We start from the raw sequence: 109,481 nt of genomic DNA, 5'->3' as shown, positions 1-109,481 counted from the left end.
CCACCCATAAAGCTGTCACACCACAGTCCATGTGTCAGGGAACTGAATGACAGTCCATGTGTCAGGGAACTGAATGACAGTCCATGTGTCAGGGAACTGAATGACAGTCCATGTGTCAGGGAACTGAATGACAGTCTGTGTCAGGGAGGTCTGAAGGTCTGACGGTGCGGTGGGCCTCAGTGAGTCAGTCTTTACCTCCTCACAGCAGAAGACACAATCAGGGACTAGTCTCCAGCAAGAGAAGAAAAGCTGTTGTTTCACGGCACATCGCCTCAATCATCTCCGAATGGAACTCAAGTGCCACTCAGTCCCCTGAGCAGAGATGGGATTGTCAAGGAGAAAGGCCTCAAGCAGAGGTGTCGTTGCTGGAGGCAGGGCAAGACAGCAGGCCCTGTCACTCCCATCACTGTGACTCCTTTTGATTGAGCTGAATATGGGCACCAGCCAACAGACACATGCTGGCACGGCAGCAATTTACCAACTAGGATGGTCCCTTCCAGGGCCCCCTGCCTAGACCTCAATCAGCATGGGGCCTACAGTTTATCATATGGCTCACTGGTGGTGTGTATGACCTTGTCAGCAACATCAGGGCCAGACAAGTGACAGGTCGAAACAGTGGAGTGATTTTCTTCTTTTTTTCTTTTTTATTGAACCTTTATTTACTAGGCAAGTCAGTTAAGAACTAATTCTTATTTACAATGACGGCCTACCCTGGCCAAACCGCTATGCGTCGCCCTATGGGACTCCCAATCGCAGCCGGATGTGAAAAAGCCAGGATTCGAACCAGGGACTGTGATAAACAGCATATGTCCACTTTTGATTTAACACATAATAAATCAAGATAACATATAATCAGAGATGTTATAAGCCATGCAGAGCAAAACATCAAATGTACTTGTACCTAGCACAACAGCCACCTTTTCAAAGTAAGAAACTATAATTACAGTGTGTAAATTGGTGATTTTTAGGGAATTCAAAGCTGCGGAATGCAGCTGACTAAACACGACCATGTCGTTGAGCGCGTCATCACTGGTCATGGAAGTAGAGCAGCTAGATAGAAATGTAGACCTATAAGCCTAGAACAAAAACACACATAGGCCTACTGAGTGTACTGTAGGCGTAGGCTTCCTGCTTGTTCAGAAGAACATTTTGCTAGGGAACAAGACACTTTTTCAATCTTCAGTTTTTGGACCTATTGATTCTTGAAGAATATAACTTAGAAATGCCTCATGAACTTAGTAAACTGTGGTCCCATCAGAACACAACATATAAGCTTGTTTTAATCCAATGTTTGTAAGCTAAATAAATGTACACAAACACTGTATGGTTAAAACGATCATTCTGACACATGGATGGTCAGCTCTTTTTATGAATTTGAGAGTGATTACATCCCTCCTGCCCCACCCTTCAGTTTTTTTACCAAACAGGGGCAGGAATTGCGCTTTGCTATTGTTTCGATGCGGATCGACCCTTTAAGAAATCTCTTTCCACAAATTGGAAAAATATGATATTACCTGCTTATGACAAGATTCCGTGCCCTGAATCAGTTTAGGCCTAATCAGCTCATTTGATCAACGGTAAGTAGCCTAGCCAATCGAGCCAAGGCATATAACCTACTCATTGATTAATCAACCAAAACGGAGCACCCTAAATCATAGGTAGCCTATACGTTTATTTGGAGCCAATGATGAATTTAGACTTTGACATTGATCCCTATGATACTCTTGTCTCATACTGTGTTGGAGGGTCAGAGAGTGGAACCTCAATTATAATCAAAATGATGACTAAACAGAGGCTGAATACAGGAGCTCATGAAACGTCACTTTGTTCTCTTGAAGAAGCACCATTGCAATCAGTTCACGTGACATGCAGGAATTTATAGACACAGGTCAGACATTAGCCTACCAATCAATGGTCATCAACTCCAATTTCCACATCATAAAATCCTGTATAGATAGATAGGTCGGTAGCTAAATATCCTACCCACACACCAAATGCTGAATGCCGATTATGTGAAAAAGGGTTATATTAACAGGAAAAATATTAGTGTTGCACAATCTTATGATCAAAACATGCTTCACAGGGTGCGATGATAATCCCTTTAAAAGTGTCCATAGCGACACATATCTTAATGCTGCAGCAGACATGAAGCATTTTGTTAGCTATATCTAATTTCTGTTATAATGCATTGCGGTGTTCATCACGTTAGGGTGTGTAAGAATAGCACACCAACAGCTCCCATTAAAATCATATTACTGTAGTCTTTAAATCGAGAATAGGTTCAATCAAGGGCCTCAAGAGACTAGCGTCAACCAATGATGTATATAAAACAGGGGAGAATGACTGTCCCCTCTCACTGAAGCCACGGAAGTTCAAGGCCGACCATGTAAAAACATGATCTCCCATTATAGTGAATGGAAAAATGGCAATGTTCATGGTCAATCTTTGTGTAAAAAATGTTTTTTTGAAGACAATCATGGTACCAATAATTGCTTTTAATACACCAGATGTATGTCCTTTATCTGATTATTTTACAATCACATAGAAGAAGTTATGAAGATAATTTAGTGTGCAGCCTGCAGTACCCCGGTCGGCCTTCAACTTGATTTACTTAATAAGAGGGGGCAGCACTGAGCTAGCATGCAACTTCCTGGAGTAGATCAAACTGCAGATGTTATGTCTCCATGAGACACCATCTTAACCGGCTTCATTTGGCGTCAATGCGCTATTGAGTCTTCACATAGGAATGCATGGTGTCACGTGATAGGCAACAACACATCTGCCACGCTGATCCTCAACACGTGCTTAGTCCCCTCCTGTACTCCCTGTTCACCCACGACCAAGCACGACTCCAACACCATCATTAAGTTTGTCGACGACAAAAAGGTGGTAGGCCTGATCACTGACAACAATGAGACAGCCTACAGGGAGAAGATCAGAGACGTGGTAGTATGGTGCCAGGACAACAGATCCTCATAAAGCTCTACAGCTGCACCATCGAGAGCATCCTGACTGATTGTATCATCGCCTGGTATGGCAACCGCTCAGACTCCGACCTCAAGGCGCTACAAAGGGTAGTGTGTACGGCCCAGGGCCAAGCTTCCTGCCATCCAAGACCTCTATACCAGGCAGTGTCAGAGGAAGGCCCTAAAAATTGTCAAAGACTCCAGCCACCATAGTCATAGACTGTTTTCTCTGCTACTGCATGACAAGCGGTACCCAAGTGCCAAGTCTATGTCCAAAAGGCTTCTTAACAGCTTCTACCCCCAAACCATAAACAGCTAATCAAATGGCTACCCGGACTATTTGCATACTTTCAAACTTGCAACCTTTCAGTTACTAGTCTAACGCTCTAACCACTAGGCTACGCTGCTGCCCCTCTCATTGGTATTGACCAATGAGAGGATTTGAAGCCACCGGTTGGCCCTTTTGGCACTTCTCAGAAGAAGTACTCCTCCAAAGGAATACATGGATTTCTACAGTATTTCAATTAAATGTTTCAAGGACAAAATTACAAGTATTTTTTGTTGTTGTGGTACATTAGTACTTTCCAAAAATTATATTTTAAGGAAAATGTTTTGAAGAAGTATGCATTGATATGCCTGTAATGGAATAAACAGATTCTATAGCTTCCAAAATTTGTTTTTCAATGGTGGGGGAGTGCCAAGATGGAGGCGCTCTGACTTCAAAACAGCGCCCTCTGTCAGTCATCTAGTGTATATATAAATCATTGGGGTCAACATGGTTATCAAGACCACATATATTGAGTGATGTTTTGATCAAATCAAATCAAATGTATTTATATAGCCCTTCTTACATCAGCTGATATCTCAAAGTGCTGTACAGAAACCCAGCCTAAAACCCTAAACAGCAAGCAATGCAGGTCAATATGTTTTGCCCCAGAATACAGTAATATGTCTTCAGTTGGCACTGTAGAGATTACAAGCTCAAAGAAGGGTTAGTTTCACTAGATGGCAGCATTTTACTGGCAGTCTGACATCACCAGTCTGACATCGCCTCTAAGCAAGGGGAACTGCCCCTTCCTACCTTCAGGCTATGTTCAAACCCTACACCCCAACCCGAGCTCTCTGCCACCTCTGGTCTCTCGGCCCTCCCACCCGAAGGGCAGTTCCCGCTGAGCCCAGCTTTTCTCTGTCCTGGCACCCCAATGGTGGAACAAGCTTCCCCCTGAAGCTAGGACAGCAGAGTCCCTGCCCATCTTCCGAAAATGAGAGTATTAAATACATCCCGTTAGCTTTTCCTACTAGCACTAACTTTGATGATAAAATGTACTTGCTATGACTTTAATATGTTGTTGTCTCACCTAGCTATCTTAAGATGAATGCACGAATGTAAGCTGCTCTGGATAAGAGCGCCTGCTAAATCCCTAAATTAAAAATGTAAGCAAATGCTCCATGAGTTTGTGTTCAAGTGTGTGTGTGTGTGTGTGTGTGTGTGTGTGTGTGCGGTGTGTGTTTGTATTTGTGTTTGTGTGTTGTATCTGGAAGAGAGGGAGGGATGGAGGGAGGGAGGTCACTACTTTGCCAATGCCAATGTCATCTATTCAACAAAAGACTGAGATAAATGCAGGAATCACCCCTGTAAGGATTACAGTAAATTCCTTTGTTGTCAACATGTCATCATGACATAGGTTACAGCGCTTTGCACATCATTACCAAAGCTTGTAAACTGCAGCAGTCCAATGCTATAAATATTCACTGGAGCCACTGTGCTCTAGAAATGTGGATTCAGTGACTTCACAGTGTAATGACCATGGGGTTTGAATGCATATAATGCTCGTACTGTAAGTAATAAAAGCATTTTACAATTGTTTGCGGGCTTTGTGGTAGTGAGGATTGGGGCCGGGGTTGAACAAATTCAGCTTCATCTACTGTTGAGCTAAAATGAAAAGATCTGGAATTGAGAACCATGAACTTTCAACCCATTCCAGGGATTTACAAATCTATATGTATTATTTTAGAAGTGTCCTGATACTACAGTGGAGTCATTAGCAACTTGGGGAAACTCCAGAATCACCACTACATTTTGATTTGTAAAAATGATCACGAAGATGAATAATTGTACCCTGCTGTTTTTAACTTACATGAGAGGATTACAATTGTCTGCTCCACTAGTTTGTAGTACATGGCATTGAACACGTTGAGAGAGTATTGCCAATTTGACAAGCTATTCATAGACAGGCCAGTGGTAAGACAAGTCCCTGCCGTAACGCTCTTTGTTGACAAAACAAAACACTGTCTCTGTCACATGGAAGAGAGAGAGGAAATGTTTCAGATACCCTCACGCCCCTGAATCCCCCAAGGAATCCTACTGCCACCCTGTTACTCCATTATAGGAATAACTCCACAGGGCCCGGCAGCAGGCAGCCTCATGCCTCACAATTACCCCAATTAACACTGCTGCTACGGCTCTGACTGTAGCAGGATTAGGGCTGTGTTGATACTGTAGGGGCTGGTATTAAATAGAAACAGAGTGATCACCAGCTACATAGCCTTACTAATACCAATGCCGTGCCATGTGCCACATTACGCAACCCTGGTTCCTGCTCCACTGTTTGATATTTTCCTTGGCTGCGCCAGGCAACAATAAAACACACACACTGAGCAATATGATGTCCATTTATTAACCAGCATGGCTAAACCCACCAGTCAACTTTTGCCCTCAGTCACCTGCATCCACTGTACAGCTCCATTTCCTACACCAAAAGGTGCAAGGCATTGCCAAACAAGTTGATTGGACTAAAATAATCATATCTCATTGATGCATGGACGTACATGACTATTCTAAATGTGTCACATGGGACAGATCCCTCAGATCCCACAAGGGCCATGCTCACTGAGATGAGTGGCATGCCAGGCTGAAACGATATCTCACTTGCCTGTCTTCACCCACTCCATCTGCAGCGGGCACTGTGTAACCCATCTCCTTCAGAATGACTCTTTGTTAATCTTTCTATATTAAGCAGCACAGTTTCCTCTGTTCATTCCCTTACTTTGTGTCAACCATCAAGAATTTATACTGCAGACAGGCATTACAAATATTCTTTCGTACACGCATGCCCTTGCCTGAGCATGCTGCTCTGCTGCCCTCTTCTAGGAAACACTGTTCGTCAGTCCCCATTAGGCGCTACTTGATAAGTAGCATATTATTCGTCTTTAAGACAAAAGTAATTATGTGTATGGGTATTTGTTTATATAACAAAGCATGTATGGGTAAATAAATGTCCCGCAGACATATTCAAAAATTGCCGGGAGCTCCATGTCAACATTCGCTGAGGGTTTTTCTCACACTTTGTGTGATGTGAGGATGCTGAGGCCTTGGGTTCAGTAGTTCCTGCTGCAGGCAGGCCAGGCCAGGCCAGGCCAGGCCAAGCAGCAGCTGAGGGCACAGAGCGGTGAGGTGGCTAGTGGAGCTGTCAAGCAGTATGGCCTATATAAGACCATGTGTCACTGAGACTTGGACAGTAAAGCTGCGGTTTATCACGATACCTGATACCCTGAATAATTAGAAACAATTAATACATCTTTTCTCTTAACAGCAGGTGGCCTGGAACGGGTGTGTGCGTGTGTGGTTTGAGATGAATTGTTTCATTCTCTTGAATGGAAAGACACTCAGTGATCCCAAGGTTTGCTACCCATGTACAAATCTGATAGCTTGCATACATTGTTGATCTTCTGAAGAATCATGTACTGTATAAGTAAACTCAATGCGCATGCAAAACTATACCTCTATCTTTCTATGGGACTAATGTCCAGAACAGCTGGGAGTTATTAACTTTTAGTGTAGCACCTATTTGGAAATGTTAGCCTAATTGCAGCTGTGTTGAGCTGGTTGCCTTTCTACACCACTCTGTAATTCCATTCCTGACAGACTCTGGGGACAGGTTGGAAGGGAGGGACACCAGGACCTCTGTCCTACCATGTCAAAGTTCCAAAACATGACAGCCTGGGTCAACTCTGACACTGAAATGTGATGAGCAACCTTTAGACACTGCACAATGTACACAAAATCATGCATGGCTCAAAGTAGTTTGTCATGGCCTACAAAGGAGCTATTATTGATGCTGTTCAAAATGACAGTACATTTAAATTATTAAACAGTTTTGCAGACAAATAATATTCAGTACCTGACCCAATACACTGATAAGAAATCAGGAATTCACATTGAAATAGACATACCATTAAACACAACCAAACTGAATTGGATGCACAGACACAGTATCTGTATCTGAGCTGGGACAGCCTGGGACAACATATCGGCCCTGACATTTTATCCATTCCAGCCCACATCACTGCCAACTCCCTGTCAAAATAGGACTCCATCATTTCCTTATTATTATATATTTTTTTAATAGAGATTAATTACATACATCTTTATGTACAGTAATATCATAGGCTAATTTGTTTGCGGTTCAAAACCTGATGAAGTGGAAAAAACACGTTAACTAGATTGTTAACTGTAAATATAATACCCACTGCTAGTCCTAAAAAAACGTTGCAGTTGTAGGCACGACCCTCAATATCTCAAAGCCATATTAAATATTTTGTTTGCAAAATAGGTGCTATTAAGCTGAATATTGAGAGTTGAGAAATAAATATATACCTACAGAAAGCGGAGACCCTCCTCTCTTCAACAGGGACAAGCGGACGAAGCTTTCAAAGTTGTGTTTTTACTTCAATTGCATTTTGAAATGTTGTATGTTCAGAACTAATTTCTCTCTCGAACGCATGGGAGGAGAGGAGAGTGGCTCGCTCATCACAGCAGCAGGCCCCAGCGAGGGCCCAGGCCCAGGGGCAGGGGGTAATGCGCCAAATCATGGTCAATTCTTTTTGAGTGAGGTGACAATGTAGAATGTGCTCTTTCTACGTTCATATTTTTAATTTTTTTTACGATCCATGATCTTGACTGTCTGATGACAGAGCAGGTCTCTTTGCTGATGCTGAATTTGAATTTGAGCTTGTGTGACCACAGCTCAGCAAACCAGGCTGGCCCATCTTGGTAGGGAGGCCGGCCGTTGCTCCCTGATCAGCCAAAGGCTCATTATAGATTAGTATATCAGAGAAATTGCCCCAAAATGTATCTAAAAAAATCTTAACAGGCCCATGGGCCGCCGGCCATTTCACCTTTTTCATTGTTTTATACTTTTGATATATATAAAAAATATATGTGTGTGTGTGTCAATTTCGACCAGCCCATCCAAACAAAATAATCGTTCAGCCGATCTGGCAATTACCAGAATTGCCAGATAGCCAACCCACCCCTGTATCTGAGCAGCCTATAGACCCCAGAATAACTAGGGTCAGGGGTGATGAGTGAGGACTCTGAAGACCACCACTCTAGTCCAGGTTGCTTCATACAGATCCCTGTGGATATGTTTGTGTGTGTGAGTGCCACTGCTTGAGTGCATTCATGGCCGGCACTTCGGGCTCTGCAGATAAGCCCCCTGTTGCGCTGGACCTGGATCCATTTCAGCCTGGACAATCTAGTAGTGACCCAGCTGGCCAAAGGCCAATAGAAAGCTGGATGCAACAGGCTGGATGCTGGATGCCACACCGGTAGCTATATATGGTTTTCCAAATTGAGTTTTTAAAACCTGCTTTAGATTCTTTAATGAGATAAAGAATACTTTCCTGAGTTCTTATGAGCTTTCTTCATCTCAGCAGGGACAGTTTAACCACATGCTGTGTGGTGAGGTAATCTAGTCAGAACGTCATACAAATCTGTTCCATAATTATTGGCACAGTTGATAAAGATGAGCAAAAATGACTGTATAAAATAAATAATACAAATACTAAGCTATATTGCATGTAACAAAAAAAAGGACAATTATATTATTTTATACCAATACAATTGCTCAGAGAAAGAGTTTTTGTTTAACAAGTAATACAAAAAATACAAAAATTGACAGTGTTTCCTGGTCCTTGATATCCTTTGTCTGCCCTTATGGACTGCCCTCTTCAATTCAAACCACAGATTTTAATGAGGTTCACGTCCAGAGACTGAGATGGCCATAGCAAAATGTTGATTTTACTGGACAATTAACATTTCTTTGTGGATTTTGATGTGTACTTGGGGTTATTGTCTTGCTGGAAGATCCACTTGCTGGAAGATCCACCAAGTGTCAGCCTCCTGGCAGAGGCAACCAGGTTTTTGGATAAAATGTCCTGGTACTTGGTAAAATGTTTACTTCTTAAACAAAATCTCTTTCTCTGAGCAATTGTATTAGTATAAAATAATATAATTTCATTTTTTTGGAGCATACAACATACTGTAGCTCAGTTTTTGTATAATTTATTTTATACAGTCTTTTTGCTCATCTTTATCAAGGGTGCCAATATTTATGGAACTGACTGTATGTAGTGTGTTCAATCAGCACATTCTCAGGGTACATAGGTTACAGGGCAAGGAGGACGTAAATACAATGTGGTTGAAATAGGAAATATCAGGAAACAACTTTTTTCCCCCTTTTACATTTGTGACTGGAGAGATAATACAGTATACTATCTTCACTGTGCTCAAGTCTTTATTAAAGATAAGCATGCATGACTGTATTTTTAAACACACCTGCACATTTGTCGTTTAATAGACGCAGTCCTGTTAGCACTGAGAACATTGAGAGGTTGTAGTGGTATTAGCACATGTACTTACTCGAGGTTCCCTAGGGGGCTGTATTAGTGTGTATTTGTGTGAGTGTGCGAGCGTGAGTGTGAGTGTGTGGGCATGTGCCCATATTGGTACATCCGATAGTGACAGAACCTTTAATCTTCCTAGAGCAGTTAAGGTGCTTCTGCTTTATAAAGCAGTGTGTGTCAGTGTGTGTGTAAGAGTGTGAGTGCCCTTTGCAGAAGCCAGTTTGTAATCAGCTGTCGAAGTGGGCTCCGAGTCTTAGCTGTAGCCGAGTGGTAGCACTCTCCTCTAACCCTGGTCCACTCAGCCAGCCACACAGCCCTGTGATCCACAGCACAGCTGCACTAAGGTGATGGAAGGACAGAGGGACACTCGCTAAACCTGAGCTTTACCACTACGCTAACTGGCACATGAGTGCAAGTTGCATGCCGGTTGTGCGTATGGGTTTTTGTGTGTGTGTGTGTATTGTGTTTGTTGCAACATATGTGTGCATATTTATTGATCGAGACCATTGTGATACTCTACTATAAAGGTAAGATAACCATCAGTCAGTTTTCTGATCATTTTGGTTGATGCAATTCTTTATGCTTGAGTAAGATCAATGTCGATTCAAATGCAATGAAATAATTGTTTTTGTTATGCATGTCATATGGGTATGAGATTTTTATATGTACTTAAACACCAATTGTATAGTTTATGTACACCTACAAAATGTGCATTAATACAACTGATCAATATTGAATGTTTACATTGAAAAACAATCAATAGTGATTGTGAAACCCACATTGCTTCCTTTTGCTAACTATTTTATAATTGAACATTTCTGTAAATATAATTACATTGGAAATGAGTTCCAATGTAATTACATTTTGTAAATTCATAGCAAGATCTCGTTTAATGTTTAATGTTCTCGTTAAAATAAACTACTGTATACATACATCCACTCCAGAATATTATATTATACAGTTATTCAAAATAACTAATTTCGGTAACTAATTTCAAGTCCAACGGAATTAGATTTTCTTACTGTAGTAGTTGACATCATTCAAACAGGAAATTAAGAAAAGAGGATGTTTAAAATAAATGTTGTTACATTAATTCAATGTAGCCCATCTTTATTGTCTACATTTTTAATTATGCATTTACACTATAACGTTGCTGCTACAATTACAGCAACATGTTCTGTCACTACACAGTACTTTATGGGATAATAACACTGACTGGGTTTGTTATTAACCAGTGATGTTGTGTTTTTAGCACTTTGTGTGATTATTTGCTTTTTTATTTTACCTCAGCCTACACAAACATAACAATCTTTGAGAAGTATTTCGGCTGTCACATAATAAGATAACCAGACCGTACAGAGCGCATGTTCTGACTCCAAGTAATCCACCTTGCCATACAAATACGCCACGGATAATTCAAAACACCTGCAACGTGTCTACATAACATGTCATCTAATGCCGTCAATGTGTTTCACGCAATGTGATACTGTAAAATGTTAGGTTTTGCGTGTCGTATTAGTGTGTATGAATGACTGTGGTACAGAGACAGTGCTGGGTGGGCCAGTGCTTCTCAGCTGAAAGGAGTCGACCGAGGTAGAGGGGCATGCATACAGTAGTAAGACTGGCTATGGATGGATCTCTTTTCTGGAGATTGTGGTTGTGATTCACCCTTTATTAACTCTCAGATTAATTATTAGGAATGGCTCGATAAATACATTTGTATTGTGACCACCAAAAACTGTGACCTCAAAATGAAGCTCTGTTGCCTTGGTACAGTATAATCTTGGTACAGTGCATTTGGAAAGTATTCAGACACTTTCCCTTTTTACAAATGTTGTTACGTTAAAGCCTTATTCAAAATGTATAAAAAATGTACAACATCAATCTACACAAAATACCCCATAATGACAAAGCGAAAACAGGTTTTTAGAAATATTATTTACATAAGTATTCAGACCTTTTGCTATGAGACTCAAAATTGAGCTCAGGTGCATCCTGTTTCCATTATTTCTACAACTTGACTGGAGTCCACCTGTGGTAAACTCAATTGATTGGACATGATTTGGAAAGGCACACACCTGTCTATATAAGGTCCCACACTTGACAGTGCATGTCAGAGGAAAAAACAAGTCATGAGATCAAAGGAATTGTCCGTAGAGCTCCGAGACAAGATTATGTCGAGGCACATATCTGGGGAAGGGTACCAAAAAATGTCTGCAGCATTGAAGGTCCCCAAGAACACAGTGGCATCCATCATTCTTAAATGGAGGAAGTTTGGAACCACCAAGAATCTTCCTAGAGCTGGCCGCCCGGCCAAACTGAGCAATCGGGGGAGGAGGGCCGTGGTAGTGAGGCGACCAAGAACCCGATGGTCACTCTGACAGAGCTCCAGAGATCCTCTGTGGAGATGAGAGAACCTTCTAGAAGGACAACCATCTCTGAAGCACTCCACCAACCAGGCCTTTACGGGTGAGTGGCCAGACGGAAGCCAATCCTCTGTAAAACAGCCCACTTGGAGTTTGCCAAAAGGCACCTAAAGGATTCTCAGACCATAAGAAACAAGATTCTCTGGTCTGATGAAACCAAGATTGAACTATTTGACCTGAATGTCAAGTGTCACATCTGGAGGAAACCTGGCACCATCCCTACGGTGAAACATTGTGGTGGCAGCATCATGCTGTGGGGATGTTTTTCAGAGGCAGGGACTGGGAGACTAGTCAGGATCGAGGGAAAGATGAATGGAGCAAAGTACAGAGAGATCCTTGATGAATACCTGCTTGTCACGATTGTTGTAGGAATGAGCGGACCAAAGTGCAGCGTGTGTGTCGTTCCACATTTTATTTATACTGTGAAACTATGCAATACATAAATAAACTTAATGATAAAAACAACAAACCGTGACGCAGAGGTGAAACATACACTACTCAAATTAATCTCCCACAAACCCAGGTGGGACAAACACCAACTTAAATATGACCTCCAATTAGAGACAACGATGACCAGCTGCCTCTAATTGGAGATCATCTCAAACAAAGCCCAACATAGAAATACAAAAAACTAGAACAACCCAACATAGAAATACAAAACTAGAACATAACATAGAAAAACTAAACTAGAAAAAAAACCTGTCACGCCCTGACCTACTCTACCATAGAAAATAACAGCTTACCATGGTCAGGACGTGACACTACTCCATAGCGTTCAGGACTTCAAACTGGGGCGAAGGTTCACCTTCCAACAGGACAATGACCCTAAGCACACACACAAGACAACGCTGGAGTGGCTTCGGGACAAGTCTCTGAATGTCCTTGAGTGGCCCAGCCAGAGCCCAGATTGAACCCGATCAAACATCTCTGGAGAGCCCTTAAAATATGCAGCAATGCTCCCCATCCGACCTGACAGAGCTTGAGAGGATCTGCAGAGAAGAATGGGAGAAACTCCCCAAATACAGGTGTGCCAACCTTGTATCGTCATATCCAAGAAGACTCGAGGCTGTAATCGCTACCAAAGGTGCTTCAACAAAGAACTGAGTAAAGGGTCTGAATACTTATGTGAATTTGATATTTGTGCTATTTATTTTAAATAAATGCTCTGTTATTATGGGGCGTTGTGTGTAGCTTGATGACGAAAAAAAACGATTTAATGCATTTTAGAATGAGGCTGTAACGTAACAAAATGTGGAGAAAGTCAAGGGGTCTGAATTCTTTCCGAATGCACTGTATAGACTGTATACTGTGTTTGCATCCGTGCATTTCCAATTATTGTTTGTTGTGAATTGTGCAGAGGCATTGGATCATTACATTCATTAACCCACGTCTCTCTGACTGTCAGATTTGAGACAGAGAGAGAGAGATGATCGAGCTGGGCCTTGCAGATGGCAGTCTGATCGATGAACTGATGGCGCTGACAGCTCAGAGCCTGAGCCACTTGGAGATCAAAGAGCACTTCAACATTATCAAGGAGATTGGCCGGGGGAAGTATGGCAAGGTTCTGCTGGTCACCCATCGCTGCAGGGGTAAGAAGCCAACCCATAGTTTAAAAGGCTGAAATACTAAGGGCTTTCCTATTTGGTTCAATGACACAATAAAATGTTTTATTGATTTCACATAGCTTGGAAAGTGGCAGAATCTTTTGGTATCAAATTACCCTTAGAATTATAATTTTTTTTAATATACATTTTTTTCACATTTATTTAAGTAGGTAGGCCAGTTGAGAACAAGTTCTCATTTACAACTGCGACCTGGCCAAGATAAAGCAAAGGAGTGCGACAAAAACAACAACACAGAGTTACACATGGGATAAACAAACGTACAGTCAATAACACAATATAAAAATGTATATACAGTGTGTACAAATGTAGTAAGATTAAGGAGGTAAGGCAATAAATAGGCCATAGTGGCAAAATAATTACAATTTAGCATTAACACTGGAGTGATAGATGTGCAGATGGTGATGTGCAAGTAGAGATACTGGGGTGCAAAAGAGCAAAAATAAATAACAATATGGGGATGAGGTAATTGGGGCTATTTACAGATGGGCTGTGTACAGGTACAGTGATCGGTAAGCTGCTCTGACAGCTGATGCTTAAAGTTAGTGAGGGAGATATGTCTCCATCTTCAGCTATTTTTGCAATTCGTTCCAGTCGTTAGCAGCCGAGAACTGGAAGGAAAGGCGGCCAAAGGAGGAGTTGGCTTTGGGGATGACCACTGAAATATACCTGCTGGAGCGCGTGCTATGGGTGGGTGTTGTTATGGTGAGCTGAAATAAGGCGGGTCTTTACCTAGCAAAGACTTATAGATGACCTGGAGCCAGTGGGTTTGGCGACGAATATGAAGCGAGGACCAGCCAGAGCACACAGGTCACAGTGGTGGGTAGTATATGGGGCTTTGGTGACAAAATGGATGGCACTGTGATAGACTAATCTAATTTGCTGAGCAGAGTGTTGGAGGCTATTTTGTAAATGACATAGCCGAAGTCAAGGATCGGTAGGATAGCCAGTTTTACGAGGGTATGTTAAGCAGCATGAGTGAAGGAGGCTTTGTTGCAAAATAGAAAGCCAATTCTAGATTTAATTTTGGATTGGAGATGCTTAATTAATGTGAGTCTGGAAGGAGAGTTTACAGTCTAACCAGACACCTAGGTACTTGTAGTTGTCCACATATTCTAAGTCAGAACCGTCCAGAGTAGTGATGCTAGTCTGGCAGGTGGGTGAAGGCAGCAATCGGTTGAAGAGCATGCATTTAGTTTTACTAGCATTTAAGAGCAGTTGGAGGCCACAGAAGGAGTGTTGTATGGCATTGAAGCTTGTCTGGAGGTTTATTAACACAGTGTCCAAAGAAGGGCCAGAAGTATACAGAATGGTGTTGTCTGCGTAGAGGTGGATCAGAGAATCCCCAGCAGCAAGAGCGACATCATTGATATATACAGAGAAAAGAGTTGGCCCAAGAATTGAACCCTGTGGCACCCCCATAGAGACTGCCAGAGGTCCGGGCAACAGGCCCTACGATTTGACACACTGAACTCTATCTGAGAAGTAGTTGGTGAACCAGACGAGGCAGTCATTTGAGAAACCAAGGCTGTTGAGTCTGCTGATAAGAATGTGGTGATTGACAGAGTCGAAAGCCTGGGCCAGGTCAATGAAGATGGCTGCACAGTACTGTCTTTTATTGCTGGAGGTTATGATATTGTTTAGGACATTGAGCGTGGCAGAGGTGCACCCATGACCAGCTCGGAAACCAGATTGCATAGCGGAGAAGGTACGGTGGGATTCGAAATGGTCGGTGATCTGTTTGTTAACTTGGCTTTCGAAGAATTTAGAAAGGCAGGGCAGGATGGACATAGGTCTGTAACAGTTTGGGTCATTGAAGTGGGGGATGACCGCAGCAGTTTTCCAATTTTCATGTGTAACAACACCTGCACAGGATCGGTACATCCGAACATCACACCTGCGGGACAGGTACAGGATGGCAACAACAACTGCCCGAGTTACACCAGGAACGCACAATCCCTCCATCAGTGCTCAGATTGTCCTCAATAGGCTGAGGGAGGCTGGACTGAGGACTTGTAAGCTTGTTGTAAGACTGGTCCTCCCCAGACATCACCGGCAACAACATTGCCTATGGGCACAAACCCACCGTCGCTGGAACAGACAGGACTGGCAAAAAGTACTCTTCACTAACGAGTTGCGGTTTTGTCTCACCAGGGGTGATGGTCGGATTTGCGTTTATCGTCGAAGGAATGAGCGTTACACCGAGGCCTGTACTCTGGAGCGGGATCGATTTAGAGATGGAGGGTCCGTCATGGTCTGGGGCAGTGTCACAGCATCATCGGACTGAGCTTGTTGTCATTTCAGGCAATCTCAATGCTGTGCGTTACAGGGAAGACATCCTCCTCCCTCATGTGGTACCCTTCCTGCAGGCTCATCCTGACATGACCCTCCAGCATGACAATGCCACCAGCCATACTGTTCGTTCTGTGCGTGATTTCCTGCAAGACAGGAATGTCAGTGTTCTGCCATGGCCAGCGAAGAGCCCGGATCTCAATCCCATTGAGCACGTCTGGGACCTGTTGGATTGGAGGGTGAGGGCTAGGGCCATTCCCCCCAGAAATGTCCAGGCACTTGCAGGTGCCTTGGTGGAAGAGTGGGGTAACATCTCACAGTAAGAACTGGCAAATCTGGTGCAGTCCACGAGGAGGAGATGCACTGCAGTACTTAATGCAGCTGGTGGCCACACCAGATACTGACTGTTACTTTTGATTATGATCCCCCCCCTTTGTTCAGGGACACATTATTCAATTTCTGTTAGTCACATGTGTGTGGAACTTGATCAGTTTATGTCTCAGTTGTTGAATCTTGTTATGTTAATACAAATATTTACACATGTTAAGTTTGCTGAAAATAAACGCAGTTGACAGTAAGAGGACGTTTCTTTTTTTGCTGAGTTTAGCTTATATTGTAGGTCTGTCGGGGTGTTAAGCATATCCCAGTTTAGGTCACCTAACAGTACGAACTCTGAAGATAAATGGGGGGCAATCAATTCGCATGTGGAGTCCAGGGCATAACTGGGGGCTGAGGAGGGTCTATAGCAAGCGGAAACAGTGAGAGACTTATTTCTGTAAAGGTGGATTTTTAAAAGTAGAAGCTCGAACTGTTTGGGCACAGACCTGGATAGCATGACAGAACTCTGCAGGGTATCTCTGCAGTAGATTGCGACCCCGCCCACTTCGGCAGTTCTATCTTGGAGGAAAATGTTGTAGTTGGGGATGGAAATTTCAAATTATTGGTGTCCTTCCTAAGCCAGGATTCAGACACTGCTAGGACATCAGGGTTGGCGGAGTGTGCTAAGGCAGTGAATAAAACAAAGTTAGGGAGGAGGCTTCTGATGTTAACATGCATGAAACCAAGGCTTTTACGATTACAGAAGTCAACAAATGCTAGTGCCTGGGGAAAAGGTGTGGTACTGGGGTCTACGGGGCTTTGGTTAACCTCTACATCACCAGAGGAACAGAGGAGGAGTAGGATAATGGTACGGCTAGGAGCAGATTTCTGGGCATGGTAGAATACAGTAGATTCAGGGCATGATGTACAGACAAGGTTATGGTAGGATGTGAGTACAGTGGAAGTACACCTAGGCGTTGAGTGACGATGAGAGAGGTTTCGTCTCTAGTGGGACCAGTTAAGCCAGGTGAGGTCTCAGCGTGTGTGGGAGGGGAGGGGGGGGGGGGACAACAGAGCTATCTAAGGCAAGGTGAGTGAAACTGAGGGCTCTACAGTGAAATAAAACAGTAAGGACTAGCCTAGACAGCAGTAGACAAATCATATTGATTTTAGAGAGAGGCATATTGACGTTAGAGAGAGGCATAAAGCAGTCACAGGTATTGATCGGGAGAGCTAAGACAACAACGGGTAAATGGTGATGAATGGGCAGAGTGGGTCATTTAGGAACATACGGGACCTGAGTTCGAGGCTGGGGCCGACAGTTAAACAAAATTAGGTACTGTGTTATTGAAACTGTCCAGGGGGCATCAGCTGTGTAGACGAGTGATCATAGGGTCCAAAGAATAGCAATAGGTATGCTAGGCGATTGGGAGACTTAGAAAGCTAGCGAGCCGGGGCAAGAAGATGGGTCTTCGGCGACATCGCAACGGAAAAGCCCGTTGAGACCACATCGGGCGACCATGTCGGCAGATCAGTTGTGATGGATCGGCGGGGCTCCGCGTTGACAACAAAGGTTCCAGGCCAATTGGCAAAAGAGATATTGTAGCCCTAGAATTAGCTGGTATATGGGCCTAGCTCGTGGCTAGCTCAAGGCTAACTGGTGCTTGCTTCGGGACAGAGGCGTTCGCTAACAGTAGCCACTCGGTAGCAGATAGTTAGCTGCGATGATCCGGTGTAATGATCCAGAGCGGCAGGAATCCGGTGATGTGGTAGAGAAAAGCAGTCCGATATGCTCTGGGTTGATATCGCGCTGTGCAGACTGGCATGTATTGTCCGAGCTAAAGCTGGCGGTGTCCAAGCTAAAAGGTGAAGCCCGCTAGTCGCGTCTAACAAAGACTAGTAGCTAGTAGCTAGTTAGCTGGCTAGCACCTGACGGAGGTTACAGTTATAAGGAATAAAAATAGCAGATCCGTACCACATTGGTTGAGGCGGGTTGCAGGAAAGTATATTTAGTTCATAGATAGAAAGTGAGATTAAAATGTATACGGGAAAAAAACAGGCTATTTACAAAGGATAAGACATGGGATAAGACAAAGACAAACACAACACACGACCAACTGCTACGTTATCTTGGAACAGCAAATTTCATAGTGTGCTGCCAATACTGGATCTAATGTGCTGCTGCTAATATCATTTATACCGTCTGCTATCTCTTGTTTTTTCTGGTCATAAACATCTCTTATGGTCATAACATTTTGCCAAGTTGTTATAAAACATAACAAATAGGAATGTTTTACAGGAACACCGATGGCTCTTAAAGTAATGCCAAAAGCCTCCACCAAGCTCCAGGGATTCTTACGGGAGTACTGCATCTCCTTGCACCTATCCTGCCACCCCTGCATCGTAGGTCTCTTCGGAATCGCCTTTCAATCTAATGAGCACTATGGCTTTGCCCAGGAGCTTGTTATTGGGAGGGACCTTTTTGCCGTCATCCAACCAAAAGTAAGATTGTATTTGATTTCGATATAATAAATCTGTGACTTAAGTACAAAGTGTTTTAGAATTCAATCAAGAGGATTGGTGAATATTGTCAATCTATACCCTTTTGAGTGTCCATAAGTGCAATGTACTGTTAAAAATGGTCCAAATGCACTGTACAGTCTTCTAATTCACCTTAGACAAGTCTCAATGACCACAAAGCTCTAACAGTTTCCAATCCTCTGCTCCCAGGTGGGTATCCCAGAGAGTGCAGTGAAGCGCTGCGTCCTCCAGATTGCCAGTGCCCTGGAGTTCATCCATGAGCACGGCCTGGTCCACCGCGACATCAAACCTGAGAACATCCTGCTGCTGGACAGCCACTGCTGCCGCGTAAAGCTGGCCGACTTCGGCCTGGCCCAGACGAGAGGCACTCTGATTCGCTTCATCTCCGGCACACTGCCCTACATGGCCCCAGAGCTGTGTGCCGTTGCCCTGGAGGAGGGCCAGAAGGAGGTCATGGCGCCCCCGCTCAGCGTGGAGCCCAGCCTGGACACCTGGGCCTTCGGAGTGGTCATCTTTTGCATCCTCACCGGCTACTTCCCCTGGGAGCGCTGCGTGACCTCAGATGACTTCTACCAGGAGTTTGCTGATTGGTGCCAGGCACCCACCGTGGAGGAAGTTCCACCCTTGTGGAAGAGATTCACCCCGGCTGCCATGGAAATGTTCAGCAGGCTGTTGCAGCTCAATGCTAACAACAGATGCACAGTAGGGGAGGTCAGGTCCTATGTGGAAAAGGACTGGTTGATGCCGACACTAGTGGATACAAACGGACTGCAATCGGAGAATGGCAAGGTCAGTGCCACCTGCTCCACCCCTAGTGTGTGTAGGAGTAGTCCTGTCCACCAGGAGGTGGAGTAAATGTCTTCAGTGGAACGGTGTCTGAGGTATCTGTGTACACCTCCAGCTCATGGTATCAACTATCCAATTTACAGGGAGCTCAAGGTGTGCATTCGACACCACTCTTACAATGCACTGATAAGTAGGGTAACTGAATTATATACTCAACGTCAGTCCAGAGAGCCACACACGGGCTACATCTGAAGCGAAGGGGAAAAAGCTCTGATAGGATACGGTGTACTGTAAAAGCAGCACTATTTGAGTGTGATTGAGCTCGCACTATTCTGTGTGTATGTACACAATATTGGTAACCTGATAAATTTAGCAATGTTACAAAAGAGTTTGTATCTACTGTAGCATAGGAGCAGTTTATGCTATATTGTGTGTAACTACACAACGTCGTAACCTGGGAAATATACTGTAACATAGAACTTGTACCTAGCATAATTTTCAGAACCTATTTTCAGAACAATGCTTTATATTGTGTGTTTTAGAATCTCTCACTGCACAGAAGACGAGCATTATAATAATTTCATAGAGGGAGAGTGTGCACTGTGCGTTCAAGCTGGCTTAGTGGCAGTGTTCACTTTGGCAGTGCTCAATGTTCTCTCAAATGTTTTTGTAGTGTGTCACACTGTACAGGCTGTTCCGTGAATGAGGCTACCTCAGTTTGTCTATTTCTGTGCATACTCTCATTGTTCATGAAAGATCCATATTCAAAAATAGATATACAGAATATACATGAACTGTATAATGAATGTAATGTAATAGACTGAATATGAAACTAATTATGAACATGGGTAAATATCCAGAGTGTAATTTTTTAGATATTCCACAACCAGCCCCAGAAAATGACTGTCACACTGAAAGCTGTTTCAAGTTCACATTGTTTCAAATCAACTTCATTTAAAGCAAAGCCAACAAATTGGGAGCTGCTATATAACAATTAACTCTGTCACCCTAAATAGAAATTTACGTTCAAATCATCCTTTTTTGTGCACTGTAAAAAGATTATGTTGTTTTTACGATATCTTATTGGAAAACAGGTACAGTATGTTACCGTAAATACAGCAAACTTTACAGTAGTGTACTGTTAAACCAAAGTTTCTTTGAAATTTACGGTTACATATTGTAACTTTTTTTTATTTGAATCAAGTACATAATTATTGTGTATAGGTTGCACGTAAAGTTTTTGACACAGTGTTTGAGTATGCCTTTGGTATGAACAAATAAACATAATCCATCTCTTCTGTCTGCTTCTTTTCATCCACTCTTGAGGGCATATCATATTTCCTTCTTTGAAGCTCCGTCATTAACCTAAGTGATTCATAGTCGCACCTCTATCCCTCTCTTAATACAACCCTCACTCCTCACCACTCTTCCCCTCCTGCCACAACCCTCACTCTTGACCACTCTCCCTCTCCTACCACTCCCTCACCCCTCACCTCTCTCCCTCTCCTACCACTTCCTCACCCCTCACCACTCTCCCTCTCCTACCACTCCTTCACCCCTCACCACTCTCCCTCTCCTACCACTCCCTCACCCCTCACCTCTCTCCCTCTCCTACCACTTCCTCACCCCTCACCACTCTCCCTCTCCTACCACTCCCTCACCCCTCACCTCTCTCCCTCTCCTACCACTCCCTCACCCCTCACCACTCTCCCTTTCCTACCGCTCCCTCACCCCTCACCTCTCTCCCTCTTCTACCACTTCCTCACCCCTCACCTCTCTCCCTCTCCTACCACTTCCTCACCCCTCACCACTCTCCCTCTCCTAACACAACCCTCACTCCTCACCACTCTTCCTCTCCTGCCACAACCCTCACTCTTCACCACTCTCCCTCTCCTACCACTCCCTCACCTCTCTCCCTCTCCTACCGCTCCCTCACCCCTCACCTCTCTCCCTCTCCTACCACTTCCTCACCCCTCACCTCTCTCCCTCTCCTACCACTTCCTCACCCCTCACCACTCTCCCTCTCCTACCACTCCTTCACCCCTCACCACTCACCACTCTCCCTCTCCTACCACTCCCTCACCCCTTACCACTCTCCCTGTCCTACCACTCCCTCACTACTCACCCTCTCCTACCACTCCCTCACCCCACACCACTCTCCCTCTCCTACCACAACCCTCACTCCACACCACTTTCCCTCTCCTACCACTCCCTCACCCCTCACCACTCTCCCTCTCCTACCACAACCCTCACTCCTCACCACTCTCCCTCTCCTACCACTCCCTCACTCCTCACCACTCTCTTCCTCTCCTACCACAACCCTCACTCCTCACCACTCTTCCTCTCCTACCACTCCCTCACTCCTCACCACTCTCCCTCTCCTACCACTCCCTCACTCCTCACCACTCTCTTCCTCTCCTACCACTCCCTCACCCCACACCACTCTCCCTCTCCTACCACAACCCTCACTCCACACCACTTTCCCTATCCTACCACTCCCTCACCCCTCACCACTCTCCCTCTCCTACCACAACCCTCACTCCTCACCACTCTCCCTCTCCTACCACTCCCTCACTCCTCACCACTCTCTTCCTCTCCTACCACAACCCTCACTCCTCACCACTCTCCCTCTCCTACCACTCCCTCACTCCTCACCACTCTCTTCCTCTCCTACCACTACCTCACCTCTCACCACTCCTCACCCCTTGCCACTCTCCCACTCCTACCACTCCCTCACTCCTCACCCTCTCCCTCTCCTACCACTCCCTCACCACTCTCTCCCTCTCCTACCACTCCCTCACTCCTCACCTCTCTCCCTCTCCTACCACAACCCTCACTCCTCACCGCTCTCCCTCTCCTACCACTCCCTCACCACTCTCTCCCTCTCCTACCACTCCCTCACCCCTCACCTCTCTCCCTCTCCTACCACTCCCTCACCGCTCAACTCTCTCCCTCTCCTACCACAACCCTCACCCCTCACCTCTCTCCCTCCCTCTCCTACCACAACCCTCACCCTTCACCTCTCTCCCTCTCCTACCACTTCCTCACCCCTCACCACTCTCCCTCTCCTACCACTCCTTCACCCCTCACCACTCTCCCTCTCCTACCACTCCCTCACCCCTCACCTCTCTCCCTCTCCTACCACTTCCTCACCCCTCACCACTCTCCCTCTCCTACCACTCCCTCACCCCTCACCTCTCTCCCTCTCCTACCACTCCCTCACCCCTCACCACTCTCCCTTTCCTACCGCTCCCTCACCCCTCACCTCTCTCCCTCTTCTACCACTTCCTCACCCCTCACCTCTCTCCCTCTCCTACCACTTCCTCACCCCTCACCACTCTCCCTCTCCTAACACAACCCTCACTCCTCACCACTCTTCCTCTCCTGCCACAACCCTCACTCTTCACCACTCTCCCTCTCCTACCACTCCCTCACCTCTCTCCCTCTCCTACCGCTCCCTCACCCCTCACCTCTCTCCCTCTCCTACCACTTCCTCACCCCTCACCTCTCTCCCTCTCCTACCACTTCCTCACCCCTCACCACTCTCCCTCTCCTACCACTCCTTCACCCCTCACCACTCACCACTCTCCCTCTCCTACCACTCCCTCACCCCTTACCACTCTCCCTGTCCTACCACTCCCTCACTACTCACCCTCTCCTACCACTCCCTCACCCCACACCACTCTCCCTCTCCTACCACAACCCTCACTCCACACCACTTTCCCTCTCCTACCACTCCCTCACCCCTCACCACTCTCCCTCTCCTACCACAACCCTCACTCCTCACCACTCTCCCTCTCCTACCACTCCCTCACTCCTCACCACTCTCTTCCTCTCCTACCACAACCCTCACTCCTCACCACTCTTCCTCTCCTACCACTCCCTCACTCCTCACCACTCTCCCTCTCCTACCACTCCCTCACTCCTCACCACTCTCTTCCTCTCCTACCACTCCCTCACCCCACACCACTCTCCCTCTCCTACCACAACCCTGACTCCACACCACTTTCCCTATCCTACCACTCCCTCACCCCTCACCACTCTCCCTCTCCTACCACAACCCTCACTCCTCACCACTCTCCCTCTCCTACCACTCCCTCACTCCTCACCACTCTCTTCCTCTCCTACCACAACCCTCACTCCTCACCACTCTCCCTCTCCTACCACTCCCTCACTCCTCACCACTCTCTTCCTCTCCTACCACTACCTCACCTCTCACCACTCCTCACCCCTTGCCACTCTCCCACTCCTACCACTCCCTCACTCCTCACCCTCTCCCTCTCCTACCACTCCCTCACCACTCTCTCCCTCTCCTACCACTCCCTCACTCCTCACCTCTCTCCCTCTCCTACCACAACCCTCACTCCTCACCGCTCTCCCTCTCCTACCACTCCCTCACCACTCTCTCCCTCTCCTACCACTCCCTCACCACTCTCTCCCTCTCCTACCACTCCCTCACCCCTCACCTCTCTCCCTCTCCTACCACTCCCTCACCGCTCAACTCTCTCCCTCTCCTACCACAACCCTCACCCCTCACCACTCTCTCCCTCTCCTACCACTCCCTCACCCCTCACCTCTCTCCCTCTCCTACCACTCCCTCACCGCTCAACTCTCTCCCTCTCCTACCACAACCCTCACCCCTCACCTCTCTCCCTCCCTCTCCTACCACAACCCTCACCCTTCACCTCTCTCCCTCTCCTACCACAACCCTCACTCCTCACCACTCTCCCTCTCCTACCACTCCCTCACCACTCTCTCCCTCTCCTACCACTCCCTCACCCCTCACCACTCTCCCTCTCCTACCACTCCATCACCCCTCACCACTCTCCCTCTCCTACCACAACCCTCACTGCTCACCACTCTCCCTCTTCTACCACTCCCTCACCGCTCACCACTCTCCCTCTCCTACCACAACCCTCACTCCTCACCACTCTCCCTCTTCTACCACTCCTACCATGGTGAGGGGATCAAGCCTACCACTGTCGTGTGATCTGCAATCTAAAAGGGACACATTTTGGCAATGAGGCCCTTAATCTACTTCCCCAGAGTGCGATGAACTCATGGATGCCATTTTTATGTCTCTGCATGCAGTTTGAAGGAAGTTGCTAACTAGTACTAACACAATTGTTAACTAGCGTTAGTGAAATGACTGGAAGTCTATGGGTATCTGCTAGCATGCTAAAAATGGTATCCATGAGTTCATCTGTTTCTGGGAAAGTGGATGAAGGGCCTCATTGCCAAAATCCTGAAGTATCCCTTTAGTGATAGTGTTGGAGTCATGTGTGGCCACGCAGTTGTGGGTGAACAGAGAGTACAGGAGGGGACTAAGCACGCACCCTTGAGGGGCTCCCGTGTTGATGGTCAGCGTAGCAGATTTGTAGTTACCCTCACCACCTGGGGGTGGCCTCTCAGGAAGTCCAGGATCCAGTTGCAGAGGGAGATGTTCAGTCCCAGGGTTCTTAGCTTAGTGATGAGCTTGGAGGGTACTATGGTGTTGAATGCTGGGGTCAATGAACAGCATTCTCACATACTGTAGGTTTTCCTCTTGTCCAGGTGGGAAAGGGCAGTGTGGAGTGCAATAGATATCATCTGTGGATCTGTTGGGGGTGGTATGAGAATTGGAGTGGGTCCATGGGGGTCTGGGTTGATGGTGTTGATGCGATGACTAGCCTTTCAAAGCATTTAATGGATACAGATGTGAGTGCTATGGGCTGATAGTCATTTAGACAGGTTACCTTGGCGTTCTTGGGCACAGGGACTATGATGATCTGCTTGAAACATGTAGGTATTACAGACTGGGTCAGGGAGAGGTTGAAAATGTCAGTGAATACACTTGCCAGCTGGTCAGCGCATGCTCTGAATACGCATCCTGGTAATCCGTTTGGCCTTGTGAATGTTAACCTGTTTAAAGGTCTTATTCACATAGGCTATGGAGAGAGTGATCACACAGTCGCCTGGAACAGCTGGTGCTCTCATGCATGGTTTATTGTTGCTTGCCTAGAAGGCATTAAGCTTGTCTGGTAAGCTCGCTTCACTGGTTAGCTCTCAACTGGGTTTCCTTTTGTAATCTGTGATTGCAAGCCTGCCACATCTGACGAGCATCAGAGTAGGATTCGATCTAAGTCCTGTATTGATGCTTTGCCTGTTTGATGGTTCGTAGTGGGACTTTTTACAAGGGTACGGATAAGTGTCTCGCTCCTTGAAAGCGGCAGCTCTAGCCTTTAGCTCAGTGCAGATGTTTCCTGTAATCCATGGCTTCTGGTTGGGATCTGTATGTACGGCCACTGTGGGGACAAAGTGATCGATGCACTTATAATCAAGCCAGTAACTGATGTGGTAAACCCCTCAATGCCATCGGATGAATCCCAGAACATATTTCAGTCTGTGCTAGCGAACTAGTCATGCAGCTTAGTATCCACTTCATCGGACCACTTCCATATTGAGCATGTCACTTGTACTTCCTGTTTGAGTTTTTGCTTGTAAGCAGGAATCAGGAGGATAGAGTTATGGTCAGATTTGCCAAATGGAGGGCGAGGGAGAGCTTTGTATGGGTTTCTGTGTGTGGCGTAAAGGTGATGTAGAGTTTTTTTGCCTATTGTTGTACAGGTGAAATGCTGGTAGAAATTTGGTCAAATTGATTTCAGTTTCCCTGCATTAAAATCACCGGCCACTAGGAGCGCCACCTCTGGATGAGCATTTTCGTGTTTGCTTTTGGCTCTATGCAGCTCGTTGAGTGGGTTCTTAGTGACAGCATCACTTTTTGGTGGTAAATAGACAGCTACGAAAAATACAGATGAAAACTATCTTGGTAAATATTATGGTCTACAACTATTACAGTTCTTCAGGTTCCGTTAATAGGTTAGTCTCGAATGGAGCTCGTCCAGTTTCTTCTCCAGTGATTGTACGTTCGCCAATAGAATGGAGGGTAGATGCAGTTTATGTACTCGCCCACATAGTTTTGTCAGGGTGCCCGCACGTCAGCCTCTTTTACGATGCCTTTTCTTCCTGAGTCTCAAGGATTAGGGATTACCCCCTAACCACTCACCCCTCTCCTACCACCCCTTCACTCACCCCTCTCCTACCACCCCTTCACTCACCACTCACCCCTCTCCTACCACCCCTTCACTCACTACTCACCCCTCTCCTACCACCCCTTCACTCACCACTCACCCCTCACCTACAACCCCCTCACCACCCACCCCTCTCTTACCACCCCCTCACCACTCACCCCTCTCTCACCACCCCCTCACCACTCACCACTCTCCCACTCCTGCCCCCCTCTCACCACTCTCCCTCATCTACCACCCTCTCACCCCTCACTCCTTTACATTGAATAAACCCCTGGCACCTGCTGCAGCTGGCCCTGTACTGACGGACGCCCGGCCTTTGTTAGGTTAAGAGCGGCGGGCGCAAGCACGGCTGTCTCAGGGAGGGAGAATGCGGTGTCCTGTGAGCTGGTGGCAGGAGGTTACTTGGCACTAGGCATGAACCTGCCTGCCCTCATGCTTTGCAGCATATTTAGGGTGTTACACTAACCAGGGTCATCTTTCACCAGATCCCAGGGCCCCTGTCACACAGAAACACGGCCAATGTAAACTCACACTGCGGTGCACGCTATGGCATTTGACTCCTAAACAATCCAAGCTGCAATTTTCTTCACACTGAAAAGCCTTTAGAGAAATTCAGCCTTCACATTATATTACATTAGTGGGCACATTCATACCAATGTTGCCTAATCTAAATGTTGATTTTACTATTTTAAATTCAACAGTTTTGATTTCCCTGCACATTCCATAGCAACCTGATAGCAACCCATGTGTCTTCAGAATGTGATTTTCAACCTCGCAATTCAACTGGTACAGTAAGTAAGTATATATACAGTGCATTCGGGAAGTATTCAGACCCCTTCCCCTTTTCTACATTTTGTTATGTTACAGCCGTATTCGAAAATGGATTAAATAAAAAATAAAAAATTCATCAGTCTACACACAATACCCCATAATGACAATGTGAAAACAGGTTTTTAGACATTTTTACATAAGTATTCAGACCCTCGAAATTGAGCACAGGTGCATCCAGTTTCCATTGATCATCCTTGAGATGTTTCTACAACTTGATTGGAGTCCAGCTGTGGTAAATTCAATTGATTGGACATTTACATTTACATTTTAGTCATTTAGCAGACGCTCTTATCCAGAGCGACTTACAGTAGTGAATGCATACATTTCATTATAAAAAAATTCGTACTGGTGACCAAATACAGCACAATCTCACATCGTTTCCCAGCAGCCAAATTCCACAAACACAAAACTGGAACAACTTCATTTGGAAAGGCACACACCTGTCTATATGTGGTCCCGCAGTTGACAGTGCATGTCAGAGCAAAAACCAAGCCATGAGGTTGAAGGAATTCTCCGTAGAGCTCAGAGACTCAGGATTGTGTCGAGGTAGAGATCTGGGGAAGGGTACCAAAGCATTTATGCAGTAAAAGGCACATGACTGCCCGCTTTGACTTTTCCAAAAGGCACCTAAAGGACTCTTTGGTTCTTTAGATTCTTTTGTCTGATGAAACCAAGATTGAACGCTTTGGCCTGAATGCCAAGCGTCACGTCTGGAGGAAACATGGCACCATCCCTACGGTGAAGTATGGTGGTGGCAGCATCATGCTTTGGGGGTATTTTTCAGTAGCAGGGACTGAGAGACCAGTCAGAATCGATGGAAAGATGAACAGAGAAATGTACAGAGAGATCCGTGATGAAAACTTGCTTCAGAGCACTCAGGACCTCAGACTGGGGTGGCTTCTGAATGTCCTTGAGTGGCCCAGCCAGAGCCCGGACTTGAACCCCATCTAACATCTCTGGAGAGACCTGGAAATAGCTGTGCAGGGACGCTCCCCATCCAACCTGACAGAGCTTGAGAGGATCTGCAGAGAAGAATAGGAGAAACTCCCAAAATACAGGTGTGCCAAGCTTGTAGCGTCATACCCAAGAAGAGTCAAGGCTGTAAAAGGTGCTTTAACAAAGTATTGAGTAAAGTGTCTGAATACTTATGTAAATGTATATTTAATTTAAAAATATATATATATTTGCTGAAATTTCTTAAAACCTGTATTTGCTTTGTAATTATGGGGTATTGTGTGTAGATTGATGAGGGGAAAAAACAATTTAACCAATTTTAGAATAAGGCTGTAACATAACAAAATGTGGAAAAAGTCAAGGGCTCTGAATACTTTCTGAATGCACTGTATATTACATGCAAGAACATGAATCTTTGTGGCAAACAAGTTATTGCGGTGTCACTTCCAGGAAACAACAGAGATGGATCATGTCTTTTAATCAATGACAAGTCCCTCAAATGGTATAGGGTTTAATCTGGTATTGATGACACTATGCCAATATATGCGTTCCGATACATTTTATCCAAATGGTTGTCATGTTTGTAGTACTACACAGCATATATAAAACATGTGTGAAAAAAAAAGTAATCATGTAAAATGACTGGCCAGCTCATTTATGCTCTATAATAATTGGATTCTAATGGAGACAAGGCGTTGCAAAAATGTAAAGCTTGTTAAGCCAGTCTTTTCCATTTGTCATCTGAACACGACATAACAGTACAAACCATTTGGTCATTCAATACTTTGTCAGATTCCTCAACCATTAGACAACACATATAAACTTACTTTACAGCATGCCACTGATCAATGACCGAACCAAGCAAAAGTTGTAATAGGCAGCAAATGAGGAGTCTGGTCAGGGATATAGTGTAGACATTACTGTAAGTAAGTAGCCTTGCTCGAGCCTTGGCTTGTGCGAGCTGGAATGGCTCATGTGAGCAGGAGCCTATCTCCTGTTTCTGTAGCGCGAGGCAGTTTGATGTAGAAGTACAAACACTGAACAGAACGCTAGTCTATCGCATGGCCCCAATTCATTTCCTTACTGTAATACTTAATACATTGATATCTGAATACCCCATCACTAAAATATGCATATATTCTTAATTACTTAGTAAACAGTATCTCCTATGATGCCTGTTTGGATGAGCAGGGCAGAATCCTAAAAAATGGCAACCATTTTTGATTATTATTACTCTAATGTCAATATCAAGCTCATGTGAATATGGTAGAAGTCTGTCTGTCATATGATTTGTTACTGCCATGTGTGTGGAAACAAAGGAGAGCTTACATTAAGATGTCATGTGTTGTCCATTGGAATTACATCATTCTCCAGGGTCCCACTGAGCATTCAGTCCAACAGATGCTTTAGATGTACAGTAACACCAGCAGGCCAAGATAGGGAAGATAGGGCCATCTTAATGGAACCATCCACTGGGGAGCAATACCTATTAATACATCTCCGCTGTTATGGAAAATCACCACAACTGGGCCTTTCTCACAGCTACAGGCTGCCCCATTACACCAATCAAAAGGCACGTGTGTGATGAGGTAAAGAAACATTGGGATTTCACAGCAGTTCGCTCCACCAACCTCGATCCACGGCAAACAAAGCTGTCTGTGAAAACCACAGCAAATGGCCACGGCGGGCTAGTGATGTCAGAGCTGTTGTTTTGAATATCTAGTAGATGAGGTTATGAACGTTTGTCTAAGGTTCCAAGATTAGGTGGTTGACAGTGCCGCTGTCAGTTCTAGAAATGTAAAGTCAAAAGATTAATTGTCATCAAATTCAGGAAAATAAATAGTTTTAAAATAGCTTTATTCACAAGTTGAATTATTCAATTCACTCTTGTTATTCAATTCACTTCCAGACTCTAAATTTACTCTAATCCCCCCCCAAAAAGTTTTATATAACACACTGTTGATTTTAGAGCCGTCAAAACTAGCATTTACTATCAACAACGTAGTGATAAAGCATTTTATCATGACTATGGCCTCAGTGCTGGTAGACAAAGCATTCAATGTAAAGAGATACCCTCCAAACTGTTGATATCTTTAAGAGCATGATTACGCAATCAAAAAAGTCAAATTGAGATCCCATGCCAAGATACATAAGTAACAGGGATTGCTGTAAGATAAATTCCTCTTTGTATTATGGAGACAAAATCAAGCCCAGAGTGAACATTTTATCCCCTCTCTTAAATATTGGTATGTACTCTGTTCTATTTATGTCTCCATCCCTGCAGCCTTTTTAATCCTGCATCCCTACCCTTACAAGAGCCCCCTAGTAGAGTGGGAGGCTGGGTGTGAGGTTTACATATAACACTCGGACCACAACTTACAAATTAGTCCCGCTGGGTGTGTCCTCAGTCCTGGGACTGCAATTGTCCCTGAATAACTCCTGGCAACACATAAAGCTCTCTGAAGGTTGACATTCATGGTCACGGGATGCTGCTGTACTGTATGTTTCTCCCACGAAGGGACATTTTAACAGTCTTCTCATAAGAAACAGCATATTTGGTCATGGAAATATTTTTTTGTTGGTGTAACAGGCTGCGTGTCACATAATTATTTTAGTTTGCCTGAGAGAATGTGATGTGATGGTAAATGGCTTTTATGCTGAATATCAAACTATAGATGTTTAAAAACATACAGTTTAATACACAACACAAAAGCAATCTCCTTTGTCTCGAGCAACTGATCCTGTTTGCAGTCAGTGTACACAGTAGATAACAATATAAGTCTAACACAGATTAATTTGTTGTTCTTTTTCACAGTATTGTTAAATTGTATTTATTTAACCTTTATTTAACTAGACAAGTCAGTTAAGAACAAATTCTTATTTACAATTATGGTCTACACTGACCAAACGGATGACGCTGGGCCAATTGTACACCGCCCTGTGGGACTCCCAATCACAGCTGGTTATGACACAGCCTGGATTCAAACCAAGGTGTCTGTAGTGACACCTCTAGCACTGAGATAGAGTGCCATAGACCGCTGTGCCACTTAGGAGTCCTCAGGAGCCCAGGTTAAAGGTCCAATGCAGCCGTTTTTATCTCAATATCAAATCATTTCTGGGTAACAATTAATTAATTACCTTACTGTGATTGTTTTCAACTAAGAGAGTCTAAAAGAAGCAAAAATTTATTCTTAGCAAAGAGCAATTTCTTAAGCAAAAATGTTGCTCGGGCTGTCTGGGAGTGGTCTGAGTGGGGAGGGGAAAACTGAAAACTAGTTGTTATTGGCAGAGGGGTTGGGAACTCTATGTTATTTAAGTGATAGTGACAGAGAAGCCGGTGTTTTGAAGATAGATTGGCACGGGTGTTGTTAGGGGTGTTAGGGCTTTCATTAAAAACAATATTTTGATGAATTTATTCATACTATTTCCTCCACAAGATATAGTCCCGACACAAATCTAGCTCGTCAAGTTTGGCTAACACAGTCACATCAAACAGTGCAGCCAGAATAACAGCAAAGTAGCTGCATTTGCATTTGTTTAAGCTGTTTTCTAGTGATTGTTTTGGGACACATCCATAACAATAAGCTAATGATGTGCGATTTCACCTGGCATAGAACATTTGCCCTCTCGTCAGGACACTGTTGTTCAGAAGAGATAGCCAACTACACAGCTAACACAATCACTTCAAGCTGAAGTTGGAATGACAGCAAACTAGCTGCATTTTGTGTTTTTCTATTGAAATTTCTTTGTATATATCCATAAAAATGATGCTGATTCATGATTTCGACTGGCTGAGTAAAGCTGCCAGCCTGTCTGTCTCGTCCCGACTCCCGACACGTTCATTACCACATAGGACAGCTGGAGATTGAATTTCAATCAAAGTTGCAAATGTCCGAGAGACAGCAAAGTTATTACTGTTATGCTGTTGAAAACCAATGCTAGTCTAAAAGAAATGGGAGATAATGTCTAAATGCTTTTCATAGTGTAGATCAAGTTTATAAATTGCCTGGCTGAGCTGATGGGACAATGGATTGCTCAGTCAGATGGAACAGAGTAAATAGGCATTTCAACATCATAGATTTAGCCGGTGGTAACTTGTGGAATAGACACAGGCTGGAATGCGGTTTTAACCAATCAGCATCCAGGATTAGACCCACCCGTTGTGTAATGATGTCACCATGCAGGCCAAAACTCCATCCCAGCAAAACAGGCAGAAATTTCAGGCAGCTCTTACACTAAAAGGGCATTATCATAATTTTCACAATTTCACAGTATTGCTCCAAACTCATAGCGTGAAAATGTATATAAAACACAGGAAAATCACATTTTTGATTGCACTGCACTGCATACTGTATGTGCATAGACCATGTAACCTTCACTGTTTTTACTTCTCTAAATTGTAATATTGTTAGGCATTGTAAACCTTCAAAATATGCAGACCAGCATTTAAAAAAAACATTACCATAATTTGAATCATTTCATAATGTAAAATGTTGTATTAACACGACAGCATCAATAAAGCCAATAATTCTCCTTACAAAAAACATTACTGATAGCACAGTACGTTATTAAAGCAGTATATTTTCATTTTCTTCAAAAGCGAATTACATAATAAAACAAATCTGACACTGTACATCAAATAATCATTGGAAGTATTCTTAATTGTAATTCATTTTATACCTCTCATCATCATCTCAATTTTGTTTCATTTTTCACATTTAAGTTAGTTTTCTAATTTACACTGATTGTTTTCCCCACTATTGACAATATTCTTAAAATTCCAAATACCAAATCCCAAACATGATTTCATAGAGAAAATTAAACACTAAACAAACATGTTTAAACAAATAAAACACATAGCTATGAGATAAACCCTGTGAACTACTACTTTCATATTTTATAAACCTTAAAATCTAATCAATTCAAAAGGTAAAAAATCTAACATAGAAATGATTATTGGTGTAAAATCTGAATAAGAACTTTCATAAACACATAAATACTGAAAAGTTGAAGAGAAGAATAAAAACAACGTAATTTCATTGCACAATGTTATTGCAATTACAAATAAAAATGTTTCAAATGTTGCATTTAGAAATGGTAAAAGTAGTAAAAAAAATGTAGATAAAAGTCATTGAAAAACAGCTGTTGGCTATGAGCTTTGACGCATAAAAAGCAATTCATAATTTTCACATGCCGTTCTTTATGGAAGGAACTACCACATAGCAAGATCATGTTTCATTAATACATGTGTTGTTGTAAGACAGACACCATTGATTCTGTTCTGTGTCAATCAGTTCTGCTTTACAGGCCATGGCACAACAAACTAATCAAAACATGTCAAATGAATCAAAACATTTGAAACAATATCAAATGTTAGAGACAAAAAAAGACTCAAGTAATTCTAATAATTGTATCTTCATATATGAAAAAGAAACAACAATATTATAAGTGGACCGAGGAAAAGGGAACGTGAGGTTCTTATGCAGATATCCAGATTTTTGACGCCAACTTTGGGATCCTAAAAAGAGATGTCACAAGACATTTGCAATGGCAAGTTTAATGAATACAAAATATTCTAAAGAATTTTATGCTATAACATGTTTTCTCTATTTTGTAAAAATGAATAAACCATACCGTACTAATTTTACATGACATGAAAAAAGTGCCAAATTGCTAGCTAATTACTATATACGAAAAACGTGTATTTCTCAAATGCATGAAAACGATGCAAAGCGCCAATGTAAAAACATAATCAAAACACCCCCTCTCATACTTCTGTTTGACAACAGATCATGTCAAGCCTCCATGTTGCTCACCCCTATAGCCTCCAGGTCACCCTCCTCATCATCATGGATATCCAGGTCCTTCGGTTTGGGTCTCTCAATGACTTCTGCAACCTCCTCTCTGGTCTCCTCAGCTGGCGTGGTCATCGACACCACATCATCGTAGCTCTCCTGTGGATCTTCCTCCACCTCGTAGGTAACATGTCCTGCAAAACATTTAGTTCAGAGCAGCACATAAAGAAACAACACATTAATGTATGTACTGTATATACACTGTATGTATGGAACTGAGCTGGGACTTTATCTTACTGTGGTTAGCAGCAGCTCCTGCCCCTGGGCTTCAGGCTACTGGTTCCATATCTTCCACTGGATAAGGGTTGAGCTGGGACGCTCTCCTTCTCAGCAATGTCATTGTAGGACAGGGAAGACACACGGCATTGCTGGCAATTTTCTTTGTCTCCACCACTCTCTGATCCTGTTGGAACGACAGTACAGAGAACGATGTGATGGTACAGTACAGCAAGACTGCACTGTACAGTGGCCGGGCTGGTCTAGCAGTAATGCCGCAGCCTCCAGCACACGTCTATGGTGTCAGCATGAGTTTGAATCCAGCCTACTACCCTTTGACACAAATTCTCTTTGTCTTTCCCCACTATCATCCACTATCTGTTCAATTAAGTCTGAAAATACCTTTAAAAAAAGTGCACTGCACCGACAATTCTTCACTTCTTATCATTACAATAGTACTCCTTTCTGTCATCTATCTATCTTTTGACATGGTGCTCTCTCTGCTACACTAAGCAGTGAATATAAATACTATATCATGTTTAATTGATATATATATATTGAGTTTTCTCAATAAAAATGTTGATCATTTTAATGGGTGACATGCATGTTTGTGGTGTTGTTTTAACAAAAAAGGATTGCACTCACTATGTTTTTCCAAGTCTCTCATTTCCGTTGGTCTGAACATTTCATTTCCATTGGTCTCAACATCCTCATAGTCTCCACTCTCAAAAGCAGACTCTTTTCTCACTGAGAATCTTGCTGGATCCAAAATAGGACTCTAATCAAAACCTTCTCAGTGTCTCTCGAATGCACACATATTACGAAAACATGAGTTTTTGTTTTCACATATTACTTAACATTTCATTCAATGCCACAGGACGCTACTATTGCTGTCAAAGTGTTCACTGACTGCCCTCTGGTGGCGGCTCAATTGTACAGACGCATTTGTCATGTGTTTAGGATCTACAGGGTTTACCACTTTAGGGTCATTTTATTTACAAAAAACGCTGTTGCGACATAGACATAGATAATCGCAAGTGTTTACAAAAGTGTCCTTCGATTTGGCTATTGTACTTTAGTGAATTAAGTCCCTACAGCATTATTTGTAGGTGTTGAAATGACATAAGTGCACTTACACTTGACCCTGTTTACAAAGTGTCCTCGCAGTAAGAGAAAGAGAGCAACGACCACGAGCTGAAATGAACAGAGACAACACCCCAAGGGACAGACAAACAATCAAGTTGATGTGATGGGGATCTGAGCAATGGGCTGTTTGACTAGATAACCAGCAATCATATTCAATTATTGGGGAGAAATACACTATATATACAAAAGTATGTGGATTAGTGGATTCGGCTATTTCAGTCACACTAGTTCCTGACAGGTGTACAAAATCGAGTACACGTCCATGCAATCTCTCTAGACAAACATTGGCAGTAGAATTGCCTTACCAAAGAGCTCAGTGACTTTCAACGTGGCACCGTCATAGGATGCCACCTTTCCAACAAGTCAGTTTGTCAAATTTCTACCCTGCTAGAGCTGCCCCGGTCAACTGTAAGTGCTATTATTGTGAAGTGGAAACATCTAGGAGCAAAAACGGCTAAGCCTCGAAGTGGTAGGTCACACAAGCTCACAGAACGGGACCGCCTAGTGCTGAAGCGCGTAAAAAAATCGTCTGTCCTCGGATTGAACACTCACTATCGAGTTCGAAACTGCCTCGAGAAGCGATGTCAGCACAATAACTATTCCTCAGGAGCTTCATGAAATGTGTTTCCATGGCCGAGCAGCCGCACACAGACCGAAGATCACCATGTGCAATGACAAGCGTTGGCTGAAGTGGTGTAAAGCTCGCCGCCATTGGACTCTGGAGCAGTGGAAACGTGTTCTCTGGAGTGATGGATTATGCTCCACCATCTGGCAGTCCAATAGACGAATCCAGGTTTGATGGATGCCAGGAGGACGCTACCTGCCTGAATGCATAATGCCAACTGTAAAGTTTGGTGGAGGAGGTATATTGGTCTGGGGCTGTTTTTCATGGTTTAGGCTAGGCCCCTTAGTTCCAGTGAAGGGAAATCTTAAACACTCTCTGGACACTGTGTTAACAAACCTCCAAACAAGCTTCAATGCCATACAACACTCCTTCCGTGGCCTCCAACTGCTCTTAAACGCTAGTAAAACTAAATGCATGCTCTTCAACCGATCACTGCCAGCACCCACCCGCCCGGCAAGCATCACTACTCTGGACGGTTCTGACTTAGAATATGTAGACAACTACAAATACCTATATGTCTGGCTAGACTGTAAACTCTCCTTCCAGACTCACATCAAACATCTCCAATCCAAAATTAAATCTAGAATCGGCTTCCTATTTCGCAAAACAAAGCCTCCTTCACTCACGCTGCCAAACATACCCTCGTAAAACTGACTATTCTTCCGATCCTCGACTTTGGCGATGTCATTTATAAAATAGCCTCCAACACTCTACTCAGCAAACTGGATGCAGTCTATCACAGTGCCATCCGTTTTGTCACCAGGCCCCATATACCACCCACCACTGTGACCTGTATGCTCTTGTCGGCTGGCCCTCGCTACATATTCGTCGCCAGACCCACTGGCTCCAGGTCATCTATAAGTCATTGCTAGGTAAAGCTCCACCTTATCTCAGCTCACTGGTCGCCATAACAACACCCACCCGTAGCACGCGCTCCAGCAGGTATATCTCACTGGTCACCCCCAAAGCCAACACCTACTTTGGCCGCCTTTCCTTCCAGTTCTCTGCTGCCATTGACTGGAACGAATTGCAAAAATCGCTGAAGTTGGAGACTTATATCTCCCTCACTAACTTTAAGCATCAGCTATCTGAGCAACTTACCGATCGCTGTAGCTGTACACAGCCCATCTGTAAATAGCCCATCCAACTACCTACCTCATCTCCATATTGTTTAAATTTACTTTTTTGCTCTTTTGCACACCAGTATTTCTACTTGCACATCATCATCTGTACATCTATCATTCCAGTGTTAATTTGCTAAATTGTAATTACTTCGCTACTATGGCCTATTTATTGCCTTACCTCCTTACTCCATGCACACACTGTATATAGATTTTTCTATTGTGTTATTGACTGCACTTTTGTTTATCCCATGTGTAACTCTGTGTTGTTGTTTTTTGTCGCACTGCTTTGCTATATCTTGGCCAGGTCGCAGTTGTAAATGAGAACTTGTTCTCAACTGGCCTACCTGGTTAAATAAAGGTGAAATAAAAAATAAAATACAGCATATAATGACATTCTAGATGATTCTGTGCTTCCAACTTTGTGGCAACATTTGGAGAAAGCCATTTCCTGTTTTAGCATGACAATGCTCCCATGCATAAAGCGAGGTCCATACAGAAATGGTTTGTCGAGATCAACCCCATCGAACACCTTTGGGATGATTTGGAACGCCGACTGTGAGCCAGGCCTAATCGCCCAACATCAGTTCCCCGACTAATGCTTTTGTGGCTGAGTTGGAAGCAAGTCCCTGCAGCAATGTTCCAACATCTAGTGGAAAGCCTTCCCAGAAGAGTGGAGGCTGTTATAGCAGCAAAGAGGAGACCAACTCCATATGAATGCCCATGATTTTGGAATAAGATGTTCGACGAGCAGGTGTCCACATACTTTTGGTCATGTAGTGTAGTATAAGACATAGACAGTACACTATTTAAAGTCCGTAGAAATATTTCAGAAAGATGACAAAAGCATTTCTGTCAAGTGAGAGATATCTTTTGCTTTTCAATAGCTAGATAAAGCCCCACAGTCAGCAACATATCTGAAAACAAGGTTACCTCACACAACCCGCTAGAGCTACTTACAACATGAAACACTGGAAATGAGTACTTTGAACAACTACAGTACCTTCACAATATATTTCACCAGGTTTGGGCTTTCCACATGTCTTCTGGTGGACACAGTGATGTAAGACATTATCAGCAGTGCATTCGGGAGCTGTACGCCTTCCTTTCATCAGGCTGTTCAATCTGATCCGGTGTGTGTTCTTGGGGACTGCCACACTTAGTCACTTGCAAAGGAGGGTAGCTTCCCTTGATGTAAAAGATTTTAGTTGATACACTGTACAGACTCCCAGGTGCCTCGATAAAGTATCTACATTTTCCCTCCATAATTCTGAGTTGAATTGAATTTCACACTACCTGAAAAATAAATTCTAAAGCTAGACCACTTAATATACTCTCAACATGTTATTATTTTACCTTTATTTAACTAGGCAAGTCAGTTAAGAACAAATTCTTATTTTCAATGACAGCCTAGGAACAGTGGGTTAACTAACTGCCTTGTTCAGGGGCAGAACAACATATTTCTACCTTGTCAGCTCGGGGATTCAATCTAGCAACCTTTCAGTTACTGGCCCAACGATCTAACCACTAGGCTACCTGCCGCCCCCATATTATATTCACTACCGTATTAACAAAATTAACATCTTCAAAGGTAACATTTAACTCTTACCTGCACAGGACACAGAAACCAATCCTCCACAACACATTCCCTTTGTTATTTTGCACTGCTGAAGTTTGGACTTGGAGCCTATGCGTCTGGCAAAATGTGTGTCATCACGACTTATTCTGTTGGTTGCTTTCATTGAGATGCTGTTGCTACACCCCTGCTCTTTACATGCTAAAGAAAGTATTCACACACCTCAACTTTTTCCACACTTTGTTGTGGTATAGCTTGAATTAAATTGAGATGTTTTTTCACTGGCCTACGCACAATATCCCATAATCTCAAAGTGTAATTATGTTTTTCAATAATTTTGGAAATTAATAAAAAAGGAAGAGCTGAAATGTCTTGAGTCAATAGGTATCCTTGTGTCCTCCTCCCAGAGTGCTAAGAACCTTGGCGTGATCCTGGACAACACCCTGTCGTTCTCCACTAACATCAAGGCGGTGACCCGATCCTGTAGGTTCATGCTCTACAACATTCGCAGAGTACGACCCTGCCTCACACAGGAAGCGACGCAGGTCCTAATCCAGGCACTTGTCCTCTCCCGTCTGGATTACTGCAACTCGCTGTTGGCTGGGCTCCCTGCCTGTGCCATTAAACCCCTACAACTCATCCAGAACGCCGCAGCCCGTCTGGTGTTCAACCTTCCCAAGTTCTCTCACGTCACCCCGCTCCTCCGCTCTCTCCACTGGCTTCCAGTTGAAGCTCGCATCCGCTACAAGACCATGGTGCTTGCCTACGGAGCTGTGAGGGGAACGGCACCTCCATACCTTCAGGCTCTGATCAGGCCCTACACCCAAACAAGGGCACTGCGTTCATCCACCTCTGTTCGCTGCTCTGGCACCCCAATGGTGGAACAAGCTCCCTCACGACGCCAGGACAGCGGAGTCAATCACCACCTTCCGGAGACACCTGAAACCCCACCTCTTTAAGGAATACCTGGGATAGGATAAAGTAATCCTTCTAACCCCCCCCCCCCTTAAAAGATTTAGATGCACTATTGTAAAGTGGTTGTTCCACTGGATATCATAAGGTGAATGCACCAATTTGTAAGTCGCTCTGGATAAGAGCGTCTGCTAAATGACTTAAATGTAAATATGTAAATGTATTCACCCCCTTTGTTATGGCAAGCCTAAATAAGTTCAGGAGTAAAAATGTGCTTAACAAGTTGCTTAATAAGTTGCATAGTGTTTAACAGTTGTTTTTTTTACTACCTCATCTCTGTACCTCACACAAACACTTATCTGTAAGGTCCCTCTGTCAAGCAGTGAATTTCAAACACAGATTCAACCACAAAGACGAGGGAGGTTTTCCAATGTCTTGCAAAGAAGTGCACCTATTAAAAAGCAGACAATGAATATCCCTTTGAGCATGGTGAACTTATTAATTACACTTTGGGATGGTGTATCTGTACATCCAGTCACTACAAAGATAAAGGCGTCCTTCCTAACTCAGTTGCTGGAGAAGAAGGAAACCGCTCAGGGACTTCATTATGAGGCCAGTGGTGACTTTAAAACAGTTACAGAGTTTAATGGCTGTAATAGGAGAAAACTGAGGATGGATCAACAACATTGTAGTTACTCCACAATACTAACTTAATTGACAGAGTGAAAAGAAGGAAGCTTGTACAGAATACAAATATTCTAAAACATTCATCCTGTTTGCAACAAGGAACTAAAGTAATACTGCAAAAAATGTGGCAAAGCAATTCACTTTTTGTCCTGAAAACAAAGTGTTATGCTTGGGGAAAATCCAATACAACACATTACTGAGTACCACTCTCCATATTTTCAAGCATAGTGGTGGCTGCATCATGTTATCAGTATACTTGTAACCATTAAGGACTGGGGAGTTTTTCAGGATAAAAAATAAACTGAATGGAGCTAAGCACAGGAAAAATCCTAGACAAAATCCTAGACGATCAGTCTGATTTCCACCAGACACTGGGAGATACATTTTCCTTTCAGCAGGACAATAACCTAAAACACAAGGCCATATCTACACTGGAGTTGTTTACCAAGAAGACAATGAATGTTCCTGAGTGGCCGAGTTACAGCTTTGACTTAAATCTACTTGAAAATCTATGGCAAGGCCTGAAAATGGTTGTCTAGCAATGATCAACAATCAATTTGACAGAGCTTGAAGAATTTTGAAAATAATAATAGGTAAGTGTTCCACAAGTGAGGTGTGGAAAACTCTTAGAGACTTACCTAGGAAGACTCACAGCTGTAATTGCTGTAATTGCTTCCAAAGCTGCTTCTACAAAGTATTGACTGGTGTAGCTCAACAAAGTCACTTATATATGATTATAGTAAACCAAATCATGGATTGCTGTTATATCTTGTCCATAGACTGCTTACAAGGTAGGGAAACCAATATGCAATTTTATAATTTGGCTGAACTATCCCTTTAATGGTGGGGAAATTAACTACAATTTTAGCACTACTTTTTTGAATGTTTGGCATTTTAAAACTCACTGAATTTGGCACAATATTTATAGATTTATAGTCTGATGAGAGGATCATACTCAGTTTTGCTCTAGTCAAGGACAAACTTTGATTTATTGTTAAAAGCTTCTAGAAACGGGTTAGGATTAGTCCCCAAAACCAAGCTTTGATAACAAAATCCAATACAATAACTCAAGAACTATTAATAACATAACTTTAGAAAAATATAATGTATTTACTTATTTAGAACTAGACCTAATCCAGACACATTTGTGATATTTACACAAATACATTGTAGGTCTATGAAGGGATAGTTACTTCAGTAATGACTAAAGTTAAACCATGGTTTTCATATGCTCATAAAATCTGGTTTTCGTGACTCTTTCATGACTGCAAAGTAAGATGTAGTATAGCAAGGTGAATATATTTACAGTAAACGTGCATGCATTAATGTCCCAGCGCTTATAACTACTAAAAGAAGAATTCTAAGAGTACAGGTTATTATCAAGTTTCATATGTCTTAAGAAAAAATACCAAATACAACTAATATTAGTCTCAATAACTGTTAACACACACTTAACATATACAGTAACAAATGGCAAACTTCAACATGGTATCATATATAACCTAATGAGTTGTACTTAACAACTATGTTTTCCATGAGAAAGAAGTTGTTCTGATGCCTGCAGCTAGATGACAGTGTTGGCAGTCTGTGGCTGAGATAGGAGATCTGCCAGCTTAGTGGAAAAGTTGAGTGAGCCGTCTGTGGCTTTGTGGTCTGTACACTTACTGAGAAAGATGCAGCATGTTGTCTTATCTCCCACCATCTCAGAAGAGAGAAGGGTAGGGCCACTTATAAAGTTAATCTTTGCATAGGCATTTTCGGTAGTACACACTATCTGGATTTCTTGGTATCCGACCGCAAGTCTCTTCAGAGGGTAATGCGTATACCCCAGTACATCACTAGTGACGAACTCCCTCCCTCCCATCCAGGACCTCTATACCAGGAGGTGTCAGAGGAAGGCCCTAAACATTTTCAAAGACTCTAACCACACACTCACAAATACTACACACACACACACACACACACACACACACACACACACACACACACACACACACACACACACACACACACACACACACACACACACACACACACACACATTCACACTAGGAACAACCCTTTTCCCCTCAGAACAGCCTCAATTAGTTGAGGCATTGACTCTATAAGGTGTCGAAAGTGTTCCACAGGTTGTTGGCCCATGTTGACTCCAATGCTTACCATATTTGTGTCACATTGGCTGGATGTCCTTTGGGTGGTGGACCATTCTTGACACACACCGGAAACTGTTGAGCATGAAAAACCCAGCAGCGTTGCAGTTCTTGACACACTCAAACTGGTGTGCCTGGCACCTACCACCATACCCCGTTAAAAGGCACTTAAATCTTTTGTCTTGCCCATTCACCCTCTGAATGGCACACATACACAATCCATGTCTCAATTGTCTCAAGGCTTAAAAGGCATTTTTTTACCTGTCTCCTCCCCTTCATCGACACTGATAGAAGTGGATTTAACAAGTGATATCAATAAGGGATCATAGCTTTCACCTGGATTTACCTTGTCAGTCTATGTCATGGAAAGAGCAGGTGTTCCTAATGTTTTGTACACTGTGAATTACCTCAATCACCTCAACTACCTCATACCCCCAGCACATTGACTTGATAATAACCAGTACTCCTTTTATATAGCCTTTTTATTGTTATTTTATTGTGTTACTATTTCCTTTTGTTGTGTTCAAATTTACTGACTTTTTAACTCTGCATTGTTGTAAATTAGCATTTCATAGTAAAGTCTACACCTGTTATATTTGGCGCATGTGACAAATACAATTTGATTTGATTTGGAAGGGGAAATTTGACCTTTCCGAAGAGGAGCCCAGTGGGCACAGATGTCAGTTCAATGTCTATTCCATGTTGGTTCAACGTCATTTCATTGAAATTACGTGGAAACCACGTTGATTCAACCAGTGTGTGCCCAGTGGGAGGACACGTCATCTGATTATGAGTTGGCCTATCAGTCATCAAGTGTACGTTTAAAGAACAGATGTACTCTGCAACTTTCCCCTGTTGCAATCAGGTGACTGATGATTTCAATAAATGCATCATGGGTACGTTAATTAATTATTCACTTTTAATGTAACTTAGTAGCCAACGTGCGTAAGAGAAATGCTTGGACATCTACTTGGATGATTATCATAGTACTCTTGTGCAATGAACGGCTTGCTTACATTTGATGAGAAAACACAGAACACAGAGCAATATCTTTGCTAACAGAAAGCACAGCTTCCATCTTAGTAAGCCGACGTACTGACAGTTTTTTTCACATACACTACCGTTCAAAAGTTTGGGGTCACTTAGAAATGTCCTTGTTTTTGAAAGAAAAGCAAAACATTTTGTCCATTAAAATAACATCAAATTGCTCAGAAATACAGTGTAGACATTGTTAATGTTGTAAATGTCTATTGTAGCTGGAAACGGCAGATTTTTATGGAATATCTACATAGGCATACAGAGGCCCACTATCAGCAACCATCACTCCTGTGTTCCAATGGCACGTTGTGTTAGCTAATCCAAGTTTATCCTTTTAAAAGGCTGATTGATCATTATAAAACTCTTTTGCAATTATGTTAGCAGAGCTGAAAACTGTTTTACTGATGACAGAAGCAATACAACTGGCCTTCTTTAGACTCGTTGAGTATCTGGAGCATCAGCATTTGTGGGTTCGATTACAGGCTCAAAATGGCCAGAAACAAAGACCTTCTTCTGAAACTTGTCAGTCTATTCCTGTTCTGAGAAAATGCTATTCCATACGAGAAATTGCCAAGAAACTGAAGATCTCATACAACGCTGTGTACTACTCCCTTCACAGAACAGGGCAAACTGGCTCTAACCAGAATAGAAAGAGGAGTGGGAGGCCCCGGTGCACAACTGAACAAGAGGACAAGTATATTAGAGTGTCTAGTTTGAGAAACAGATGCCTCACAGGTCCTCAACTGGAAGCTTCATTAAATAGTACCCAGAAATCACCAGTCTCTTTGTCAACAGCGAAGAGTCGACTCCGGGATGCTGGCCTTCTAGGCAGAGTTCCTCTGTCCAGTGTCTGTGTTCTTTTGCCCATCTTATTCTTTTATTTTTATTGGCCAGTCTGAGATATGACTTTTTCTTTGCGACTCTGCCTAGAAGGCTAGCTTCCCAGAGTCGCCTTTTCACAATAAATATGGTGGCACTGATAGTCTAGTTGTTAAGAGCGTTGGGCCAATAACTGACGATTAGGTGAAAAATCTGTTGATGTGCCCGCTTAATCCTGATTGCTTCTGTAAATCGCTCTGCATCTGCTAAAATGTTTATGTAACGAGGGCTGATCTTAGGAGTAAGAACTTGAGGCTTAGACTCTAGCTATTGTGAGGGCTAATACTGTGGATCAAGTGCAATATGAGTGAAGCCGTAAATCCCATTCAGTCATTCTCTAGCTAGCTACCCTCTGATGTCAATACCACAAATCAGATTAATGATGTCATTTTACACAGGCTAGTGCCACTACAAAGGTCAGAGGCAATGTCAGGAGGATTAAGACAGACAGACATACCTATAAAACATACAGAGACAGAACGCTGTTCCGGTCCATACACGCAGAGATGGACAGGGTTACTCAACACAGGTCATGTTATGGTCAGATCACACAGTGGGCTTAAACTAAGCATTCCGTCATTGTACTTGAGACTTTCACTGCAATGTATTTATTCTGCACTATCTATGAAAACAGACTGTTGATAATTGAAATGAATCAACTAGTAATAAAAACGTTGGAGGTAATGTCATCATTGTCTACCGTCATTTGAGTGTCAAGGTGAAAGGGGATATTTTACATCATCTGTTGTAGCCTCCCCTACTGGTGACTTCTCAAATGAAATCTTACCATAGAGGGGATTATGGATAAAATAGAAAAACACCACCATTATTCAGGGGAAGAAGCACCGGAACAAAGCGTCTATCCCTTCTCTGTTTGGGAGACTGAAAATAAAAGGCAACACAATTTTCTGAATTCTAATTGCTTTATTTGTGGAATAGAATATAGACATCTGTGCTTTTGATCTGTTCTGCTCATCGTCCTCTAGGGAATCAGTGCATCTCTATCGCTGACATGAGTACTGGCTGTTGTCACCTCTCCTGAGCCTACACATCCGGTCACTTATCATTGGGTCAGGTAAACACTTCATTAGGAGTGGTATGTATAAGGTTCTTATAATCACTATGTAATCTTCCCATCAAACGTTTGTTGTATTCATACAGCATACACATATAAAGCATATGACACGACTTTACTCATCTGTCATCACTTCCATGAGAAAATGACATTGTGTAAATAATGTGAATCACATAGCTATATATGTTTGGAAATTAATGTTAGCAAATATGTGTGAGTTTGACATAGTGCTCATTCTACTCCTATCTGCATTATGTGAATAAATACTAAAGTAACTTTAGAATATCTGTAGTGCACAGTTACAGATATCTTTCATTGCAATATTATGCAAATAATAATAATCCAAGAAAAAAAGAAGGATTGCCAAAGTATGCGGTAAAATAATTACAACGGTTATTGCAAACACCAGATCTCATAAACAGAACTGGAGCCATGACAACAGTAAAGTCCAATGAGGTACAGTAGCAGCACTGATATGTTAGCATGTTTAACAAAAAAGTTGTTTGTCAATTACACAGCCATCAACGGGCTGCATACACTTAACCCTGCAACACAATATTACAATGAGAGAAGTCAACGAAAGGTAACTGTGAACTTTTCTTACTGGTAACCTCTTCTCCCTAATTTCTTTCTCATTGACAATGGATGCTGTTGAGTCCCTCCTCTACATTTTATTTCCCAAAGAACAAAACAGGTAAAATACCTACAACGGTATCCATGCATATTTGTGATCAATAAACACAAGTCCTCCCAACCTACCACACACAGACCACACAATCATACTCACCCACTGCACATTCTGGTGAGGAACATGCCTCAAAGTTTTTATTTCATTCATTTTTTTTAAACCTAATGTACACTTCTGGTGCAGTACTTGACATCATTATTACTTTACAATGTTGTCAGGATAAATAAATAAAACGAACTGTTCTGAGGGAAAGAATAAGGTACCATGCAAAAAAAACTGATGAGCTAGTCATATCTGATATCATTAATATCAGTAATTCTTTTCTCCACCATCTACTGTACAGGAACATGCATAGCTGTATTAAGCTAGTCAGTACACTGACATTTTTTGGTAAAGTTTGAAGATGCATGTGGTTTAGAGACGTATGATACAAAATATGTTACATATGTACTACCATCTAACAATCACTCCTTTATTTTCATTGAATTTGTGTGAAGAAATCTATTGCAGAATACAGAATTAATATTTCTCTCTCTAAAGGTGTATTTATATATCAATATAATTTTGTAATTATTCATAAACTTTATAATCTCTCCCTGCAATTTTTTTACACACATTATGTATATTTGTTTTTCCTGCTTGTTCTAACGTTGCATATCTTGAAAAGTAAAAGGCCTTCGATGCCACGGTGGGTATATTATTGTTGAAAAACACTCTTACCAACCACGCCATCCGTATGTGTCCGTTCTCTGAGTCCAAGATGCATGTAGATTCCTGTTTCACACGCTGTCATCTGTTCCTGCTCAGCTCACAGTCTCCGTGAGTCTCTGTGATACTCACTCAATTTACTAACTCCCCCACCCCCCGTAACTCCCTAGACCAAAAGGTCAACCTCACAGTAACTTTTCCAGCACATAACATGGATGGTTCAAATCAAATGAATGAATAAATTAAAAAGATTCAGGCTAGCCCTACCTCTATTCAGTAGACATTACGTTGGTATTGGAGTGAAGCATTTGCAAAGAGTGTGTAAGGTACCATCCTTTAATGTCCTTCTTTCCCATGTTCTTCTCTGATGGCCCCCCCTTCCTCTTCTTTTGTGCAATGGGTCAAGGTCCTGTGCTTCAGGGGGTTATAAAGAGGAGATCTTCACAGTTTCCTGGGTGTTGTAGGTACTGGAGCGAGAGTTGCGTAGGATGCCAGGGATGGCGGGTGAGTTAGGTAGGCTCTCATCAGGAGTGTTGGCTGGGGGAGTGGGGATACTGATGATGGCTGCTGTGTAGTCATCACAGTTCAGCTTCAGGTCTTCAGTCCTGGCATTTAGACTGGAGCGACTGCTCAGACACACATATACACACACATAGATAAAGTTAGACAATGCATGCCAATATTCCCCTTAATAGTCCAACTTCTTTATTTTGAGTGGACTTTTATGTGTAATCATTGTAAGTAGATCAGTGTATTCTAGACAGGTAATTTGTTCTTCCACTCTCTGTAAAGTGATACATCCATCTACAACTATATATAAAAATGCAAGTGCAATCTCACCATGATCAACTGTTTCTCTAAACAATAAACTATCATTAGTCATGCTACAGTGACAAATGAAAAACATTTTTTTGCATGGTTTTAGGCTACTGGTACATTTATCATTAAACCCGTGGAGGTTGTTTTGACAAACATCAACAGCATCAAAATAATTAGAGCCAGCAGAGCTTGAACAACTTTGCCTCAGCTCGTAATTCAGGATCAGCAGAATGTTCTTTCGGCCAGAGTAAAATATAGTAAAACATCAACAGCCTCTATGGTGACTTAGTGGTGGGGCAAAGATAGAAAGGGAGGGGTGGGCTCCTTGGATCAGGTGGACAGGTGGATGGTGTGTGCGGTACAGTACCTCTGTGGGTACTGGGTACCAGCAGGAGTCTTGGTGACGTGCAGCGTGTCCAGCTCCTGCACACTGCCCCGGCTGACAGAGACAGTGGAGTTGGCAAGGCGGAAGGCCCTCCTCTTGGCCCGGCGGGAGCAGCAGGTTGTGGTGGCCCCCTGCTGGCTGGACAGCGAAGTGCTGCGGCTGGTGCGGAAGCCCACTGAGTCGGTCACACACACCTCGCTGTAAGTGACTTCATCGGTGAACTCGTGATTCTGTCGACACATACGAGAAATAGAAATGTCTATCATGTCCCTCAGTGAGTTTAAAACTCTGGGGCAAAGATGTTCAGGAGGAGTGTAAATGTTTCCTGCAGGCTGGATTGTGTTACATTGTTTTACATTTTGATAATGTATTGACTACTGCTGCCGTCTTGGCCAGATCACCCTTGTAAAAGAGACTCTGTGTCTCAATGGGATTCTCCTGGTTAAGTAAAGAAAGAAACAAAAGGCCTCTGATCGGCTGTAGGTTTCTGCATGCTACATGCTATAGCTCCAGGATAATGTCCTCCTGATGGTGTTTAATGTCTGCTTTGAACTAGCTGTAGGTTTCTGCATGCTACATGCTATAGCTCCAGGATAATGTCCTCCTGGTGGTGTTTAATGTCTGCTTTTAAGTGGTGAAGCCCAAAGACACATTTCCACATTGCGTGGACAATAAAGTTTTTCTAATTCTATGATAGCTGCTCATAACTGCTGAAAGTGTGAAACATCGTAAGTGTAACACTGCTGAGTGTGCATAAAGTACATCAAAGTGAGTGATAACCTTGAATAAAAAGTTATATCAGACAAAATGATCCATGAGATAGTTAAAAGGCAAAAAAGGAGCACTCACTGTGGTTTTCTCCAAGCAGTGCAATAGGTGATGATGTTGGTGCTCAAAGGCGGACCTGTTCTTCACACAAAGAGGTGTGCTGTCACCATCACCGTCCTGAGGGACACAGCACGAGAGCAAATCACTTAGCCCAACATGGCCCCACATGAAAAGACATTGTCAGTGAAAATACAATGACATTAATAGTTGAATTAGTAGCTGGTAATTTATTGCTGTGATAAGCAAACTTAACATTGTAAACACATGTGAGATTTGATTTTGCCTGACAAACAGTGTAGAATTAGTTATTATTTAGACAATAATACCATACACAGTACTACTGAGTAAACCGTATGCCTCCACAGGGCTAAGGAAATACATCTGAGTGACTGTCCTTGACTGTCTGATTGTACAGTAAGTGACCGTTCATGACCTCTCTCTCCAGTGATGTTCACCCGGACACACAGAACCCCAGAGGACCAATGCCTCCTCTGATGCTTTCTAAAAAAAAAAATGTTTGTGGTTCGTTAAACATCTGGCTGTGAAGCTGAGATTTCTAGGTCAAGGTGGTTGATCGCTATCATTATTGCAATAGACGGCGAACAGCCTGTCAAAGTCATCTACATTGAGATGATCTTATCTGTTGGACGGAGAGAGAGTGTGCCAGACTGGGAGGGAGGGAGGGAGGGAAACAGCCATGTTAGTCACAAAGCCCGTCTGGAGACCTGCTGCAGGGTCAGCGGGTTAAGGGACATCTGTTCGATTCACTACAGACATGTCCGATAAGATCGTCCCTAAGTAGAAATAAAAACAATTAGCTTTGGCCCTTTGGAAGTCGTACTCTATTGGGTCACTGGATTACAGAGGAGATGGATGAAGTGAGTAGTGTGTTCTTTAGTTCATGGTTTTGCTGTTCTGCACCAGTCTATATGTTGCCGTGTACAACAGCACAAAACACTGCACTGCGGTGACATTGCATGAGTGGTTGAACATTTCATGTTAGCTATTGGAAATCTGAGAGAATGTTTTGCATTACATTACATTACATAAAGTAGAAAACAGACTGCTAGCTATCCCTCATACAGTAGATTAAAATGAATGTTAATCACAGTCATTTGGAATAGGATTATGCAGTCCTGACTATAGAGTTCAATCCTAGGTTATTTGTTTTGCAATTTATGACAGAATTGGCTATATTTGTCCTAATTTATCAAAAGAGGAACATACATTAAATAGAAATACTGTGGGAGATAACATTGCAAATCATGATTTATGGATTAAGTTCGGTTATGGCTGGAAGCCATGCATTCTTTATGTTCATGTTTTTTTAAAGATCCATGTTACGGGAAACAGTGAGGTGTCAAATTGGGGAGATGGTTCTATAGGTGTTTGTGGAGGGGACTCTGGTACAGAGACTATACTGCAGGCAAGACAAAGAGGACCAGGAAAATATACAACCCTGTGATAGACCTGGGAGAAAAAAACAACCCCTCTAGGTTTATAAATAGCTCTGCAGTCCTGTTAGTAATGGGTTTATAGATCCATGCTGAAAAAAAATACCCTCTCACTCTGGGATTGTAAATATTGGATTATAGTAGCTTTCAGCTGCTGAGAAGAAATAAAGATTACTCTGGAATCAACCTGGTGCATAGTAAAGATGAGAATTCAATCCCTCCCCATCTGTGCCTCCTCCTCCTCCTCTCCCACCTCTACTCGTTAAATCAGCAGAATGGGCATCTTCTTATATCCCTCTCTCCTCCTTTGGTGAAGCAAGATTAGTATAGTGAAATATGTCTGGGAGGGAGCCCTTCTTTAATTCCCTGCACTGGCTACGGCTATTAAGGAATGTTACTGGAGATACTTCTAGTTGCATTGCTGTCTTCAATCATATTTGGCATCATAGAGTGTATGATATAACACACAGTTACTAACTACACTAGTCTGCCATGCACATAGTACAGTACTTGATGTCAACCTGGTCACAGAGCACTTGGTATTATTCTGTACGTAAATCCGAGACTCTCCATTTAGTATGATATGTTACGTTTGATATGGTATGTATTAATTTGTGGATATCCATCACCCATTCCGTATGATATGTTACGAATTACAATTCATATTATATGTTACGAATTTGCAAAACGGATGATATGATACGAATTCTAGTTAAGTGGCTAACGTTAGCAAGATGGCTAACGTTAGCTAGGCTAGGGGTTAGGGTGAGGGGTTACGGGTTACGGGTTAAGGTTAGGGTTAAGCTTATGGTTAGGGGGAGGGTTAGCTAAAAGGGTTAAGGTTAGGGGAAGGTTTAGCTAACATGCTACGTAGTTGCAAAAGTAGCTAAAAAGTAGTAAGTAGTTGAAAAGTGGCTAATTAGCTAAAATGAAAAAATGTCAGTCCAAGTCAAGCACTGATGATTACATGGAGTAAAACCTCTGTGAGGAGGGATCATCATGGAGGGGTTATGCATGTTACGTGCAATGATGATAACATTGTAATAGTTACCTAATGCCTATATGCCCTATAGGGCAGGGCATTTCAAAATAGGATACGGACAATATATATATGAGTGTACAAAACATTAGCAACACCTTCCGAATATTGAGTTGCACCCCCTTTTGGCTTCAGAGCAGCCTCAATTCACCGGGGCATGGACTCTATAAGGTGTCGAAAGCATTCCACAGAGATGCTGCAGTATGTTGACTCGAATGCTTCCCACAGTTGTGTCAAGTTGGCCGGATGTCCTTTGGGTGGTGGACCATTCTTGATACACACAGGAAACTGTTGAGCATGAAAAACCCAGCAGCGTTGCAGTTCTTGACACACTCAAACCATTGCGCCTGGCACCTACTACCATACCCCGTTCAAAGGCACATAAACCTTTTGTCTTGCCCATCCACTCTCTGAAAGGCACACATACACAATCCATGTCTCAATTGTCTCAAGGCTTAAAAATTCTTCCCTTCATCTACACTGATTGAAGTGAATTTAACAGGTTACATCAATAAGGGATCGTAGCTTTCACCTGGATTCACCCGGTCAGTCTATGTCATTGACACTCAGTGTACTATATGACATGATCTACACTATATGACCTGATCTTTCCAAAGGAGGGCAATAACTAGGGAAATACAAGAGATACAAAGGTACAAGTAATTGCCAAAATAAAGGAAACACCAAAATAAAGTGTCTTAATAGGGTGTTAGGCCACCACAAGCCAGAACAGTTTCAATGCACCTTGGCATAGATTCTACAAGTGTCTGGAAATCTATTGAAAGGATGCGACACCATTCTTCCACGAAAAATTACATAATTTGGTGTTTTGTTGGTGGTGGTGGACAATGCTGTCTCAGGCGAAGGACTACAATCTCCCATAAGTGTTCACTTGGGTTGAGATCTGGTGACTGTGACGGCCATGGCATATGGTTTACATCATTTTAATGCTCATCAAACCATTAAGTGACCACTCATGTCCTGCTGATGGGGGCATTATCATCTTATGGGGGCATAGCTATGGTAGCCAAAATAATGGACAAAATAATGCCCTTCCCAACATTTTTACCCTAAGCATGATGGGATGTTAATTGCTTAATCAACTCAGGAACCACAACTGTGTGGAACCACCTGCTTTGAATATACTTTGTATCCCATATTTACTGAAGTGTTTCCATTATTTTGGCAGTTACCTGTAGATACGCTATGATAGAATGTTTTATTTAGGTGAAGTCTGAGGTAATACAACTGAGGCAAAAAAATGTTTCACTGCTTTAAAGATGAACAGCTCAGGATGGATGGTGAATCAGGAGTCTAGTGAATTGCTACTCATCCTCTAGTAACTCTATATTTTGTGGCCCCTGTTGCTAATCAAATCAAATTTATTTATATAGCCCTTCTTACATCAGTTGATATCTCAAAGTGGTGTACAGAAATCCAGCCTAAAACCCCAAACAGCAAGCAATGCAGGTGTAGAAGCACGGCATTACCTATGTGTGTCCATAAACCACCTGTCCACAACCTCTGCTTTCTGTTCTCTGATTCCCTGACCTCTCAATACACTCTTAGATTAAAAGGGTTCCAAATGGGTTCTGTGGCTGTCCCCATAGGAAAACCCTTTTTGAATGCAGACAGAACTCTTTTGGGTTCCATGTAGAACCCTCTGGGGAAAGGGTTCTACATGGAACCCAAAAGGCTTATACCTGGAACCAAAAGGGGTTATTCAAAGGTTCTCCTATGGGGACAACCGAAGATCCCTTTTTGGTTTTAGATAGCACCTTTTTACCTAAGAGTGTAGGATCATTGGTTGAAACAATGTATTTACATACTGTGAATGAGATTCATTCTGAGGGGAAAAATAATACATATTCGGTGTAGCAAGTCATCCTTCATTATTGCAGGACTATTGGTGCTGACTCTGTTGGATAGATTTAATCAAAGGAAAGTTTGGGATGAAATATTAATGACTGTCAATGTGACATTTGGTTATTTTAAATGTCATTGAAACTGAAGCTGACTGATTCTTACAATGTGCTTGATGTTCCCCGGCCAGCAGCTTTATTCACATTTTTTCATTTATATACAGCTCCAAAAAATAAAGGGAACACTTAAACAACACAATGTTACTCCAAGTCAATCACACTTCTGTGAAATCAAACTGTCCACTTAGGAAGCAACACTGATTGACAATAAATTTCACATGCTGTTGTGCAAATGGAATAGACAACAGGTGGAAATTATAGGCAATAAGCAAGACACCCCCAATAAAGGAATGGTTCTGCAGGTGGGGACCACAGACCACTTCTCAGTTCCTATGCTTCCTGGCTGATGTTTTGGTCACTTTTGAATGCTGGCGGTGCTTTCACTCTAGTGGTAGCATGAGACGGAGTCTACAATCCACACAAGTGGCTCAGGTAGTGCAGCTCATCCAGGATGGCACATCAATGCGAGCTGTGGCAAGAAGGTTTGCTGTGTCTGTCAGTGTAGTGTCCAGAGCATGGAGGCGCTACCAGGAGACAGGCCAGTACATCAGGAGATGTGGAGGAGGCCGTAGGAGGGCAACAACCCTGCAGCAGGACCGCTACCTCCGCCTTTGTGCAAGGAGGAGCAGGAGGAGCACTGCCAGAGCCCTGCAAAATGACCTCCAGCAGGCCACAAATGTGCATGTGTCTGCTCAAACGGTCAGAAACAGACTCCATGAGGGTGGTATGAGGGCCCGACGTCCACAGGTGGGGCTTGCGCTTACAGCCCAACACCGTGCAGGACGTTTGGCATTTGCCAGAGAACACCAAGATTGGCAAATTCGCCACTGGCGCCCTGTGCTCTTCACAAATGAAAGCAGGTTCACACTGAGCACGTGATAGATGTGACAGAGTCTGGAGATGCCGTGGAGAACGTTCTGCTGCCTGCAACATCCTCCAGCATGACCGGTTTGGCGGTGGGTCAGTCATGGTGTGGGGTGGCATTTCTTTGGGAGGCCGCACAGCCCTCCATGTGCTCGCCAGAGGTAGCCTGACTGCCATTAGGTACCGAGATGAGATCCTCAGACCCCTTGTGAGACCATATGCTGGTGCGGTTGGCCTTGGGTTCCTCTTAATGCAAGACAATGCTAGACCTCATGTGGCTGGAGTGTGTCAGCAGTTCCTGCAAGAGGAAGGCATTGATGCTATGGACTGGCCTGCCCGTTCCCCAGACCTGAATCCAATTGAGCACATCTGGGACATCATGTCTCGCTCCATCCACCAACGCCACGTTGCACCACAGACTGTCCAGGAGTTGGCGGATGCTTTAGTCCAGGTCTGGGAGGAGATCCCTCAGGAGACCATCCACCACCTCATCAGGAGCATGCCCAGGCATTGTAGGGAGGTCATACAGGCACGTGGAGGCCACACACACCACTGAGCCTCATTTTGACTTGTTTTAAGGACATTACATCAAAGTTGGATCAGCCTGTAGTGTGGTTTTCCACTTTCATTTTGAGTGTGACTCCAAATCCAGACCTCCATGGGTTGATAAATTGGATTTCCATTGATTATTTTTGTGTGATTTTGTTGTCAGCACATTCAACTATGTAAAGAAAAAAGTATTTAATAAGATTATTTCTTTCATTCAGATCTAGGATGTGTTGTTTAAGTGTTCCCTTTATTTTTTTGAGCAGTGTATATATGTTTTTCAAATTGGCAATCATAATGACATGAGATTATTATGCCGATAAGGCCAGCAGGCTAGTCTCTTTTTATTGTTATGTAACTGTTATGAAAGTTGTATTGTCAATTTGTTTTGTAATTAAACACCGCTTTAACCGTGTACATGACACTGCAACAACATTTCCCCATGGGGACAATAAAGTCAGTAAAGTAAAGTAAAGATTAGGTAGGTGAAAATGCAGCAGAAAGTGTTGGTGTAGGGGAGGTGCTCCAGAATTGAGAGAGAAAGAGAGAGAGAGAGAGAAAGAGAGAGAACAGCAATCTGTCTGATTCTGAAGTAAATCCAGTCATTATTGGCTAAGAATAAGCTGCAGTTAAAGGAACAATTAATGATGCCATGGCAACAAAACTATCTCCAGAAAAGAGAAAAGCTTTAGTGCCATTTTGTTTTATCACAAAGCTGAACTCCAAATGCTTTATCTTATCAGTCCAGAACCTCTGCTAAAAGCATTAAAGTAGGTATTTACCCTTTTTGCCATTGACTCTTCCCTACTTTGCTCAGACCCTGATGAGTATGTGCTACTATATATATATATTTAAACATACTTTAGGTGAAATACTGTATGCTGTACATGTGAAATCCAAACATACACCAGTGAAATAACTGTGATTCTGTATATGAGCATAAGGAAACATTTGCTCATGTGTATTGCTTACCTGCAAACCCCCATCCTCTTTGTGCTGCAAGAATGCATTGGTGGCCCCTTTTTTAGCCATTCGAATCCTTGCCTGGCGCACTTTCTGGAGAATGGAAAAGAATTGGACAGAAATGCCTGTGTCAGCATTTGCTCCACATATAACCCAGTGAGCAATATCTGTTGAATAAATACAAAAACGGACATTTCACAAGACAGTGTGAATCCTTGTCGCTTTCCAATCGGCATTTGCCTGACAAGCACACCTAGTAAGAATAGAACCCTATGATACATAGGACACATTACAGCAAAGGGACTGTCGACCTTCACAACAAACTGACATGCAGATGATGAGAATGACATCATGCCTCCCTCTCTTACCTGCTGTGCCCTCATCTTATCTGCCCGTTGGTTCTGGTGGTAGATCCTCGCGAAGTTGGAGACTATAACAGGCACAGGTAGAGCGATCACCAGCACACCACTGAGGGAGCAGATGGAGCCAAATATCTTGCCCGCTATGGAGTCTGGAACCATGTCTCCATATCTGCAAACAGCAACAGCAAGCCAGTGGGGGATTAATGTGAGGAACGCTCCTCTCAGGTCATTACTGTGACTAGTGAGACAGAACAGTTATATCTCAACATCACAGTGTATACAGGCAGAGACGCAAACCAATGGCTGTGAGTGTAAACGTGTCAATCATCCTGTCTTGGACTTCAAACAGTTTACTTTAGAATGGCTCTGAAATGAAAAAAGAAATGTGCCTGAAATAGATGACAGGTACAGCACTCTACCACCTGTGAAAAAACTCATAGGGTGACAAGAAAAGGAGATCAACACAATTACTCTTACTACACTAGTTAGACTTCAATAAATCCATTGTGACAAGTCTTCATTGTGCTTGTGTGAACATTTGATTACACCATGCATTACTTGTCAAAACTCAGAAACTCATCTTTGCAACTGAACACCTCATTTAAGAAAGACCGACTGCCATGACTGAGAGTGATCACGCCAGAGCAATTAAGTAAACCATTTATGTCTCTCTCCTTCACTCTCACTGCGCACACACATACCGTACATGCACACACGCACGTACACACACGCGCACACATTTTCCCACTCCCTCTAAGCACATGCTATCATTCAAACACAGGCACACAAGTTGCTGGCGGTTGCCTCATATAGTACACCATCTCACCTCTGATTGGCCTAGCCCACTCCATAATTCACTGGTGCTGAGCTGAATGACTGTTACAAAGCAATAACAGGGGAGTGATGTCAGAAGCCAGACAGGTGTGGTGGAGCCAACATTTCCCACTTTCATCATGGCCATTGCTGTGCAGTGGAGGAATATGCCAACTGCCTTCTGATCAGCAAGCTTTCCCATTACAATAAGGCCTACATAGACATGCTGTGTCCCAACGTGGCAGGGGGCTACTGTCAGAGATAAACACTACAAACCTGTTAGCATCATTCACTCATGGAATGTTTGTCTTTCAAATAATGTAAAATCTAAAAGGTTTGTTTTGGTTTGCCCATCTGGCTGTCACTGCCACTGGATAGAGTTCTTGAAGGGGCTATTTACATAAATGATAAATGCACAAAAAACTTCCTTGCTGTAAGACACATACAGTGTGGCAGCTGTGGCACTGTCTGCACTTTGGACCACCAACAATAAAACTGCATATTGGTACTACTGTATGTACTGTATTCACAACAGGTGGCCTATTTGACGACATTCTGCAGGTACAAAAACAAGCATGAATATACTGTGGTCCGCATGCATTAATAGTTAGTCACTGTTAGAGTAGCATATTGATCCGAGAAACATTGATACAAAAGTCTTATAGGACGCATATAACCATAAGGGAAAAGGGAAAAATATGAATGTTCTGTGTTAAGAACAGATTTGATTTACTGCTTTCATTTGAAGCTACTGATGGACTCCTCAAGCCATACAGTTGAAATCAGTTCTGGATAATTACAGGGGGAAACTGAGAAAGAGTACTGTACAGTTGATGGGAAAGTTAATAGAGTTTCTCTGGACTGGGGACATTTGTAAACCACTCAAGCCCTTTAGATCAGCACCATTTTTGAGCAATTGTTTGTTGTATTGTAGTGCAGCAATTGTAGTGCAGCACACCATCATAGTGCTGAGGGACCATCAGCTAGTTCCAACCATCCGAGTAGCTGCAATAGCTCTGTTAAAGTAGAGCTCTAGTGAAGATGGTGGAGGTGGTGGTTGTAGTAGTATTAGTACTAGTGTTTGGTTTAATATGTCGATACCGTACTTACAAACGGTATATCTTCATTCATGGCAGAAACTTCATGCTCATAATGAGACTTACATTTCTTATTACACAAGTTCAATTATGTATCATAAGCAAACGCCTAAGGGACATTTTCTTCCTACCATTTCATTCAAATTCATTCTAGGTCTGATCCTAATACATTTTACAGCCAATTGTTTCCCCTTTGAATTGAAAAATAGATTAATGTTAGCAACATTGTATCTGATTGCAAGTTAGCTAGGAGGCAAGACGGCTATCTCAAACCCGGCAGAATAAGGAGGGGGAACATCTAAAAAAGCACTCATCGAGCCCATAAGACAAAGTGCTTGATAAAATACTACCTGTTGCCTTCTTTTTATGTGAAGATGTTGTCTATTGTTGTGTTCCCTGCTTCCCTCCGTTCAATAGCCCGTAAGGGGCTCTGTGCTCCCTGGACCAATCTACATCAACTCCAGCCTCTAATCTAGCTTCGCATTGGAAAATATCCAAATGATCGAATGGCAGGATATCTGCAGATGGCCCTCGGTTCAAAGATAAACAAGAGAACAAGTTATATACAGTACCAGTCAAAAGTTTGGACGCACCTACTCATTAAAGGGTTTTCTTTATTTTTACTATTTCTACATTGTAGAATAATAGTGAACACATCAAAACTATGAAATAACACATATGGAATCATGTAGTAACCAAAAAAGTATTAAACAAATCAAAATATATTTTATATTTGAGATTCTTCAAAGTAGCCACCCTTTGCCTTGATGACAGCTTTGCACACTCTTGGCATTCTCTCAACCAGCTTCACGAGGTAGTCACCTGGAATTAATTTCAATTAACAGGTGTGCCTTGTTAAAAGTTAATTTGTGGAATTTCTTTCCTTCTTAATGCATTTGAGCCAATCAGTTGTGTTGTGATAAGGTAGGGGTGGTATACAGAAGATAGCTCTATTTGATAAAATACCAATTATATTATATTATATTATATTATGGCAAGAACAGCTCAAATAAGCAAAGACAAATGACAGTCCATCATTACTTTAAAACACGAAGGTCAGTCAATGCAGAAAATGTCAAGAACTTTGAAAGTATCTTCAAGTGTAGTTGCACAAACAGGAAAGGAAGACCCAGAGTTACCTCTGCTGCAGAACATGAGTTCATTAGAGTTAACTGCACCTCGGATTGATTCTCAGAGTTCAAGTAACAGACACAACATCAACTGTTCAGAGGAGACTGCAAAAATCAGGCCTTCATGGTTGGATTTCTTCAAAGAAACCAATACTAAAGGACATCAATAAGAAGAAGAAACTTGCTTGGTCCAAGAAACACGATCAATGGACATTAGACCGGTAGAAATCTGTCCAAATTTGGGATTTTTGGTTCCAACCGCTGTGTCTTTGTGAGACGCAGAGTAGGTGAACGGATATCTCTGCATGTGTGGTTCCCATCATGAAGCATGGAGGAGGAGGTGTGATGGTGTGTCGGGGGGCTTTGCTGGTGACACTTTGTGATTTATTTAGAATTCAAGGCACAGTTAACCAGCATGGCTACCACAGCATTCTGCAGCAACACACCATCCCATATCGTTTGCGCTAAGCAGGACCATCATTTGTATTTCAACAGGACAATGACCCAAACCACACCTCCAGGCTGAGTAAGGGCTATTTGACCAAGAAGGAGAGTGATGGAGTATTGCATCAGATGACCTGGCTTACACAATCACCCGACCTCCACCGAATTGAGATGGTTTGGGATGAGTTGGACCGCAGAGTGAAGGAAAAGCAGCCAACAAGTGCTCAGCATATGTGGGAACTCCTTCAAGACTGTTGGAAAAGCATTCCTCATGAAGCTGGTTGAGAGAATGCCAAGAGTGTGCAAAGCTGTCATCATTGCAAAGGGTGGCTACTTTGAAGAATCTCAAATATAAAATATATGAAGAAAATAGTAAAAATAAAGAAAAACCCTTGAATGAGTAGGTGTGTCCAAACTTTTGACTGGTACTGTATGTTAATGCTCATTGATATCATGCTATGAAAGCTATACTATATAATTACAATTATAATATATTTTAACAATGGCATATTTACAGTAGATTGAACACAGGCATTAATAGAATACAAATGAAATATTTGAGACAAGAACAGAATACTACTGTGCACAGGTCAGTTTAGTGTCAGTGTCTCAATGTTTTCTTTGCAGCAATATCCATGCATTTCTCATCAGCATTATGAAGAGCTTCCTAGCTCTTTAATTTGCCCATAATAGAATGTCTTAGACAGATGCCCCTGTGGGAGAGCGAGAGAGAGGCAGCCTGGCCTTGATGTGGTTACTGAAAGGGGTCAAGGAGGGTTGTCAGTAGTTCACAGGGATATTGAGTAGAGAGAGAATAGTGAACCGAGAAATCGCAGAAAAGTGTTAACTCTTCTTTTTTTCCTTTTTTTTTACAGCCTTCATGGAAAATGCTACACATGATTAATTTTGAACTTTTTTTAAGATCAGCTATTATTTATTTGGCTACCTTATATTCTTGGCAGTCATGTGAATGCAGTACAATGCTCTTCATATGAATCCCCATCAGCACTACAGGCACTGTACTACTTTATTCCTGCCTCCTCACAATTCTGTCTCTACAATCAAGGCATGATTTTGGCTGCTCACATTTTCGAAAGAGAGGTTTTGTACATGATCCTTGTATCCAGCCCAAAGGCTATGTTTTCGTGTCTAATAACAGTCCAATATGTTGCACTTCAAGCTTGAGAAAAATGACCAACTGTGTCTAAAAGGTCTGATTCAAACGAGCCAAATCATTCCAATCCAACATTCTCATAATGTAGGATAATCCTCGCTGAAAAAATGTTCGGGGAAAAGCCAATGAAAAACTTTAACACTGACCACAAACAAGCCAATTGGAGAATGGAGCATTTTTGCCACGGTCACCCAAGGTGAACCTACCATCTCAGATTGAAACTCATTGGGAGTCTTACCTACGCATAGCTAGCAGATTGTAACGGGCTAAGGTGATGCTCCATTAGCCATTACAGGTTAGGTACCGTTGGAGTAGCAGATCATTTTCTACCAACTTTATTTCTTTATTTTATTTTATTTTACCTTCTTTTTAACTAGGCAAGTTAGTTAAGAACACATTTTTACTTACAATGTCGGCCTACCCCGGCCAAACCCTAACCCGGACGACGCTGGGCCAATTGTGCGGCGCCCTATTGGCCTCCCAATCAAGGCCGGTTGTGAGACAGCCTGGAATCGAATCAGGGTCTGTAGTGACGCCTCTAGCACTGAGATGCAGTGCCTTAGACCTCTGCGCCACTCGAGAGCCCCCAAATTTTCGACCAACCTTAACTTGGCGACACATCCTCTATTCCGGACTTGGAAGACAACCAATGTCTTCTTATTATCAATGTCTAGTTGCAGGGGGTTTGCTTGAATTTTTTAAACACTCCGTTATTAAATGTTTTGCTAACCAAGAAATCCAACAATGTGTACGCCGCCATCTTTTTCAAATTAATAATCTTCTCTCATTTTATTGAGACAGGTGAGTGTCATCATGACATGCGGCACTTTGGGGTGGACACCCACATGTCTCAATCAATCAGAGAAGATTTGAAATAGACAAGATGGCAGCGAATACATTGTTGGATTACTTTATGGAGCAAAATAATTATTTTAAAAACAGAGTATTTTCTAAATTCAAACAAACCCCCTGCAACTAGACATGGATGTTTAGAAGACATTGGTCGTCTTCCGAGTCGGGGATTGAGAAAGTATTGACAAGTTAAGGTTGGTCAAAAATTCTCTGTGCTACACCAAACAGTACGTATCTAAAAACGCCTATTAGCCAGCTGGATAAGAGTAATGGTCTGACTAGGCCATACATTCTAATTGCTAACCTACTCAATACTGACTATCACATAAGGTGTGTAACTGATATTGACTTGTTGTGAGTGGAGTGGTGATTGTGTCCGGCAGCTCTGATTGGTTAAACACTCATTTGCTATACATGATAAACAGCTGCTAATGCAAAGTGACAGACCCACAAGCACCACTTGACATGCATCCTATTCAAACCTAATGGGGACAATGAGCTCATCAGTGATTGCATCAGGTAATGACTCCTTTGGTAATGAACAGGCAAATGTCAAGTGCCTGTGAATTAAACAGAGGAAGGATTTCCCCTTGGTTAGCTGACAACGTTAATGATTACAGGAGCACACCTGGATACCACCAAGATAATGCTCTGTTTAGTTACGGTATGACCAATGATTTATTGACAGAAAGTGTCAGCGACCAATAGACCTGCGGTATTCATAGACATTGAAATTGCTGGGATGGGACAACCACATCCCCTCGCTTTGATTACAGTTGTACAATTTCTATTTGGGTAACAGAAAAAAACCCTGTGTAATTTATTTGTTTAAATCCCTTTGACTTTGAAGTGTGGGTCATTGTGGACTTGGATTCCTTCAGTGATGTCCACATGCTGTGTAGTTGAGGTGATTGGCCTCGGACAAAATCTGTAAAAATCCTATGAATAATTTCCGGATATTAACAATATTGCCCGTCTGTGACTTATGACTGTCCCTCTGTTAAACTTCCAGCAGGACTGAAACACAGAAGCGTGCCCTGACAACAACATTCAGAACAGCAGCATAACATAAATGTATGTATGAGTGATTCCATAAAGACATGCCATAAAACATGAACTTTATCACAGCATGAACATGGGCGCTGAAACAGGTAAGGACATTCAATCAGGGTTAGCAGTGAGCAGCACTCTGTGTTGCTGGAGCCTCGAAGGTTGCTGTTGAGATCGGTTGTTTTGTGATGCTGGGTAGAGAGAGAGAGTAGAGAGAAAGAGAGAGAGAGAGAGAGCAGAGCATGTGTCCCATATAGATAACCAGGCTATTTACTGCTCCCTGTCTACAGCCTGTGACATTTGCTGGACTGATCATGAAAAGCTGACCTGTCACCTTAATACTAACCAAAGCCAGGGAAAAATAACACAAATTAAGTGTTGTTTTTTGTTTAAGTTTTGAAATAATTTTCTCTTGTTCCATTTATGGGGCAAGGGTATTAAAGTGTATTTAGATGTGAATGTGTAAATTTGTATTTGGGTTTTCACTGTCTCAAGAAAATTAAAGATATTTATGGCACATTAAATCCCCATAGTGGTTTGGTGGTTGATTAATGAACAGATCATGCAATGGACAATCATTATGCATGGTCTATTTAAGATCTTGATTTACTCAAATAAATTAGAAAGTCTTTTCCTCTTTCGATAAACAGCTGTAGTCCTTTCTTACTTAGGACACAGCGGTAAATTGAAATGAATCAGCCACGATGGGTACCCTAACCATTCGCACCACTCTGTAGTAGGAATGACAACGTGAGTAACATAGGAATACAACCCATACGTGGGAAGTGATACTGTATGAGAATGATCTGTTATTGAATCTCTGAACCAATTTTTTGGAGACATAATACAGAAAAAATGTATGACACAGTACTGGCCTGTTGAGGAGTGACCGACTCCATCCTAGCTGGAGGGGTGCTCTCATCTTATCTACGAACATAGACAGGGCTCTAACTCCCCTAGCTCCACAATGAAATAGAGTGCAGGCCAGGCAGCAGGCTGTTAGCCAGTCTGCCAGCTTAGTGGAGTCTGCCACTAGCACAGTCAGTGTAGTCAGCTCAGCTATCCCCATTGAGACCGTGTCTGTGCCTCGACCTAGGTTGGGCAAAACTAAACATGGCGGTGTTCGCCTTAGTAATCTCACTAGAATAAAGACCTCCTCCATTCCTGCCATTATTGAAAGAGATTGTGATACCTCACATCTCAAAATAGGGCTACTTAATGTTAGATCCCTCACTTCCAAGGCAGTTATAGTCAATGAACTAATGACTGATCATAATCTTGAAATGATTGGCCTGACTGAAACATGGCTTAAGCCTGATGAATTTACTGTGTTAAATGAGGCCTCTCCTCATGGGTACACTAGTGACCATATCCCCCGCGCATCCCGCAAAGGTGGATGTGTTACTAACGTTTACAATAGCAAATTTAAATGTACAAAAAAAAACGACTGCGTTTTTGTCTTTTGAGCTTCTAGTCATGAAATCTATGCAGCCTACTCAATCATTTTTTATAGCTACTGTTTATAGGCCTCCTGGGCCATATACAACATTCCTCACTGAGTTCCCTGAATTCCTATCGGACCGTGTAGTCATAGAAGAGAATATTCACATTTTTGGTGACTTTAATATTCACATGGAAAAGTCCACAGACCCACTCCAAAAGGCTTTTGGAGCCATTATCGACTCAGTGTGTTTTGTCCAACATGTCTCTGGACCTACTCACTGCCACAGTCATACTCTGGACCTAGTTTTGTCCCATGGAATAAATGTTGTGGATCTTAATGTTTTTCCTCATAATCCTGGACTATCGGACCACCATTTTATTACATTTGCAATCGCAACAAATAATCTGCTCTGACCCCAACCAAGGATCATCAAAAGTCGTGCTATAAATTCTTAGACAACCCAAAGATTCCTTGATGCCCTTCCAGACTTCCTCTGCCTACCCAAGGACGTCAGAGGACAAAAATCATTTAACCACCTAACTGAGGAACTCAATTTAATCTTGCGCAATACCCTAGATGCAGTCGCACCCCTAAAAACATTTGTCATAAGAAACTAGCTCCCTGGTATACAGAAAATACCTGCGCTCTGAAGCAAGCTTCCATAAAATTGGAACGGAAATGGCGCCACACCAAACTGGAAGTCTTCCGACTAGCTTGGAAAGACAGTACCGTGCAGTATCGAAGAGCCACCACTGCTGCTCGATCATCCTATTTTTCCAACTTAATTGAGGAAAATAAGAACAATACAACATTTATTTTTGATACTGTCGCAAAGCTAACTAAAAAGCAACATTCCCCAAGAGAGGATGGCTTTCACTTCAGCAGTAATAAATTCATGAACTTCTTTGAGGAAAAAAACATGATCATTAGAAAGCAAATTACGGACTCCTCTTTAAATCTGCGTATTCCTCCAAAGCTCAGCTGTCCTGAGTCTGCACAATTCTGTCAGGACCTAGGATCAAGGGAGACACTATATCTCTTGACACAATTATGAAAATAATCATGGCCTCTAAACCTTCAAGCTGCATACTGGACCCTATTCCAACTAAACTACTGAAAGAGCTGCTTCCTGTGCTTGGCCCTCCTATGTTGAACATAATAAATGTCTCTCTGTCCACCGGATGTGTACCAAACTCACTAAAAGTGGCAGTAATAAAGCCTCTCTTGAAAAAGCCAAACCTTGACCCAGAAAATATAAAAAACTATCGGTCTATATCGAATCTTCCATTCCTCTCAAACATTTTTGAAAAAGCTGTTGCGCAGCAATTCACTGCCTTCCTGTCACGCTCGTCATAAGAACTGGAAGCATACTCGGACCAATGTGCAGCGTGATCTGGGTTCCACATATTTTATTTAAGTGTACCGCACAAAACAATAAATTATCAAATGAAACGTGACTAAGTGGTGCACAAAACACAAAATAATATCCCACAAACACAGGTGGGAAAAATGCTACCCAAATATGATCCCCAATTAGAGACAACGATTCCCAGCTGCCTCTAATTGGGAATCATACAAATCACCAACATAGAAATAATAAACTAGAACCCCACATAGAAATAATAAACTAGAATACACCCCAGTCACGCCCTGACCTACTACACCATAGAGAAAGAAGGGCTCTATGGTCAGGGCGTGACACTTCCTGAAGACAAACAATGTAAACGAAATGTTTCAGTCTGGTTTTAGACCCCATCATAGCACTGAGACTGCACTTGTGAAGGTGGTAAATGACCTTTTAATGGTATCAGACCGAGGCTCTGCATCTGTCCTCGTGCTCCTAGACCTTAGTGCTGCTTTTGATGCCATCGATCACCACATTCTTTTGGAGAGATTGGAAACCCAAATTGGTCTACACGGACAAGTTCTGGCCTGGTTTAGATCTTATCTGTCGGAAAGATATCAGTTTGTCTCTGTGGATGGTTTGTCCTCTGACAAATCAACTGTAAATTTTGGTGTTCCTCAAGGTTCCGTTTTAGGACCACTATTGTTTTCACTATATATTTTACCTCTTGGGGATATCATTCGAAAACATAATGTTAACTTTCACTGCTATGCGGATGACACACAGCTGTACATTTCGATGAAACATGGTGAAGCCCCATAATTGCCCTCCCTGGAAGCCTGTGTTTCAGACATAAGGAAGTGGATGGCTGCAAACGTTCTACTTTTAAACTCGGACAAAACAGAGATGCTTGTTCTAGGTCCAAAGAAACAGAGAGATCTTCTGTTGAATCTGACAATTAATCTTGATGGTTGTACAGTCATCTCAAATAAAACTGTGAAGGACCTCGCCGTTACTTTGTCTTTGTGGGCTATACTCGGCCCTGTCTCAGGATGGTAAGTTGGTGGTTAAAGATATCCCTCTAGTGGTATGGGGGTGGGTGGGGTTATATCCTGCCTGCATGGCCTTGTCCGGGGGTATCATCGGATGGGGCCACAGTGTCTCCTGACCCCTCCTGTCTCAGCTGCCAGTATTTATGATGCAATAGTTTATGTGTTGGGGAGCTAGGGTTAGTGTGTTATATCTGGAGTATTTCTCCTGTCTTATCCGGTGTCCTGTGTGAATTTAAGTATGCTCTCTCTAATTCTCTCTCTCTTTCTCTCTTTCTTTTTCTCTCTCTCTCGGAGGACCTGAGCCCTAGGACCATGCCTCAGGACTACCTGGCATGATGACTCCTTGCTGTCCCCAGTCCACCTAGCCGTGCTGCTGCTCCAGTTTCAACTGTTCTGCCTGCGGCTATGGAACCCTGACCTGTTCACCGGACGTGCAACCTTGTCCAAGACCTGTTATTTTCAACTCTCTAGAGACAGCAGGAGCGGTAGAGATACTCTGAATGATCGTCTATGAAAAGCCAACTGACATTTACTCCTGAGGTGCTGACCTGTTGCACCCTCGGCAACTACTGTGATTATTATTATTTGACCCTGCTGGTCATCTATGAACATTTGAACATCTTGGCCATGTTCTGTTATAATCTCCACCCGAAACAACCAGAAGAGGACTGGCCACCCCTCATAGCCTGGTTCCTCTCTAGGTTTCTTCCTAGGCTTTGGCCTTTCTAGGGAGTCTTTCCTAGCCACTGTGCTTCTACTCCTGCAATGCTTGCTGTTTGGGGTTTTAGGCTGGGTTTCTGTACAGCACTTTGAGATATCAGCTGATGTAAGAAGGGCTATATAAATACATTTGATTTGATTTACTGTATTGTTTGAGATAAGGTGAAGTAAAACCTCTCTGTTCTCTCAGTGAGAAAGTTGTGGATGCAGACGCAGTACTCCTTTAGGCTCGTATGGTGCAGGAATGGATAACTGCTGTTTTACAGGCTCTTGACCAATTCAGCTATTTATTGTGTTGTTTTGCGCTGATCGTTACCTATGACCGAAAAGAGCTTCTGGACATTAGAACAGCCATCACTCGATTTTGATGAAGATTTCTACTTTAATGAGTCGGCGGCACAGGACATACTGCTCATCCCGGACTTGGCCCAAATCCCGAGACTCGGAAGAGAAAGAGACCGCGCAAGAGAGGCCGACAGAGGCCCTATCCTATCCTAGACTATCCTATGAACTGAAGTACTGTAATATCCTATGTTTCTCTGAGTCGTGGCTGAACAAGGACATGGATCATATATATAGCTGGTTTTTCTAGGCATTGGCAGGACAAAACGTCAGCTTCGGGTAAGCTCAAGGGGGAGGTGTGTGTCTATTTGTTAACAACAGCTGGTGCGTGATCTCTAATATTAAGGAAGTCTCGAGTTAGAATACCTCATGAGGTGTAGACCATACTATTTACCAAGAGAGTTTTCATCTATATTTTTGTTAGCTCTCTATTTACCACCACAAACGATGCTGGCACTAAGAACGCACTCAACGAGCTGTATAGAAAACGAGAGGCGGCGCTCCTAGTGGCCGGTGATTTTAATGCAGGGAAACTGAAATCCATTTTACTTCATTTCTACCAGCATGTCACTAGACGTGAAAAAAACCTCACCTTTACTCCAAACACAGAAACACATACAAAGCGCTCCCTCACCCTCCATTTGGTTAATCTGACCATAACTTTATCCTCCTGATTCCTGCTTACAAGTAAAAACCCAAACAGGAAGTACCAGTGGCTGGCCCAATACGGAAATAGTCAGATGAAGCGGATGCTTAGCTACAGGACTGTTTTGCTAGCACAGACAGGAAGGAATATGTTCCAGGAATCATTCGATGCATTGCGGAGTTTAACATTTCAGTCACCGGCTTCATTAGTAAGTGTATCGATGACGTCGTCCCCACAGTGACTATACGTACAGTACCTACTCATTGAAGGGTTTTTCTTTATTTTTACTATTTTCTACATTGAAGAATAATAACTATCAAAACTATGAAATAACACATATGGAATCGTGTAGTAACCAAAAAAGTATTAAGCAAATCAGAATATATTTTATATTTTTGATTCTTCAAAGTAGCCACCCTTTGCCTTGATGACAGCTTTGCAGGCTGTAGTGGAGCAGGCCGGGAGCTTCAAGTTCCTCGGTGTCCACATCACTAAAGATCTATCATGGTCCACACACACCAACACAGTTGTGAAGAGGGCAAGACAATGCCTCTTCCCCATCAGGAGGCTGAAAAGATTTCACATGAGCATTCAGAACCTCAAAAAGATATACAGCTGCACCATTGAGAGAATCTTGACTGGCTGCATCAACTGCTTGGCATCTGACCAAGAGGGTAGTGTGTACGGCCCAGTACATCACTGGGGCCAAACTCTCTGCCATCCACGACCTCTATACCAGGCGGTGTCAGAGGAAGGCCCTAAAAATTGTTCGACTCCAGCCACCAGTCATAGGCTGTTCTCTGTGATACTGCATGGGAAGCGATATCGATGCAACAAGTCTGGAACCAACAGAACGCTGAACAGCTTCTACCCCCAAGCCATAAGACTGCTAAATAGTTAGTCAAATAGTTAACAAAATAGCTACCCAGACTCTCTGCATTGACCATTTTTGCACTAACTTGTTTTAGACTCATCACATACGCTGCTGCTACTGTTGTCTAGTCACTTAGTCCTAGTTGTATGTACAGATCTTCCTCAATTACCTCGTACCCCTGCACAGCGACTTGGTAATGGTACCCTGTGTATCGTTGCTCATTGTGTATTTATTATTGCTTTTATTATTATGTGTTATTACTTTTCTATTATTTGTCTATTATCTTTCTCTCTGCATTGTTGGGAAGGGCCCATAAGTAAGCATATCATTGTTAATATCCAGGTTGTTTACGAAGCATGTGACGAATAATACAATTTAAAAAGTATTTCTTGCCACTGTGGAAAATACACAAATTCCACGTAGTAGCACAGAGAGAATTTGTTATTCCTCCCTTGGTAAAATAAAACAATACAGGGAACACAAATGGTGAAAACAGTAATAAAAAAAAAAGCCTCCATTTGATCATCTTAAAATAGAACTGGCCCTCAATGGGTGTTTTCATTTTCTAACAAAGGCAATAACGCATTCACAAGATCTTAACATCACCACTTATCATCCCCCTCCTCTTCCTCCATCTACTTATCTTGCAGACTGGTTCATCATTTAGTTTTGTCTCAAAATATTATATCAATATCCGTTTTAGAAATAACGTATGCTTGCCCTTTTATACGGTATGCTTGTCAAGGTGTAAAACAGTCTTAAACCTTTCCAACTCTAGAGGGGAATTTCCCCAACTATTGAATCATATCACATGCACTGAGGCTAATATCTGCTCCATCGTGCTTTTGAATCAGTGCCTACACTCCATTATAGCTCCAATGATTTTAGTGTGCAGAGCTCTAATGATAAATAATGGATGACACAATGCAGGCAGTTGTAAAACATATTTGTATGGCTTTTAGCCTTGCCCTACAAGGTACCTCTGTTTTAAAAGAAAATTCAACCCAAGCCGACTGCGTCTGTGACAGTTCACTCTTTGATAAAAAGGGTTCCAAAAGGGTTCTTCAGCTGTCCCGATAGGAGAACCCTTTTTGGTTCCAGGTAGAACCATTTTTGGTTCCAGGTAGAACTCTCTTGGGTTCCATGTAGAACGCTCTGTGTAAAGGGTTCTACATGGAACTCAAAAATGTTCGACCTGGAACCAAAAAGTGTTCTCCTATGGGAACAGACGAAGAAACCTAATAGGTTCTAGATAGCACCTTGTTTTCTTAAAGTGTATGGTTGTAACAGACAACTTTTTTAATGGAACTTTATTTAATGGCCCGAAATGTGAGGTTTTGTTCTCTAACCTTTAATATTTAACATGAGAATTTCTACCATCTAACCCAGAGCCTGTAGTCTGTAAAGCAGGCTAACTCTTTTTCAAATTGTTGGGGGTTTGAAATAAATATTGAGGAACTGGTAAAAAATGCTCAATTGAAATCATATCCCTTTATTCAAAGACATTATTGTGTCTCCTGCAATATTATTGTTGTGTTGCAGGTTTTCCTTGAGAATTCTGCTTAAGCATCATGTTGGAGCATTACCAGATATAGGGCGCGGCCGGTTCTGTAGCATTTACCGTCCTCTACTTAACCACAGTCTCCCTCCTCTCAAGCAGACGGTGTTCGTGCCTGCCGCCCTCCTATCCTCTCCAGCAGACTGTGTACCTGCATGCCACCCTACCCTCCTCTCCAGACCTCCTGTTCTCACTCTGCTCTGTTTATCCTCTGCTTGTCGATAGAAGACAGCCAAACAGCAGGATGCAAATGAACATTGAAGTCATTTATCTGAGTGTGGTATTGAGCCAGAAAGCCATACCATAGTCTAGAGATGGAAGCAGCAAGGTGCAGGGTAGAGAGAGCGAGACAGAGAGAGAGAGAGAGACAGAGAAAGAGAGAGCGAGAGAGAGTACTGAAGGTGAAAAGGAAAGAGGAGAAAGATGGACACCAGGCAAAATTGGAAGGTGCAGTGATAATAAGGGTTACAGACAAAGGTTGGCAAAAATAAGAAAAGAGCTTTGAGTGCTGGCTTGTCAGGGTGCCAAAAGTGGATGAGTGGATAAGGTGGGGTAAGGACAAATATGAGGGAAAAGAAGAGGAAGGACATGAGAGGTCAAGGAAACAAGTGGAGTATGGGGGAACAGGCTGATGATCAAGAGGCTACTCCAGTGAATTAGCTGATAGGAGCAAGGCCTTGAGATAGAACAGAAAACCTGTATACAACCCCAGAGTGTCTGGCTGGCTGGCTGTGACCATAGCAAAGTGCTCAGGTGGAAAGTTGTGGCACACTCGTCTACTTTTGACGTAGTAAATGGCGCCGGAAGAAATGGCAGCCGTTTTACGGGCGCCTAACCAATTGTGATATTATGTGTTTTGTTGTGTTATTTGTTATTGTAATTTCTTTCAGCTTTGTTAATGTGCAACTAGAGGAAAAAAAACTCTAGACCACCTTTACACCACACACAGAGACGCATACAAAGCACTCCCTCGCCCCCATTTGGCAAATCTGACCATAATTCCATTCTCCTGATTCCTGCTTACCAGCAAAAACTAAAGCAGGAAGCACCAGTGACTCGGTCAACAATAAAGAAGTGGTCAGATGACGCAGATGCTAAGCTACAGGACCGTTTTGCTGGCACAGACTGGAATATGTTCCGGGATTCCTCCGATGGCGTTGAGGAGTACACCACATCAGTCACTGGCTTCATCAATAAGTGCATTGATTACGTCAACCCCACAGTGACTGTACGTACATACCCCAACCAGAAACCATGGATTACAGAAAACATCCGCAATGAGCTAAAGGGTAGAGCTGCCGCCTTAAAGGAGCGGGACTCTAACCCGGACGCTTATAAGAAATCCCGCTATGCCCTCAGTCGAACCATCAAACAGGCAAAGCGCCAATACAGGACTAAGATTGAATCGTCCTACACCGGCTCCGATGCTCGTTGGATGTGGCAGGGCCTGAAAACTATTACAGACTACAAAGGGAAGCACAGCCGCGAGCTGCCCAGTGACACGAGCCTACCAGATTTGCAAAATCACTTCTATGCTTGCTTCGAGGCAAGCAACACTGAGGCATGCATGAGAGCATCAATTGTTCTGGACAACTGTGTGATCATGCTCTCCATAGATGACATGAGTAAGACCTTTAAACAGGTCAATATTCACAAGGCCGCTGGGCCAGACAGATTACTAGGACAGATGCTCCGGGCTTGTGCTGACCAACTGGCACGGACATTTTCAACATGTCCCTGATTGAGTCTAATACCAACATGTTTCAAGCAGACCACCATAGTCCCTGTGCCCAAGAACACTAAGGTAACCTGCCTAAATGACTACAGACCCATAGCACTCATGTCCATAACCATGAAGTGCTTTGAAAGGCTGGTCATGGCTCAAATTAACACCATTATGCCAGAAACCCTAGACCCACTCCAATTTGCATACCACTCAAACAGATCCACAGATGATGCAATCTGTATTGCACTCCACACTGCCCATTCCTACCTGGACAGAAGGAACACCTACGTGAGAATGCTATTCATTGACTACAGCTCAGCGTTCAACACCATAGTGCCCTCAAAGCTCATCAATAAGCTAAGGACCCTGGGACAAAACACCTCCCTCTGCAACTGGATACTGGACTTTCTGACGGGCCACCCCCAGGTGGTAAGGGTAGGTAACAACACATCTGCCACCCTGATCCTCAACACTGGAGCCCCTCAGGGGTGCATGCTCAGTCCCCTCCTGTACTCCCTGTTTACTCATGACTGCATGGCCAGGCACGACTCCAACACCATCATTAAGTTTGTAGACGACACAACAGCCTATAGGGAGGAGGTCAGAGACCTGGCAGTGTGGTGCCAGAATAACAACATGTCCCCTCAATGTAATCAAGACAAAGGAGATGATTGTGGACTACAGGAAAAGGAGGAAAACTGAGCACACCCCCATTCTCATCAACGGGGCTGTAGTGAAGCAGGTTGAGAGCTTCAAGTTCCTTGGTGTCCACATCACCAACAAACTATCATGGTCCAAACACACCAAGACAGTTGTGAAAAGGGCACGACAAAGCCTAATCCCCCTTAGGAAACCAAAAAGATATGGCATGGATCCTCAGATCCTCAAAATGTTCTACAGCTGCAACATCGAGAGCATCCTGACTGATTGCACCACTGCCTGGTGCGGCAACTGCTCAGCCTCCGACCGCAAGGCACTATAGAGGGTAGTGCGTACGGCCCAGTACATCACTGGGGCTAAGCTGCCAGCCATCCAGGACCTCTTTATACCAAGCGGTGTCAGAGGAAGGCCCTAAAAATTGTCAAAGACCCCAGCCACCCCAGTCATAGACTGTTCTCTTTGCTACCACATGGCAAGCGGTACAGGAGCGCCAAGCCAAGTCTAGGACCAAAAGGCTTCTCAACAGCTTTTACCCCCAAGCAATAAGACTCCTGAACAGCTAATCAAATGGCTACCCGGACTATGCATTGTGTCCCTTTTACACTGCTGCTACTCTCTGTTTATCATCTATGCATAGTCACTTTAACTAATCCTACATGTACATATTACCTCTAATATTGTTTACCTAATACCTATGTTTTACTTAAAAAATGCACTGTTGGTTAAGGGCTTGTAAGTAAGCATTTCACTGTAAGGTCTACACCTGTTGTATTCGGCACACGTGACAAATAAACTTTGATTTGATTTGTAAGCAGGAAGTACATTTTACATGCCCCCTCTGCTGTTTAGAGGAGTCAGTGTGCCATGGGATCTGAATGTCCTGAATGTACACAATGTAGACAATGTGTACATTAATTACCCATAGCGGTTTAAGCGAATACTCTGGATTACAGAAAGTCATTAGCTGTCACGGGCATCGTAGGAATTGGACCAAAATGCAGCAGGTACGTGAATGCTCATTATCTTCTTAATTAAAATAAATTAAAAAAAGAACGACAAAAACAGTCTTGTCAGGCACACAGCTAACAAGAAACAACTACCCACAAATCCCATAGAAAAAACACCCCTCTTAAATAGGACCTTCAATTAGGAGCAACTAGGAGCAGCTGCTTCCAATTGAAGGTCAACCCAACAAACACCACATAGAAATAGACATACTAAAACTAACATAGAAATAGACTAACAAGAACATAACCCAACAAACCCCGAAACACTCTAAACAAACACCCCTCTTAAATAAGAACATAGCCCAACAAACCCCGAAATACTCTAAACAAACACACCCCTGCCACGTCCTGACCAAACTACAATAACAAATAACCCCTTATACTGGTCAGGACGTGACATTAGGCAAGAATAATGATAACAATGACTTTTGTCTTTGCACGGCACTTAAAGCATTCTCTATAAAATGGAAAACAAGGCAAATCCCCAAATAACGTTCAAGATTGGCACCATTTAATTACTTATAATTAAATGTAGCTAATCTTCCATTTTCATTTTGAGTTTGGGGTGAACTGGCCCTTTAAGAAATAACCTTATGAAGAGATGTTCTGTTAATCATAGGTAAATTAAACCTGATGGACTTGATACTAAACAAAGGTAAAAAATAATCACAATCACAGAAAGAGAAATAGTCTGCGAGTGGCCCATCAAGGAAGATGTCAAAGAGAGAATACAGAAACGATCCTTGGCTGGTTGTGTAGAGCCAGATGGAGCAGATATGCGTCCATTTGTGATGACTAAGGCAGAGAAAGGCATTAGATTGTTATCAACAGTATCTAATCTAAACTGATTTAAGAAGGAGAGGAGGAAGGGCAATTCAACTCAATGTTTACTGCAAATAGAGTCACTACACTTGGACTGCTGCTAGTCTCTTTGTGGTTGTCTGTTTTAGACTAAATCTTTTTGCTAATGCTCATTTCCTGGTTTTCTACAATCTATTTAAAAATAGACAGATGATATTGTTCTATCCAAATTTTTTAAGTACCTTTAGATTTTTGAAAGTTGCACATTTTTCTATTGCTCATTTTTGCTCATTTTCTCTAGCTTTATGGCCTAAATATGGTAGTTGCCTAATATTTGTTTGTACTGTATGCAATAAACAAGACATTTCGTACACAAAAGTCATTTTTCTTAAGATGAATGATCACGGTTGGCCCATTCAATTTACTTAGGCTTAGTTGCTGGTGCAGTGAAATCCAATTATCATAACCTCAACAAACAATATACTGTGCAATTTATCTCCTTAAAAAACACTATGTAAATTCTCTCCTCTGGGTGGCCAATCGGTTCTGCCCTGTGCCCTACAGTAGCTCAATCTTAAGGGGTAATGATATTAATGTAAGATTCTGTACATGTTTAAACATACATTAGGCCTCTGGTTATGTATGAACTATCTGACCTGAGTGCAGGACCTGGCTGGTTAATGGGATTGTGAGGTAAATATTACCCCAGAGAAGAGGTTACTCTGCAGCATCTGGTTTCTCTCAGAGAAGAATAAAAATCCTATACTACTAGAAGCTACATTGAAATATGCATCTCCCTACAGCTTGGGGCACAGGGAGAAATAAAGAACACAATAAAAAACAGAGGTTCACTCTATCTCCCCTCCCTCGCATTACTCCACCATGCAATCTAATACCGAGCCTATAACTTCAATTCAATCCAGTGTACCTCGAGAAAGCATGTGCACAATACAAAAGGCAACAGTGACAGATCCACAATGAATTGCAATGAACACTGTACAGGAACGCACGTCTGCTATACACTTTGAATGGGGGCTTATTTTTTAGTCTAAATATAGCCACGTTCATGCAGAGAGGGTTAATGCAATGAACACAAGGATCACCATCAGATGGGGGGACTTTGCAAATAATGTCTGTGCCATTTGTAAATCTACTAGAGAGAAATACCTCTTAAAGATACCTCTCAGGCAGATATCTGGAGAGCATAATGAGTCACCCCATTAACACTCTAGTAATGCTAAAGAATTAAATAATGACTCGTTTAAAGTAAGTCCGCATGAACATTTAGAAAGTCTTATTATAACCATTATACTGTAATTTTACGCATGATCAACTACTAACACAATAAAAACACAATTCTATAGGCCGGCTATAGGTTCTGAAAAAAGCCTGTATTATATCTACAGAATAACATATTGTAGACATTATTCTGTCATTGTCAACCAGAACAAGATTTTCCAGTCTTCTGTGAGGGAATTGCATTTAAATCAAGTCTCCCTAATAGCAGATTGCTCAAGTGCAACTAAAAATGACCAAACATAACTTTTATCATCAGGTATTGTGCTTCTACATTACTGTAAAAATGATGTTAATGCATAATGTTTATAGCATGTAGTAATGATTCAACAAACAGTTACTCAATTCCAAAGGACCTCAGTTTTAGACTATAGAAACAGATCACATTCACAATATAGCTCCTGTACATGATTTCTTTAGCTTTAATTTTGCTAACATCTGCAGTTGAAGTCAGAATTTTACATACACTTAGGTTGGAGTCATTAAAACGCATTTTTCAACCACTCCACAAATTTCTTGTTAACAAACTATAGTTTTGGCAAGTCGGTTAGGACATCTACTTTGTGCATGACACAAGTCATTTTTCCAACAATTGTTTACAGACAGATTATTTCACTTAAAATTCACTGTATCATAATTCCAGTGGGAATTGAAGTTTACATACACTAACTTGACATTGCCTTTAAACAGATTGGAAAATTCCAGAAAAAGATGTCATGGCTTTAGAAGCTACTGATAGGCTAATTGTCATCATTTGAGTAAATTTTTTATTTCACCTTTATTTAACCAGGCAAGTCAGTTAACAACACATTCTTATTTTCAATGACGGCCTAGGAACAGTGGGTTAACTGCCTGTTCAGCTCGGGGATTTGAACATGCAACCTTTCGGTTACTAATCCAACACTCTAACCACTAGGCTACCCTGCCGCCCCAATTGGAGGAGTACCTGTGGAAGTATTTCAAGGCCTACCTTCAAACTCAGTGACTCTTTGCTTGACATCATGGGAAAATCAAAAGAAATCAGCCAAAATCTCAGAAAAAGAATTGTAGACCTCCACAAGTCAGGTTCATCCTTGGGAGCAATTTCCAAACGCTGAATGTACCACATTCATCTATAAAAACAATAGTACGCAAGTATAAACACCATGGGACCACGCAGCCGTCATACCGCTCAGGAGGGAGACACGTTGTGTGAACGGACTTTGGTGTGAAAAGTGCAAATCAATCCCAGAACAACAGCAAAGGACCTTGTGAAGATGCTGGAGGAAACAGGTACAAAAGTATCTATATCCACAGTAAAACAAGTCCTATATTGACATAACCTGAAAGGCCGCTCAGCAAGGAAGAAGCCACTGCTCAAAAAACACCATAAAGAAGCCAGGCTACGGTTTGCAACTGCACATGGGGACAAAGATCGTACTTTTTTGAGAAATGTCCTCTGGTCTGATGAAACAAAAATAGAACTGTTTGGCCATAATGACCATCGTTATGTTTGGAGGAAGAAGGGGGACGCTTGCAAGCCGAAGAACACCATCCCAACCGTGAAGCACGGGGTGGCAACATCATGTTGTGGGGGTGCTTTGCTGCAGGAGGGACTGGTGTACTTCACAAAATAGATGGCATCATGAGGGAGGAACATTTTGTGGATATATTGAAGCAACATCTCAAGACATCAGTCAGGAAGTTAAAGCGTGGTCGCAAATGGGTCTTCTAAATGGACAATGACCCCAAGCATACTTCCAAAGTTGTGGCAAAATGGCTTAAGGACAACAAAGTCAAGGTATTGGAGTTGCCATCATAAAGCCCTGACCTCAATCCCATAGAATATTTGTGGGCAGAACTGAAAAAGCGTGTGTGAGCAAGGAGGCCTACAAACCTGACTCATTTACACCAGCTCTTTCAGGAGGAATGGGCCAAAATTCACCCAACTTATTGTGGGAAGCTTGTGGAAGGCTACCCAAAACGTTTGACCCAAGTTAAACAATTTAAAGGCAATGCTACCAAATACTAATTGAGTGTATGTAAACTTCTGACCCACTGGGAATGTGATGAAAGAAATAAAAGATGCAATGAATCATTCTCTCTACTATTATTCTGACATTTCACATTCTTAAAATAAAGTGGTGATCCTAACTGACCTAAGACAGGTGATTTTTACTAGGATTAAATGTCAGGAACTGTGAAAAACTGAGTTTAAATGTATTTGGCTAAGGTGTATATAAACTTCCAACTTCAACTGTATGTCATTTTTTAGTACTTTTCAGTACCACATACAGTAGATAACATAACATAACAATGCAAGCATAGCTTCTCCCCTTCCAGCAATTCATCAAAACAGTGTAATATTCTGCAATGACTTATTGATAAGAAGCATATAAAAGTTGCAGGAGGAAGGATTGGTATTTCGTGTTCCTCTGCTTGTCCCTGATATTTAATTGTTTACACCACCTGCCTTCCCCTTCCTTCAACAATCCTGTAGCATGCAGCTAAAATAGAGCAGCATCCTCATACACACCCTAGTGAGACATGAAGTAGCGAGACATGAGAGCACTGTGCAATGAAGCTGCTTGTAGATCGTTACCCAACACGTTCACCCCATTCTGCTTCGCCGACTTAAATATATATATATTTTTATTACAGTATAAACATCAACTTCGTTCACATGTTTAATGGCTTTGACGTGCTCATCTAGGTGGACTAAAACTTTCAAATGAAGGAGTAATAAAATGGTAGTGGTGTGAAGCAGTTTAAGCGTATAGAGGTACGAAACCTAAGGATTGTTGGTAGTACAGGTATGTACATTGATTTATCAGAATCAGTCAGTAAAATAAACTGTAAGGGGCCCTGGGACTGCTTTTGATGCGTGTCCTGGGAAACATGATCTCTCTCAAAAGCAGCAGAACCCCCAAAAGAATACCATGTTTTTAACATAAATTAGTGTGTACCTGAATGAGACTAGATACAGTGCCAGGGTATTAAGAAATAAGTACTTCTAGTCATGTTGTACTACTATTTCCCCCCTAACCTTTCAGTATGCTCCACCAGTCTCAGTGAAACCACTGCCCTGCCCAGCCTCAGTGCTGAGCCCAGCCCAGCCAAACCTGACAAGCTGGGTGTAATGGCAGCAAGCGGAGGTTCATCCCAGCGATCTTCTGTGATTATTGTTAGAAGTGACTGTTGACATACACTGAGTGTACAAAACATTAGAAACACCTTTCTAATATTGAGTTGCACCCCCATTTGACCTCAGAACAGCCTCAATTTGTCGGGGCATGGACTACAAGGTGTTGAAAGCGTTCCACAGGCATGCTGGCCCATCTTGACTCCAATGCTTCCCACAGTTGTGTAAAGTTGGCTGGATGTCCATTGGGTGGTGGACCATTCTTGATACACACTGGAAACTGTTGAGTGTGAAAAACCCAGCAGCTTTGCAGTTCTTGACATAAACCAGCGTGCCTGGCACCTACTACCATGCCCGTTCAATCTTTTGTCTTGCCCATTCTCCCTCTAAATGGCACACATACACAATCCATGTCTCAATTGTGTCAAAGCCTAAAAGTCCTTCTTTAACATGTCGCCTCCCCTTCATCTACACTGATTGACGTGGATTTAACAGGTGACATCAATAAGGGATCATAGCTTTCACCTGGATTCACTTGGTCAGTCTGTCATGGAAAGAGCAGATGTTCCTAATGTTTTGTACACTCAGTGTAAATCCCTAACTTACTAACTGTGCATAAAAGGTGGTAATTGGAGAGGCTGTGCTGAGAATGAATATAAGGCAGCAACACTCACAATAGAGTCCTTTGAACACTGCAAATTACATCATTTAAGGAGTAACCTAAAATGTAATTGCCATTTTGCCTCCACTGTACACTGTACGTGTTCAATAACTCATTTTCCAAACAAACCAGACACATTTAGTCCCACAGTAGGTAAAGTATGGGCTGAGTGTGTTTGTTGCCCAGAAATAAAGATCACCTGTTGATAGTCGCAGCAAATATTGGACAGTAAGTTACATGATTTGATGTACAAGACTACAAGAGGCATCTTAAACTACTGTACCTAAGGATTAAAGCAAGTTGAGATTCTGAACGGAGATATACATAAATGTTATTCAAATACAGTTGCACTGGTTATTAGTTTGTTAATAAGCATGCAAAATAGTGGAAATTGCTGATTTTTCTTTAAAATGACAAACGCATATAGAATACATAAAAGCTTCATAAGCACTACATAAATGCTTCACACATGTATAAGCATATGTCATACTCAATAAATGGTGTATAAACATACATAGTATGTTATGTCACATTTGGCAATTCACCCAACAGTGGGAATGGTTATGTCACCCTTTATACACCATTTAAAGAGTATGGCATAGGCTTATAGATGATTTGTGAAGCCTTTATGTATGCTATATAAAGCCTTTATAAGTTGTACTTCTTTTAAAGTGGGACCGAAAAGGGACTTAAAGGCACGGCAAAATTGAGATTTACGCAAAAAGAAGACATCTGGGAGATTATGAAGAAATGATCAGAAAATAGATAGGAGTTACAGAATACACAAGATCAAGCACACACATTTTGAAAGTCATATTTCATTCACAAGCTACAGTATAAGTGAATTATTTATGACTAGAGCTGGAAACACATCAGATGGCTTCCACAACATGTGAACAATATCAGAAAAAAAGGATTGATAGACCTAACAATTAGAAATGGGCAGATGTTTTAGTAAGTGGTGTTAGGTGTGGTAACGGAACGTTTCCATGTGTCCCTAAACCTCTCCAAAGTGGCATAAATTAGATAATTCCAGTGCTTTTACATATTTGCAATCCCTAAATGCTATTTGTTCAGTATAAAAACACAATTTCTACCATATCAACCTCACTCAAACATTGTGGTGTTGTTATGGGGTATCCAGCGTACATTCAAGTGTCCTTTCAACCTCTCCAAAGTGTCGAAATGTAGTAATTGCACTGTTTTTGCACGCTGTATGTGCCTAAAAGTTATTGTTCACTATACAAACAACATTTCTACAACACCAACCTCTCTCAAACATTGTGGTAGTGTCGGGGGACATGCAGGGGATATCCAAGTGTGTTCTCAACCTCTCCAAAGTGCCTGAACGTTTAGCCTAGGCATATCCAATGTACTGGTCCCACATACAAATGAACTGTTTACAAAAACAATATAAAAGCAACAGATATACTTTAAAAAATATATAAAAATGTCATATCAAACACAAACTTGGTTACACACCTGTCCTTCACTAAAACAGGTGCAAAAATAGAAATTAGCTGAACTATTTACATGTTCGTTTTACATCCCAGGTGTAGATGATTATACTTCACTTTCAGCATAGCTTGTGCATGTCATGAAAGTCTTTGAAGCAGTCCCTCTCTGCCAGGAAACAAAAAGCGAACTGGCATTTTGGACAGAAGATCTGGCATTTCACCCTTTCCCCTCCCTGTGTTTTGTGCAATGCTTGCAGTTCTTCCTTTTGTCTTTTGGCATATGTGTTGGATAGTGGCGCTCACCTTGAGTGGGGGTCTTGTGATGGTTGTGAGGTTGCTTTGGGCCCCCAGTTCAGCCATTTCCAACACCAGCTGTTCTCAGAAAGCCAACTGGATGAGAGGGGTTTGACCTTTTGCTTTGACCGTCTGCTTGTGGAGAATGAAAGCATTTACTGTAGCAATGTCCACAAAGTGGTAAAACAAAAACTATTATACCACTTCTTGGTCTTATGGAGGACCTGGTAGTAGCCTATCAGAGCATCAGATAGGTCGACATCCCCCATGCTGGCATTGTAGTCCTTCACAGAAACAGGAATGGGGACATTCTTCCTCACCCAATGGCATTTTTCACCCATGGTCGTTATTGAATGCCTTATGCTGTGTGGTAAGTATGGTTACTTCCCTAGTGTCCTTCCATTTCACAAAAAGTAGCTTGTTAGTCCTGATCCAACGTATGGTCCCCCTCTCCACTGTCTTTGTCATGTCGTTTACCTTGGTCTTGGGGAAAACAATTCTGTTAGTGTTGGTCTATGAAAAGCATGGGAGTAGTATAAAAATTGCCACAAAGAGCTTGTACCCACTGCCAAGTAAGGGAATGCCATCAGCTGCATTCCTAGTGGGTGTAATCTCCTTGCCTTCATAGACAAAAAAGTTACACGTGTGGGCAGAGGCTGAATTGGCTAGCACAAAGAGCTTGCAGCCCCATTTGGTCGGCCTATTTTTCATATATTGCTTCAAGCCAATTCGAGCCTTTGAGGCAACCATGCGCTCATCTATAGATAGATTCTGAGCAGGCTGGAAGTAAGTTTTGCATGCCTCCATCATGTCATGATAAAGGGGTCATACCCTGCAGTCCCCTTCTTCTGGTCATTCTCCTGATCCTTTTGTGGGTCACTCATGTGAAGAGTACGGTTGATGGCCAATAACCTGTTTTCACTCATGATGGAGGTGGGGAACTCGAACCGACGGAGTGGGGACTTGCTCCAGTTGTCAACTAGTCTTGATACCTTCACCAGTCTGATGTAAATTACCAAGGAAATGTAGTTGAGCTTGTCACCCTGCTGCTTCTTGCCCCATACTTGTTGGTATTACTAATTAGTATTACCAGTACAGAAGTGGTAAAGTAGAGCTGAAACAGCTGTAAGGGGGTGTAGGTTTCATCACTAACCAACTGTTGGCCTTCAGGTCGTTTGGGTTTAAACCTAAATTGTTCTGGCTCCTCATCATCTTCAAGGACCGTATGCCACCTGTCCTCAGTTTCATCTCCCTCTGTTGTGCACTGTCTCTCCCTCTTCTCTGTTGAGGCCTAGATCTCCTCCCTGCCTCCGCACCTCCAGATGAACTTGCAGAGAGGGGAGTGGTGCCAGGTCCTGCAGTGAGGGTGACTGAAGAGGAGTGGGGCCTTTGTCGAATGGTGGATGTAGAACCCCCAGACAGGGTGATTGACACAGCAGAGGGGTGTGAAGACCTTGACCGGCTGGGCGCTTGCTGGGGAGGGGTGGCTCCAAAATGTCATCATCCAAATCCTCTGCATCCTCCACTCTGTGGTGAATACAATAAAGGGATGTATTGTTGTAAGACACACATAATTACAGTTGACTAAATTTTCAAAATGACATTACTGTAAAGTAAAAACACCAAGCCTAAACTTTATCTGTACAGTGACTCACATTGAAGGTGTGAAGCACACACACAATGCAAACAGTGACACTTTGGAGACAAAGGCAGAGGTGAGAACCACAAATAAACAATGGCCATGAGAGTGTAGTAGCCTCTCCAAAGTTACAAGGATGAAACGTAGAACAGCAAACAGTGAACTAATATGAAACATAGACAATAACTACTTTGGAATTATGTAACATTGAAATTACTTGTTACATAGGCGTATGTAAATTAATTCCAAAGCACAAAAAGAAGACAACTGATAAAAAACGAAATACATATAGTAAATTAGCTATACAAAGTCATGAAAATAATTTACTTACAGATCTAAAAGTGGATCCAATCCTTCTAGAATGCATTCTTCGTCGGCCAAGTCGAATTCCTCGCTGTCCAAATCGCTCCCCTGATCCGAGTCTGACTCCAGTATTTTATTCAAAGCTTCTATGTCGGTATAATTATTCATAACCACCTTCTTTTTAGGTTCCTGTTCAATATTCTTAGCTTTTACCTTTCTTTTCCCCTTTGAGAAGCCATCTTTTATGCTAAAGCGATGAAATTAAAGAGATGAAATCTGTTTACAATGTAATGTAGCTTGCTCGGTGTGTCACGTCTCTGAGCCAGGTAACAATAGTTTGCATTACGCATAAAAGGTTCTAGGCCTTTGTCCCACCCAGGTCAACTGCATATCCTGTAAAGGTTATCTCATTGGCTACAAGACTGTCAAGGTTACATAGTAGCCAATCCCCTTTGTAATAGATGCGGGTAAGCAGGACACATCATATTTTTGATGCTCATAGATATAGTCACTCAGTGGACATCCAATGTTGCAATTAAGTCATACATCATCAGATAACATGGCAATAGGCTAGATTTGTTCTTACCATCCTAAGGATTAATTTGATACCCCCATGTAGCTATAGCTCAAACACAGACCTAATCGAAGCTTACCATGTGGGGGGGTTCAGATGTTTTCAAAAGATGGGCAAGGACTCTGCTGTCCTAGCTTCAGGAGGAAGTTGATTCCACCATTGGGGTACCAGGACAGAGAAGAGCTTGGACTGGGCTGAGTGGGGGTGGGAGGGCCAAGATTACCTGAGGAGGCAAAATGAAGTGCTCGAGTTGTGTGTAGGGTTTGAGCATAGCCTGAAGGTAGGGGGGGGCAGTTCCTCTTGCTGTTCTGTAGGTAAGCACCATGGTCTTGAAGTGGATGTGAGCTTCGAATGGAAGCCAGTGGAGTGTGTGGAGGAACGGAGTGACATGAACACCAGGCAGGCTGCAGCGTTTTGGATAAGTTGCAGGGGTTTGATGGCACAAGCGGGAGCCCAGCCAACCGTGAGTTGCAGTAGTCCAGATAGGAGAGGACAAGTGCCTGGATTAGGAAATGCGCCGCTTCCTGTGTGAGGTAGGGTCGTACTCGACGGATGTTTGTAGAGAACGACAGGGTGTTGTCCATGGTCACGCCAAGGTTCTTTGATCTCTGGGAGTGCCACCCACTGTGGAGTTGTCAACCGTGGTGGAGAGGTCTTTGAGCGGGTAGGCCTTCCCCGGGAGGAAGAGCAGTTCCGTCTTGTTGAGCTTGAAATGGTGGGCCGACATCCAAGTTGAGATATCTGCCAGGCACGCAGGGATGCGTGTTGCCACCTGGGTGTCAGAAGGGGGGAAGGAGAAAAGTAGTTGAGTGTCATCCGCATAGCAATGATCGGAGAGACTATGTGAGGATATGATGGAGCAGAGTGACTTGGTGTATAGAGAGAAGAGGAGAGGGCCTAGAACTGAGCCCTGGGGGACACCAGTAGTGGGAGTATGTGGTGCAGACACAGATCCTCTCCATATCACCAGGTAGGAGCGGCCTGCCAGGTAGGATGCAATCCAAGAGTGTGCATAGCCTGAGTTGCCCAGTCCCAAGAGGGCGGAGAGGAGGATCTGATGGTTCACGGTGTTGAAGGCAATGGATAAATCAAGGAGGATGAGAACAGTGGAGAGAGAGTCAGCTTTGGCAGTTCGGAGAGCCTCTGTGACACAGAGAAGTGCAGTCTTGGCTGACTGACCCGTCTTGAAGCCTGACTGGTTAGGGTCAAGAAGATCGTTCTGAGAGAGATAACGAGAAAGTTGTTCAGAGACAGCAAGCTCAAGTGTTTTGGAATGAAAAGAAAGAAGGGATAGTTTTTGACATCAGATGAGTCGAATGTTGGTTTCTTGAGGAGGGGAGCAACTCAGGCCATTTTGAAGTTAGAGAGCACGCAGCCAGTGGCCAGGGATGAGTTGATGAGAGAAGTGAGGAATAGGAGAAGGTCTCCAGAGATGTAGAAGGGGATGGGGTTGAGCGGGCAGACCTCACTAGTCGCAGGATGTCATCTGGAGAGAGAGGGGAGAAAGAAGTCAAGGCGCAGGGTATTTCTGTATGAGTGAGACCAGTGGACTCAATAGGCTGAGTGAATGAGTAGCAGAGGTCTTCAACTTTTTTTTCAAAGTGGTTGACAAAGTTGTCATCAGAGAGGGAGGAGGAAGGAGGAGGGGGTGGAGAATTAAGGAGGTAGTAGAAGGTGGAAAATACCAAAATACCAGTGCTGTAGGCTACCTCACCTGTGAGAGTCAGATGGAGAAACACAGGAAGTAATCAGCGCCTACGTCACAATGTTGTCCTTTTCTGCACTACACTGTTGTATGCAAGTAAGCGTGTCAAAGAGGACGCCTACTGTAACTGTTGAGAGACATGTCATAACATTCTCTGTTTCCTGTTTGGTTTGCGTGTAGAGAATTGTAAACAGTGTCTCAGACAGAGTCTGTTTTGTTAAATCAACATTGTCCAATAGCTGTAACGTGGGTTGGCAGTATCAGGCATTGTTAAGGACTGCCAATGTCTTCATCTTATTTAGGCACAGCAGCGGACAATAGAGAGGATGATATATGGTGGATTGATCTTGGAAGAAATGTAAAAACATCATCCAATGTGCATATTTCAACTGCCAATTGAGTTACAACTTGACATATGCCACTGTACTGGCTGCTACACATACTCTTCAATGTCCAGGTCACGGCATACGTGTTGTATCTGTGTATGGTACTGTTGTAAATAGATGTGTACTTGCTTACATGTACTTGTTCTCTGTGTAAGTGGATATGTGAGTCTGTGACTGAATGGGAGTGCATGCTGAGCGATGCAGAGCTGATCGATTTTCTTCCAGCATATTTGAGAGGAAGGCGTCTTCTCGTTAATGTGTTTACTGACTCTGTGGAAAAAGGCGGGGGCAGGACAGGGAGGGGAACTTGCTCAGGCTATCAGGAACATATTTTGGGCAGTACAAAATATGTTTAAAATGTGTTAACTTTTCACTGTCATCATGAGGAAAAGTTTTAAAGCTTTAAAATCTATACATTTTATCAAAACTTTGAATTCAAAATGGAACAAGTGATATAATTTCCTTTGATAGATGTTTCTCAGAAGCTATGCATTACTATGTAATGACTAAGAAAATACCTAGTAACAAAAAGGAAATACAAATTTAGTCCCAAACATACTTACTAGGTACCAAGCAAGTGCGTACTACATACTTAGTAAATACAAATTGCATGTAATTATTATATAGTATATTTTTTGTCTCAAAGGTTAATATTAAGAACCTTATAGTTAAGTACAAGGTACTTACTATGTAAATACCTAGTCACAATATACACTACTGTTCAAAAGTTTGCTGTCACTTAGAAATATCCTTGTTTTGAAAGAAAAGCATATTTTTTTGTCCATTAAAATAACATACAGTGTACACATTGTTAATGTATTAAATGACTATTGTACCTGGAAACGACTGATTTTTTATGGAATATCTACATAGGCATACAGAGGCCCATTAGAACAGCGCAGAACTGGCTCTAACAAGAATAGAAAGAGGAGTGGGAGGCCCCGGTGCACAACTGAGCAAGAGGACAGGTGCATTAGAGTGTCTAGTTTGAGAAACAGACAGCTCACAAGTCCTCAACTGGTAGCTTCATTAAATAGTACCCTCGAAACACCAGTCTCAACGTCAACAGCGAAGAGGCGACTCCGGGATGCTGGCCTTCTAGACAGAGTTGCAAAGAAAAAGCCATATCTCAGACTGGCCAATAAAAAGAAAGAATACCATCAACCCGGAGTCGCCTCTTCAATGTTGACATTGAGACTGGTGTTTTGTGGGTACTATTTTATGAAGCTGCCAGTTGAGGACTTGTGAGGCGTCTGTTTGTCAAACTAGACACTCTAATGTACTTGTCCTCTTGCTCAGTTGTGCACTGGGGTCTCCCACTCCTCTTTCTATTCTGGTTAGAGCTAGTTTGCAATGTTCTGTGAAGGGTGTATTACACAGCGTTGTATGAGATCTTCAATTTCTTGGAAATTTCTCGCATGGAATAGCATTCATTTCTCAGAACAAGAATAGACTGACGAGTTTCAGAAGAAAGGTATTTGTTTCTGGCCATTTTGTGCCTGTAATCAAACCCACAAATACTGATGCGCCAGATACTCAACTAGTCTAAGGAAGGCCAGTTTCATTGCTTCTTTAATCAGAACAACAGTTTTCAGCTGTACATAATTGCAAAAGGGTTTTCTAATGATCAATTAGCCTTTTAAAATTATAAACTTGGATTAGCTAACACAACGTGCCATTGGACACAGGAGTGATGGTTGCTGCTAATGGGCCTCTGTACGCCTATGTAGATATTCCATTAAAAATCAGCTGTTTCCAGCTACAATACTCATTTACAACATTAACAATGTCTACACGGTATTTCTGATCAATTTGATGTTATTTTAATGGACAAAAAATGTGCTTTTCTTTCAAAAACAAGGACATTTCTAAGTGACCCCAAACTTTTGTACAGTAGTGTATGTGATATATTGTTTATTTATGACCATGTATTAACCACAAAAATACTGTCAAGTCAATCATACTGACATTGGTATTCTCCAGTGATGTTAAAATGCTTAAAAGTACTACTTACAGTAAGTATTTGGGGGGGGGGGGGGTATCTGTACTTTACTTACTATTTACATTTTTGACAACTTTTACTTTTACTTCATGGTTCCTTTGTAAATTAGTGTTGGAGTGTGCCCCTGGCTAGCTGTACATTAAAAAAAAACTGAAAATGGTGCTGTCTGGTTTGCTTAATATAAGGAATTCTAAATGATTTATACTTTTACTTTTGAAACTTAAGTATATTTTAGCAATTACATTTACCGTTGATACTTAAGTATATTTAAAACCTTTACTTGAGTCCGTTTCTATTAAGGTATCTTTACTTTTTACTGAAGTATGACAATTGGGTATTCTCTCATGTTGTTTCTATGTACTTTGCCATTAAGTTTGAGAAACAAGTTTCATTTTATAAGAAAGATGTGGAACGCTATGTACGCTGCGCCTTGGTCCAGTTCTTACGACGATCGTGACAATCAATTCATTATTGAATGTTATCGATGGACACAGCTTTTTAGAACCAAAACATACACCGCCTGTCTCTGCACAACACTCGACCAAAAATGAATCTAGAGAACAAATCGTTTGGGTGGCTACTGCAGCCAGCAAACGATAGCCTATTGGGCAAATCTCCCTCGCGCCAGTCAAGCAATTGCATTACGCCAAGAGTCATTCAACATGGTAGGGATTAAAACACAGCAAACAGAGGACATAGGAGGCACAGTATGTGGGTATGTGCAGGTGTATTGTGATGGAAGGTTGGGTGTGTGTTTTGTGTTTGGAAAAGCGCATGAAGAAGGAAAATGGCTGCAAATGCCAGAGCCCATGTGTCACGACTTCCACCGAAGGTGGCTCCTCTCCCTGTTCGGGCGGTGCTCGGCGGTCGTCGTCGCCGGCCTACTAGCTGCCACCGATCCATTTTTCCTTTTAGTTTGTGTCTGTCTGTTTTGTTTTACACCTGTGTAAAACCTTTGCTGCTGTTGCTACGATAGGGGTGCGTGTTTGCGCCACAGGTTTTTTTTTTCTCACGGTCGTGTTGTACCGTTGTAGTTTATAGTTTATTTAGGAGTAGAGGTTTCTCCTCCGTGTGGTACGTTTATTTCCCTGTGTGTGGCGACTTCATTGGGTGTGTTTCCCCACCTGTTGTTGTCGTGTTTGGGACGTTCTAATAAACGTTTGTGCTTCAGGAAATCCTTGCTCTCCTGCTCCTGACTCTTGCACCTACCTCTCTTAGGAGGCACGTAACACCATGTGTGTCTATGAGCAGAGGTTGTGACAGAGAGCTTTCCATTTTGTGCAAATAAAATACATTCTAAATATAAGTTGATTTATTTATTGTCCTATCATGATGGAACGGTCCCCAACCCTATACCCTGGACACCCACCTGAACGACCCATACACGAAGTAGAAGTCCTTCTCTGTTTTATAGGCCTACTGCAAGTAGCCTATACGCAGCCAAGACAGAAAGATAAATGTGGTCAGAGACCCACTAGAGCAGCACCGCCCCCTCAAGATTCTGAGCCTGCCTGGCAGGGTTGGTCGTACAAAGACAAAGCCCTCTGATGGGAGAGCATAATATAGAAGGAAATTCTCAAAGCTGCTAATGAGAACCTTGACGACCTTGTACCTAGCAGGTGGGGATTCCGGTGGGGTGTCCCCACCCAGGCAGTGGCAGTGCTGGCAACACTAGCTGCAGTAACCCATGGGGAGGGGGTCACACTCGGACAATCAGAGAGGAGGCAAATTATTGTGGCTCTGGTGGCACAAAATATTCAAACGTCTCACTGCACAGAGATGCTTGGGAGAATGGTCACAACAGGGGACCAGCGTTTGTATGTTTCAGGGGAAGGAGGTGTACCGGATCTCCATCAACTAGGACATTGGTTAATGAAATCTCCCCATTCTTGCTCAATTTTGCATGCCTTCCCAAACAGCTGTATATGCATTCTCACATCAAGTCCTTTCTTGAGTTGGGCTCGGGGATGGAACAACTGTTGAACATCTGAGCTTGTGGTTGTTTGTGGGGGAAGTGTGGGGAGTGTGTATGAATGTGTGTATGTGTGTGTGTGTGTATGTATGTATCCCACATCTGTTGCTATGGGTTAATGATGTTAGGGACAATATAGGATGAATGATAATATTTTTTTTTGTAATGCAATCCTGGTTATAGGTAACAATCCTGGTTATTGTCACGTCCTGACCAGTAATAGGGGTTATTTGTTATTATAGTTTGGTCAGGACGTGGCAGGGGGTGTTTGTTTCATGTGGTTTGGGCTATGTATTTAGGTAGAGGGGTGTTTGGTTTATGTGGTCCGGGGTTTGTTAGTCTATGTTCTATGTTAGTATTTTTCTATGTTCTATCTAGTCTATTGTAGTTCTTTGTTTAGTTAATTGGGGTTGGACCTTCAATTGGAGGCAGCTGGTTATTGTTGCCTCTGATTGAGGGTCCTATAATTCGTTTTTTTGTGGGAGATTGTGCTGTGTATAGCTTTGTGCCTTACCGGCCTGTTATTCGTCGTTGTGTTTTGTATACGTGTTTGTTTTGGGTTTTTTCCTTCTTTGTCCGTAATAAAGAAGATGCGAATACATATTCCTGCTGCGTTTTGGTCTTTACCCTACGACACCCGTGACAGTTATAGGTAACAATCCTGGTTATAGGTAACAATCCTTCGCTTGATCTGCCTACATTATTACACATATTATTCATTAATTGTGGAAATAAAGATACACAAGATTTTTTATATACAGTATATATCTTTTAAATAACTGTATGTAATACAATGGAGTTGACGGGGTTAGAAAGGCTTTTGGCGGTTGATCTGCTTCTGTTCTGTGTGTGGCACTGTGTGCTCTTTATGAAGGATGGGTCCCGGTCTCTCGGGGGCCCTGGGATCCGGGGGGACGGGGGTGGTCTGTCGGTCACTGGGACGACAACCCAACTTCGGATGGGGGTAGGTTTTAGTGGGTGGAATAGTGGAGAACAATTAGAGGTTTACTTAGTAGCAATGCAAATATCATGGTACAGCTATATGGACACTCAATCATTATGGTACTTTAAATGGTAAGTTTACAAACATATATTATGATAAATAGACTAGAAACTTGTATCTCATTATGGTAAATAGAATAGTGAAATAAGTATAGCCAGTTGTAATTGTAATGGCTTAGCAGATATTATGAAAATACGTTCAGTATTTACCTGGCTAAAAGAGAAGGAATATAATATCTATTGTTTACAGGAAACTCATTCAACAATTTTAGATAAAGTTGTGTGGAAAAAGGACTGGGGGGGTGAAATATACTTCTCCCATGGGCAAAGAAACTCAAAAGGGGTGATGACATTAATTAACAATCATTTTTATCTGAGTGTGCAAATTATCCAAACAGATCCACAAGGTAGAAATATGTTATTGGGCCCTAAACAGATTTGGCTCATTTATTTATACGGTCCAATAATGATGATTCATGCTTCTTTGAAAATATATTTAATAATTTATCAAACATACAAGCAAAACACAACTCTATTATTATGGTTGGAGATTATTCTATGGTTTTAAATACCTCAATGGACCGTAAGGAAATTACACTAAAAATATCCCCCTCGTGCACTTAAGGAAATCACGAATATAACAGCTATATTGGAACTAGTGGTTATATGGAGGCTTAATTATCCTGACCTAGTGAGATATACAGTTGAAGTAAGAAGTTTACATACACCTTAGCCAAATACATTTAAACTCAGTTTTTCACAATTCCTGACATTTAATCCTAGTAAAAATTCCCTGTTTTAGGTCAGTTAGGATCACCACTTTATTTTAAGAATGTGAAATGTCAGAATAATAGTAGAGAGAATGATTTATTTCAGCTTTTATTTCTTTCATCACATTCCCAGTGGGTCAGAATGTCACGAATTCCGCCGAAGTCGGTCCCTCTCCTTGTTCGGGCGGCGTTCGGCGGTCGACGTCACCCGTCTTCTAGCCATCGCTGATCCACCTTTCATTTTCCATTGGTTTTGTCTTTGTTTTCTACACACCTGGTTTTCATTCCCCAATTACATGTTCATGTATTTAACCCTCTGTTTCCCCCATGTTTTTTTGTGCGTGATTGTTTTTATGTTCATGTCGGTTCATGATGGCTGTTTTTTTGACGGGTGCTGTTTTCACCCGTGCGTAATATTTACCGTTTGTATTTGGTCAAGTGTATTTGTTACCTTGTGCCTTGATTTATGAGTAAAGTACGTTGCTCACTCATTTTTGCTCTCCTGCGCCTGACTTCATGCACCAGCTACACTCACCTTCTGACACAGAAGTTTACATGCACTCAATTAGTATTTGGGAGCATTGCCTTTAAATTGTTTAAATTGGGTGATTTCGGGTAGCCTTCCACAAGCTTCACACAATAAATTGGGTGAATTTTGGCCTATTCCTCCTGACAGAGCTGGTGTAACTGAATCAGGTTTGTAGGCCTCCTTGCTCACACACACTTTTTTAGTTCTGCCCACAAATATTTTATGGGATTGAGGTCAGGGCTTTGGGATGGCCACTCCAATAATTTGACTTTGTTGTCCTCAAGCCATTTTGCCACAACTTTGGAAGTCTGCTTGGGGTCATTGTCCATTTCGAAGACCCCTTTGTGACCAAGTTTTAACTTCCTGACTGATGTCTTGAGATGTTGCTTCAACATATCCACGTAATTTTCCTCCCTCATGCCATCTACTTTGTGAAGTGCACCAGTCCCTCCTGCAGCAAAGCACCCCCACAACATGTTGCTGCCACCCCGGTGCTTCACGGTTGGGATGGTGTTCTTCGGCTTGCAAGCCTCCCCCTTTTTCCTCCAAACATAATGATGGTCATTATGGCCAAACAGTTCTATTTTTGTTTCATCAGACCAGGGGACATTTCTACAAAAAGTACAATCGTTGTCCCCATGTGCAGTTGCAAACCGTAGTCTGGCTTTTTTATGGCAGTTTTGGAGCAGTGGCTTCTTCCTTGCTGAGCGGCCTTTCATGTTATGTCAATATAGGACTTGTTTTACTGTGGATATAGATACTTTGTACCTGTTTCCTCCAGCATCTACACAAGGTCCTTTGCTGTTGTTCTGGGATTAATTTGCACTTTTAGCACCAAAGTACGTTCATCTCTAGGAGACAGAAAGTGTCTCCTTCCTGAGCGGTACGCAGGGGCGGAAATCCCGGGGGGGACGGGGGGGACACGACCCCCCCATCCTGGGAAAAATATGATTTGTCACCCCCAATATATCACTGAAACATAACTATGTAATTTAAATAATATTAATAATACGCAATGAAAGCAATTGTGCTGATTATAGACACTTAATAGCGCGTTTTTAAGTTTCAAAAGATTGCAACCCCCCTTTGCCTCACAATGGTTTGATCCACTGCCAGTTCCTTAGCTTGCTACGTAACTGACGTGAGGTTAATCCAGTCAATCGCGCACACACACTAGCTGAATATGCAGAGCTAGCGCGCAAATATTAACTATTAAGCTAGCTATTACCTATTCCATTTATGTGGCGTCGTCAAAGATGGAATCAGCATGCAGATGATGTAAATTAGTGCTTCAAAGTCCCTGTGATAAGGTTAGCGATAAACTGAAATCCAAACTGAACAGAACTACACTCTCTTCTACCATTGTCGTAAATATATTTAATGGACTCGTTGCAAAAGCTAAATTGTCGCAAGTGAACTTTTATTTATTTATTTTATTTCACCTTTATTTAACCCGGGTAGCAAAGATTATAGCAAACACCACTGAAACTGAATTGTTGCTCGCTAGCTTTGCAAATTCAGCTATTGTTGGAAGATAGCCAATATGAAACAAACTATTAAAATTACAAAAGGTTGCAGCATATGTTGTGTAAATGGTGAACTCATACAGCTGTCAACTCTTGTCATTTTAATCCGTTTCACATTTGCTAGCTACCTTTTAGATCGAAGCCCAAATAGAATGATTGAAGATGATAGAAGCCCATCTCCTACTGTAAATAACCTACACACTGTGTGTGTAGCCAGCCTGCCAGCCAGGTAGAAAAATGGCAGAAAAATAAAAGACGGACATCAGAGTATTTTTCAATACACCAAAATGCATAGTAAGAACCCTAGTAGCCTAATATCTCAAAGACTAGTTGATAAAATGTTCATAAGAAAGAAATGAAATTCTAATGGAAATGTTTCACAATGATGTCATTAGGCAGAGCAGGCAACAGATGGCACACAGACAGCAGAGTTGGGGACAGATATGCAGGGACAGACTGGCAGAGACAGGGAGTCTCAGGTAAGTTTGTTGAGTCTTTGTTTGGCAACATTATGAAAGGTTCTCCATTTTTTTTACTTGTAAAATAGGAACATAATTGGAAAATGCCATGGATACCCCCACTCTCAACTTAAACTGGTGACTGAACTAAGATTTGTTAAAGGCAATGGTATTGCTGTTGTGATTAGTTGTGTAGTTTTGGGTACCGGTAGTTAGGAGTACGGCAAACACCTTATTTCTTTGGTTCCTCAATATACATTTACCATATTACAATGTAGGCTATGTGTTACAGCACTACTTTTGGTGTCCCCCTCAGGAATTGCTCTTGAGAAAATGTCATGTAATTGTCCCCTCCAAAGTTGATATCAGATTTTCGCCAATGGCGGTACGACGGCTGCATGGTCCCATGGTGTTTATAATTGCATACTATTGTTTGTACAGATGAACGTGGTACCTTCAGGCTTTTGGAAATTGCTCCCAAGGATGAACTAGACTTGTGGAGGTCTACAATTTCTTTTCTGAGGTCTTGGCTGATTTCTTTTGATTTTCCCATGATGTCAGGCAAAGAGGCACTGAGTTTGAAGGTAGGCCTTGAAATACATCCACAGGTACACCTCCAATTGACTCAAATTATGTCAAATAGCCTTTCAGAAGCTTCTAAAGCCATGACATCATTTTCTGGAATTTTCCAAGCTGTTTAAAGGCACAGTCAACTTAGTGTTTGCGAAATTCTGACCAACTGGAATTGTGATACAATTAATTATAAGTGTAATAATCTCTCTGTAAACAATTGTTGGAAAAATTACTTGTGTCATGCACAAAGTAGATGTCCTAACCGACTTGCCAAAACCATAGTTTTATAACAAGAAACTTGTGGAGTGGTTGAAAAACGAGTTTTAATGACTCCAACCTAAGTGTATGTAAACTTCTGACTTCAACTGTACATGGCGGAGGCTCAATCAAGCTAGTTGTCTTGATTACTTTCTTATGTAATTCTCGCTGGCACCAAAAGTTTAAAAAGTGTTGATGGGGACAGAATGCTGTCGGACCATCAAGTAATTGGCATATACATTGCTCTTACAGAATTTCTACATGGTCAAGGATATTGGACATTTTATCAAAGCCTATTGGATGATACATTGTTTTTAACTCGGACAGAATAATTTATAACTGACTTTTCCAACATACAGTGCATTTGAAAAGTATTCAGACCCCTTCCCTTTTTCAGCATTTTGTTACGTTACAGCCTTATTTGAAAATTGATAAAATTCTTTTTTTCCCTCATCTATCTACACACAATACCCCATAATGACAAAGCGAAAAACTGGTTTTTAGAAATGTTTGCACAAAAAAAAGAATTACCTTATTTGCATAAGTATTCAGACACTTTGCAATGAAACTTGAAATTGAGCTCAGGTGCATCCTCCTTCCATTGATAATCCTTCAGATGTTTCTACAACTTGACTGGAGTCCACCTGTGGTATATTAAATTGAATGGACATGATTTAGAAAGGCACACATCTGTCTATATAAGGTCCCACATTTGACAGTGCATCTCAGAGCAAAAACCAAGCAATGAGGTCAAAGGAATTGTCCGTAGAGCTCCGAGACAGGATTGTGTCGAGGCACAGACCTGGGGAAGGGTACACAAAAATGTCTGCAGCATTGAAGGTCCCCATAGTGGCCTCCATCATTCTTAAATGGAAGAAGTTTGGAATCACCAAGACTCTTCCTAGAGCTGGCCGCCCGGCCAAACTGAGCAATCGGGGGAGAAGGGTCTTGGTCAGGGAGGTGACCAAGAACCCGATGGTCACTATGACAGAGCTCCAGAGTTCCTCTGTGGAGATGGGAGAACCTTCCAGAAGGACAACCACCTCTGCCGCAATCCACCAATCAGGCCTTTATGGTGGAGTGGCCAGACGGAAGCCACTCCTCAGTGGAAGGCACATGACAGCCCGCTTGTAGTTTGCCAAAAGGCACCTAAAGGACTCTGACCATGAGAAACAAGATGCTCTGGTCTGATGAAACCAAGATTGAACTATTTGGTCTCAATCCCATGTGTCACGTCTGGGGGAAACCTGGCACCATCCCTACGGTGAAGCATGGTGGTGGCAACATCATGCTGTGGGGATGTTTTCCAGCGGCAAGGACTGGGAGAATAGTCAGGATCAAAGGGAAAGATATACAGCGCAAAGCACAGAGAGATCCTTGATGAAAACCTGCTCCAGATCGCTCAGGATCTCAGACTGGGGTGAAGGTTCACCTTCCAACAGGACAAAGACCCTAAGCACACAGCCAAGACAATGCAAGAGTGGCTTTGGGACAAGTCTCTAAATGTCCTTGAGAGGCCCAGCCAGAGCCCGGACTTAAACCCGATCTAACATCTCTGGAGAGACCTGAAAATAGCTGTGCAGCGACGCTCCCCATCCAACCTGACAGAGCTTGAGAGCATCTGCAGAGAAGAATGGGAGAAACTCCCTAAATACAGGTGTGCCAAGTTTGTAGTGTCATACCCAAGAAAACTTGAGGCTGTAATCGCTGCCAAAGGTGCTTCAACAAAGTACTGAGTAAAGGGTCTAAATACTTATGTAAATGTAATATTTAATTTATTTTTGCATGTATTATTTTGTAGCTTTTTTTCTTTGTCATTATGGGGTATTGTGAGAGGGGGGAAAAAACAATTTCATCCATTTTAGAAAAAGGTTATAACGTAACAAAATGTAGGAAAAGTCAAGGGGTCTGAATACTTTCCGAACGCACTGTAATTACATTTTGTTACTTTGTATTTACCAAGTAAGTATGAAGTACTTACTTGCTTTATTCCTAGATAGCACGTTTGGGAGTAAATAGCTACTATACTGTATATTTACTTTTTATTACTAGGTATTTACCTAGTTATTACCGGGCTTTCCCAATCCTTTTTCTATCAGATCAAAAAGTTTCAAAATACAACCACTACAATTCCATGGTAGGCTAACTAAATGATGGCCTGTGCTAAGATATTTCATAGCGTTAATTATTGTAAACTGTAGTGCCATGCTTTGGGGACAATAGCAAGATTCATTATTTTTCCTCCATAGATAAATCCTATTTTTAAATACCTTGGCAATTCCCAAATGAATGGTTCGCTCCCTAATTTTCAAGATAAATCAATATACAAGTTCAGTGATTGCTATTTTTTCATTGAGGATATTTATATAGTCCAATAATTTGGATTAACATAATTTCAGGTTGTCCTCCAACAATTCAGATTATCCCCTCTGAATACATAATGAGGATAAAGGCTATGTAAAGTCATCGCCTCTGAAAAGAGAACTGCATTTGAACCTAGTCTACAATACACAATATAAGCCATCTATATACACAATACACAAAATAAGCCATCTATATACACAATACACAAAATAAGTAGTTTATTGAAATAGCTGTGCAAAAGAAATCGATGTAAACATTTTGTCATCTAACAAAACCCTCTTAGTAGAGACTAAGAATCTTACTCAAGACGTGATCTCTTGCATCTTCTTACAGTGAAATGGGGTGGAAATGTGGTCTGGGGCTGGTCTAGGGCTGCTGAATAAAGTTATGATTTGAATCCTCCGTATTTACCCCTCAAGACAACAAACAAGCATCATAATAACCATATACATGAAGGATCTTGAACCACAGAACGGGCACAATTAGAGTAAGAGTGTTAAATTGATTAGACACGATCATGGAGCTCAACAAGATAAATGGCATGCTCATGCATCTAATAAACCAGAGTTATCTAGTGTAATAATATGTGGGTCATATATATTAAACACACAGTAGAGACAGAATATGAACACTGAGCAGAGAATAAAACCATTGCATATTGTGTTATTTATTGGGTACTATGCATAGAGTTAAGAAGCTCCCATTTTAAACAAATGAATATGAATCACTCTATGTGAGGGTCATCCTTGTTCTTTTCATCTTAATGTGGAGGTTGAGCTCAGTTATATTCTAATAATAACTCACAATCTCATATTTCGGCTAGGCTACATATGTATGTGTGCGTGTATGCAAGTGTTATATTCTGAAGTAACACAAAACCATGGAAACAAAAGAATGATAGCTTAGCCAAGTGAGGATTTCAATATACAATATATATACAACATATAGAGGATTTCAATATTTGAATATACACTTTGAATATACACTGGGGCGCATGACATTCGGAGAGGCACTTAGAATTGCAAGGAAACTTAATGAAAATAATTGATGAGAGCAGAGTATTCGTTGGAGTTTTTTTTATTTTCAGTGGCTGTGTTCTCTGCCTCAGTGAGAGAGATATTCAGAGACAGAGTCTAAGTGGTGCAGCTGTGCAGTGTCTGCCCATTCCTGAGAGTTCCACGGGGAGAAGTGTGGTGTGGACACTATCGAGGCAGATGGGGACTTGGGAGGAAGATAAGTCAGCTTTGTCATCCCACCACATAGCCAGTAAATAGGTCAGCTTAAGAAGGCAGAAGGGCCACAGCGAGAGCCTGCCCAAAATTGTGAGCACCCCAATTACTTAGAGAGGAAGTCAACTCAAAGCTTCATAGAGTACAGGAAAAAGAAAAGGGGAAGAGCAGCATAGAATGTATTTAGTCTACTTCAACAATCCCGCAGGTGAAGAAGCTGGATGTGGAGGTCCTGGGCTGGCGTTGTTACACGTGGTCTACGGTTGTGAGGCCAGTTGGACGTACTGCCAAATTCTCTAAAATGACATTGGAGGTGGCTTATGGTAGAGAAATGAACATTTAATTATCTGGCAACAGCTCTGTTGGACATTCCTGCAGTCAGCATGCCAATTGCATGTTCCCTCAAAACATGAGACATCTGTGTCATTGTGTTGTGTGACAAAACTGCACATTTTAGAGTGGCCATTTAATGTCCCCAGCACAAGCTGCACCTGTGTAATGACCTTGCTGTTTAATCAGCTTCTTGATATGCCACACCTGTCAGGTGGATGGATTATCTTGGCAAATGAGAAAATGTTCACAAACATGGATGTAAACAAATTTGTGCACAGCATTTGAGAGAAATAAGCATTTTGTGCGTATGGAACATTCTGTAATTATATTTTTGTTCAGTACATATAGACAACACAGAGATCACCATTGTGATTGATTTTACAGTATACAGTACCATTAAATAAAATAAGGCCTCAATGGACTATTCAGTTGATACTTTGTTCAGTAGATGCCTACCCCTCCATCTGTTCAGTCACTGTTAAACTCCCTGAGTGCAGAAGTATACCACTTCATGATATGAAATAAGGCAAGGGCCAATACCTTCATCCTGTTGTGTTTTGCTTATGTTGCCTTCTTTAGAGTAGAATCCCCTACGGAGCCACGTCTCCTCGCTATGTGCTTTATTCTCAATGTTCGTCATAGTCCATAAAACAACTTTAATTCTCTTTCTATTGCTGTGACCTGAGAATGGTCCCTGAAAGAACTCAACTTAGCTTAGCATTTGCACAGTGCACACTGAATATATTCTACATCAACTGGGTTAGAACAAGAGTGTTAACCTAACACCAATTATCCTTTCCATTTCCATTGACCAATGTTCTAGACCAGAGAAAGTAGCATACTGTACAGCAGACCATTTGACTCCCAACTTGCAGTTCAAAGTGTCAATGGGTGGTGCCTTCATGACACTAATCTGCTCAATGCACCCTGTAGACCTTTACAGGTCAACAAATCCAGTTATCTGGAGGAAATCCAGTTGTCTGCTTTTTCCATAGATTATGAATAGCTTGTTATTGTCAAACTGCAGAGTGCTGTCAGAATGGCAGCATAAGCATAAACTATAATGGTATATAAAACGGCTTAGATATGCCCCCATGAAAAATGAACCCTCGCATGCCCTGACAAACAGTCAACATCTCAGAAAGTACAATATATAGTGAATGTTAGATTGCTGCTTTGGTACAGGCTCTTCTCCCCCTCTCTTTCTCCCTCTGAGGAGTGTTGGCTCCTAGGAACACTTTTTGTCATGCCATCCGGTGAATGAGAGCAGTTTGGGAACAAAAGGTCAGACCAATATGAAACATCATACAACACATGGCACTTGGCTGACATGGTTCAAATCAGATACTTAAACAAAATAAAATAAAACTAATTTCAAGTCAACTAGAATCATTCTCTTTATGGGTCTCCTCGACCTCCAGCAGCAATGTTAATACCACCAGCAGGTAGACAAGACAGGCCGTCTGGTACAGTACAGTATTTGGCTAGTGGAAGGCAATTTCTAAGTATCACATAATTCAGAAATTAGGATTAAGCCAGGTTACATCACAAGACAATACAATTATTCATAAATACTAAACCCAATCTCATGCAAAGGAGCTCATGGTCAAAGCTACACATTCAGATCCAACAATTTGTCACGAATGATATCTGCAGTCAGTTATAAAACACTTTGAGTTATAAAACAGTTGGTGAGCCCAGTCAGTCAGCCTACTATTGTTCAAGGACAGCGGTGCTCCCAAAAGGCACTTACGTAATATAATAACAGATGGTGACTGAAGTGTATTGGGAGTGAATTACTCAAGAAAGGGGAAAGTGATGCAACGGGAGTAAAGAGGCTTGTCTTTTAACTGAAATTGAGGATTAGGATCAAAGTCAATAAGGTATTTCACATTTTAAAACGTATTCCACCTGTTCCTGATGGGATTGGACAGTTTTCGCTATCAACAAGGTATGCAAGATCTAGAAATACTGTATCAATATTAACTATTTGTTAATAAGAATATTTGTTGTATTCAAAGTTTATAAATAATTGCTACATGTTGTGGGCAGGTTTTCACAGCTAGTTATTTCCTCCTACGCTATCTTGTATACTTATTTCCTTTCCTTCTAAACTATTGGCCAATGTGCTGGATGGGAATAGGTCAAGGTCAAAATGGGAATGAAAAAAGCTCGATATGAAGTCCCATTAATGAGGAATCAAGTCGGTTGCCCCAGAGACAGGGTCAAGTAATCGCAAATAGAAACGTGCATTTATTGGAGCATCTATACGTCTCAGAGTCTTTCCCCTATGCTCGGATCAGCATACATGACTTGCAATCTTTCTGCTAACTAAGACTAAAGTATAACGTTTAACAAGCTATCATCAGTCTAGCCTGAACATAATACATTACGGGAGATTTTATAGCCATGCCAGCATAACACATTAACAATTTCATTCTTTTTTTATTACCATTGAGAATTACAGTATAACGTTCTAATCTGAGCAGGAGTGGTTCCTTACACTAATAGGGAATACTTCCATCTGCCTGTAATTCTGCCAGATCAAACCTCCTTGGCAAGCTGATAACCGTTTTTTTGACAGTATTAAATTCCTCTCCCGTATACACATTCTACTACAGCACAGTACTGAATTTACGTCTGGCTAAGACAAACTAAGGCCAAAATCAGTGTCATTAAGCTACTTCGAAGAAGTCTGAACATCAGTGAGTGATTGATCACCAGTCTGCTCTAACAATGTTAATACCATTATTGGAAACATGTTCCTAAATAGAAGGTAAACATATGTTTTGTAATAGTGTAACAGTCATCATCAGAATGCAATTTTCAATTCCTTTTTCTCTTCAGTTGAACTAGAATTCTGAGAGAAAACGGCAATGATAAGGGATTTTGGGAAATTATGCATGTTTCCATTTTGGGAGGATAGTGTCAGATAACCATTGACATACTCCAAACCTGAGAGGATAGAGTGGGTGCAATGAAATACAATCATCGGGTTGGCAGAAGCCAATGAAATGTTCTTGTTAAAGTATATTTGGTAAGTAGACTACAGTATAATGCCAAAATGTCAGAATGTATCTTTACTTTCTATATATTTCAATAATTGCACCACAAAATGCAGTATATATCATAGAATACCTACAGCACAGTAGTCTCCATTCCTGAGTCCCTTCCCTCTGAAATGGTTAACACTGCACTGCTATTCACTCCATTAATAAAGGGTCTAGCTATATGGTAACATTTGATCAGAAATACCACAGCAAAATTATTTTCATGTAGTAGTTAGCCACAGTTTGGATAGCTTGTTAGCTAGCTGGCTGAAGCCAGCATCAAAGCTTGGCTGCGTTTCAAACTCAGAAAAGACACAACCTCGTCCACTTACCCTTGCCTTAAGCCCTTGGGGGAATCCCCGCGGCCATATTTGTTATCGGTCCAAATGATTAGCCAAGCAAGGGAAGTTTGCAACTTAAGCCCCACAGCCCTAGTTTTTAATGGAGTTTGCGAGTGTACAATTTTGTTCACTTTGGGGCCTGAAACGTCCCATAATTCAATTCGTGATGATTATACATCCACTAAGAAAAGTCAGCCAAAACTTAAAACCTCAACATACAAGTGTAATTAAAAACGAATGTATATAAGTTAGAAATTGTGCTACTAATGCACAAACACGTCTTGTAAAAGTAATGATGTTTTTGTTTGGTTAGCTTTTGGAAATTGTAGAAATAAAAAATGTTCCTTCTTCAGAAGTTCCAGCGAGGCAGGCAAACGTTAGTTAGCTAATTAATTTGCTAGCTATCATACAGTAGACATATATTAATAATTATATAGTTAATATAAGTAGACATGCAATCATAATTTACTGTAGCGCATATAAAGCACACACAAGCTACCGGTGGCAGAAAACACAATCGTCGCAGGACGAATGAGTGACGAATTTCCGGGCAAGGGCGGTCCATTTAAAATTCACTCCTTCCTCCCTCGCCCCTTGACCTGCAAGTGTAAGCTCATCAGACATCATGATACGTCATCAGATGTGTCCACTTAATTTGAGGGCTAAGGTGAGAGGTTGTGTCTGTTAAGTGTTTGGAATGCAGCCCTAGATTACTTATTGGGAAACAATATTTCTGCTAGCTAGCTAAATGTATACGTTTATTACGTTAATTAAGACACCTTATGTTGATGTTTACTTTATTTGGCAGTTACCTGTATATGAATGTTAGCTAGCTAGTTGTACATGTGTTGTGTCATCCAACAATTTCTTAACTCAAAAATGTTGCTTGCTAGCTAGTATTAGCTATTTGAATGGCAGCCTCATCACATTGATTGGGAATTCGCTGACTGGCTATAGCTAGCGAACTAACTACATCATATCTATCTGCATATGAGTGATCATTTTTGTCATAAATGTTTATTCCCCAGTGCCTTCTCACATCATGTCGGTATCATTTCTGTTTTCATTTATGATCCAGAAAAGGACATGTCTGTAGCTTGTATTGCTTGCAGTAAGCCATTGTTCTTTTCTTTTTGACCTGAAATTATGTAATTCATGACATCTTAGAAATGACAGCCAAAATGTAGCGATAGACAAAAATGCTGTTGAGGCTTATTTAATGAAGCCTAAATTAGCATTAGTATTATGTTTCATAGATTGTGTCCTTTGCCTTTCACCTTTAATCAATTCCTGAAAAGAAGAGAAATGTCACTGCCATACATCTACATTGTTACATCCTCTCAGACTGCCTCCACACAAGGGCAGGATCCAAAGTTCAAAACACGCCATAATGACATCACACCTAAATGTGTCAAGTGGATTCGGGGGATGGAAACAATAGGCCAAGGGAGCACTCCCTTCTCTCCTCTCCTTGGTTCTTATCGTTTATACACTGACACAGAAAAAGGCTCCACCTCCATCAGTCAAATGGAAAGATGATGCTGTTGCAGTGATAAACAGAAACCTCGAGAAGTCCCTCTGACAGAGCTTATTTGTCCATTGATGGCAAGGCTGCTACACTGCTCATCAAGCAGCTCTTGCTACATCATTACTTGAGGGTGAAGCTACATTAATAAGCCAGCATTAGATGATGTAATTCAACATGAGATAAGATGGACACACAGATATATGTTACAAATCCACACCACAGGCGCTACATTAAAAGGCCAAAACCACGCATCTAATCCATTCTAGGAGTGCCAAATGGCCTGTCTGAAATTTAAACAGCCATCTTCAAACGCAGATATTTTACAACCGGATAACTTTGTAATTCTACAGAGGAAATCAAGGAGATTGCATGAAGTTGTATGGCGTCATGGTACATTATCTCTCTACTCTACATGTCAATACATGTAGAGTAGACTCATGTTGGTTTGAAGTTGAAATCATAATGGGGGCTGAAGATTGTCAGGCAATATGGAGACGGTAGTAAAAGCATCTGTGCTGCGTTTGAGCCCATTTAGTGCTTGGACACATACTGTTTTGAGTTTAATGGCCTGGGGGATTGCCATCAAAACAAGCCGGATGACTCATGGACGTATTGGAGAAAGAGGCCTGGGAAAAGACAGGGGCGAGGACCATGGCTCACTGGGGTACTGTTGTTCCTGTGGCCCAGCTGCACTTGAAATAATCCAACAGATGAGTCCTCAATCAACATAACAACATGTAGTCTGCCGCAGTGGTAGTCAGATGAAGGACAGTTTGAAACAGGATGCAGCTCATCTGAGGTCCCGTAAATATCCCTTTTCCTGCACTCATTCTGCCTATTTAACTACCCTTCATCACAGTAAGATACTCATCTGCAAACCACTGCTTTTATTTCAGGAATTATCTTTGTTAAGAGTTTGATGAATTAATAACGATTACATGTTTTCAAACCAAATTAAACGATGCGACAGGTTCCCTACATTGGGGAACTGTCAAATAATATTCTGCATCTTTGTACAGCACAGAATACTATTACATAACAATAAACCTTATGTCAAATTAAATAAGGTTACAGGATTTTTGTACTACTCGATCTCAAATACAAACTGAAGACAATATTCTTAAACCCTGGTCGTTTACACCAAGTGCATGGAGTGGGCTGTCAAATCTTTTTAACACCATTCATTTCCCATTCATAGTACACAAGCCATTACTCTACCATTCATAACACACCTGCAGGGAGAGTGTTGGAGTGTGTGACACCTGAGAGCAGTGTAAAGATGAGGTGATGACAGGGGATTGAAGAACTAAAATGACTCATTCACAGTCCAAGATATTTCTCAATTGATTCTACTGAGAATAGTACCACCATTTTATATTCAAGCAACACAGTATGTGGGTGGTAGAAGTTGATATGGAACTGGTTATGATACTTCTACAGTTTATTAAGGTTAAGTAGTATAAGAACATCCAAACACTTACCCCAGTGTTGTCATGGTGACGATGGTGTACCAGAAGGAGGCGGGGATGCTGGAAAACGTGGTTCCCTTGGTGCCTTTCTCAGCGTAGAACATGACGGTGGCAAAGATGATGACGGCCATGGTGAGGGAGAAGAGGAGGAAGCCCAGCTCCGAGGCGCAGGCTTGCAGCGTGCAGCCCAGGATACGCAGCCCCTGAGAGTGACGGGAGAACTTGAAGATACGGAACACCCGGAAGACTCGCAGGGTGACAAAGGCCCCACTGACTTCCTCATTCTCTGGCATGACAAGGCCGATGTAAAAGGGCAAGATGGCCACCACGTCTATCACGCTCATCACCGAACGCGCAAAATCACAGCGGCTGGGGGCAGCATACAGCCTCATGAGGTACTCGAAGGAGAAGATAAGCACACAGGCCGTGTCCAAACAAGAGAAGGCCACTGAAAACTTCTCACCACACGGCAGGTCCTTTATACTCCCTTTGATTGGTCGGCAGGGAACCGTTTCCACAACGTTGGCAATAACAGACACAGCGATGAAGAAGCCAGTGACGTAGTAAAAAACCAAGGCCATGGTGCTTGTGTGAGGGTTCTCAAAGGCCCTCCATAGCCTCTCTCGTAATGTGGCGTCTGGGGGCAGGGGAGCGTCTCCGGCATTCTCGGCCTCGGTGTCCTCAGCCAAACGCTCCTGGTTCTCCTTCTTGCGATCCCGGTACTCTTCCATACAGCAGTCACCTATGATCTCCGGTATTATGCCATAGAAAGCCAGCTCTTCCTCAAAAGCCTGAATGCATTCATGTCGGGGGTAATGTAGCTTGCCTGTTCGAAAAAAGTTTAGTATATGGCGGAACATCTCTGGATCCCTGTCAAAGAAATATTCCTGAGTTTCCTCATTGTAGAAAAACTCCTTTTCTGAGCTGCCTAGAAGGGTGTCTGGGTAACGGTCCAAGGTGTTCTTCCATGTCTGAAAGCGTAGTCCACTCACATTTACAAACAAGATCTCATCACTGCGACTCTTTTTGTCCACAGGAGGCTTGGGCATTGTCTTTTGGGCCAGTGGTAGCCAGCCTACAGCTGCTGCCCGAGCAAAGGGCATCCATGTTGCAACTCCAGCAGCCATTTTTGTGTAGTAGCTTTTGTTTCAGGAGTAAACAGGATGGTGAGTACGGAGTACGGAGTACAGAGTACAGAGTACGGAGTGTGTCTAGGTACTTGAGGGTTATTTCTGGGCCTTTTTCCGGATCAGGAGGAAAAGTATAGTTATATCCGATCTAATCATCCGAACTGAAGGCCTCAACAACCGGGTTGGCTTGCCTCCATTTCCAGTCTGTCAGTTTGTTTGTGCATTGGCTTCAGTAGGAGAGGGCAATGTAAGGCAGGCAGAGAGATGATAGTGTTTACATCATTAAAGAAAAGGGTCAAGGTAAGGCAGTTGGGGACTGAACCATAAGTTCAGGCCATTGGAATAGCTCAGGAAAACTAGGCCTGATTCATAAAACATCAGACTATTGACCGCTTTTGTATTAATAATAGCATAGTAATATTGTAGAACAATACTGTATATGGCTTTTCAGTAGTGTTAAAAATAAAATAAATAATAAGTCTCCGGCCTTCGCTCACTGCCTCCCCTTTCTCAGAAGACAGATTAGTTGCAGCGCTGTGGTTTTTCAAATTCGTATTAAATTGTGATGATGATTGCCGAAGTTGCAAGATAGACACTTTTTCCTCTGTTGCTTTTTCCCTTTCCCTCTCACTGTTGCTCTCCAGCTTTGATTATGGATGCCTCTCTCTGTCCCTTGGTTTCTCTCGCCCTCTCTCTGAAATGCACAACCAAACCTTAAGTATTATCGATTTCTTTGGTGTCAGAGCTCTTGTGAAAGGAAACGTTTGAGTCTTAGGCGTTTCTATTCCTTGTATGGTCGTCCCTTTTTATACCTGTCAAGAAACACAACACACACAACTTAGATATTGCACAGCACAAGCTGTAAAGGCATGCTATGTCTCTTTGTGTCACAGCTTGGGTGAACTTAGCACACAGTTTGCATCACAGTCTGTTTAAAAAGTCTGAGCTTCAATATACAAACAGAGAGGTCCCTCACAAAGAGAACTTTCAAGTTGACCACATTTTAATCATATTTAGAACCTAGACCAAACAGTTGTACCAATAGAAATACACATGTTCATTTTGCACTGATTGTCAATTTGTACAGAACTCCAACCCAAATAAGCACTTCATGTGGTCTCTAAACACATAATACATCAACCATACAAAACCATAAGATAATGACATGACAAAATGCTAAAACACAACTGTACCTCTTCAGTATTAATCCACAAAGGGATTATGCTTTAAATGTGTAATAACGTAAATAACGCTAAATTGTATTTCATTATAAAAAGGTTAACATTAGACGTCGAGATTAAATAAATTCTAAACAAATACAGATGACTGTATGTTCTTGTTCTTTTTATGTCACTCTTCTAAACAAGAGATGTGTGAGGGTGTATCCATGAAACATCTAGTCTGTCTTGTGAGGGGAGCTGGAGTGTGCCCCGACCCTAACCAACAGACAGGTGACCCAACCCAGATGCATTACAGTGCACAACATGCTCACCCAATCAAAAATCAATAAGACACTATAACACAGCAACGCTGCTGCAGTGGACGTGAATTACATCTAAAACAGCTACTTCGGTATATAAACAAAAACACAGCAATCTCACATATCAGTCGAGCACTAACGGTTAGTTTACAAGTGAAATGAGGCTTTCATGCTGTGTTCACTTAGCCTTCTATGTAAATTGTTACTTCAATGTTCTCGCCATGTTGCTTAAAACCACATGGTCACGCAGTCAATGGAAAATGAAATACGAAATAGCCCTAAGGAAAAGGCATCACTTCAACTACATTATCTTTACACTTAAATTCAGACAAGGGTCATAAAAAAATGTATGTATATATGTCAGTGTATAGTAGAGTATATTATGTGCATGTGTTGACACATAAACAGAAATCTGAATAACTCGTGAAGTTCTGTATTCCATTACTATTAAGGCTTGGGTTGTAGCTAGAGCAATTAAGAGCTTACTTACCAAGCATTAAAGCTGCAGACAATGTGGAAGAGAAAGCAAAGGCAATGAGAGAATTATAAGCAGCCCCTCTCCTGGAATCGAACCACATCGCACACCGGAGAGTGAGGGAGTGATTGTCATGCTTAGCCTTAGCTCCTCTCCTGTCCACTCTCTCCTCTCAGTCAGCTCTGTGCCTCTGCTTGCTCTCACTTTCTCCAACTCTACCTCTCATTTGCTTGCTCGACCCCCCCCCCACAACCTCTCTCTCGTTCTCTCTTGCTCTCTCTCTACTGCGCTCTCCCTCCCTCTCTCCCATCACATACACAATCACATACACACGCGCCTCCTTACCTCCTGAAAACACACAGCATCATACATTGGGTAATAAAGATGATGCTATTTGATACACAGAAATC

At 42.3% G+C, this 109,481-nt stretch overlaps 2 protein-coding genes and 1 long non-coding RNA gene across 4 annotated transcripts; 1 reads left to right on the top strand and 2 right to left on the bottom strand.

Annotated features, from left to right (window-relative positions):
* Nucleotides 1–9,776: 9,776 nt before the first annotated feature.
* On the top strand, nucleotides 9,777–20,936 carry si:dkey-8e10.3 (serine/threonine-protein kinase SBK1). 2 transcript variants are annotated; one of them, XM_029719483.1, is made up of 4 exons: nucleotides 9,777–10,180; nucleotides 13,485–13,668; nucleotides 18,611–18,813; nucleotides 19,042–20,936. In XM_029719483.1, the coding sequence occupies exons 2-4, from the start codon at nucleotides 13,506–13,508 to the stop codon at nucleotides 19,705–19,707; spliced, it is 1,032 nt and encodes a 343-aa protein (XP_029575343.1). In that variant the 5' UTR covers nucleotides 9,777–10,180; nucleotides 13,485–13,505; the 3' UTR covers nucleotides 19,708–20,936. The 2 variants fall into 2 exon arrangements, with proteins under 2 accessions (XP_029575343.1, XP_029575342.1); XM_029719482.1 differs by having other exon boundaries at nucleotides 9,778–9,997.
* A 12,030-nt stretch (nucleotides 20,937–32,966) lies between these two features.
* On the bottom strand, nucleotides 32,967–35,475 carry LOC115165944 (uncharacterized). Its single transcript, XR_003870253.1, has 4 exons — nucleotides 35,210–35,475; nucleotides 34,586–34,751; nucleotides 34,310–34,482; nucleotides 32,967–34,011 (listed from the first exon to the last, which is right to left on the bottom strand). It is a non-coding gene; the product is annotated as an uncharacterized LOC115165944 (long non-coding RNA).
* A 10,132-nt stretch (nucleotides 35,476–45,607) lies between these two features.
* On the bottom strand, nucleotides 45,608–109,271 carry LOC115165943 (potassium voltage-gated channel subfamily D member 1). Its single transcript, XM_029719480.1, has 7 exons — nucleotides 109,087–109,271; nucleotides 105,999–107,928; nucleotides 56,418–56,580; nucleotides 56,059–56,142; nucleotides 49,223–49,318; nucleotides 48,356–48,603; nucleotides 45,608–47,795 (listed from the first exon to the last, which is right to left on the bottom strand). The coding sequence occupies exons 2-7, from the start codon at nucleotides 107,111–107,113 to the stop codon at nucleotides 47,594–47,596; spliced, it is 1,908 nt and encodes a 635-aa protein (XP_029575340.1). The 5' UTR covers nucleotides 107,114–107,928; nucleotides 109,087–109,271; the 3' UTR covers nucleotides 45,608–47,593.
* Between the last annotated feature and the right edge of the window lie 210 nt (nucleotides 109,272–109,481).

This window comes from Salmo trutta, chromosome 28 (assembly GCF_901001165.1).
Source record: "Salmo trutta chromosome 28, fSalTru1.1, whole genome shotgun sequence".
Classification (NCBI taxonomy): domain Eukaryota; kingdom Metazoa; phylum Chordata; class Actinopteri; order Salmoniformes; family Salmonidae; genus Salmo; species Salmo trutta.
Note: the sequence above shows the minus strand (reverse complement) of the source record. Positions and strands in the feature narration are given on the sequence as shown.

Excerpts from the sequence above, each read along its gene's own strand:
- LOC115165943 (XM_029719480.1), bottom strand. The coding sequence starts at position 107,113 with ATGGCTGCTGGAGTTGCAACATGGATGCCCTTTGCTCGGGCAGCAGCT. Across the intron at positions 56,581-105,998 it reads GTCACCATGACAACACTGGG|ATATGGAGACATGGTTCCAG; the intron begins GTAAGTGTTTGG and ends TGCTGTTTGCAG. Across the intron at positions 49,319-56,058 it reads AAGAGGATGGGGGTTTGCAG|GACGGTGATGGTGACAGCAC; the intron begins GTAAGCAATACA and ends TGTGTCCCTCAG.
- si:dkey-8e10.3 (XM_029719483.1), top strand. The coding sequence starts at position 13,506 with ATGATCGAGCTGGGCCTTGCAGATGGCAGTCTGATCGATGAACTGATG. Across the intron at positions 13,669-18,610 it reads GGTCACCCATCGCTGCAGGG|GAACACCGATGGCTCTTAAA; the intron begins GTAAGAAGCCAA and ends AATGTTTTACAG. Across the intron at positions 18,814-19,041 it reads TTGCCGTCATCCAACCAAAA|GTGGGTATCCCAGAGAGTGC; the intron begins GTAAGATTGTAT and ends CTCTGCTCCCAG.